The sequence below is a fragment of the Sander lucioperca genome, chromosome 4 (genome assembly GCF_008315115.2).
Source record: "Sander lucioperca isolate FBNREF2018 chromosome 4, SLUC_FBN_1.2, whole genome shotgun sequence".
NCBI classification, from domain to species: Eukaryota; Metazoa; Chordata; class Actinopteri; order Perciformes; family Percidae; genus Sander; species Sander lucioperca.
The window spans coordinates 3,516,817-3,660,995 of NC_050176.1; the positions used below are offsets into that span (position 1 = coordinate 3,516,817).

General features: G+C 42.2%; 1 protein-coding gene and 2 long non-coding RNA genes across 6 annotated transcripts; 2 read left to right on the forward strand and 1 right to left on the reverse strand.

Moving 5' to 3' along the window:
• The first annotated feature begins 21,858 nt into the window (after positions 1-21,858).
• LOC118494847 lies at positions 21,859-115,059 on the forward strand. Its single transcript, XR_004897057.1, has 3 exons — positions 21,859-22,154; positions 59,016-59,024; positions 114,745-115,059. It is a non-coding gene; the product is annotated as an uncharacterized LOC118494847 (long non-coding RNA).
• On the reverse strand, positions 75,059-79,872 carry LOC118494848. The gene is made up of 3 exons (XR_004897058.1): positions 79,799-79,872; positions 77,822-77,824; positions 75,059-75,068 (listed from the first exon to the last, which is right to left on the reverse strand). It is a non-coding gene; the product is annotated as an uncharacterized LOC118494848 (long non-coding RNA).
• On the forward strand, positions 91,486-108,844 carry LOC116039597 (axin-2-like). Of its 4 annotated transcripts, none has more exons than XM_031284498.2 (11): positions 91,486-91,763; positions 93,279-94,208; positions 96,765-96,905; positions 99,656-99,758; positions 101,746-101,886; positions 102,465-102,886; positions 102,996-103,145; positions 103,253-103,486; positions 103,673-103,765; positions 104,652-104,777; positions 107,423-108,844. In XM_031284498.2, exons 2-11 carry the CDS (start codon positions 93,382-93,384, stop codon positions 107,547-107,549), a joined length of 2,364 nt encoding a protein of 787 aa, XP_031140358.1. In that variant the 5' UTR covers positions 91,486-91,763; positions 93,279-93,381; the 3' UTR covers positions 107,550-108,844. The 4 variants fall into 4 exon arrangements, with proteins under 4 accessions (XP_031140358.1, XP_031140357.1, XP_031140359.1 ...); XM_031284497.2 differs by lacking the exon at positions 91,486-91,763 and adding an exon at positions 92,122-92,379; XM_036000329.1 differs by lacking the exon at positions 91,486-91,763 and adding an exon at positions 92,129-92,146.
• Positions 115,060-144,179: the final 29,120 nt, after the last annotated feature.

Below are 144,179 nucleotides of genomic sequence, written 5' to 3' on the forward strand. Positions count from 1 at the left end.
AGTCTCTCCATTTTATGAAAACCTACGATTCATTTAATATGGCTATTTTTGGAAAATGCCGTCCACTCATTAAAACTTAAAATAACAAGGACTAAGCGGGGGCATCCTTTTTTCTTCTGAAATCCACCAAAACAGATGAGAACCGCACTGGACTGTTTTTAAGCAGCTTTGTGGGCCTGCAGAGCTCATCTGCTACCCAGGGAGTCTGGCTTCCAGCAGCTATACCCCATTCATCACCTGCTTTCAATGGCCACCACCAAGCCGCCTCCGGCTGGAAGGCCAGGTAGGGTGCCGGGTGGTGCACAATGTTTGGGGGATTAGCAATCAAAGGAGTGCGGAGGCTAGGGCCCTCCGTCCCAGCCCGCCATTCACTCCTAGCAGGGGAGGAGAGCTCCAGCAGCGGCCAAGGTCAACGTCCCCAGCTCGGCAGGAGGTAACTGGGAAAGAATCCTGGGAACCAGCCGCCTGCTCTGTGCTAATCGCCGGCTAGCAGGCTAGCAGCACAGCAGGTGTCTCACCCGGCAAACATTCATCTGTTTGTGCCTCTGATAGCATGGCTGACAACAAGATAATGCCTTGCTTTTACTTTCCTCTCACTTTCCCCCTCTTTTCTCTCTTCTTTCCGCCTTTTGTTGATCTCTTTTGCTCTGTTCCAGCCTGATTCTGTGGGATTTGGTTTTCTCTCTTTGAACTAAACTGTATACTAAGTTAGCAGAACGATAAACTGGTACAATAGTCTTTTAAGTCTTGCATAAGTTGTCTTCAGATTTTCATTGGAAGGATGTGAGTTGAGGTACAACGACAAAGGCCATTTGAGGGTACAAAGTAAACTGTCTTTCTCAAAAGTTTCTGTCAAGTTACCATGGTTTCAAACAAACTGCAGTCCCCTTTGTACATTTTTTTTATTGTGGAACATGGTTATATGCCACATTGGCTTAAGACATTTGAAGAGCGAACTTTCTTTTGTTAGAGTTAGAAGTCCGTCTTTGTATTTGCTATCGGCATACTGAATCTCAATGTGACGGAATAGTGATTATGGCCATCGTTTTAAGCTGATTTGGCATCCTGTGGTGCGAGACATTGGGCTGAGAAACCCTGACGGGACAGCTGGTTGTACACACACAGATTGTGGCGGAGTGGCCAATACATTCTCCAAGATCGCAAACTGGACTGATTAGCGTAGCCCGCTAGGACTGGCAAGGGGGAAGCAAGCAGTGAAGTATCGAAGATTTAAAATGAATCGTGGTCGTGTTCCAGTCAGAGGCAAGAAAGCAACCTCCCCGCAACCCCACCCTTCCACAAACACACCCCTGTTGGGATATTGGCAAGTTGTCATGACGACAGTGATGTTCTCCTGATGAAGTCTCGCTCAGCGCTGTCCAATCAGATCATGGAGCTACAACCGCAGCGTGAACAGGGGAGGACGCACCTATTCCAGTTGCACAATGCTGAGGAAGGACAGGCGAAACCCTGGACCACCAACGGGAAATTGGCAATCCGGGGGAGGCTGTCAATGGACTGCCATGGTTCGACAATACTCAAACAGCGGGGGTCGTGGATACAGGGGCTACCATGTAGGGGGTCTCCATCATGCTTGAAGCTGGTAGAGCCGCGATTCTTTGCTGCTATCAATACAAAGTAGTAATGCATTGTTTACTTTCGCTGTCGGCATGCAATTATTGAACATTGCCATTTATATGGCTTATAGCTGTTTTGGGATGTTGGTTGTAGCTATCGGACAGCTTCAGGTGCTCCTTACCAATTTTGGCAAATCACTCCTGCAGGTGGTTTTTAAACGTGCAACATCCACAAGAACCACAACAAAAAGCAAGGGAAATGATGTGAAAGGAGGGGAAATGTCATGTAGCATTAACTTTAATGTAATTTAGTATTCATTTCACTGCGGGATGTGGAGAGGCTAATATGCAGAAACTGCAGGTAGCAAAGTGAAGGAAAAACTCTCCTGGTGTTAGTTTGATTCAGGCCTTTTATTTCAAACCCAGGGGAGGATTTTTCTTTTCATTTTGCTGCCGGCTGACCAAAGGAGAAGCTGAGGCTGTTTGTAGCTCTATGAAAGATGGAGGGCTTGGTGGGGGCGCACTCTGTTTTTTTTGGGTTTTTTTTCCAGGCACTGCAGGTAGCCGTTACGGTCATCGCCCTCTTAAGCTTATTATTTCAACTCATCGAATTGTAGCTGTCTACAATTATTATTCAATTTTTTTTTCTCCAATATGGGCCTGTTCATAGGATGATTATGATTTGCATTTATTTCTTTTAGCAGTTCATTTGAGCACCAAACCTCTTCTTACCCCTCCCTTGCTCGCTCAGCTCCAGTCCCTCTATCATGGGGTCTCTGTGGGACGCCATTCGACAGACTGACCCCCAATAGGGGTTGTGTTTGACTCTTCAAACTTGGGAATCAAATGTAGGTTGTCAGCATAGCAAAAGCACCTTTATTAGCTCCTGGCTGGATATCAGCATGTTTTTCTCTTTAGTTGGACATTTTTGCAAATGACGGCTCCACAGTGAGATGATCAGCCCAGCGGGATGGCTTTGGGGTCATTGTGTTGGTCTAAACCATATTTTTAAGACGAGTTGCATTTGCATGTGAAAACTATAGTCCATGCTGAAAAATATTGTCTATGTTGTAGTCTCTTACCTGTTTATTTATCTGTGTTTGGGTCATTGAGATCACAGAGGATTGATTTCATACGATCCAGAGAAATTTACCATTGTGGTGAGTGTGGGCCTCACTGACAGTGAGCCCAACTGATGATGTTTTATGCAATGTTGGGTGTTGTGTATGGAAATGTCAGCCACTACCAATGGGATAAAGCATGAGACGCATAGTTGGGAAGTATTTTATGGGATCATAGCAGGCCATGTTACATGGTAATAGTCAGTCAGTCCTGTTTTCAGCATAAAGTGGCTAAAGCCTCCATTTCTGATTCCATGAAGGTAAACCAGTGAATTCAGAGTTGTGGAGTCTGAAAGTTGGCTCCAGTCACAATGATACCAAGCCTACAGTAAGACAGAGGCCAGCTGTCACTTTTCTACCAACTCAGCATTTTTAATCCAACCCAATCAAGTGAACATTCTCTCACCTCACATGAAAGAATTCATGGCATGGGCAGCCAGTTTGATATGGGATATCCAGGCCATTTGGCCTGAGCAGATACTGTATATTTCAGCTTAATAATGGGAAACTGGATTTAGGCAAAGATGCCTGCAGCAGCTCATCCCTGCAAGCTGATTGCTCGACCATTATGTTCTTTGCGATCGCAATCAGCACTGCCCAGAGCACAGAGACAACATGCTTTACTTGTTCAACCTTCATGCAACCCCAAGTCAAATACAATTCAAGCTAATGGCAGCCATAGTGGGATCATCTGCTCATATTAACTTTGGGAATTAAATCAGAGTTTTTTAAAATCATAGACTTGTTTACCACATTTTGACAGTATTGTTGTGTTGGTTTTATTGGACTGTATATGGATTATCTCTATATTTAGGGCCTCTATGTACTATCTACTGTTTGTCTCCCATAGAGAGGCTCACTTCATGTATTTGAGCACTGCAATGGGTGTGGATATCATTTTGTCTTTTACATGTAAAACCAAGCTAACTCAGTGAAAAGTTGCTTATTCACGGTCACTTCCGAGTCGGAGGGAAGGGGTTTTCCCATTACTTTAAAATCCCACACCACAAATGTTCTGGAGAGTCTGCGGACGATGATGTCAGATTGTTGCAGAGCAAGAGGGTTTGAAGCAGGAAAACCGCTGAAGTGAGATGATTGCTGTTCTTGTGATGCAGATTAGTAACATGTTGGTGACTGGGGTCAGATGTGGTGAACTCTGCACCGTCCTGTTTACTTTCTGAACTTGAGGCTTTGGTGAATGATGTGTTGTAAGGAAAAGAAGTCATGCTTACATGTAGGATTATTCCTTTCTTTCAAATGGCATCAGTGTTTATTATATTCTTGTTTATGTATTTACAAGTTCATTTTCCCCATAGAGCCTAAATGCCGTAAAAACTGGCTGGATGAAGATGTCAAAGAAGCCACAAAGGCCCTTGGGAAACCCAACGCAACCTGCTTGGAATTCATTCATGGCATCATGTAATCAACTGCTGCTGTCGTCCAGATAAATCACAATTTAAAAGAGGGATAATAGGCTGATGTTTCGTGGGCTGCAATCAATCGCCAGAGACACATGTGTCACTAAATGTCATCCTGAGGTTGATTGGACCACCCAGAGGTTGTCCATTAAAAGCCATGCGGTTTTCATTGAAGACGTTCCCGGGTTGCACCCCAAAGGCTGTTTCCCCCTGCCCACCAACCCCACAGATCCAGATCCTGTGATCTATGGCTGGGGTCCCCTTCCGCAAATTACTGAATTTGAAAAGAACCCGAGCATGGACGAAAAAGTAACAAGGCCCCCAGACTGCTCCCGAGGAAAATGTCCTTCCTAACAAAAATGTACTTCCCTGCATTCCTCCCAAGAAGGAACCCGAACTAGAACAAACCATCTGATGACAGTCATACATAGACAGCAGACACTTCACCGTTCACTCAGACCCCAGGCTGGAAATGTCTATTATGACCATGTAAAGATGGGGGCAGCGATTGGTGCAAATTAATTGCCCATCACTTGTCAATGCAGTGCAGAAAAAAAAAAAACTATAGCACTGTGAAACTGTCTCTCTCAGAAGCTGTCAGCCAAGGACAATGAATACATCCCTACATTTCTTTCCCACCTTCCTACATCTGATTTAATAGAGAGAGACGTAGACCACAGACAGAGCTGAGAGAGAGCGTACAGCAGCAATGTGGTCAGGTTGTAAACACAGACATGAAGAGAAAGAGCGGGATTGCAAACAGGTTTGATCTCCCCGGGGCTGTCCAGACCGGCTGACAGGGGAGGAGGGGGAGTGGTGATTTGGGCCCCTTTAATTCACTCCTCTCCCGTCAACTACCTCTCTCTTGCCGGCAGCATTGTCATTTGGGTTGTGAGGATACAAATGAAAGTCCGGCATTGAACGGAGCACTACAATGAAGCAAGAGACAGACAAACAGGCAGACAAATGCACCTGGAGGCTGAAGTCTCAGAAAACAGCTGAGACCCACCAATTTGTTAACAGCACAATTTTCAATAGAGTCATAACGTTACTCCCCTCCCTAACTCAGTCTCTCTCTGTTTCTTTTTCTCCATTGTTCATTATTTTGAAGGCACTGAAAGAGAAGCTACACTAATGTCTTCATCCAGAATGTTCAAAGGAGAGCCCAAACTACCTTTAATGCCAAACAAATCAAATTAAATGTCTTACTATCGTTTTATCTTTTTTTTTTCTTCCAAATGAATCAAAATTCCAGTGAAATTGAGTTCCATTTATCTTTATCGAGTTGTAATATTATCCCCTTTGTTCATTTCCTATTGGTCTCGGAACGACTAGGAATAGGCAGATCAGGAGATAATGATGGTGGGCCTTTCTTCCAGCGATGAGGCCCAATGTGAGGATGACACGGTCGAATGATGAAGAGCCGTCCTCCTCGGCCAATTTAGACAGGAGAATTAAAGGTCCAGCATAGCTTAGAAAGTGAATCACGTCCTTCAGAGTTAATGTGTGACATCTAATATCATTTGTGGCTAAAAGGCAGATGTCTCTTCTAAAAAAAAAAAAAAAAGAGTAATTGTACATCTGCAGGAGAAATGTGACCCATCAGTTAAATTTCATCTCCTTTACAGAATGAGTATGTGAAAAAGATTGGTGGATTTGGTGTTGTAGTGTGATTTGAATGCATCTTCGTTATTGTCCGGAATTGAGATGTGGAGCGGTTTTTAATGTAGTTTTCAGCTCCCTACTTGGTATTAATCACTGAATACTCTTTTTTAAATATTTTAAGTGTTTGAATTTTTAATGATTCCAATTCTTGGATTCCCAAAACACATGTAAGGGTTAATGTAGCAGCAGTCGAAAGAAATCTGTTGGTACATGTAGCACATTGCAAGTTGAATTGGAGAATGTTCAAATGATAAAAGACTGACCATACAGTATGTGTATGTGTTTTAATTAGATCCCTTGATAGTAGGATACTGTAACTCCACAGTATCTCACCAAATGTACAGAACATCTTACTGTATTTCATATCTGTGACTATATGTTTTGCACATGCAGCCCACTGTCGTAGAGGCAAATCTGGTTCTTATAAAAACTCTGAGACCATTATGGGTTTATGTATGTAAGCGGCCATGATGGATCTCCACAAAAAAGAGTCAAAGGAAATGACAAATGATAATGTCCTGCCAGTCAGTGCAGACACACAGACTCGTAGACGTACGCACACACATGGGTATGCACACATCAAATAGAGCTGGAACATCTGTCAGACACCGGACCAGTGGTTTAGTTAAAAGATGAGGAGGGGTCTGTTGAACGCTCTGCTATTCATTTATACCGCATTGCTGCCCATTGGTTTTAATTATGGTTGGCTCTTTCAAGTTAGAAATAGGCATGCTTCAAAAACAGAGCTGTCCTTTTTGTGTTTTACCATTGTTTCTGTGGGACTTTACACATGGAGGCAAGAGGGGTTTATGTGTGTGTGTGTGTGTGTGTGTGTGTGTGTGTGTGTGTGTGTGTGAGGGAGATCTCTCTGTCTGTCTGTCCTTCAGTCTGCTTCCCTGTTCATCCATCTGTCTGTTTGCATGTGTACACACATTTTTGTTGTAATTGATGAGCATTTCTTTGTGTGTGTGTGTGTGTGTGTGTGTGTGTGTGTGTGTGTGTGTGTGTTAGCATGTGCTTCGCCACATAGAATTGCACTGCCTTATTTTTCCAGGCACAGCTGCAATTGAACTGGATTGATGTGTAACCCAAGCCGGCACTTTAAAGGGCGAGGGGCCTGGACAGACGTGGTCTTGCTAGTATACCAGATGGGGCTTTATGATGAAAAGAGCATAATCCCCATCCAGGCATCACTTCCATCACTCGTGCACTACAAAGCCATTCACAGCTTTTCTTTTTTATTGCAAAAAATAATCTTTTTTTTTTTCTACGGTCCCGAACAGAGCATAGTTTTTTTTTGTTTCTCTCCTCCTTCTCTTGCTCTCACTCTTTTTCTATCTTTATCTTCCCCTTCTCACATCCCTCTGTTTCTCCATCCCTCCATATCTCCCTAATCTCTCTCTTTGCCCCCCACTCACCCACTCTCCCTTCTCTCTTGAAGACTTGCAAATGTGGCATTAGCTAATATTCAGAGAGCCAAGCAAGCGATCCCTTTTTATCCGCCAGCGCCCTTCTGATTGAGCTACAGTGTGTGCATTGGAAATGAGTGCTGCGCTGGGGCTGGAAAGCCCCATGCCTCTGATTGGTATTCAATATACATGTCACTGCAGGACATGCTAGTTTGGTGCTATGGGCTTACTCTCTCTCTCTCTCTCTCTCTCTCTCTCTCTCTCTCTCTCTCTCTCTCTCTCTTGCTCTGTGTCTCCCTCTCTCATCCTCTCCTAATTCCAGTCTTAGAAAATATCTTTCTTTGCCACTGTCACATATAAAGAAGACAGCAAATTGGACACAGGGGCAATTAATAGGCTGGGTCAGGCTTGTATTATTATATGTGGTTTACATATTTTCTGTGGTATTATGTATCATGGCTTTGAGACAGTCCACTACATTTGGATGTATCCCCTCCCCTCGCTGCCTGGTAAAGGGCTACAGCATGTTTTGTATAAGACTTTCTCTACGTGGAAGCTTTAATGTACACTATAACACAAAATGTGGGTCTCGCTCTAATTGCCCACCCTCTCCCACAGTACGTTGAGTGCAAATATCTTTCTTCCATAATTTCTGTAGTAAATAAAATCATCAAACATAATAATTGGTATTCACATGGCACACTTTTGCATGCATAGTATCTTTCCATAATCAAGATTCTATTTAAGTGCTTGCCTGCAGTGTATATCTGAATTCCCTTGCCCTTCTTTACACTGAGTGATTCAGTTTTTTTGAATCGTAAAGCACACAGCATACAGCGGGTCCTCCCTCATTCTTTCAGTTGCCTGTTTTCCTCGTTCTTTGAGCTTTACTGTGAGCACCAGGGGAACAGAGGATTTCTCTCTGTCTTAGACTTACATCACGCTTGCAGAATATGTCAAGGATTGGACTTGGAAACTGACATGGCAGAAGTGGTGTGCACGAGTTAGATATCTTCACTGGGACTCGGGCAGTGACGTACGCCGGTGCACCTGTGCATCGGTGGCGGACTCACTACTGTGATTAAACGTTCAGATTCAGAATCACATTCAGAAAGAGAGCAGGGTTTCCGCGGGGTCTTAAGAAGTCATTTCAACATCTAAATTTTAGGTCTTAAAAGGTCTGAAATTCGCTGAAGCATTGTGTTCTAGGTCTTAAATAATTTCAAACAGGTCTTAATTTTCACAAGTCCATGTAATGCTACCTCTAATGCTCATTGAAATGCTCCCGCAGCACTTTAGAATGTGGTGTTGTAGTTCTTTCTTTCGCTAGTCCAAATATCATTTTGCTGTGTTACGACTACAAATAAGACCAACATGCAACTTACATTGCAGCCAATCAGCTTTCGCATTATTGGCGCCAGTCTCTTTCGGATTGTACCCACGGACATAAAACGGATTTTATTCTTTAGCTATGGGTAGGTGCAAGTTTAGCGATACTCGGCTTGAAACAACTGAATTTAAGGCTTGGGTAAAGCCAGTTGCTAACAACGTATTTGAAGCCAGCTGTTTCTTATGCAGGAAAGTAATTAAACTGGGAACGTTGGGTGTACAGGCGCTGGAGTCTCATGCAAAAAGTGAGAAACATCTAACTGCTGTGAAGGGTCTCCAGCAAAGGACAGCCATCAGCCAGTTCTGCCACTTAATTAACTTTGCATGTCATTTTGTGATTCTGAATTTCCTTTGTACATGTTTTTCTTTTTTTGATGTCTTGATATAGGTCTTAAATTCCATTCATAATGGTCTTAAAAAGGTCTTAAAAAATCTTACATTTGACTTGAAACCTGCAGAAACCCTGGAGAGGCGAGAAAGGAAAATAACCATTTAAAAATGCAACCTTTTGTTATTTTAAAGCATCCACATGTATGTACATATATTCATACATATATAAAAGTAAGCATGAGTGTTTCATTATGTCTTATAAGACTTGATGAGATATTTATGGCATGAGAACACACACATGTTGGTTTTGTGGGCCCACAGACAGGGATCTGTTTCCAGTTCAAACTTCCTCTTCTACGCTGTTCAGGAGAGAGAACAGGAGAGTGGGGTGGTGTTGGTGTGTCAATACTCCACTCCAGCCCAAGACACTATCACTCCTCTCCTGCTGAAATCTAAGGGCCTATCTGTTGGTTCCTTCTTGTGGGCCTGGTTCCAGCTTTGCCTTGGCCCTCTTCCAGGTGTGGGAAGTGAAGTGTAAACAGTTTACAGATCTGCTGTAGCTGGGGAGGGCCAAGGGCTTTAGCTGGGAGGAATGTAACCTGAACACCACTTCACAGGGAGGCAACGCTGCGAGATGGAGCATTCATGCATATTGTGTCAGGGCCTAACAGGAAACTGACCCAGCAGTTCAAGGGAGAGCTGGCTGGTGAGAACGGCTGCTGACGTCAGTAATCATGTGGGGGGTTCCTGACACAGGCAAGAGGCCGCTTGGCTTTTGCCCCAATAAGCTATCACTCCGGATACTTTACAGTTGATTGTAGCAGGCCTAACATCACTTTTACATAAAATACGTACGCGTATTATGTGTGAGCTGCTCAATGTAGAGTGTATGATGAAGTGGCGTCCATCCTACAGGGAAGCTAACTATGCTACAGATTACATTGGAATATATGTTTTTACCATTCCTGAGATTTTGTTTACCCTAGTAGAGCGGGGTAAACTCTGGAACAACAACTCAAATACGGAAATTCAAATACGCACAAAAATTGTGAGTGAATTTGGCACCATCATAACTTTCACCTCATACCAATGCTGGTATAACATCGGATGCGCATACATGATGTATGGCATCATATTTGGGGTCAATGTTCAATTGAGTTCACGTTTGGCTGCAACACCTTCTAAAGCACTGCTACACTATCCATTACAGAGATACTCCAGTACAGTTAATGCAGTTATTATTAATATTGCACCTCTATACATTTGAGGGATTCAAAAGAGACCGATTTAAACAAAAAGAATGGTCAAAAGTGAAACAGCAGAAGCTAACATATTTTAAAGTCAAGCACCAAAAACGTTGGATAATAGATTTTTTATAGTGCAACTCAATCGTGTCTTTTACTAGACTGTCCATGATTATTTTTTCAGATTTTGGAAAGGTCCGTCCAGAGCCCCAGAAGACATTATACAAATGTTTTCACAAGCTGAGTACTACTCCTCGTGACGAGTAAACTGAACTTCATGTGTGAAATGAGTGCCCCTTTGAAAATAAGCCTTACTCTGTGCAATGTATTGAAGCACTTGCTTCTTGAGAGCAGCGTTAGTGGTAGCCTATCAGACCTGCTGTTTGTTTTGGGTTGCTGTTTCTTTTGCCCTAAATAACCAGTAGTGAGTGACGTATCCATCCTATGAACTTCATTTTCAGTCAATACAAAAGCTGCAGTTAACGTCATTCACAAAGACCGGATAAATGTGTTGATTTAAGAGTTATTAGGTCTGTAAGTTGAATTACAGCAACCTGTGCAGCTGTGTCCACTTTTGTTGCCATTTTTGTAGAAAAGTTTCTTTCTTTTTTCACGGATGTAGCTAGGCAGCTAGCTAGCTATGAAGACAGATGATAATCCAGCATTTAAAACTGTGATTGGTTGATTGTTTCTGCAACTGGCTTAGAAGCTGTCAGTGAGCATAACATTAAACCTATATGAAATGCTAAACAAATCAGAGATTCGGGTGGCAATTCACAGGTCTGGAACCAAGGCTAAGTTAGTGCTAGGCCTATTAGCAAAATGCTAGCTACCTGGGCAGTAAATATTGCAAACTGCATTTTTATTTGAATACGGCTTATTTAAAAAGGAGATTTTGCATTTGTTTATACCTCCAAAGATACATACAAGTAGCTGTATGTTCAGTCCAGAGATGGTCATATCACCTGTATTCATGAGCTGCATGCTGTTGCAGTGCACACACACACACACACACACACACACACACGCTGGTGTATTCATCATGCGTGTTTAAAATCACCTGGTGTCCCGTGATGTGGATGTGCTGTTTCTCTTGTTTGAGAGTGAATGCAGCTGAGCCGGCTGTTGCTGCAGCACTAAAACTCAGAGCAGGAAAATGAGGTGCTGGCAACAAAGAGCTTGGAGGAAGAAGACACGTATCTCCAAGGACACATACCACCCAGCAGATCAAAGGATCTAGAGGACGTGTTTGATGGGGAAACCACACTGGTTTTCAAAGCATTGTAGTCCTGCATCTCACGAGCCCACCGAGGTCCATGATAGAAATTCTAATACGCCCGCCTGTCAGTTAATTGAAGCCCCATTCTGTCCCTTGGGGGACAGCAGGCTAGTCTTTAGAGAGCATCTTTGTCCTGCTGCATGTTCGTCATTAATTATTATTCTTCAATCACCCCCCTCAATAACATTGCTTATTGTTTGAGTGCGTTTTTGTGTCTTGTCACCAATCTCTAGTCTTGGAGAGAAGACACTGATGTTTGACAGAGAAAGAGATCACAGCTATCCACATAGTTACTCATAGCATATCAGCCTACCTTTGGGGATGTTGTGTGTTGGTTGAGGAGATGTTTGGTTGTCAGTGTTGTTGCATTTGATCATGGGGGAGGGATTCAGAGTGTGTACCTTTGTTAGTCTACATAACAACAGGATATATGGTTGAGGACATGAGAAGAGATTGAGCTCGATGTTTCTGAAATGAAATTGATTGCGTTTGGCAAAGCAGAATCATTGCATATATTACCGTAGATAGACACACACACACACACACACACACACACACACACACACACACACACACACACACACACACACACAGACACACACACACACACACACACACACACAGCAGTCCTGTCATTCCAGAGACATGTCCCCTTCCCCCTGAGACAGGCAATCTTCCAGACAGACAGGAAGTCAGCCCTGTCTGTGTGAAGTTCGCAGAGAGGAGGACGTGATGAGCGATGGCAGCGATCTGAGCTCAGCCATGCTTCCACATATGTCAGATGTGGTGTGCAGTATACATTTGATCTTTGCGAAAATATACACAGCTCAGCGTATCATGCGTTTATCAGAGTGATCTTGGCGGGAATTTAATTCGACATGCACAAACCCATGTATGTTTTCAAGCTTAACGTGTCTGTTTAGCCAATGAGGGAGCCAATGATGACGCTGCATTCTGCTGACAGTCCTGACAAATTGTGTCTTAAAACCCCTGACGAATTGTATTCAAATGTAATGATATCATAGCACGTCTGGAGCTGTGTCAGCCTGGAGCACTTGCTCTGTGGATGTATAGGATACTCCAGTAGGAGACGATGGCTCTTGTTATGGGGTCCTAAGAGCAGTTGGAACTCTTGAACAGATCACCACGGTTCATTGCCATGGCGCGCTGCATTTCTATCGTTTCCCACTCTTGTCTTTGTGACCTCCTATCTCCAGACCAAATGACCGGTTAGGACATTGAAAGGGGAAATTCTGTGCATTCCTCCATAATCGTAAGAGGTATTTAAACATGCTCTCTAAATAATTATGTGGTCCACCCGGGAGCATCCAATGAATTTTTCACAAAAGCACTTTCTGCTATTTACATTCCTAAAATGTAATGTGGTTTACTTATGCAGCTGGACAACTCGGACCAAAGCATTCATTCCCGGAGATCAAGTGCAGGCAGAAAGAGAGGGAAAAAGAAATAGACGGGGGGGGGGGTTACTGAGGAGAAAAAGTTCAAAGCTTTCGAGGTCAAGCTCCAGGGGTCACTCTCTCAGTGCCTTTTCACTGCCTGCGTGAATACATAACCGCCAATTGACTTTCTAATCAGGAGGGGTCTCATAAAATATGCAGTTTAATAATAACGATAATCATGGGTCCTTTTTTGTTTCCACGCCGTGTTTTAGTCTCAAAGCATCTAAAGCGAGCTGTGTATTAAATAATGATGATGGGGCTGCTGCTGCCTGCTTCCCTTTGACTCCATGTTTTGCCTCTGAATTACAAAATGACAGCCAACCATTTCCCTCTACCCTTCACTCATAAATAAACCTGCTGGAGTTTCCCTCAGATTGGATCAAAGCTTTGACCTGTGTTGCTGGGTGACCTTTCCTGATCCCACTGGTGCCTCCAGAGTAGGGACCCTTGCCGGGGCACCTGGGAATTACCTCGACGGCGGCGCAGTCGGCGGCTGTCACCGAGCCCTTGTCTTTTTGATGTCGCCTGTGACACCAGTCTCTGTAGCGATCGCCGGGGAGATCTGATGCCTTTGCTGCGCTGTGAATAATAGAATATATATGTATCTACTTGTCTTCAACCAGCGTTGTCACCTGTGCTCCCTGTGATGAAATGATCCCATGCTTATCTTCAGGGGTGATGTGTTCTTCCTGTCTGTTCCAGGGTACAAAGCGAGGCGTCGGCGGTAAGCCATGGGAGAGAGAGCTGTCGGACAAGGTGGCTCAGCTGGCTGTGCCTGGGGCTCCCAGGGGGCACAGAGCTGCCTGAAGTGGAGAGGCAAGGACGCTGCAGGATGACAAGGGACAGCTGGAGAAGCGGGGGACTCTTCACTTTCTAGGCAGGCACTATAGACCGCAGTCAACAGTGAGAGACACCAAGTGATGTTCAGTGTCCTCTCCTTTCCCATTCATTAAATCACAAAGCCCCCATAGGACTCATTGCAAGTTTGTGTTTGCATTAGTTTGTGTTTGCATTAGTTTTTTTTGTATGTATGAAGTCTGTACTGCAAGTGCCTCTTATGAGCATGTGGTTCTTCATTTGAGCCATGTATTTGGTTTTCCTTTTTTTTTTTTACTCCAACTGCTCATGTTTTTTCAGTACATGTTTGTGTTTTCATTTCAAAGTGATTTTTTTTATATTGACCCACACACCATTCCCCTTTTCATGAAACTTGTTTCAATTAGCGTGACCTGTCTTAGCAATGAAGGCTCCCCCTGTCTTATCCTCATGCCATACTCGTGGTTGCTGACAGACCTCTGGCCTGTCAGGCATACCTCCAACGATCCTTGGAAAGGGATTCCACGCCGACTCACAGCTGTGTAGGAGGTCTACACTTTTACATGTCGAAGTGCCGATGCATGCGTGGAAGGATGGATGGATGGATGTGGAGTTTGTAGAGGGTGAGGGACTGTGACAGAGCTGTGGTTTGGCCCGACGTGTCGCTATTTCCGTAGCTGCTGTCACTCCTCAGATTACCCGACCAGAAGACTTATCATTGCCAGTTGGCCGATGATGTGACGTTTTATTTTTCTGCATTTAAATCAAAATACCCACTAGGTGCATTCACATGGCTTTAAAGCATATTTAGGGAAGGGTTCACTCACAGTCCATGATATCAGTAATTATAAATGCATCACATATGCATGTAAGGTAAATAAGGATGTGCAGGAAATAATTATCATGGCTGTGTGGCGGTGATGCTTTCCATCAAAGCCACTGTCCTTATGGAGCACATGTGTGTGTCAGGCATCATCTGCTGTGGAATATTGTGGTATGGGAATGTCTGTGGGTTGATCCGGCCCCCACCATTTTGTCACCATCTGTCACCCAAATATGAGATTCACTTTTTACAAACGTTTTCTTTCTACGGAGCATTCTGAAACAAAGGATTCAGAGTATTTTTTTCTTGGCCTTGATGGAAAAACCTTGCCTGATATCAGTGACTGGTTGCAAGAAACCACTTAGGCTAAGGTTTCCCTCAATTTTTTTTTATCTTAGGATGCCTTAGAAAGTTGCATGAAATCACCAAAAGGATGTTCTTAGGATGTTGTAAGGTAAAACCCTTTAATCTCTGTGTTTGCTGTGTTATGCGTTGCTAGAGACTAGTCTCTTAAAAGTGTAATTTGTTAGGACATGTTTTTTTTGCGTGTGGGACTTTCCAGTTAATTGTGTGAGATGTTTCTTTCACCGGACTAAGATCGCCTTGTTAACTTGTTAACTTATCGGAAAACACAAGTCAGCAAACCTGGACAGAAACAAAATAACACTCATGAACCTGTCTTGGTTAGTCTTTCTACTGTTCCAACAATCAGCAACTCTGGTTTGGTCTAATTAAATCCTAAATTAACAGAGTATGTGAAAATATACCGGTTTGTTGTTTTCCATTGCTAGCTTTAGTTCTCACTCTCACCCAGAAATTGCCCCAAAAAAAGACAACCGGCGATGGGCCCAGCCAAAGCCCGATAGCCAATATATTCTTCCAATCGCCCAACCTAAGCTAACACTGACAATAATGCTGTCAAGTAACGTGGGTAAAGCGTAACTTGTTACACTCAGTTTCTATCTTCCGTCTGATATTGCCTCCACTCTAATTGATTTCCGTCGGAGAGGGGGGATTCGATTTTCCCTAACCAATCAGACCAACAGTCCAGACCAGACCAACGTATCCGCCTAAATGTCATTTTAAGTCGACACTTACATGCCAACAAACTGGTTTTGCCGGGGTTTTAAGAGTGGATCGGAGCGAAGCAGAAATAAAACTACGACGTTGGCTGATATTGAGAAGACATGCCACCTACGTCGCACATCTTGACATTGCTTGACAACAGCTTGACAACGGCGTAATTGTCTGATCATTAGCCCCCCTGGGATGGGCCGAGAGGGAGAGGAAAAACAAGGGAGAGTGCATAACAATGACCAAAAAAATGACCTGCCACTCCACATGCTTGCAATAATCAGAAGGTCTATGTTCTGCTCAAGACCAGTGTCTGGAAATAGTCTGCTGTTACCCTGGTGTTGACAACAGGGGAGTTCTTGACTGTTTACATGGCAGAGCTGCATTTATGGTAATGGTTCAATACATATGGTGCATGTAAAAAAAAGTGGCAGTGGCACTTCTGTTATCCTTTTAAACACCGGTGCTCATGGAAGGGAATAAAGTTAACGGAGAGGAGGAAGAGTTATGACCAAAAAAGTCATAGAAAACCATATCCAGGCACTCAGCTTTGATTATAAAAAAATAAAAAGGTTGGCAAGACATTTAAAAGTACAATTTTAAAAGGTGTACTTCAAATAAATTAAATACCTTTTACATTTTGTAACCAACCTTGAGTGCCTGGATATGTTTTTTTTATGACTTTTTTGGTCGTACAATTGGTGCATGACTTGGAGTCTTCCTTACTTATTCCTCTCGTATTGTCTCTTTTCTTTCATGTATTTCTCTCTACCACTCTCTATCTCCTTTTACTTCTTCACTTCTACCTTTCTCCTCTCCCCTCGCTACCTCTACCCCTCTTTCTGCCTCTCTTTAAGCCGGTTGGAGATGCATTCCTCATTCATTGAATGCACACAGAAATGCTCAGCACTCTGGCGTCAGCACTTCTTAAAATGGGTGCCGCTGGAGCTTCAGCACTTTTCTACCCCCCCCTTTCCCCTCCAAGAAAAAAAAAAAAAAACCTGGACAGAGAAGTAGAGATGAGAGTGGGAGGAAAAACTGCTAAATCCGCCAAACCCAGGAATGTATTTTCATTAACACAAGTTTGTTTGAAGGGATTGCGAAGGTGGAGGAGAGAGAGGCAGTATCAGAAGTGATCAGACCCAACAGCTGCACAGTGCTACAAGTATTAGAGAAGCAAAGAATGAGGATACATTACATCTGCTGTGGGCACATATATTTCAGGCTGGAGACTTTATTTGGCTGAAAGGCCTTTATCAGGTAGCTAAGGAGAAAGCTCCTGTCTAAAATCCCTGTTTCACTACTTGTTGCTAGGTAGATTAAGGAATAGCGTTTCTTTGTGTGTGTGTGTGTGTGTGTGTGTGTGTGTGTGTGTGTGTGTGTGTGTGTGTGTGTGTCACATCTGCCACTAGCTAAAGCCATCATCCCTCCAGTCCACACAGGATTTATGTTTCGCACTGGTCAGTCTCCAGGAGAGGTAATTACCAGCCACGGAAACACAAGACTTCCTGGAAGAAGCTTATCAGAATACGCTCACCATCCACTGTCTTAAATGTGACCGGCAAGCTGGGAGTGACAACACAGAGCTACTTTATCCCCCTCTACCCCTCTACAGTTGGTACCTGGTTTTCTCTCTCTATGTACACAAAACAGGCATGGCCACATTTTCTGTTTCACACCCTATCTGGCCTTTTCTTTTAAAGCTACACTCCATAGGGATGAATCCTGACTCTGCAGTTCCCCTCAGCTCCACAAAGCATTTTAGGGCCCTATTTTAACAATCTAAGCGCACGGCGTGAAGTGCCTGGCGCAGGTGCGTTTAGGGCGTGTCCAAATCCACTTTTGCTAGTTTGACGGCGGAAAAAAGGGTCCGTGCGCCAGGCGCATGGTTCAAAAGGGTTGCACTTAGTGTCTTCATTAATTCATAGGTGTGTTTTGGGCGTAACATGCAATAAACCAATCAGAGTGTCATCTCCCATTCCCTTTAAAAGCCAGGCGTGTTTGTACCTTGGAGCATTGCTATTATGATGGCGGATTTGCACCGTAATATTTTTATTTGTAATCTTTTGCAAGTTTGTGTGCTTGCCTGTGTGTGTGTAACAAGCATAGTGTGTGCACGCTGTGCATAAGCCTAGGCGCATTTTACTAATTCGCTGTTAAAATAAGAATGAAATGCTGCGCTATTGACTTTGGACCAGGTTTTTGTTGGTCAATGGCGCGATCACTTCCCGCTGCCTCAAGATAGCAATACGCCAAGAATTGACCTGAACACACCTCCCTGTAAGACCAGCACGCCCATGGGCGCAAAGATGGGCGCAGGTGCATTTGCTATTTAAACGACGTGGGCGCTGGACGGGAAATTGACAACTGCGTCGGTCTTAAACTAGCAAACTTGCGTCAGGCTTTGCACTGCGCCCGGGTGCAAGATAGGGCCCTTAGTGTCTTTGAGCTCTTAGTTTTGGTTTTTACGGCTTGCAAAGCGACTGTTTTGGATCAGCTTCACCGCACACATCAACATTGTAATATCTGGGAGTCCATGATAGATCACAATCTATCATGGACTCCTCACATAGAGCACATTTGTTAAAAGATACAGCAGCGGATAGTAAATTGTAGTGTTTTATTGTATTGCTTTTTTTATAGTGTTAATTGTAGTGTTGGGCATCAACTTCACTGTTACGTGCGGTATTGTCGAAGAAATGATGTAAATAAATGCTTCAGGTCACGTTTACGCCCGTGAGACGCGTGCCTGCATAGATCAAAATGAGAGCGTATCTATTGGTGAAATATGCAAGTAAAAAAATGTGTCTGACACGCTTGTGGTATTGACACAGGCTAATGGAGGGATAATTACTCAAACTGTCAAATTATTATGGGACCCACCACGTTGTAATAACAAAGAATGATCCTTTAACCGAGCCAGGCGTCTGTGTAGGCATTTCACCATAGGGCAGTAACATCAGATCCTGTATTTTGGCAGATGCCTCTCTCTCCCTTACTGTTTCAGCACTTTGTTATCCATTTAAAAAAAAAAAAACTCCCTCTGGTTGTATATTATCACCTAACAGACTGAAAGCAGGAAGAAATATATCAATCAATATCATTCTGTGGTTTCAGTAATCCCTGGCTAAGTGTAATAGGCTGCTGAGATCCACTTTTTTTTCTACACGCTGACTCAGTCCAATGAACAGACCCACCAGGCCTTTTCGGATGCTCTGGCCTTGATCAGCCCAGGGTTGTGGAGGCACATGGGGACCACCCCGAGATTAAAAGAGCCTATTGCTCCCTAGATCAGCGTGAATGAACTCTTGCATTGCTTTAAAAAAAAACACAAATACAGAGAGAGCCGCATATGAGCATAATTACATGTGCACAGAACAGCAGGGGACATCGTATGGCAGAATGATGTGATTCTAATTTGATGACACACAAGAATACATACAAATTGAAATCAATCTATCCATCACTGAGTGTGTGCACATATTTACTGGGGGCATGTGGGCAAAGGCATTGTCAAATAGTTACACATGCGCATATTTCAAGGCGAGACGTCATCAAAACATAAAATATGAATCCCTGTTCATCACAAACACCCCACACACACCAATACACAAATAAAACACACAGAAAAAGCCAACAATTGGAGGTGTGTGTGTGTGTGTGTGTGTGTGTGTGTGTGTGTGTGTGTGTGTGTGTGTTTGTGTGTGTGTGTGTGTGTGTGTGTGTGTGTGGTGTGTGTTGGTTTCCCAGGCCGTTGGTGGTGATGAGGTATAAGCTGACTATAGTGATGCTGTCAGCCAGATGAGTCCGGCCATTTACTCAGTATCACTGCCTGCAACACATTCTCATGAACAGGTTTGTATGATATTGTACAAAAACGTATGCACACCCATTTGTATGATGGCGACCGCCGGCCTGTCATGTGACGGAATTTTGCGGACTTTACAGGTCAATTAAGCTGACAATAGGTTACTGGGAGCCAGCTTCAGAGCACCGTGAGGTTACGGTCGTTTCAGAGGCCGTTGCTAGTTGAGTTTAGCCGAAAAATTTGACTTTGAGCGGGTGTTTCAGTTAAGTTTAGCCGATTACAGGTGAGCGTCATGCGAAAATGACTGTTAAGTTTAGGCACCAAAACAACTAGTTGAGATTAGAGAAAAGATTGTGGTCTGATACCGTGAATTCGATACAAAGAAAATAAATTATAACATTAAAAACCTTTTTCCTGCGTGCCGCCACGACGTGTAACCTTAGACAGACCAGCATGCTGCATGTTTATTGGCTCACTGACACTGATGAGATTTACTCCTTAGGTATTGAAATTTGGTATTGAATGACGAGGCATTTTTCAATACTCGACACTAAGGAGATAATTCGGTCGGTGCCTAAAAAGTATCAAAGTTCGATAACCAGCCCTACTGCCGGGACACCGACACGTTTCCTTGGTGAAAATCTTGTGTCTTGTGAAATATTGTGTTTACCCTCTGGACACGAACTCCACTCCCTGGGTTGAAAGCCCTGTGAGCTCTCTTAAAAAATATGTGGAATACATTTGATTACAGTGGTTTACTTTTTGTAACTACAAACCCCATTCCAATGATGTTGGGACGTTGTGTAAAACGTAAATGAAAACAGAATACAATGATTTGCAAATCCTTTTCAACCTATATTCAATCGAATACGCTACAAAGACAAGATATGTAATGTTCAAACTGATAAACGATGCCTGCAACACGTTCCAAAAAAGCTGGGACAGGGGCATGTTTACTACTGTGTTACATAACCTTTCCTTTTAACAACTCTTACTACGAAGCCACTCTGTTGTAACACGTGCAGAATGTGGCTTAGCATTGTCTTGCTGAAATAAGCAGGGACGTCTCTGAAAAAGACTTTGCTTAGATAGCAGCATAATTTTCTCCAAAACCTGTACCTTTCAGCATTAAAGGACAATTCCGGCGCAAAGCGAATCTAGGGGTTATTAACAGATGTGTACCCACTCTGTCGCTCTCTGGGACATGTTTTCATGCTAATCGAATGTGTTTGTAGCTTGAAAGACGCTAGCGCAGACCGCTGACTAGCTTACAACGCTAGTATTCGGGGCACAGGGAAAGTAAAAACAAATCGCTATTTATACCACTAAAAAGATCTCAAAATATCACCAAACTTCAACGGTAGCATAATGAGGGTCCCTAAATGTTAACCGAAGCATTGAGAACATTGTAAGTGTACGGACAGTTTATTGAACGAAGAGCTGCGGGAGCTCCGTGAAAGGGCTACGAGAGAGAGAGAGCTACCGGTAGTCAATGCCGCAACACAGCCTCGTACTTCGGGAAACTGGTGGTGTACCTGCGGACATTGTGAAGCTATGGCCACTGAACAGGAGTGTCTGGGTTGCACGGAGTGGGACCTGTTGCGTCGCGACACCCAAGAGGCGCAGTGTTTTGTACAGTCTGAAGATTTCCCCTCTCTGATAAACAGGGCTGTACTTGAAACTTTTTTCCATGTCTCGAAAATAAATTGGAGACGGCGACCCAGACTAGAGGGACCAGATAGATCCATTGAGTAAGTACACTAGACAAGTTATGCAGATATATTGAGCAAATTGCTTTTGATTTTAGTTTGCATCGCTAGCTGTAAGTCATGACTTTTCAGGTCATGAGGTTTTAAAGATGGCGGCGGCATGTAAACATGAACTTGAGTGTCTTTATAATGTATCTTTTCAATAAACTGTCTGTACGCTTACAATGTTCTCAATGCTTCGGTTAACATTTAGGGACCCTCATTATGCTACCGTTGAAGTGTGGTGATATTTTGAGCCTTGTTAGTGGTATAATAAGCGATTTGCTTTTACTTACCCTGTGCCCCGAATACTAGCGTTGTAAGCTAATCAGCGGTCCGTGCTAGCGTCTTTCAAGCTACAAACACATTCGATTAGCATGAAAACATGTCCCAGAGAGCGACAGAGTGGGTACACATCTGTTAATAACCCCTAGGTTCGTTTTGCGCCGGAATTGTCCTTTAATGGTGCCTTCACAGATGTGCAAGTTACCAATGCCATGGGCACTAACACACCCCCATACCATCACAGGTGCTGGCTTTTGAACTTTGCACTGATAACAATCTAGATGATCCTTTTCCTCTTTGGCCTGGAGGACATGACGGCCATGATTTCCAAAAACAATTTGTAATGTAAGACCACAGCCCACTTTTCCACGTTGTGTCAGTCAAGAGAAGTTGGGTGTTGTTGATATATGGGTTTGGCTTTGCATGGTAGAGTTTTAACTTGTACTTGTAGATGTAGCAACGAACTGTGTTAACTGACAATGGTTTTCCAAAGTGTTCCTGAGCCCACGTGGTAATATCCTTTACATAATGATGTCGTTTTTTAATGCAGTGCTGCCTGAGGGATCGAAGGTCACGGGCATTCTATGTTGGTTTTCAACCTTGCCATATACGTGCAGAGAATTATCCAGATTATCTGGATCCTTTGATGATATTATGGACTGTAGATGATGAAATCCCTAAATTCCTTGCAATTGTACATTGATAAACGTTGGACTATTTGCTCACGCAGTTGTTCACAAAGTGGTGAAAATCGCCCCATCTGCTTTTGGGGATGCTCCTTTTACACCCAATCATGACAAATTAACCTTTCACCTGTGGAATGTTCCAAACAGGTGTTTTTTGAGTCCCAGTGTTGCAGGCATCAAATTCAAAATGAGTGAATATCTGCAAAAAAAACAATAAAGCTTATCAGTTTGAACATTACATATCTTGTCTTTGTAGTGTATTCATTTGAATATAGGTTGAAAAGGATTTGCAAATCATTGTATTCTGTTTTCATTTACATTTTACACAACGTCCCAACTTCACTGGAATTGGGGTTTGTATATGTAGGAATGGTTCATGAGAACAGCCTGATCACTACCACATACTGTACAGTACAACTCCCACAGGACCTTCTGAGTCTCCTCCTGTCAATCTCCCTCTGTCTTTCTCCTCCTTGCTCTCTCTCGGCTGTTGCCATGGGGTGCAGGAGGGCGATGGAGGGAGTTTGAAGGCTGGTGCCGAGAGGGAGGGGCTGGAAGATGGAAGGGCGAGAGAAAGAGAGAGAGATGGAGAGAGATAGAAAGGAATGGGGCGTTGGAGAAAGATAGGGATGAAGGAGAATGAGGAGGGCCCAGAAAAAAAGATGGAGAATGAGAGATTAGAAGAGGAGAAAAAGGCGGGAAGGACAACCAAAGAAAGGGGATGATGGGTGTTTCTCCTTCTTGTTGTTGTTTCCTTGGAAAATAGCTTTAGCCTCTGTGCTTGGCTGATAGCACTGCTACTGGCACACAAACACACATTATACATGCATACATACACAAACGCACTGCTTTTGCTTGCTCTACACGGCAATCACCATGGTAACAAAATGTACGAAACAATCGGGGTGGGATATTTTTAAGTTTCAAAGGCATGGAAACAACAATAGGGACGACAAAGGGAGGAAGAGATGAGAGCCGGAGAGAGAGAGAGAGAGAGAGAGAGAGAGAGAGAGAAGTGTGTGTGTGTGTGTGTGTGTGTGTGTGTGTGTGTGTGTGTGTGTGTGTGTGTGTGAGTGTGAGAGAGAGAGAATGAGAGTTACGACAGTCTAAGTGCAAGCAGATGGATGTGTGAGTGTGTGTATACGAGTGTGTGCGTCTGTCCAAGGTCTCAGCACAGAACCATCTGTATGGGGAAAGGGGAGAAGGAGGGATGGAAGATAAAAGTAGGACAGGGCCTAAAACACATCAAAGTGTCATTACACCCAAATTATCATTTTTACATTCATATTTTCTCACTTGCCTCTGGCGGTCTGTCCATGCAGAGCTTTGGTCCAGGTTCTCAGATGTCTCAGACAACTTTGAGATTTCAGCCTCCACCTCATTAGAATGAGATGAATACGATTTAGTTTGAGATGCAAGCATTGTAAATTGACTTTTTAAAAAAGCCACCTGCAACTTGTCTTTATCAGAAACCATGTTCCTGTTGCTCTGAATAATCCTCAGCGGAGGTATTATTTCCAAACAGGCGTAATTAAAATTAGTCGCTTGCTTTGACAGAACCGCCGCGGTTCTAAAGTAATGTTAAAGCGTGGATTTAATTAGCTGAGGTAATTTGCCGTCGGTAATGTTATTAGTGTTTTAAGTTAGTTGGCAAACTTACACAATTTGAGCTGCAATGGCAGAGCGACGATGTTCCTGTAGGATATCTGCTTGTGCTTGGTAACGGCATTGAAGAATAGTTTGGTTGTAAAGTTAGTATATCCAGCATGTTTCCATCAGAAACACACACGGCAGAATACACTTACAGTAGTCTATATCCTTGACGTTCCACTTCCAGGATTGCTCCGTTGCTGACGGAAATTCTGCCGGATCTTGGGCTTTCTTTGTGTTGACGTTCTAAACTCCGGTGGATTTCTGAGGACTATGGTTAACTGCTCCTCAGATCTCTTCAGGGTAAATCCAGACAGCTAGGTAGACTATCTGTCCAATCTGAGTTTTCTGTTGCACGACTAAAACAACTTTTGAACGTACACATGTTCCACCAAAACAAGTTCCTTCCCGAGGCTATTTTGAAGAGGCACCGTGGCTCCGTCCGGCGCTTAGCACTGCCCAAGACGATTGTGATTGGTTTAAAGAAATGCCAATAAACCAGAGCATGTTTTTCTCCCATCCCGGAATGCTGTGTGGACTATCCAGACCCTCCTCCACAGCGCTGTGGAGGAAGGTCTGGCAAAGCGAGACTACACTTACAGTAGCAGAGGTATTTATTTCCAAATAGGCTATTAATCACTGGTGGATGACATGCTTGACTAGGAGCAGTGAAGCCCTCAAGCCCCGCCCCCCCCAGCTGAACACAGCAGTCACTTAGTTGTTTTTTTTCAACCTTTATTGTGCGGTCACTTGTTTTTTTTCCTAGTTGATTAATATTGAACGTGTTACCTTTACAAATTGCACCAAATTTGACACTGCACTGGGTATACCCAGCAATATGCCCGCCGAGTGTGAAGTAGTTCGGATATTGGAATCTCAGTGACAGATGTCTCAAAACTTGTCCAAATAAAGCCAAAACTGTCTGCATGGCTAGATACTACTTGAGTTGATAAAAGCAATACATTTTTGTGTTTATGTAATTTGGGTGAACTAATCTTTCAAAGGCCCTGAAAAATCTGAATTTTCTCAATCAGCTTTTTAACTACGAGCAATTGGATCCTAGAATAAAACGCTATTTTCTGCAAAAAGTTCGAAAAGTTTTGGTAATTATATTCACAATAGATTTTTTGTATTTCTCTTTTGGCTTTCCTTTTCTCACTGAGTGGTGGGGCTAATTTGTAAAAAGGTGATGTCACATGCTTCTGTGCACCAGTCAGAGTTTAGCACCACATCTACACAGTCCTGATTAAGTTTTGAAGAGTTTAACTAATAAATAATGACCATAATGAATGTTTTATTCCAAACTTTTGTTTATTTATACATGACTATTTCATTTTTATAGAGAAATACTTAAGAGCAGAAATACAGTTGACAGGGGCTTTAAAACCATAAAAACAATGTAAATGTAAAATTGGCTCACTGATATCTCCTCTCCTCTTCTTCATCTTTTTCCACCCTATTGGACGATGTCCATGTGCTGCATTCAACTGTGGTGGAATGTAACAAAGTACATTTAGTCAAGTACTGTACTTGAGTACAAATTTGACGTACTTCACTTGAGTCACTTTCTACTTCTACTTCTACGACTCCACTACTTCTCAGAGAAAAATATTGTACTTTTTACTCCAATACATTCATCAGACAGCTTTGGTTACTAGTTACTTTACAAATTAAAATGTTTGCACACAAAACACATGTACAAAGTAGTTCATAAAATATGTTTTATTACATTAAACTACCCAACAAAATAACGGCCTATAAGTCCAGCTGTAATGATTAGACCATTAAACACTCAGTTGACAGAACTGTTTAGACCGTTTCCAGTTTCAGGATTCAGAAAAGGATTTTTCTGCATGGAGTACTTTAACTTTTAATACTTTAAGTACATTTTCCTGGTCATACTTACATACTTTTACTTAAGTAACATTTTCAATGCAGGACTTTTACTTGTAACAGAGTATTCTTTACTGTGCGGTATTAGTACTTTTGCTTAAGTAAAGGATACTGCTCCCACCACTGGCATTTACATATGGGTGTTTGGGTACATGCACACACACCACACACACACACACACACACACACACACACACACACACACACACACACACACACACACACACACACACACACACACACACACACACACACACACACACACACACACACACACACACGCGCACCTGTACGTGTGTTTGCCGTGGCCTAAATGCAAGCATGTGTGTGTTTGTGGGTATGTTTGCCTGTGTGTGTTCTCCCCAATAACAGCTCATCCCTCCTGTCTGGGTGTAGATTTAGCAAAGGACAGCTGAGTTCATTTCTGAAGATGGAGCAGGTCGGAGGTCAGACACTGGTGTAGGTGGCCTCTTGTACTCAGACCACCATCTAGCAGTTGCCAAATAAATCAGAGTCTTGCTGAGTTGTTGTGTGGCAAGCATGACATACCTCCCTCTCTCACACACTCTCTTTCTGCTTTCCATCCCTGATCCCTCTCTCTGTCTGTCTGTCTGTCTGTCTTTCAGGCTCTCACACAAGCCATACATAAGCCAACAGCAACCCATAAAGCTGCATCTGGCCCACTTCTCCCCACTGGACATGAACAAATCTGCCACCTTAAAAATCCTTTCCCTTTCCTGTGGCTCTTTGATAGCGAAGTAACATTTGTGCAATGCTCCATGAACATATTTTTCTTCATTAAATTAGCTAAAGTTTGGCATATGATTAGTTTTTTTAATTTTGTGGTCTGATGTTATTTATTTGCGGTCTGATATGTATAGAAGACACATTCTTCTATACATTTCAGATCGCAAATCAAATCCAGATTATGTGACTTGTGCAGGAACACACACAGCAGCTTACCTACGTGCACATGCACGGTTGTGCATGTAAATGTGCCCACACATGCTGTAACCAGGCTGCTCTGTTTTCACACTTGTTTACTGTTGTTCGGATTTGTGGTACATTTACGTAATACGTTTCCTATCATAGTGCAGCTGTTTACCACTGTTGCCTGGAAACGAGGATGGCCTATGCAATAGAAATGGAGAACAATGTAGGGGTGGGTGGAAACACATGATCATGGCTGATGGGACTGTATCCATCCGGATGGTCAGCAAAGGAGTGACATCGTCTACCGTCTTGAAAGCCATTTTCTGCTTATCATCTACACAAGTGTCACTAATGATGATGCAGTGACATGGGCAAATTAGATTTCTTCCAGTGGGAGCATGGATTACTTTTTGACTGCACACAGACTGTACTACAGTTCAGCTGGAACCGATGTCAGACAATCTTGTTCAGGTAGAACTTGGATATGGTTTCGCTGTCCATACATTGTAAAAAAAACATTCATCAGTGTTGTAGTCAAGACCACCTGAACTGAGACCAAGTCATAACCAAGACCAGACCAGGGCGAGTCCCACACTGCAAGACACGATAACATGTGGAAAATGCTAACCATAGGCACTCCTCAAATTTATCTGAAAGATCCACATTCCCGTAAAACAAACACCTACAGAAAACAAATTTAGATTCCTCTTCATCCACTTCTTTTATTGCCATAACATACAGAATATACACAACTAGCTAATATGTATAGCTAATATTCGTTTTCTTTTAGATGTTGTTTTGGAAATAAACGCCCTATGGTTTAGATAGCCAAATTTGATTACCGCCAGCCAGAGCTTCTACTCCTGTCTTCCGCATTCACTTTCTTAGGAGTGCGTGTTAAGCGGGCGGGGAACGGGGGTTAACAATTACAAATTTCTAATTATAAATGAGTCAAGTTATTGGTTGCATTTGAAGTAGGATGTTTTACATCCAATCACAGTAATGATCTTATCTTAACACGTAAATCAGACAATGCACAGGCAGTTTAGTGATATCCCTGCAGTTGTGGTCTTGAAATAAAATCCAGAGTCCTCTTTATCCGAGACAAGGCCGAGTAAAAATGCGGTCGATTCTGAGACGAGACCTTCAAAAAGTGGTCTCGAGACCGGTCTCGAGACCAAGACTGATCTCGAGTACTACAACACTGACATTGATATTATAAATTTCTAGGTGAACTACGTCTAGATGTAATGCCCAGTCAGAACAGAATATGGCACATCAAAATTCATTCATGTATCCTTCTGAAATATGTGATGCTGGAAGTTGTGGTGACTGCTTACGCTCTCCGTCGCTAACTGGACAGGCTGTTCTCATGAACCATTCGAACATATATTGAAGTTACGAAAAGTGTTTGTAATTCTTATGTATTTCACATATTTATTACTGTAAGCCCCACACTGACTGCCAATGAGTATTTAGGATTTCCTAACCGGGGATAGGGATAAGATAGGGTGAAGTAAGATAAGATAGGATTCCTAAAGTTAGGATTTGCTTCTGTAATAGCTGATTGGGTAAAATCCTATCTTAGACACTTTCTATGTCAACTGCAAACTTAAGATAGGATGTTTCTGTAATAGCACAGGCCCAGGTCAGCTCGGTCAAGACAGTTTGCAATCAATGGACCTTTTTCACAGCAGTCATGTGCTGACATTGATAACCTTAACGATGGCTCAATTCCATCAAGTGTCCCAGTAAACTATTTCAGTGAGTCAGCATGCACAATACCAGGACCTCTCCTAAGTGGAATGCAGCCATCATTAATGGTTTTGAATACACCTGTGTTTTTCCTACTATGACATGTCAACATGTCTGCTGTGAAAAGCAAAAGCTCTGTGCATAAAAATGGCAGAGTGAAAATGTCTTTTAAACACGTACCTATGCACCCGTGCACATGTTTGCATAGCAGTGACTCCTGTCTCAGAACCTATGGGCAGCATTCCAATTTCAATCACGAGGCCTCATGGTGAGTTCAAAGAGCCGATCTGAAGCCCTCCTTGTGCAGATCTGGCCTGAACTGACAAAAAAAAAGGCAAAGAGGTCCCCACACAGAGCCTGTGACTTCTACCTCATTTTTTGGAGTAATGATCCAAACTGGAGACGACAGACCAGCACTGTGTGCAGCTGCAGATAGGGCAGGTTGCATGCAACTTTTACCGTGACGATACGCCTCAAAAGATAATTTGATGATCTGTGTGTTTCGCTGCCAGGTTAGCCCACCACCTCCACCATCTCCTCCCAACCCCTCCTCTTCCAGTTCCCGTCATTGCTGCGGTAACTTATTAATTTCTGTCAGCTGCTTTTCCCTGCCATTTAGAGATACTACCAAATCACATTATGTCTGTCATGGATTATGTGTACAGGCAATGCATCTCCTTGAAGAAGAAAGGGAGAAAAAAAAGATCAAAGATGTTCTTACAATCACCTCTAAGTGAATATGGGAGGTAGACGTGTATGTGTGTGTATGTGTATGTGTGAGTGGGTGTGTGTGTTTGCATCCCACACATGTTTTATGGGGAATGCAGATAGCCAACAAAAATGCCTTTCGCTTCATCGACTCAATTCCCTCCCTATCTTATATAATTATTAGGATTATTAATCATTGAATACTTTTGGGGATTCTGCTGAGTGCACTGGGGAAAGGTCATCTACATGTATGTAGTTATGTTAGCTGTTGATTGAATGAAACGAGAGATGCACGTCTCAGGTTTTACCTAACTGAGCTCAGAATCTGAAAGGCTAGAGAGCAATATTACCATATTTACCCATATTTGGCTGTGTGTGTGTGTGTGTGTGTGTGTGTGTGTGTGTGTGTGTGTGTGTGTGTGTGTGTGGCAGAGGATTTGAAGCTGTCACTTTGTAATTACCTCAGCAAATACAGGCTTGGAGAGAGTTGACTGAAGTCTTCCAGTTGGACAGCCCTGGGAGAAAATAAGAAGTGACAGACCACATAACACAGCGTGGGACGTAAATAACTTTTACCCCCCTTCTTTCTTTCTCTCTCTCTCTCTCTCTCTTTCTCTCTCTCTCTCTCTCTCTCTCTCTCTCTCTCTCTCTCTCTCTCTCTCTTTCATTTCTCTCTCTTTGTCGTAGAAACATGGATGATATTTCAAGGATTTTGAAAGAGAGAGAGGGGGAGATGAGTCGAAATGAGAGAATATCCCTGGCTTTCATCTTTAGAAAAAATCTCTGACATCCTCTCTCACTTGCTTTGATGAAAGTCTTTGGTTTTTGGTGTTTTATCCTCTTACACGAGGTGTATGTGTTATAGTCTGTGCAACACGGATGCACACACACACACACACACACACACACACACACACACACACACACGTGTTGGGATGAACACTGGCACACAGTGATATAATTTTCTCACCAGAATGTGTGTAGGTGGCATGAGGAATCTTGCTTTGTGTGTGTGTGTGTGTGTGTGTGTGTGTGTGTGTGCGTGTGTGTGTCGGCGTTGGAGGGCCTGAATTTTTCATACGGCTTCATTTTGTTGTCCAGTACTTCCTTTACCACGCTGTGTTCTTTGGGCTCCCGGCAGGTTGTTACTAAGACAACGACACTGTTGTTACAGCATGTGAGCGTGTCAGTGTGAGTCCAGCACTGATCACTAAAGAAACACTTGTCCACAGATTCCACATTAGTATGTTTGCTGGTATATATTCAAGCTCCATCGAAAAGGGGGGAACAAGTAATCAGATCTTTTACATAAAGTGCTCATATTATGCTCATTTTCAGGTTCATAATTGTATTTAGAGGTTATATCAGAATAGGTTTACATGGTTTAATTTTCAAAAAACACCATATTTTTGTTGTACTACACATTGCTGCAGCTCCTTTTTTCACCCTGTGTGTTGAGCTCTCTGTTTTAGCTACAGAGTGAGACATCTCACTTCTGTTCCATCTTTGTTGAGAGTCGCACATGCGCAGTAGCTAGGTAAGGACTACTAGCCAGTCAGAAGCAGAGTATGAGGGCGTGTTACAAAGTGACGCATGTTTGTCACTGAAGTAAAGGCTGGACTACAATAGAGCTGTTTGGAGCAGTTTGTGAACAGTGTTTTCTGTTGGAGATGGTAACGCCCTTTTGGGGTGGACTTTGGGCTTTTTCACTTTGTAAACCTATAACGTGCACAAAAAAGATATATAACACAATAAAGGAAAGATAAAAAGCCAAAAAGCATAATATGAGCACTTTAAGTAAAAGTAGCAATACCGAAGTGTAGAAATCATGCATTTTAAAATCTTACTTAAGTAAAAGTATCAAAATATACTTAAAGTCCCAAAACTACTCATTATGCAGAATGGCCCATTTCAACTAATACATATATATAGTAATATAGCCTATATATTAATATTAGTAATGCATTCATGCATAGGCATTACTGATAAAGCAGCTGGTAAATGTTGGGCTAATTTCAGATACTTTATATACTGTCGGGCAGCTTAATCTATATGATAATCATAATTTTTTCCGCGGCTTGGTTGAATACTTGATTCTGATTGGTCAATTACGGCATTCTGCAGTCTGCTATTTCTGTATAACTGACTGTTGCTAAGTATAACAGACCAGTTACCAGGGACAAAGTTCTCATCATAGACAGACCATTGTAAAATCAATAAAATGTTTCTTAAATAAATATTTGTGCTCCTATGGAGCTTGTACGGCTGATCAGCGGATCAGAAAGAGGGGGGGGGGGGGATCGCTAACAGCGCTAATGGGCACAGTGCAAATAGAGCATTAGCTCCATCATGGTAAGCTCACTCACCAGGGCGACCTGGCTTCCGCCGGAGAGCCGTGCTCAAAGCAGGGGCGGAGCCAGATGTTGTAAACACTCGGGGCTCAGCCCAAGCCTAAGGGGGCCTGGGGGCATGCTCATTTTGGGGGCATTTTGTTCCCATTTATGATAGCTATACAATGCACTGACACGTTATAACTCTTGACTGCACTGACTTGTAGGGTGCCCTTCAGCACTGGCACTTTTTATGGGTTTAATGGTATGCATTTATCGGTGGGAGGCATGGGGAGGGGGGTGGGGGGGTGGATTTTACATATAGAGAGCCGAAGTCACGCCCCTTCCGGTGGAACCCCGCTCCGCCACTGGCTCAAAGTAAAGTGGTAAAGTTAACTGTCCCGATCGTGATGCGGGCGTCATCAGTGGGTAACCTCAGTATGAGTAGCCGTGTAATAAGATGTGTATTAAGCGAGATAATGCAGAGCGAGCCGCTCATTATTGCGAATTGAACCCCTTTAGATGGATTTGAGTCCTGCATAACACTGTTGGGGTTCCAATTCGCAATAATGAGGGCTCACTCTAAATTATCCCTTACTTATTAGATTGATATTTTGTATTAATAATCAGCATTTGCAAAGTAACTAGTAGCTAATGTTATCAAATAAATGTAGTGGAGTAAAAAGTACAATATTGGCTTCCAAAATGTTGTGAAGTAGAAGTAGCATGTAATAGAAATACTTAAGTACAAATACCTCAAAAGTGTACTTAAGTAGGCCTACTTGAGTAGATGTACTTATGTTACATTCCACCACTGACCTCAACCCCCATATACATTCTCTCTTTCACACACACACACACACACACACGCACGCACGCATGCACGCACACACACGCTACATATTTTGGTATTGTGCATATGTCCGCTGATGAGAAGAAATTGCAGAACAGAAATAAGATGTGTTTGCAGTAATACAAACTGTCACAGGTACACAGTGATCATAGGGCACTGACAACTTTCCTGCTCAATACAGCATTCTGTCACAATATTTTAATAACCCAATTTAGGGAATCCTTTCTCTAAATTAGGTGTTTATGTTCAAAAAACAAATATTGGTTCATTAACTTTTAAATATTAATATCATGTTGACCTCAAGTGTATCGGCCAGGCTTAGATAATCTGTTACGGCCTGTTTTCAGTCTGATTGTTGCAGTGTGATGTGACTGTGTTCCTGGATCTCAGCAATTACCTTGGTGAGTACAGTATCATTATGCAATAGAAATGCCACAATTTCAAAAAGTAAGATCCAACTTCTAATAAAATGGAAATGATCCTTTAAGGTATAGGATTTTTATAGGACACACACACACACACACACACACACACACACACACACACACACACACACACAGAAAGCACATCCTTTCAAGCTGCACCATGCTGCCTCTGGCTCTATACAACCAGTGTCTTTCTCTCCTCCTTTTTCTCTCCTTTTCTCTCTTCTTCCACCCTCCTTGCACCTCCACTGCTCTGCCTGGCTTCAGTCCAGCTATAGATTGTTAATTATGGTTTGTACGTGATGCGCCGCCTTGCCTCCAAATACTACAGCAGTGCTCTTTGGCAGACATCAAAGTGTCGGTGTTTCATTCCATGGGGATTAGTGATGCTAGTGTGTGATAATGCCCCTGCCTGCTCGCTGGATTAAACGCCCATGGCTGGACGCAGGTACAGGGAGTCTAATGAACACACACTCACACAGGCATTCATACACAGTACATACCCTTAAACAATGACAAAAGATACAGAAACATGACACAGGAAAGATACTTACATGTTACAGACGATGTTATAGTAAGAGCATGCTGCAAAAAAAAAAAATAACTGTAGAAAAATATCCTAATCATAAATCCGTCATGATCAAACTGTGGACTGCACATCCAAGCAAACTCTCGTTCCTTTCATGTGTCTTCTCTCAGAGAGAAAAAAAAAGCTGTATGTTGGTCAATATGCCCACAGAGATCCGCAGTACATTGACTGTCCTTCACTCATCTCTCATCTTACACCCCCGTGGCAAATTGGATTTTTAAACGGCTCGTTTTTGATCATTCCCCCGTACTCATAATTGACTGTGGTTTTCTCTCTCTCTCTGTCTCTCTCTCGCTTTCTCTCTGTTTTCCTCTCCCTTTTTCTCTCTGTCTCACAAGCAAAGTTGATGAAACAAGAATTGGTGAAAAGAAAACATAGAAAAAAAGCAGTCTCTATAGCAACTCTTGCCATGATTTGTACAAAGGACAAATGACAAGTGTTTAAAGGGCCGCGGGGCGTTTTAATGTTCAGTTTGTGTTTTCTCTCGTAGACGGAGAAGGTCTCGGGAGACAGCAGGAAAAACAGCCATGAAAGGAAAATCACAGAGACAGACGGAGGGAGAGGGAGAGGCCGAGGGAGAGAGAGTGATAGAAACTCGTCCTTGGTGATCAATGCATGTTCTATTGTCTGTTCGGTTTCTTTGTCCACAAGGACGGAGGCAGAGGAGGAGAGGAGGCGAGTGATGCATATGAACAGTGTTTAGGCCCCTTATACCAAATGCCTGACCACAACCTCAGTATTAAAGCAACTGCAGTGCTGTTAGGATGTAGTACTGTATGTCTGTGTGCCATACATGACATATACTGTATTTATGAACGTGTTTGCATTTATTTTTTGCTGGAAATACTTCAAGTCATCTCATAGCATGGGGCTTCAGTGTTGTAGTCAAGACCACCTAAACAAAGAGCAAGTCATCACCAAGACCAGAGAGTACCGAGACCGAGACAAGACCAAGACTTTGTGGGGTTGAGACTGAGACAAGAACAAGACCAAGACCAAGGCCAAGGCCAAGGCAGGGCGAGACCGAATCAAGACCACGAACAAGGCAGGGCGGGACCGAGACAAGACCACGACCAGGGCAAGGGGAGACAGAGTCAATACCACGAACAAGGCAGGGCGGGACCGAGACAAGAACAAGACCAAGACCAAGACCAAGGCAGTGATCATAGGGCACTGACAACTTTCCATGCTTCCTTACAGCATGCTGTCACAATATTTTAATTAACCCAATTTAGGGAATCCTTATCAAATGTTTTCTTTAAATTAGGTGTTTATGTTCAAAAAACAAATGTTGGTTCATTAACTTTTAAATATTAATATTAGGGCTGTCAAAATAACGGGTTAGGGTTAGGGTTAGAATAAAATAACGCGTTAAAAAAAATAACGTAGATTAATCTATTCCATAGTGACGTTTGACCCGGAGCCGTTCTAGCCACCATTCGACTGTAAAATGAAGGAGAGTGACGAGAATGTGCTGCCTGGATCATTAACTGGAACATTTACTTGGAAAAATCTTCTTCCTGCCAACCCTGGTTACCGAAATCTGGTACCACTGATATGTCTGCTCTTCTCTCTGATGCTCTGAAGACGATACAGGCAACACAAACACCGCTGCACGTGACGCTAGTTAACACTATACTCGACAGCAGCTAACGTTAGCCTACCGCTAGCTAGTTAACACTATACTCGACAGCAGCTGACGTTAGCCTACCACTAGCTAGTTAACACTACACTCAACAGCAGCTAACGTTAGCCTACCACTAGCTAGTTAACACTATACTCAACAGCAGCTAACGTTAGCCTACCGCTAGCTAGTAGCTGGATTAAACACGGTTAAAATGCTGACAGCTAACGCTAAACGGTGTAAAGTCTGACTGTGTTTTACTGTAGAGGATTCAACACCGGGATGTAACAATCTGCAACTGCCGTCGGAAAAACAACACAGACGGTGCGTTCAATGAAACTGGTAAACTACAGCTTCGTGGTGCATTTGAAGTTACTGTAAATGTCCATTTCCCATCTGGTGGTTGTTTTTGTCGTTCAACAGCAATTAACTAGTGAAATAAGTTATTGTTATTGTTATACATTATTATTAAATCATTTCATTTTGACCATATGGCCTTAGCAATAAACAAGCCGTTCTTTAATGTCACCAACTGTTGTTTAGTACCCTTTTTTTTTCTTTTCTTTTTTTACTTTCTTAAAAAGTATTGGTTCAGGCACCGTTAATTATGTATGCGATTAATTTCGATTAATTAATCACAGAGTATGTAATTAATTAGATTACATTTTTTAATCGATTGACAGCCCTAATTAATATCATGTTGACCTCAAGTGTATCGGCCAGGGTTAGATAATCTGGCTATCTAATCTGTTACTGCCTGTTTTCAGTCTGATTGTTGCAGTGTGATGTGACTGTGTTCCTGGATCTCAGCAATTACCTTGGTGAGTACAGTATCATTATGCAATAGAAATGACAGCCACAATTTAAAAAAGTAAGATCCAACTTCTAATAAACTGGAAATGATCCTTTAAGGTATAGGATTTGTATAGGAGTAGGGGATTTTGAGATGGAACCAAACCAAAATGATCATTTACATGTCTTTTTATTTATTATAAAGCAGGTCTAAGTGCTATATAACAGCCAAACTCTTGCCTGAATAAGAAAAAAAGGAATAAAAGAAAGCGCCTTGAGCCTGTTAGGCCAAGTTTAGAGTTCCTGTGGAAGTGTAACCTGCATCATTTATGTGATTATTTCTGCTCTTCACAGGCTTTAAAAAATGTGTCTTGCTTACTGACAACACTGTAATCCTCTCCTCTGTTTGTTGTCATCACATCCCCGTCATTTGTCTGACATGCTTCTGCAGTGTACCGGCTGTCATTCAGGCTCGCTTCCTGCTTTGGTGACATTATAATGTGTGTGTTTGTATACTGTATCAGTGACAGTTTAGAACTGAGACGCCCTAACTCAGAGTAACTTCCTGTATCTGTGTCATGTGGGTTTCTCCACGGCCACGCCTCTTTAGGAAACTAGCGGCAGGTCCTGAGTGCATTGATTCCAATTGGAGAAGTGAATGTGAACACAGATTCTGATCGATTATTTCGCTCCATATAGTCACCAAAGTAAATATTGGACCCATTCTTCAGAAGCCACATATCTCCCAAACATTCGGACACTGAAATGGTCATTTTCATATAGACAAATAGACATGTTTCTGTCTCAGGAACAAACTCTCGCTAGATCTGACACACACACACACACACACAGATAAGTCAACTAACATTCGCAAACACCTTAACAAAACTAACTTTGGTAGTGCTAAATGTGTCTTTTAGCTGTGTAAATATCTAACGTCAGCAACAAAAAATATTAATAAATAAATAAATACATAAATACAAATATAACTTTTCATCCATCCACAAGACGTTCACTACACTTTCATACAAGGCCACGCCCATTTAGGAAAGTGTGGACCGTTTCATACAATTGGCGCAGCGTGCAAAGTGCTCTTTAGTTATGAAGAATCTTTCACTGTACATATACAGTGTGTGTGTGTGTGTGTGTGTGTGTGTGTGTGTGTGTGTGTGTGTGTATGTATGTGTGCGCGCGCGCGCATGCATGCGTGTGTGTGTGTGGTGAAGGTTGAAGAGATACGGACAGACAGATGGACAGAGACAGAAACATCTCAGCAGAGACAAAGAAATGACCTTTATTTGTGAACTGGTTCAGCAGCACACGGTGGTAACGGACAGAAAGGCACAGATAAGGATGGCAGCAACAAGAGCAAGAGAGGGATGTTGAGAGAGATTGTGAGAGAGGCAAAGATTTAAAAAAAAAAAAAAAAAAAATGGCATACAGGGAAAAAAAAAGAAAAGAAAAAGAAAACACCGTAAAACGCTAGAGTCTTAGCAGCCAGACAAATACCTCTCTCCACCTGTAATCACCTCCTGCAGGTCAGCTTCTGCCTCGCCTCGCCTCAATCCCCCAACTAACTCTGAGCCAAGCCATCAAACGCCATCTCTCCTTCTACCTCCCCTTCCCTCGTTTCTCTTCTTTCTCTTTACACGGACAGAAAAGACCTTGATGTTTTTCCAATAATTGGCAGCAGAGGTTGACTATTTTTTCTCCACCCCCCCTCCCTCTTTTTTTCTGTTTATCTTTTCCTCTCTCTCTCTCTCTCTCTCTCTCTCTTTTTTTTTTTGTTGCTCTTCCTCTTACTTTAGAGATGAATACTTGGCCCGGGATCAAAGGAAGACCCCGACCGGCCACTCTGGCCACCACAAAGGGCCGTTGGGCGCTGGCGTGGGGCCAGGTGCTGCACACAGCCAGGGACAGGCCGTGCAGATGGGGCCCCCACTCCTGTGTACGAGAGGTCAGTGGCTAAAGTATCAGAGCGTGTGCTTCCTGTCACATGATCTGGTCGTGTGTGACCGACTCCCTTTTGTTTCACACGCTTGTGTTTCTCTCCGTTGGTTCGTTTACTTCCTGCAACTGCCCTGTCTTTGTTTCTTTCTACGCCTATCACCAGGGTTGCAATGTAACGGAGTACAAATACTTACTTATTTACTTAAGTTACTGTACTTAAGTAGAATTTTCACGTATCTGTAGCCTACTTTACTTCGTTATTCATATTTCTAGAAACTTTTACTCTAATACAGTTCCTAAATAAAATGTATAGTTTGACTCCGGTACGTGTCCTCTAAGCATCTTCGTTACTCTTCACTTGCAAGAAATGTGTTTGTACGTTGGAGTAGAAGTTTCTTCCTTTTTATCTCTTTGTCGATGGACTTTGAATTTGATGTTTATGAAGGTGTGGGAACCCTGAATGTTGTGCTTTACTATAAGGAAGCCACAATGAAGTTCATAATCAAAGTTATTTTTTTACTTTTACGTAAGTACATTTAATATCAGAAAGTTTATTACACCTACATTAAATATCAGATACTTTAAGACTCAAGTACTATTCTAAATGGTGACTTTAACTTCTACAAAAGTCATTTTCTGGTACTTTTAAGTATTTCTTTCAAGTACTGTCCGTCGCACACCCTTCTTCTCTGACTTTCCGTGTTCTTCTCTGCTGTTCCAGAGTGCAGATCTGAGAGTGAGAGACTGGCTGCCTGCATGTGTAGCGGGAACTGAACCAGCTGAGGTAAACATCTTGCCCCCACGGACAGAACCGTGTTTAAATGTTTGAGAAGACCCGACTAGAGTTTAGTCAAACACTTCCCTCCACCCTCAGCAGTCCTTGTTTAAATATATACGTGTTACAGCCAAGTCCGATGTCGCTGAGGCCAGTACAAATAAATTGAGGCGGAGGACACAAAAAATGGGATAGATAAAACAAATGAACAAGCCCTCGTAGTCCAAATATATATGCAACACCCAGCTTGCTTCTCAACTCCTTCAACTGACACGTTTGCAGAATTTTCTCTGAGGACGGCCAAGATGTTACTGAGGCAGAAGAGGATTGTGGGACTCTTGCATTGCAGACAAATTGTGATTAGCTTCAGTAAGATTTGTAACAAGTGTCGTAGTGAGAACCTTTTTTTGCTCACTGTGCAGGTAACAAAAAAACATCCTCTTTCTATCACCTTGCTTAAAAATGTCCAATACAGTTCTAATCTGTATTACAGTTGGGGAAGTTGAAAAGTATTGACAAAAGAGCACACAGTATACACCCAACCTGGTGAGTCTTTGGACCCATATTGTACGGACATACTATACCTTTTGGAATCAACCAAACAGTTTGCATTTTGTTGCTTTCTGTAACAAGCTCCTGTATTTTTTTGTTCTGATTTTTCCATTCGTTTATCTGCTCTTACTATCCTGACCAACTTGCAGAAAAGTGCAGCAGTGAAATATTTGACCAAAAGTTAGTGAGTTAATTTAAGTAAAAAAATTACATGGCACAATCGTCGACTTAAAAAGGGTTTTTGGTAGCGTCTGATTCAAATGTCTGAAACCAGCAAAAAGCATGCAGGACGTAAAGGAGCAGACGTCAATTTTTGGCTGAGAAAAAAACACAACAGCAGTATTTTTCCACACTCTGCATGCTGTCATGCATGAATCCCCGGCTTCAGCCATATGTTTAAGATTAGATGTACTTTTTTGTTAGACGAGAACACAGTCAACAAAGCTCTGCTGCTTCCCCGCTAGTCATGAATCAACTGGGCTCTGTCCACGCCCTCTCCTTGTGCTCTTAATTCTATTAAACACATGATAACAGCCGTTACATGAGGGAAGAACAACACAACATTGACAGTATAAATGATGGTATGAATAATATTCTTCTTCATGTTAACTGCAACACAGTATGTGTGTTCATTTCTGGACGACGTATGTGTTTAATCTGTGGATAACCTGAAAAGAAGAGCATAAAGTCAAAATAGATTTTTCCATCCAGTCCTCCAAACCATACGATGATATAGGTTGTTTATTCCTACCCTCTAATACAACCATTTCAGGAGCGTTTCATAAATTAGCGCCCCTAGCGGTGACAGGAAATACGACCCACAGGAGCGTTTTGGCATCCTCATATCCAGGGTGTGATTTGTGAAAATAAGCAGAGGGGGGAGGATTTTTTTATAATGCACAACAAAACAAAACATGCAATAATTAAATCCCCCTTGCAATACCATGGATATAGTGCCACTCTGGCCATGCCAAACCACTTGTTTATGAACTTCAATATCCAATGGAAAATAATCTCAAGATGAAATGGTGCAAAACACAGCGCTTTCAAGCCCGGGAGCGGAATCACTTCCCGGCGAAAACAAAATACTTTCACCCAGGAAACGCTCATTCGTTACATGGGAGTGTTTCAACCACCATCTTTTTCCTAAACTTAACTAGTCATTTTGGTGTCTAAACTTAACTGTCATCGCCACATGACGTTCACTTTTTCTGGCTAAACTCCACTACCACGGCCCCTGAAAGGAACATCAACTGGCGGTGCCTGTAGCCGGCTCACAGTCACCTATTGGCAGCTAAACAACTGCCGCTGGTAGCCGCCGTCCCCGAGCTCTGTAGCGGCTAAATACAACCAGTAACTGCCACTTTGATCGTATCATTCTATTGCACTGTAGACTGTTCACATTACAGCCCTTTAGTTAGTTTAAAATACTTCTATTTTAGGTATATAGTGGTCTATTGGTGAAGTAGCATTGATCAGTTTGGGGGGGGGGGATACATTTTGTCCCCACCGGGGATAAAAATAATTCAGCAGAGGCAGGGATATGTAGACCAGAAAGGAGGGAAATCCCAAGCATTCCCCTTCCGGCAAATCGCACCCTGCTTATATCTAAACCAGAGAACAAAGTAGAATTTTCACGTATCTGTAGCCTACTTTACTTCGTTATTCATATTTCTAGAAACTTTTACTCTAATACATTTCCTAAATAAAATGTATAGTTTGACTCCGGTACGTGTCCTCTAAGCAACAAACGGCCACAGTTAACATTGTGAAACTTTCGCAGTTTGGTTATGTTTAAGTACCAAAACTGCTTAATTAAATTTAAACAAACATTGTGGTTTGGGTTCAAATCAGACTTCCTGTTACACATGTGACGCTGAACGTTATGCTCCGTTTGTAAAGTAATGTTTAAAAGAAAACTTGCTGTTTACGTTTATTTTTGAACGGGACTTGAACCCTGGGCTCATGGGTGAAAGTCCTGTGTTTGTTTGACCTATCCACCATCCCAACCTACCTCCTTCTGTGCTCTTAAACTTCATCACCTAACTTCCTGCTTCCTGCTCAGTCATAATTCCTACCACTAGAGGGCGCCACCACTATCAACATAAATATGAGACATAATTGCTGCTTGACCAAACAACCTATGGGAGCATTTATCAGGGGAGGACAGTCTGGAATGTTAATATATGTTATGCAAATGTCTAAATCTCCCTCTCTCTTTTTGACATTAACCTTTTGCTCTATGGTAAAGCAGCTAGCTGCCAACTGCAATGTGAATTTAATCTGGTATGAAGCCTCTGTCAATCGCAATTACAAATGATTAAATTGATACTGAGTCACCCAAACTTTAAAGCTGCATTCGTTGATTTTCTGATCACTAGGGTGCAGCAGATCAAGTGGTTAACACATGTTATCATATTACCTTGTAAAGTTGATGGCTAACATGTTAGCAAACAAATGCCCATTTATACATCCAAAAGCCACAGAGCAACGTTAGCATTCATTTGAAGCTGCGATCTGTCAACATGAGTAGAGTTAAAATATTTAACGAATTATTTTGAGACTTTTTATTCCATTGTCAAAACGTATCACTATTAGAATCCATTTTAAAGGAGCAACCTACAAACATACGTATTACTGCCACCTCTCAAGCTGACAACTTTATATAATCTAATGGTTACTAGGCGACATAACTGCAACAAATACATTGAGGTTACATTTTGGTTTAAAAACGAATATCTTTTGCTACTTTTGCGCCTCAGATTGGACAGATAGTCTAGCTAGCTGTCTGGATTTACCCTGCAGAGATCTGAGGAGCAGTTAACCATAGTCCTCATAAATCCACCGGAGTTTATCCCGCAGAATTTCCAGCGGCACCGGAGCAATCCAGGAAGTGGACCGTCGTCGATATAGACTGCAAAAGACCAAGAAACAATACACTACCAGTGAAATTAGCAATAGGAGATGAGTGAAGATTTGGAAAGATGCCATGTTCCTGACCTTTTATCTGGCTCAAATTAAAGACAATAATTTGATAATCGTTTGATTTGGAGTTGCTTTTTAAAAGACTTAATGAAAGTATCACTGTGTGTCATTGTGTGTGAAAAGCATAGCTTGCTGTGAGTAGGTCCACTGTATGTAGTTCAGGTAACGCTAACCCCCTGCCGTGTAGAGGTAAATAAAGCCAACTAAATAAAACGACATGACAGACTTAATGTGACCATTACGGAAAAAAAGCAGTTAGTTCCAACTCAGATAATGGCCTACTTAACATAGAAAGCCTACTAATTAAAAGAGCAGAACAAAAATGATAATGCAGTTACCTAAATAGGGTCAACTGGTTGGTTGTTTAGCTTCAGTAGTAACTTCTTGGCTGTTAGAAAATTATGAGCAAAGAAGTCTGATGTTGTTTTTCTGTAATAATGGGCATTATTTTCACTTTTATGTGTTCCTCCTACAGAGAAAATAGGCCTGATCTCTCCCTTTGTGGTTGCTCCAACTGCTCACTTCCACCACCCACACAGCACATTTTCCCAGGCAACAATGTTCCTCCAAAGTTTACACACAATAAATAACGATATGCCCAAAGCAGTTAGCAGTGGCCCCGCACTCCGTTTCCTGGCTGGAGTTGAAATGAAATGGTAATTTTGACTTGAGGAGGATTTCAAAGGGATGGCCTCTACTTTTCATCTTGGTGCATACCACGAGCTCGCCGACACATTCACGCTGGGATTTGAGAAAGAAAAAATAAAAAAATAGGAGAGGAGAGGAAAAAAAAGAAGCAGAATTTTAAGTTTTTCTATGAACTTCCTTCTTTTCTTTTTTCTGCCATCTCCCCACAGAAACAGAGATGTAACGTTGCTGAGATCTCTCCCCCAGATGGACAGCATTTATGTAAACAACAATCCCCGTCTCAGGGAGCGTATGATTGATGTGTCATTGTCTAAAGATTGTTTCCAGGCATTTGAATAGATAATTCAGAGTATTTGATGTAGACATTTTTCTTCAAAGGTCAGTTGTGGGGGAAGAGCAGGGGTGTCCTCTATCTCCCTTGCTATTTTTGCATCGAAGCCTCCAACTAGCCCCGACTGCTTTTCACAGGGGAGATTGACTGACAGTTGAATCGTCCTTCTGCTAAAAGATTACAAGGTGGTTTCCAAATCCCCATCTGAGATCTGCTCGCTATCTCTGCTATGCAAAATACCTTTGTCTCAAACAAAAGACCATAACACTGTGTGGATGTGTCCTGTGCTTATTTGTTTTCTAGGTCGGCCTACAGCAGTCTTGCAGTGCAATAGGAGCAAAACCAAAGATGCAGCGGAAGGAAGGATTGGCCAGGAACCCTATTATCTCAGCAACAAGGAATGAGAAATGGAAGTAAAAACACCCAAAACAAGGTCCGTCGCACACCGGCCGCACTGGCTCCTATCTTCCGATGTATATAACATCCTTACGCCGCACAAAACCCACACTAAAAATCAAAACAGCTTCGCACTTTGCACGGTATCTTATTTCCTACATCACAGCGTTGCTCACGCTGACCCAGCAGCCACAGCGATATCGAGGGTACACTTTCCCTGAGTCGGCTGATCACATTCCATTGTCAGTCAGCCATGAGGGAAACATCCGGGTGACAAAAGCAGGGTGTGAAAAAAAAGAAAAACCCACAGCGGCGTCTTCATTATCTCTTAGCTCGGCGGCCCGTGGACGAGGCCAGGGTTAATTGCTGTTGATTAGACGTCAGTACGCATGGCTGAGTGAGCTTACAGATCTCACTGAGGGGACCACAGAGGGAGAAGAGGAAAGGATGAGGTCGCTCACAGACAATGATGTGAAATCAGTGTCAAGTGTTCCTCCTCGGTGGGTTTAGCTGGTTGGGAAGCAGATAAGGAATGTAGATGAGGCTGGATGTGTTTTATCTGCCTCTGTGTGGAATTTCTGTAGCCCAATAGGCTAGTTGTTTCAGTGCCCAAATTAGGAGTTGTGCACCAAATGAGGTTGAATACGGTTCATGCTATGAAGAAAAGAAGGCAACCGTGGTGATAAAATAGTCTACTCAAACATGATGGATTATTTCTGTTATCTGATGTATCTCTGTTAATAATTCATTCCCATATCAATGACTTTTCAGGGATGTTGGTGTGCAGTGTCTTTGGTCCAGGCTGAAATAACTCAGTAACTATTAAATGGATTGCCATGAACATTTGCACAGGTCTTCATGGTGCCCAGAGGATGAATGCTATTGAGTTTGTTGATCTTATGACTTTTCCTCTTGCGCCACCACCAGGTCAAGGTTTTAATCATTTTCAGGTCAATGATTTTTACAAAGTACTTACTTTTTAGTAACACTTGATTAAATATCTACCTAACTAATGCCATTCCCAACAGATTTAGCTGCACTTTGTTTTTAGTGTTTGTTTGCAAATGTTTGCATGCTAACATGCAAAACTAAGATGATGAACACGCTGAACATTATAACTGCTTAACATCAGTATGCTAGCATTGTGTGGCTTTATCTGTAACTGTAAACAAAATGGACGTATCAGAACGTCACCCGTTGGTTTGTGGACTGCCGTTTTGAAGCCTCGAGTTTGGCAATTTGGATGTCACCATCTTGGTTTTTTGAAACCGTACATGACAATTTTCAATGATAGGGCAGAGCTGGGGAGGATGACGCAGTCAAGCCAGTGTTGTTTATGGTTGCAATGGTGCTGCGCTAAGTTAAACGCTAAAGGGGGACAATTGCCGATTTTCAACCCTTCTAAAGCTGGTCATTCAGTGGAGATTTACTGGTGGGTAAAAGCAGACCTCCAGGTACTGGCGCCATTCATCTGCATGTAGGCTACGGCAGTACAGAAAATCTGCAAACTTTCCCTTAAGTTACCAGCTAACTAGCTAGCTTGGTTGTCAGGACACTAAACAAGACATTTTCAACGAACAAAATGCAGCGAACAAAATGTTCCATAAACATGGACAACACCCAAAAACAAGTTCACGACTATTTTATTGTACACAGCTCCATGGTTAGCATTGCTAAGCCTCTGTCCTGAGTGGCAAGTCGGCGTTTAGCCACGCCCTAAAGCATCCCCTGCTTTTGTCATTTTTAAAATAAATGGGACCAACAAAATGAACGTCATTCTGTATTGATCAAGACTTTAAACTTGAGACCATAAACTCGTTATGAAAATGTTTATTGCGGTAATAAATCAAGGCAGAAGTAAGGTAACTTTTCTTCTTTTAGAGTTCCTTTTCCAACCATGTGGAGTCGCCCCCTGCTGGAAATTACATAGAATGCAGGTTGAAGACACTTAAATAAAAACTTAAATATATGCAGTATACATATAAACCATAATATCTTAATCATCATAATCTATTATCTTAAATCCACCGATACGTTGATGTTCAGAAATCCACATTGACTAACAGACTCAAAACTTCGTTTGACTGTGAAATGTAAACCCCCATCACCGAGCGCTATAGACTGATGCTTGTATGTCGCCAAAATGATTTCTGTCTCCGTTTGTGTGATAGATAAACAAGCCCCTTGGTCAAACCTGGGTTAGATATATATATTGGTTCGTTGCTTTTGTAACCAAAATAATAACGACAATAGAGGTGGTTCATAGGGAGGCAGGAATGACAGGCAGACAAGGGAGGCCAGGACGTTGTAACCTTCACACCCTTCACAGAGTGAGAGCTCGCTTTGTTTAAATTTTCCAGATCAAAGGGTGCAATGCAAATTCCTGCAGCTTCCACAATGCCATTTGATGTTTCAGGGAGCCAAATTATTGTGGTGATTACAGTAGCTGTACACAACCGGTGGAGCGGGCCAAACAAGGGCCCTTGTTGTGACTCTCAATTAGTGGTGTGACATCTCAGCAGCCACCGTCTGAGAGGCATCCCACAATAAGAGAGGCTGTTTGGGCTGATAAAGTGATTTGGCCTGGTGGGCCCTTTCATGTGCAACGACAGTGGGGTATTTGAGGCTTCTGGGTATTCTCTCTGCACATCCTCACTCATCCCCTTTATTGTGACAATAGTACCACTGTGTTCAGCGAATCAAAGAGGCTATAGGCTGACTGCACTGTGAACAACTTCAGCTCAGTGGATTGTCACATAGAAGTGTTACCATGACTTGGATGCTTCTATAGGTGAAATTAACAAGTATATACTGTACTAAAACTGCAGGCCTGTATGGGGGCTTTAAAGTGTAATTTTGGTATTTTTCAACCTGTAGCCTATTTTGCCCATGCATTTGTGTCTAAGTGACTAATGTGAACAAAAAAAATCTTTGAAATTGATCCAGTATTGATCAAAGTTTTGACGTATTGAGCCGCAAACTGGGCTACAATGTAAACCAGTTGGGGAATAGCAGCCGTTAATGTGCGTCCACTAAAATGCTTGTTTTTGCCTCTAACTGTCAAGAGTGTTGTTATAAGTGTCTGATGGGAAGACGGAGAACTTTCCTTTTGCTGCAATGCGTTCCTTTGTAACTTACTGATGCCAGGTCAACACAGTAACTTTAGCTAATAGCATTAGCTTATTACTCCACTCTTGGAACAGCATTATTCTTTTGGAAGTTGTGTTTTGGTAAAGGATTTCTTCTCCTCTTTGGCTGGCAGTAGTCATCCCCACTAAAAATGTTCACTGCAGACCTGATGGTCTAAAAGGCGCAGTGTATGGACCAGAGTGTTAGGATCCGTTTGTAGCTGCTCACAGCTAGCCTCAACTTCAACCTGTCCGTATCCAAAGGTAACATCTATGAAAGCTCGACATTTTGTTGGCAGAATTCAGAAATGCGCAGTTGAAAGTTTTTAAGGGGGCTTTCACACCTACCTCGTTTGGACTTTCTGACTTTTCAGTTTGATCCGTACCAACATTTCAGGTGTGAAACCTCCCCTAGACCACGGTCCGGACCAAAAATTTGGTCAGACCAAAAGAGGTAGTCTCGGTCCGGCTCAAACTGAACCATGGTCTGGTTCGCTTCACGCTGAAAGCATTTTTTGGATGGTCAGACTTTTGGACCAAATACAGGAAGTTCTGGCAGGCATGTTATCACTCAGAGCAGACAGCTGTCGGTTATATAGAGAATAAATTAGCAGTTCACTTGTTAAGTGGTAGTAAATGTACAGTGTAGGTTTCAGTTTGTCTCTGAATAGATGCTGCAGCTCCTCATAACCTAAGTAAAGTTCCTGTGTCTTGCTTCTCAACAACACAACAAAACAAAAAGAGCTGCGGTAGCACCGGGAGAGCAGGAGTCACAGTTGGAAACAATCACAAGAATTCCGACACCAGAGAGAGGATACGAGAGGACGGGGAAGCCCGTCCACAAACCGATCGGGAGACACGGCTCAGATATGTGATGACGACAGGACATAGTTATGTCGTGTATAGTTCTTTAGTGTACTTGCAAAACTGCAAACCAAAACTAACCGGATCAAATATATACAATGTAACAAAAACATGGACCTTGGTACGGACTTTCAGGTGGAATAGTCCCTTAGAGAACACAAAACTACGCTCGCTGTACTCCTTATCCCCAGAACTCCTCTCTCCCCGCTCACGTTCCACAATATAAACATCCATGGTTCCACAACCCTGTCTTCCGGAAAGCCACCTCATGAGATTTTAGACGTTCAAGACTTCACCATCTTCCCATAATATAGTCAGACACTAATAATAACTATCTAAGTCTGTCAGTGGCAAAAACAGCACTTTTAGTGGACGTACATTGGCGGTCGCTTTTGCCCCAGAGGGTTACATTGCAGCCCAGTTCCAGCTTTCTTAGTCTATATCCTTGACGTTCCACTTCAGGGCTTGCTCCAGTGCCACAGGAAATTCCGCCGGATGCATGTCTTTTCGGCCGATGTCCGTTTCCTTCCGCTTTATTTGTGTTGGAATTTTAAACTCCGGTGGATTTCTGAGGACTATGGTTAACTGCTCCTCAGATCTCTGCAGGGTAAATCCAGACAGCTAGCTAGACTATCTGTCCAATCTGAGTTTTCTGTTGCACGACTAAAACAACCTTTGAACGTACACGTTCCACCAAAACAAGTTCCTTCCCGAGGCTATTTTGCAGCAGCAATGTGGCTCCGTGCTGAGCTTAGCGCCGCCCATGATGATTGTTATTGGTTTAAAGAAATGCCAATAAACCAGAGCAGGTTTTTCTCCCACTCCAGAATGCTGTGTGGAGTAGCCAGAGTACAGTGTTTTCTTTCAAGACTAAACCAATTACAATGATTCATGTTTACATTAGTCACTTACACACAAATGCATGGGAAAATAGGGTCCATGGCTAAAAATACCAAAATTACCTTTTAAAGTAAAAATACAATCATATCATATTATTTTATCAGCTTCTGTTTTACTTTTCACTTAGCAGCTGTACTCGGAACACATTTTAGATATCACACCATTAGCAGTATTCTCAAGTCTGAATATTCAAACAGCCAGCCATTTCTGAATTTGACGACACCGGCGTTATTTTTTTGTTTGTGTGTTGTTGAAAGCCACAGTGAGTTGAAAGGATAACTTTGCCTGTGGGAAGGACAGAGAACCAGAGGATCAGGATCAGCTGTATTTCTGATAACACTTTGCATTCTGCAGGCACCAGTGACAGCTCTGATGCCTCATGTTTGATTGTCTCTTTCATGTCCTCCTCCTGCCTTGAGAAAAAGCAGCAAGGCCAGGGTGGAGGTGAACCCACAGCTAACGGACTACCACAGCGGAGAGAGATTGAGATGTGATGCGTTTCTGCCAAGGTGATGGACAGAGGCACTGGAAGAATGTTGGCTTTCAGACACTCCAGGCTGTCTCTTCTATGTAACAGAGAGCTGCAAAAGGTCCTGGTGGTAAAACTAAGTCAAGTACAATTAGCATCATGACAGGAATCTTTCACTGTGGAGTGATACTGTGTGTGCTAGGGAAGAACTGGCTCACTGTGAGGTTAGTTTTAACCTATTGGAGAAAGCAAGCATTACGTAAAGGATGAGTCTAGTCAAAGGCGTAATTCACAGGCGGGATGGGGTTACAACCAATCAAAACTGGCCAGTGCAACCCACCCCAAAAATATATATAATTTACTTTACATAAATAAAGACATTTGCACCATAAATTGATGCAGAAAAGGCACAAATTGTTGCAGAGAGATTCACCAGAATGCAGAAAATTAAGTGTTTGACGTTCAAAATTTCAATTTTTTTTTTCAAAGAGACAAACAGGTTGTTACTTGAAACAAAGACCATGAACTAGATTCTGCAAGACGGACTTAGATTCTTAGTTCAAAGTTGGCTATAGTACCACCTGATAGGAATAATCTGACAGTGAACAACAGGAGTAGTTTTTTTTGTGATTAACAATTTTTTTTATTTTAATTTTTTAACAACATACAAAACATAGAACTTGCAACATGAACACCCCCCACCATCACGATCATCATAACTACAATATTCAAGACCATTCAACAAAATAGTAACAAAATAGACAATAAACCGTAAAGCAAATAAACATATGTCTTATGGATGACAACACCCATAAGCCCATCATACTCGTCTCTCCCCAGCACAAAACTTCCTAGGAGCCCTCCAGAAAGCTCAGGTACTTTCCCCATTTTCTAGTGTAGACATCCAATCTGGCAAACCATTTTTATGACGCTGCTACCCTAGTCCAACTCCTGGATTGAAGGCACCCTTTCATTCTTCCATCCTCTTAAAATAATCAGCCTGGCTATCATTAAACTAGTCGGGACCCAGCTTCTTATGTGCTTATCCATCCCGCTTAGGATTGACCCATCTCCCAGAACAAATAATCTTGTGGGCTGAATGGAACCTGGGTCCCTGCAATCCAACATAGGTTATCATGTATCCCGGTCCAAAATTCCCAGACCTTATCGCAGGCCCACAGGACATGAAGTAATTAGCCGTCGTCTGTCTTAAAAACAGGAGTCTTTAAGAAGGAGGGTTGATAGGAAAAGACTCTCAGGTGCGTTGATTGGCGATGACCGCCAGGTGTGTCACTCTGCCAGAAGCCCAGAACAAAGGTGGCGCCCGCAAACAGACAAACAAAGTACAGACACACGAGAGGGAGGGGAAACACAGGAGAAAACAGAAAACGGCCCAGCACAACAGAGCTGACTAGGACAGATGTCGGTGTTATCACGGGATTTATTGGCTGTAAGAAAATATAGAATATTGTATTGTATTGTATTGGAAATATTGTCAGCCTTACCCTTTAGGTGCATGTAACTGCTGTGATTGTAAGCTCAGCAAGTTGAAGCTCAAATAGAGGGGTTAAGTTCATCGTGGTAGTTAGGTGGGTTCTTTGAGCTTAGTGCTGCAGTGCATATCTCACTCCCCCTGAGGCCTGAAAAAGTCCCTTTCCTATAGCTCTATTCCTCTCTGTGCAGGGCATTGTGTTGACCTGGAAACAGCTATTCACTGCTGTGAGAAAGAGGCCCCTGAAACGTTCCCTCTCACTAAGAGAAACATATAACAGTATTAGATCTAGTTTAATTACACAGGGGCTTGCGGATGGGCCCCTCTTTTTCTCTCGGCGGTTAAAATGCTTAGCGTTTGTTGTCGGTTCAAGGCTCTCTAAAGGATGTGCTGGCATGTGTACGGTTCTGGCAGAGAGGAAACTTGCGGTGGGGAGGGGCGGGGGGGGGTGAACTGTTATTGTTTGAAAAGCGTGTAAGCGGCCTTCACAACACCGCTTCCACGGAAGTGAAGCAAAGACAGAGCGAGAGAGAAAGAGGCAGAGAGAGCGAGAGCAAGAAAGAGAAAAAAAAAAAAAAAAAGTCTTGCGCAGCTTTGACTGACGACTTAACAGGCGAAACCGAATTTGTCTTTTGCCGGGAGATGTCAGATGCCTTGCCAGGGAGAGAGAGATGGAAAGAGGCAGAGCGAGAAAGAGAGAGAAAGCACACCACAGAACATCTCCTGCGTCTTTTTCTCGCCCTCTCTTTTTTCTCCTCCGGTTTAAGACGGCTCGGTGAATGCAACGACATCAAAGGCCTTAGCACTCAGAATGTACATTGTTGTTCCAGTAACCACATGAAAAAGAAAGGGAGAGATGGAGAAAGGCTGGGAGAGATGGAGCAAGTTTTTTTTTTTTTTTCTTTCTTTCTTTCTTTCTTTCCCTGTACATAAATAGGGAGCTATGGAGGGAATCGGTTTAGAAACGGTAGAAGATTAACTCTTTTATCTCTTCATTTCAAAACGTCCTCCATATCCACATCCTCCACATGCTAACCACTGTCAGGATCTTCATACCTGACCAACACCGCTACAAAGCAGAGGTGTCTCCTTAGGACACATATTGTAGAACTCCTCGGCAAACAGAGCTGATGAGTGGAGAAATAAAGCCGAGTAGGAAGAGGTTTGTATAGCTCCAGTCCTGACTCATTGTCATTAAGAAAGCCCTCTGTAGTCAGAGCTAAACTTAGAAAGCAACAAGCTCGTACTCTGCCACAGACTTGTGTATAAAAGAGGAACATAACAGAACAATCCCAAACTTGTGCCTCAACGTAACAGGCTTTATTCCTGCCTGCCCTTATCTTAGAGACCACCCAGGAGCAACAAGTGAGTTCTCACCTTAAGTCTGAGTGTGTGTGTGAGAGCTTTGTACTTCATAAGCGCAAGTGTACGCCTGTCTGTGTGTGTGTGTGTGTGTGTGTGTGTGTGTGTGTGTGTGTGTGTGTGTGTGTGTGTGTGTGTGTGTGTGTGTGTGTGTGTGTCTTTGCGTCTGTGAATGAATGTGTTTTCCATGTATGTGTGTGCTTCTACCTCCCACCATCTGGGCCCTGTTTGGAGAGATTTTCTGTAAAAATCACAGTCACGCCGTGGCAGGATTACCACTGTGAAAAAGCAGCACCTGGAAGAAACTTCTCCTTTCCCTCAGATGCTCAAAGAAGTTTTCTGGCTTCCCAGCTTGAGGCACAGGATTTGTTTTTGACCTACATGGGCGTCCTAGGCCTCGTGTTCCCTTCAAAAAAAAAGAAGCAAAGAACACATCTCCAATTCACACTAGGCAGCATCCAGCAAGGTTACAGTATCACCACATTACAGTAGATAAATAAGCGTGTGTGTGTGTGTGTGTGTGTGTGTTTACATCATATATATCATATTTAAAAAAATAAATAAATAAATGAATGGCAAGCCAAGGCACTGAAGGTTGATTATCCACACTGAGATGTAAGCCTATGAATGAAAGAGTTAAATAATCCCAGATGGAAATTGAGTACACAGCATCTCCACTGAAGATTTCCCATTAGAAATAATCTTAGTCCAGGATTAGCCACAATTACAAGTGTTTGGATGTTCCCACACATGTAATGTCTCCATAGTTGAAGTACCTTAGGCAGCATAGCAACTAATGTCACATCTTATTTGTACGCAACTCCTTAAGCTGCAAAGGGTAACTAGGAAAGCTATTAACCCCTTGTGTTGTCTCCGGGTAAAATTTAATCCGTTTTCAAAGTTTCTTTATCGGAAATATGTGCCGAAAATATCTCATAATTTCTGCATATTTTACTCCAAAATGAGGTATAATTCAATGTGCAGTAAATAAGATTTATTGACCATAAATTCTAAAAAAATAAAATAAAAATAAGTGTAAAACTAGTGGTGATCAGTTGGAATGAAGATAGCGTGAAGGTGTAAAATATAATTGGGTGATCATTTATACGTTATGCTTTATAAATAGGCAAAACAGGGAGGACAACAAGTGCATGGTCGATGGGAAGACAACACAAGGGTTAAATCGCTCCTGTGGAGTAAAACGTCCACAGTGGTAAATGATTTCATGTCAGCAGCTCTCCTGCCTCCTAAAATGACAGCTAAAAGTACAGTCAAGTGCCACTAGGGGGCCCGCATCTGAGGCCAGGGCCCTCATTGTGGGATTTCAAATGCTTTTTTGTGGTCCTTTAAGAAGATCTGACACTTACATTTTACCCTGCTGTGCTCTTGGGTGAAATCTCCACCAATCTTCAATTTACCTCTCAAAGTCTGGAATCATAATTTAATTGTGTTATCTAAAAACTCATTTTTACAAGATGGCCTACACTTAACTATGTCTTCTTTTCCATTCTCGCAACACTGGGAAAGGAACTAATACATGTAAAACTCATCCTGCAGCCTAGTACAGGCTATAAAGGTCGAGGTTACAAAATAAATAAATATATAAATATAAAAAAAAAATATAAATCTGATTCTATACCTGTGGTCCTCCATGTTTCCTTCTTCAAACTTGCCGGGGCCGGGAAGCTACGATACCCATTAGCAGCATTAGCAGCACCTGTGAGTTTATCATGTTACGACTAACGTATTTCAAGATGGCGCATGAATATGGGGCGTCTACCCCAGTTCATGCAAATGCAAATGTAAAATTTCAAGCCAAAAGGAATACTTGGAATTGATGGTGGTGGTAAATATTCATGAAAAAGGACAAGTTTGTGAACGGGCAACACAGATTTTGATAATGAACAACTAAACACGTTACACACTGGACCTTTAAGTTATTGAATGAGCATTGTTGGAGGTGTTTGAGACCTAAGATTTACATTGCCGACAACTACTTGTGTATTGTTCTTCACATGACAAAAGCAGAAGCTTGAACCTGGTATGCCAGGGCGTTGCTCATAGATGGAACCTTGGTGTGGAGTGGTGAATACTGCGTCTAACTTCTGGTTGGAAGGGTTAACTGCCTTTGTGAGAGTTAAATAGGGTGACTATATAGCTGCTGTGCACTGACACAATGTGCCTATGTAAAGTTCACCATCAGATGGCATCCCCACAATGCACTAGTTCAAACGCTCAGCTGTTGTCTCTCTGGTCTGGATCTCTTTCATTCCTCCTGTTTCCATGCATGACTGTTTATATTTTTGCTAAGAGTGTGGATTTCTTTCAGCTGTACCATGAACACATGTGTGCACACACACACACACACACACACACACACACACACACACACACACACACACACAACTCTACTCATGTCCCCCAGCCCCCTCGACCCTACAGCCCTGCGTCACTGTTACCATTTCACCATCTTGACCCGCTGACCCTCTGCTTGGTGTCTGGCAGCGTCAGGGTCTGATGTCGGTGACATCATGCTTCACAATGAGTCCACTGCCACCTCCAGCTCTACTGTCCATTGTCCGCCTGACAGTGAGCGGCCTTGTTCTGGCCGAGGACGGCTCTGGAGCGGCACGCTCCCTCTGTAAATGATGAAAGAGAGTGGGGGGGGGGGGGGCTGGGCTGAAAGCGCGAGCCTTGTTTGGCCAGCCGCGCTGGACGCCGACTTGATCGGAAGGCGCCTTTCTCCCCTGACAGTAACTTCTGTGATCTGTGGAGATAAAAAAGAAGAAAGAATGCGTTTGATGTCTAGATTTGAATAAATACCCTGATGTTAATCGTTTCACAGCGTTAATCACATTTGGTGATAACATAGCTTTGTGTGTGTGTGTGTGTGTGTGTGTGTGTGTGTGTGTGTGTGTGTGTGTGTGTGTGCGTGCGTGTGCGTGTGCGCTAACATGAACACATCTATTCTGTATGTGTGAATCTGAGCCAGACATGATTAGTTACTATGTGCAGTCTTGTTCTCATGAACCATTCGTACAAATATATACGAAAAGTAATGCACTGTAATCCGTATGTATTCCACATAGTTATTACTGTATGCACCACATTGACTGCTGCTGTTTAAGAGGGCAGTGGTGCGCATACGGAGTGGATACCCTGGGTGGATGGGTAGGTCCTATAACACAGAGCTTTCCAGCGGGGGAGCAGAGTTTGTGTCCCGGAAGAAGCTAAGGGGAAAACAGAAGACTTTCACCCAGGAAACCATGTTTGTGTCCTAGGAGTAGGGTTGGGTACCGAAACCCGGTGCTAATACGGCACCGGTGCCTAAACGACCGGTATCTACCGGCCCGAATCACAACGCAGATTTCGGTGCCAATTAAATGCCTATTTAAGGCCTATATAAAAGAGACTTCAGATACAGTATTAGGGGACCACTAAGGCCTATATAAAAGAGACTTCAGATACAGTATTAGGGGACCACTAAGGCCTATATAAAAGAGACTTCAGATACAGTATTAGGGGACCACTAAGGTCTATATAAAAGAGACTTCAGATACAGTATTAGGGGACCACTAAGGTCTATATAAAAGAGACTTCAGATACAGTATTAGGGGACCACTAAGGCCTATATAAAAGAGACTTCAGATACAGTATTAGGGGACCACTAAGGCCTATATAAAAGAGACTTCAGATACAGTATTACGGGACCACTAAGGCCTATATAAAAGAGACTTCAGATACAGTATTACGGGACCACTAAGGCCTATATAAAAGAGACTTCAGATACAGTATTAGGGGACCACTAAGGCCTATATAAAAGAGACTTCAGATACAGTATTACGGGACCACTAAGGCCTATATAAAAGAGACTTCAGATACAGTATTAGGGGACCACTAAGGCCTATATAAAAGAGACTTCAGATACAGTATTAGGGGACCATTAAGGTCTATATAAAAGAGACTTCAGATACAGTATTAGGGGACCACTAAGGCCTATATAAAAGAGACTTCAGATACAGTATTAGGGGACCACTAAGGCCTATATAAAAGAGACTTCAGATACAGTATTACGGGACCACTAAGGCCTATATAAAAGAGACTTCAGATACAGTATTAGGGGACCACTAAGGTCTATATAAAAGAGACTTCAGATACAGTATTAGGGGACCACTAAGGTCTATATAAAAGAGACTTCAGATACAGTATTAGGGGACCACTAAGGCCTATATAAAAGAGACTTCAGATACAGTATTAGGGGACCACTAAGGCCTATATAAAAGAGACTTCAGATACAGTATTAGGGGACCACTAAGGCCTATATAAAAGAGACTTCAGATACAGTATTACGGGGACCACTAAGGCCTATATAAAAGAGACTTCAGATACAGTATTAGGGGACCACTAAGGCCTATATAAAAGAGACTTCAGATACAGTATTAGGGGACCACTAAGGCCTATATAAAAGAGACTTCAGATACAGTATTACGGGACCACTAAGGCCTATATAAAAGAGACTTCAGCTACAGTATTAGGGGACCACTAAGGCCTATATAAAAGAGACTTCAGAAACAGTATTAGGGGACCACTAAGGTCTATATAAAAGAGACTTCAGATACAGTATTAGGGGACCACTAAGGTCTATATAAAAGAGACTTCAGATACAGTATTAGGGGACCACTAAGGCCTATATAAAAGAGACTTCAGATACAGTATTAGGGGACCACTAAGGTCTATATAAAAGAGACTTCAGATACAGTATTAGGGGACCACTAAGGTCTATATAAAAGAGACTTCAGATACAGTATTAGGGGACCACTAAGGCCTATATAAAAGAGACTTCAGATACAGTATTAGGGGACCACTAAGGCCTATATAAAAGCATCCAAAAAGCAACATGTCATAGGACATTTAAGAGATGAATACAAAAGGAGTTAAGAGCGGCGTGTCTTTGCGATTAATCACTGGGGGTGAATTTGCTGTCTCAGGCGCCTTAACCTGTTGTTTTTGACACGTATGAGTCATACACGTGGATGGTGAACAGATGAGTAAAGATGGGAGTGTGTTTCCTGGAATTCCATAGGGATCCACATCTGGAATGGATTGTTTTCAGGACTGCGTTATGAAAGCTGCCGAGCTAAAAAGCTAAAATAAACAGCAGCAGCTCACTTGTTGTGGTTTTTTAACCCAAATTCTCAGAGTCAGGTAGCCTGGAGATTGACTTGTAAGCATCTGGCTGTGACGTCATTACTAAGCTTCTAAACAACATCTGATCAACTGCAGCGAAAGAATATTTTTAGCCATGACTCAATGTGTTTTTAAAGCAGATATCTTGTCCATCTTTCACAATCTGTTCCGTTAGATATTGATGTCTGATATATTTGATGCGATGGGTCTGTTTGATCATCTGTTATACCTTCACTTGCTGAGACAGTTCAGGGTCTTTTGTGATGTAAATTCAACATCCTATAGCCTCGTGGCCTTTGAAGGATAGAAGAGGCTCAGACAGACCTAGACAGAGAATTTTCTCAGGAATTCACCGTAGGTGTCACCGAGACAAAGCTCGCCCCCCCTCCCTTGTCAAAAAAAAGAAAAATCTTGCTTGCTGCCACACCATATGGAGAATTGTCCCAATTTCTTTTCCTTTATATCAAATGCAATGCGTTTCAAGTGGAACCGTTTGTAGCGTATACCACATGCGATTTGGGGCTCTTGTGCGGCGACGCAAACTTTGTGACTTTTTTTGATATCCCGGTGTCTGACAAGTTTCTGTCACTCACAGTTTTTGTTTTTTTTCTCTTCACTTTTTCTCTCTCCACCAGCAAGCATATTTTCTACCCCATCGATTGATTAGCATACATCAAGCCCCTGTCGTCACGGTAAAATCTTCAGTACTTTTCTCCCCGTGTCTTTCAACCAGCAGCTGTCAGCCACATCAACACCAGACATGCTCCGCGCCAGACAAAGTTAAATTGAAGCACACTCTAACACTATATATAGATAAAAATGTCACTTCTTTCAAGAGACGAGGCACCTTCGAAGTCGTCAATACGGAGCGCTTCATCACGGGCAAAATAACTTTGAAAGTGGCGAAGAGAGTAAAGATGAGACGATTATTCTCTCTTGCCACTTTGTGCTTGAAAGAGGCAGAAGGCGAGATTATTCTGAAGTGGGAAGAAGCGTTTAAGGGGCTCACTTTTTGATCTGCCTGTCCGTCGACGAAAAAAAAACAAACGAAAAGCACCTGCTGATGCTTGTGATCGTTAGGTGTCCTCAAAGTGTCTCAAAGTCTCTTTGTTATGGCTGAGTGCGTCGATTAAAGGCAGGAATATCATTTATTCATTTTGCCGCTGAGCGAAAGAAAGGAAGGATTCCAGAGCTTAGCGTTCATTTTCGTCAAACTCTCGAGGTGCGCTGATGAAGTCAGCGTTCCTTTCAGAGACGTGTAGAGCTGGGTTAAAAAAAAAAGAAAAGAAAAGTTTTTGCTCGGCAAATTTTGAAAGTGATCTTTAGAGATGAAATAAATAGTGATCAAACTTTATTAAAGTTTTCTTTTAACAGCGCCCTGCAGGACGACAGTTCTGACAAGATTCCTGTCTCGCAGGGTGGCGCTGACGGTTAGAGCTGATACGTAAACGTATACGCACATCACCACACACACACACACACACACACACACACACACACACACACACACACACACACACACACACACAATCTCTATCAATCTATGTGTCTCACACACACACACACACACACACACACACACACACACAATCTCTTTCTATCAATCTATGTGTCTCATACACACACACAATCTCTCTTTCTTTCTATGTGCGTCTCACACACACACACACACACTCGGGCACGTTCAGGCTGAGAATATAGAGAAAGTTAATTATTAAGTACTGTATATGTTTATTGGGATATGTCAAATTGATTTTAGGGATGTGTGCACACAAAGTACGTCAGAATCAACACACTCTGCATGTGCCTGGTTCCTCTTCTCACCAGAGGACAATGCTTTATTCATCTTTAGAGATGAAATAAATAGTGATCAAACTTTATTAAAGTTTTCTTTTAACAGCGCCCTTCAGGATGACAGTTCTGACAAGATTCCTGTCTCACAGGATGTTACACAAACACACACACACACACACACACACACACACACACACACACACACACACACACACACACAATCTCTTTCTATCTATGTGCGTCTCAAACACACACACACACAGGCACGTTCAGGCTGAGAATATAGAGAAAGATTAAGTACTGTATATGTTTATTGGGATATGTCAAATTGATTTAGGGATGTGTGCACACAAAGCACGTCAGAATTAACATGTGCCTGGTTCCTCTTCTCACCAGAGGACAATACCATATTCATCGTCGCTCCGTTTTCCAAACACGCTATCTGATTCTTTAACGCGCCTCTCCGTCTGAAAGTCCCTTCCATTCCTACTGTTTCAGGTTTTTTTTGTTCCTCTTTCTTTTTATCAAATACTCAGTCCTGTTGCGCGGCGTCTCTTAGAAGTTGAAAAAGTTCTTTTCAAGCCCGAAGTTTTTGCCGTCTCTCCACTTTTCAACTGGCAAGATGAATATCAGTGGGACAAAGCAGAGAAAGGAAAGGCTTTTGACAAGACTTCTGAAGGCCCAGGAGCTCGTCCTGTCTCTCCCTTTTTGCAGCTTTTCCCATAACTGGCTTTTTCTCGCGTGGCTGCTAAAAAGACACCGTATCAAATGCAAACTGAGAAGTCACAGTCTTTCAAGATACATCAGTGGGGCCCTTGTGGAGATGCTGCTCTGCTTAGGTTTTTCACAACTTTTTGAAAAATGAGAAATTGGAGCAATCTGTCTTGTGTTATCAGAGCTGCTGACAGTAAGTTCATGTTCCGTATGTGCAGAGAGACAATGACATGGATACATGACCCAGAGCAAAGTTGAGTTTTAAGGTGCAACTTGTCAGACTTCAACTTACAGACTGTGTACTTTATGTGATCTCTTTTATGAGAAACAATGTATTGCTGTCATGAAATCGCAGAAGTGGTGCATACCTCTGAGACTGCCCTCCCCTGGAAAACGCTCCCAGCAGTTGTTTGTACTAGGGGCTGGGTATCGTCAATGATTTTTCAAATCGATTCCATTCCGATTCACATAGTCCCGAATCGATTTCATACCCAATTCGATTTTGTTTTCGATTTGATATCAATTAGGTTAGGAACATTTCAGTTACTATACTAATTTAGCTTGGATATGAAAGAGATTCTACAATTGTACAAGGTTCCCTCTAACCTGCTGCATTCTTAAAAGTATCAATGATGAAGAACTGACCTTAAAGCAGTTACATTAATGTATTTTTTATTTAACATGAACACAAAATAAAGTGTAGCTCTACATACTCTACAGTCAGTGAGTATTGAGAGCCATTTCATTCAGATATCTTAAGATGACAGAGGGACCCTTTTGAAAATGGCCATGCCAATTTTTCCCTCGCCCAAATGTAGCCTAACTTCGGAAGGTTACTTAACCCCCTTGATTGATTCCTTAGGTCTTATAGTTTCATATGATATGGACAGAAAGATTGATTCTTGAATTTTATGAATCGATTTCGGATCACTCAAATGAAAATGGATTTTTTTAAACCCAGCCCTAGTTTGTCAACTTTCTGCGTAAGGGTGGTGGATGGGTCAGACAAACAGGACTTTCACCCAGAAACAGTGGGGTTCGAGTTCTGTTTAAAGTTGTTTTTTTTTTCCTTAACAAATGTCATGTTTAGCGTCACTAACTAACTATTTAACCCAAACCACACACACTCTTTTCTAAACCTAACTAAGTCGTTTTGGTGCCTAAACATAACCAAACTGCAACTGTGGCGGGTTTTCTTTTTTTTTGCGTAACCGGAAGTAAAGCAACATCAGATTTTAACCCAAACTACAATCTTTTTCTAAACTTAACCAAGTAGTCTTGGTGCCTTAAAGATGCAGTAGGTAAGACTTATAAAACTAACTTTCTGTCATATTTGCTGAAACTGACCCTATGTTCCAGTAGAACTACATGAAGCAGGTCATTTAAAAAACAAATCCAGCTCCTCTAGCTCCACCTACAGCCTGTAGTGTGATTTGCAAAAATCCACCGCTCCCTGTTCAGATGCACCAATCAGGGCCAGGTGGGGTGTCCAACTGCGTGTCAATCACTGCTCATGCACACGCATTCATTCACCCTTGTGGGGGGGAAGGGCTTAGGAGGCCGTTTTGGGCTTTAGCAGAAAGGGGGGATGGACTGAGAAGTTGTCGATGTTCACATTTTTTGGCTAAGTCCTGGATCTTCACAAGCCTACCTACAGCACCTTTAACATAACCAAACTGCAACCATTTCACAACGTTAAAGACATGTTTAAAATCGCGACTTTTACGTTCACAATCGCAACTGGCATTCTCTGGTCTAAATTTAAGGTTGTTTTTCTTTCTTTTAAAGTATTCGAGTATTAGAGGGTAGGGAACAAACGACCCATATCGTTACATGGTTTGGAGGACTTGTTGATACCTTTATATATCATGGAGCCCTCTCTCATTCATAAAATTCTGAAATGTGTGAAATGCTGTCATATTAGAGTTATAGTATAAAACAACATAAAAGCCCAAAGAGTTTGTTGTCTTTTCATACAGGCGTGAGTTGCCTTTTGTAGCTTGTGCTGTCTGGTCAATCTGTGTTGGATATTTTGAAGTGTAAACAGTCAGTGTTTGGTGTTCACCGAGGCTGGGGGGGGGGGGCCTGTGGTTTAACACTTTAAAGAATCACTTTGTGAGGCAGCCTGGTGGGGCAGCCTCAAGGAAAACCTGAAATAGCTGAAACTAGACCTCTGTGCAAATAATCACCCTGGGCCTCTGTAAACCATCATGTTTATGCATTGTAAATTGTGAAAAGGAATGCTTTAACATTGTGTGGCATATGTATTTCAAGGCTTTGAACATTGGATGGTATCCGAATTTCACCCACACAACCACAGGCTTTTGCTCTCGCCTTTTGACTGAAATATCATTCAGATTCCAAAGGGACTAAAAAAATAAAATAAAGCAACCTTTTTGAGGCTGCCTAAAGAATGGGTCTGAAACCATTGCCAAGCTGCTTTCATGCATTTAGCTATCACCGCTGCAGGGTCAAAAACCTTCCACCAACTTCTCGCTATTCTAAGTTTTACTTTGGTGACCATGCGTTTTTGAACAGGCTTTGAAAGGTTTGTTGAGTCTTGACTTTAAAAAGAATTCTAAATCCATCGAGGACATATTATAATCCTCCGCTAAAACTGGACATACAAGGTAACAACAGAGCTGCTTACATAAACACACAGTGGAACATATTTAGATGTTGCATCAACCTCTCTTCCACCTTTGAAGAGGTTTATGAGAAAGGTTTTTTGGCAGGAGTGCAGTCGCCACACCGGTTATCTCTTTCCTACACTGTAATTCACCTCATTTGTAACACACCTCCTCCTTTGATCTGTGCTTTTGAAAGCTCGCCTCACAACCCGTTTCCCCACTGAGTACTCGGAAAAGACTGGGAAGAGCCTGGGTGATGTCATGACACCCACACAGACAATGATGCACCCATTTCTTGTATCCTCAACAGGTTATATTACATGTCTCCGGCTCAAAGAAACAGACACAGATGTCGTAAAGATGTGTTGGTTTTACCTTTGTAGCTCCACTCTGCAAGCGTACTTTACTTATTATTGTGTCTGTTGACATGAGTGCCTGGTTATGTTTTAAAAAGGGTGGAGCAAACTCGGGAAGATACATATTTGGCGGGCATCTGGTGGTCCTCCCCGAGAAATGTATTTTAATCTGCTAAAAAAAAAACACCTAACCTCTTGGATTAAGTCAATAAACTATAGTCTAGATTAGATCCCAAATACTTCAATCAACAGGCCCAATGCAAAATATTAACAGCCATGTTACACTAGTAAGTAGTGTCAAATCATAACAGACATTATCTCAGGACACTTTACAGAAAGAGTAGGTCTAGACCACTCTATAATTTACAGCGACCCAACAATTCCCACAAGAGCAATTACACACAGCGGCTAGAAAAAACTTCCTTTTAACAGGCAGAAACGTCGGACAGCACCTGGCTTTTGGTGGCCGGCCATCTGCCTCGACCAGATGGAGGGTAGAGACTAATACCTAAATATGACTCATAATAATTATAGCAGTGGGTATAATATAATGACATGATGAACAGTGGACATTATAATAACAGTAAAGATAATAGAACTATGACTAATAATTCAGCTCCCTCACAAACGTCCTATCTTCATAGATGAGTCCTGTCCCATCAGCGAGCCAACGTTGGGTGGCGGGTTGGTTGGCAAAGTTAGCTAACGTTGAGTCACAAATTGGTTCGGCATTTCTGGAACAGTACAATTCTACTTTTAGTGAATTTAAAGTTTGGCTGGAGTGAGTAAGCAGGTTTGTTGAACATACACAAGCCTATATTTTCCTATGTTCTATCTTCAGTCCAGTTAAACTGACAGACTGAGACTGACAGCCAAAGCACGCTGTGGCAAACAATTAGCGACGGGTTCGACTGAACCAACTCAAAATGGGTTGTCCAAAAATATGTGATTTATTTATTTAAAAAAAAAAAAAAAAATTGTCAGTTGCTGAAAATAGTCAAATGATTGTTGATATAGGCTGCTTAAATATAAAAACCTGATTGCAGGGACTGTATGATGATAAGTTTATTTTTAGAAAGACAAAAAGTGGGGATCCCTAATTGAATAATAGGGATGCATTTGCTCCACTTGCACCATTGATCAGGCGCCTATGTCTGTTGAAATAGACAAGCATTTGACCTTTTCAAAGTAATTCCCAGTTGGCATTATGTGTTATGGATATTTCATCATCCAAGCTTGGTGGGTACTTCCCTTGGCAGCAGTTGACTGAGGGCCGGCATTGCTTGGAGACAAATGGTCAACTTTCCTGGTGCGCTACTAACTGGAGCACGTCATAGCCCTGTGTCGGAGTCACAGAGTACCGTACGAGCGCTCAAATCACAGCCGAACCTCAGCTAGCAACGTTGGCCCCTTAGATGGCTCACCACCTGTTTGGCCGTTGGAATTTAAATAATATGATATACTATGTTTGGTGTCCGTGGCCACCCACGCAGATGTTGCACCGATTAAATTCAATTATACTTTATTGTCCCCTTGGGGAAACTTTTCTTGAACTCCGGCACTGACAACTTTAGCTGCACTTACAATAAATATCAATAAATAGAAACAATAAGACAGGGATTAATACATAGGAACAATTAAAACAAAGCCAATAAATAGAGAAAATCTAAACAACAACAATCCATAAGTAAACAAAGTGCAAATCAATGAGAGCCACAGGCCACATAAACAGAACACCATGACATTTGACATATTGCACAACCCACACGGCCTCAACAAGTATAATTGATTAACATTTTGATTCATGTAGGCACAAATGAGTTTTTTAACCAGTTCAGTCTGCATTTAGGGATTCTGTATTGTCTGCCGGATGGTAAGATGTCTTCCCAAATTACCCGTACCAACAGTGTCAGTCAGTACCAAAAGTTCAAGCCCCCTGGAGAACATTGATGTAGGGAAAGTCGTCATCAGTATATCAGTAGAGAAAACTTTTACTAAACAAACACCAAAGATGCAGTATATACTCATTTCATAGCAAAATATATGTTTTTTTTAAGTTTATCACCAGTTTTCCTGACATCCATTTAAAATTGCTACTGTAGAAATATGAGGATTGCATAATTGTTGTATCAACATAGCTCAAATGACCGGGCAGTTAGTTGACTCACTCTTTTACTATTTACATTTTTGTGTTTTTCAATGGGAAATCATGTGATTCAAAACATTACTGTTGCTTTGTCTTACAATATGGGAGGAGCCGACAACATGTGAGGAACCAGTCCATGTACTCTCAGTGCAAAAACAAAGTTTTACTCATGTGTGTTCCTACTTGACATAAAAAAATGTTTTATGTTTAAAGTGCCCATATTATGAAAAAATCACTTTTTCTGGGATTTGGGGTGTTATTTTGTGTCTCTGGTGCTTCCACACACATACAAACTTTGAAAAAAATCCATCCATGCTGTTTAGAGTGAGATACAGTTTCTGAATGTGTCCTGCCTTCAGTCTAAGAGGTAGCATGCTATGCTAACGCTAGCATGCTACCTCGTTCTCAATAGCAAAGCACTGCTACAACACACACAAGTTCACCATAATCTACAAAAGAACTACTTACATGTGCACCCTCATTTAGAAGTCTCCCAGCTAATCCTGCCTTGTAACTGACTGAAGTTGTAGAAACCGGCCTTTCTTTTACTGTCTATGGAGCTAGCTAGCTGACATGATCTACATCTGAGCTACTGGGCATGTGCGAGTGCAATCAAAGATAGTACAGAAGAAGAAGAAAAGAGGTCTCACTGTAGCTAAAACAGAGACCAGCTGAAAAGAGGATCTGCAGCAGTGAGAGAGAGCGGTGCAGTACAACAAAAATATGGTGCTTTTTGAAAATTAAACCATGTAAACCTATTCTGGTACAACCTTAAAATACAATTATGAACCTGAAAATGAGCATAATATGGCTGCTTTAAGTATCACGCAATAAATCTTTAAGTCTAAATTGATCTTCTTAGAAAAATTGACAGTCAGGACAAACCTCCCAGACAAAAACTGTCAACATGGCAGGTACAACAGGCTCTGCATGCCACGCCTGCAGCTTTGATCTTGCTGCCTCGACGCATGCACCCACATTCATACATACACTCCCACATGTGCACATGTGTGCACTTACACACACACACACGCATACACACATACACAAACGCACACGCGCACAGACACACACACACACACACACACACGCACACACACACACGCACACACACACACACACACACACACACACACACACATACCTTTTATGACTGGCTTTGAGTGGAAATTTGATAAGTTATGTCTGAGGAATGCTGTGGTAAGAATGTTGAGCTCTCACCTCATCTGAGTAGCTGCTGAACTGCTGGTTGCAGTACCATGTGCATTCTTGCTCTTTTGACAACATGCTAGTATGACACTCAAGTCTGCATCAGGTCTTACCATTCATTTTGAACAGGGGTTGTGCGCTTTGGCCTAGGCAGGGTTTGCCGCAGGGGGGACACGCATAAAAACGCTGGGGGCTTGCGGTGAAAAGTTGAGACCGACTTAGTCTCGCTTTGCCAGACCCTTCTCCTAAGCGCGCTGGAGGAGAGTCTGGCGAGTCCACATAGCATTCCGGAATGGGAGGAAAACGTGCTCTGGTTTATTGGCATTTCTTTAAACCAATCACAATCGTCTTGGGCGGTGCTAAGCACGGGAGAAAAGCTGTGGTGCCTCTGCAAAATAGCCTCGGGAAGGAACTTGTTTTGGTGGAACATGCGTACGTTTAAAAGTTGCTTTAGTCGTGCAACAGAAAACTCTGATTGGACAGATAGTCTAGCTAGCTGTCTGGATTTACCCTGCAGAGATCTGAGGAGCAGTTAACCATAGTCCTCAGAAATCCACCAGAGTTTAGAATGCCAACACAAGGAAGCCCAAAGCAACGGATATACAGCCTAAATGAGTGAAATCCGGCGGATTTTCCGGCGGCAACAGAGCAATCCCGGAAGTGGAACGTCGTGGATATAGACTAAGACCGACTCAACTTTTAGAGAAACGCAACCCCACATCATGCTGCGGTGGGCCATTATGTAACCGAGGATCAGACTTTTCGGTGTGTTTTGAGCTATGGTTTAAGGCGGTTTGAGAGTCCCGTACAGGAAACATCACTGCCTTTATCGCTGCTACAAGAAAGCTTTAAAACTCTATGAGGGTAAAAAACGAAACACAAGCACTCGTTATGTCTCGCTCATCTCTTTTCGCTCTCTCTCTCTCTCTCTCTCTCTCTCTCTCCTGTGAAATAAAGCTGCCTTCAAGTGCGGTTGGAAACATCGAAATCTATAAACGATCTGACGGAAAACAGAAATTGTAAAATATAAAGTCTACTTGTGCTTTGTTGGGGGTTTAAAGAACACAACAGGACATCACACAAATGGGCCATTTCATTGAGGCTACCCTCTGCCAACCCCCCCCCCCCCATCCTGGCTTTCACAGAGCCAGCAACAAATGAGCTTCAGTGTGGGAACAACCTGAAGATACCACGACTTGCCAAAAATTATAGAACATGACAGGATTTGTCATTTGTTCATGGTTTACTTGTAAATAACAACTTTTGTGTTTGTTTCTTACAGGTGGCAGCTAATGTTTCGGAGGAAACCTTAGAGTTTACATGCAGCAATGGGTAAGTACATGTCCATGGCATTCATCTGCATTATGATTACCATGAAAAGCTTGTTTATGGTACATGGATGAATGTAGTAAAGTATTTTTGGGCCACTTTTTGCCTTTATTAGATAGCATACAGTGGAAAAGGAATTATGGGGAGAGAGAGATGGAGGGTGACATGCATCAAAGGTCTTTTGCCAAACCCTAAGCTGGGATACTGTAATTACATTGTCATATTTTAACCGGATCTCACAGAAATAAGTGAAATGACCACAACTTCTTAACAATAAATTACATGGAGGCACCACAGAAACAGTTTAGGTTGGGCCAACAAAACTACTTGGGTAGGTTTCGGAAAAGATCATGGTTTGGATCCAAATAAGTATGTTACATAGGCTACAAAAGTTTAGTAGCCTATGACATGTAGACGTGACGCAAGTTAAGTACATTACGTAGGCTATGTGGCGTTAGTTAAGTAAGTCACATAAGTTAAGTACTTTACCTAGGCTACGTAGCGTGAGTTACTTATGTTATATAGGCTATTTGACATAAGTCAAGTACTTTACGTAGGCTATGTGATGTGAGTTTGTTATGTTTCGTAGGTTACGTAACGCAAGTTAAGAACTTTACTCCCCCACCTTTCCGGTCTATCCACTTTCACCTTCAAATAAAGGGAAAAAGCAAAAATAATCTTTAAAAAAAAGGTCAGAGATGACTTTTGGTTTCACACACGACACCGCAGTGGTCTCCTGGGTGAAAGTCTCGTGTTTGTTTGACGCATCCATCCATCCATCCATCCACCCCAACGTCCTCCTTAAAGGTGCAGTAGGTAAGACTTATAAAACTAACTTTCTGTCATATTTGCTGAAACTGACCCTATGTTCCAGTAGAACTACATGAAGCAGGTAATTAAAAAAAAAATCCGGCTCCACCTACAGCCTGTAGTGTGATTTGCAAAAATCCACCGCTCCCTGTTCAGATGCACCAATCAGGGCCAGGGGGGGTGTCTAATTGCGTGTCAATCACTGCTCATGCACACGCATTCATTCTCCCTTGTGGGGGGATGGGCTTAGGAGGCCATTTTGGGCTTTAGCAGAAAGGGGGGATGGACTGAGAAGTTGTCGATGTTCACATTTTTTGGCTAAGTCCTGGATCTTCACAATCCTACCTACAGCACCTTTAAGCAGACTTTGAGACAGGGTGGTGTTGAACTAAAGAATATGTGTCTTCCACTATAAAGGATCCTAACTTTCCATTGCATTGTTTACGTGGTGCCGGCACATAATTATAACCTATTACGGTGTTAGGAGGTTGTGATCATGTCATGTATTTCTATGAGATCATGCTGTCATATTTGCTGTTGTGAGGAATAATCCGCTATTAGTGTCGTAGTCCTGCTGTCAAGCCACTATCTTCAAACATCTTATGGAATCAAATTAAAGGATAATTCTAGTTTATTTCAAAGGGGGTCTTTTTTTAAGTTTTGGTCATCATTTGTATATTGATCTCACCAAGTTCACCGCTGAGATCTGGGAACATGATAGCATGGCGGAGAAATAAACAAACAGGATGAACATCCAAATGATTGTCAAACCTGCCCATTGTAAACATTTATCATATCTTACAGCTCAACTTCTTGGTTCAACTCTGACCTAGAGCTGCAACATTAGTCAATTAATCAATTGAAGGAAAAAGAATCCACAGTTTTTTTTATTATTCGATTAATCATTTGAGTCATTTCTTAAGCAAAAATACCAAAACTTTGATGGTTCCAGCTTGTCAAATGTGAGGATTTGATGCTTTTCCTGTAATATATGTTGTAAATGAAATGTCTTCGGGCATTGGACTGTTTTTCACAAACACTATTTAAAGATGTCACTCTGGGAAATGATGATGAGCTTGTTTCACTATTATTTTCACATTCTATAGAATTAACTATTAATGCACTAATCAAGATAATAATTGGCTGATTAATCAATATCAAAAATCATATTTTAACAACATTTCAGGTGCACTCATTTTTATGTCCAGATAAAGTTAGGTGAAATAATCTGGCTAAACGTTTGGCTTTTTTTTTACAAACCTGTCTGATAGTCATATTTCTTGACTTTTGCAATGTTGCCATGTTCCCAAATCTCACCAATTGCATTGTGAGTACAATGTTATCATAACTGATAAATGATGACTATGAATACAAAACACAAATTGTAATAAACCAGAATTATCCCTCATAGGGAATAGGGTATAGGGCAAGCATGGAATCTGGAAACGGTGTGTGTGCACACACACACACACACACACACACACACACACACCCCATTAGTCCCCAGGGCTCCAGCTGCCCAGGGCTCGAAAGTCACGCTGTCCCAGTGTGATTGAAGGTCCAGCTGGTAGACCAGCCCTTTTGATCCCTTTCCCTTTTATGAGAAAGACAAACAGCTCTTCGTCGTCACCCACACTGGAGTGATTGATACACACACACATTGTGATCACAGTTAGGCACACACACATACATGCACGCATTCACGTGGTGATCACAGACAGGCACACGTGCACATACACACACATTTGCATTTTTTTTTAATGAATGCCCTCTTTTCCACTGTAAACACTCTGCTAATGACCTGCTTGAACTCTGAAACCCAGAGGGGGTGAACAAACGGTGGAGAGAGAGAGAGAGAGAGAGAGAGAGAGAGAGAGAGAGAGAGAGAGAGAGAGAGAGAGAGAGAGAGAGAGAGTTGAAACTATGGCTGCAAAGATTGTTTGTTTTACAAGATTGATTGATTATTCAGTTTCACGCACTCTTTTATATATATATATCTATTAGGGCTGTCAATCGATTAAAAAAATTGATCTAATTAATTACAGACTCTGTGATTAATTAATCGAAATTAATCGCATACATAATTAACGGTGCCTGAACCGATACTTTTTAATAAAGTAAAAAAAGAAAAGAAAACAAAGGGTACTAAACAACAGTCGGTGACATTAAAGAACGGCTTGTTTATTGCTAAGGCCATATGGTCAAAATTAAATGATTTAATAATAATGTATAACAATAACTTATTTCACTAGTAAATTGCTGTTGAACGACAAAAACAACCACCAAGGACATTTACAATAACTTCAAATGCACCACGAAGCTGTAGTTTACCAGTTTCATTGAACGCACCGTCTGTGTTGTTTTTCCGACGGCAGCTCGGCAGCTGCAGATTGTTACCTGTCCACAAGCATGAAAGCAAGGTTTAATATGTCTTCTCCCTAAACCTGATAAAGATCAGTTATTTATAGAAAATTGGAGACCTATTACGCTCTTAAATATCGACTACAAAATTGTATCATTAATTTTTGCTAAACGGTTAAAAAGAGGTCTTCATGAGATAATAAGTGAAACACAAACAGGTTTTATGTCTAACCGTCACATTAGCTCTAATATAAGACTTGTTCTCGACCTGCTGGACTATTCTGATAACATCAATACTGACGCACTGATAGTATTCCTTGATTTTTATAAAGCATTTGATACGGTAGAACATAATTTTTTACTCAAAGCACTTCAAATTTTTGATTTTGGACAAAATTTTATATCTACAGTTGAAATGTTTTATAAAAATATTGACAGTTCTGTGATATTATATCCAAACACCACAAAAAGATTTCCTGTACTGAGATCAGTTCGCCAGGGCTGCCCTATTTCACCGTTCTTGTTCCTACTGGTGGTTGAATTACTGTCATTACATATTCGACATAATCCTATTATTAAAGGTTTGTCTATTTTTGGTAAGGAAATTAGAGTTACTCAACTAGCGGATGATACAGCTCTCTTTTTGAGTGATAAACATCAGATTGAATATGCTATATCACTAATTGACCAATTTCCAGCTGCTTCGGGTTTAACACTTAACAAATCTAAATGTGAAATTTTATGTCTGTATCAGACTGAAGAGGATAAAATGTTTAATATACCTGTTAAGAAATGTGTAAAATATTTAGGTATTCATATCTGCAAGGACCACAAGGAACGTCAACAACTTAATTTTTCGTCTAAACTGAAGAAAACTAAAATAATACTGAATTTATGGCTTCAAAGAGACATTTCTATTTTAGGAAGGATTCTTTTGACTAAAGCAGAAGGGATTTCAAGATTTATCTACCCTGCCCTCTCTCTCAATGTCCATGATTCAACATGTAAAGATATAAATTCCATATTTACGAATTTTGTATGGAAAAACAGACACCATCATTTAAAAAAAGCGGTGCTCTCTGGCTGTAAGGTTGAAGGTGGATTTGAACTCCTTTTTGGACTTGAATTACACCTTTAAGGTGAAATGGCTGAAGGAAAGTTTGAGAGCACCAGAGTCTTTATGGTATTTTATCCCCAATAACATTTTTAATAGTGTAGGAGGTCTTAAATTTGTATTGAAATGTAACTACAATATTACAAGATTGCCGTTAAAACTATCCCAATTTTATCAACAAGCTCTTTTGGCCTGGAAGCTGTGTCATTCTCACAACTTTTCTAATGAATGCATCACTAGGGGGAACAAGTCACTCTATTTGCAAAAATGGATCAATAGAGATATTATCTTCGTAAAAGATCTTTTTGATTGTAATGGTCAATTACTTAATTACGAATCTTTTCTCAGAGAGAAAGCATTCCCAATAACGTTCAAGGAATATAATTCAGTTTTCAAATCTATACCTAATGGCATATTAGAATTAATGAAAAGTTATAAAAAACAAAATGAAGTTACTGGATTTAATTTTACTCTTTATATAAACGGTATGGATATTATGAGCAGCACTTGTACTAATAAGCACATTAGAAAATGCTTTCTAAATTTAAAGAAAATAACACCTCGTGGGAAATTTTACTGGAATTCTCATTTTACTGATGTTAACTGGCATGGGGCGTGGCTTGTTCCCTTTAGATATTGTATCACAAACAAAGTTAGGGAATTACATTTGAAAATATTGCATAATATATACCCTACAAACCTATTTGTCCCGAAATTCATGCCTGTTGATAACTATTGTAGTTTTTGTAAAACAGAACAAGAGTCGTTAACCCATCTTTTTTATGGTTGTTCATTTTGTATTGCATTTTGGAAAAGCTTTGAAGATTATATGGTATCTAAAACAAAACATACAATCACACTTGAAGGGAAACATATTATTACTTATTTTGAATGTAAAGATAGAAAGTTATGTAATATTGTAAATCTCTTTATTTTACTAGGTAAGTTTCATATTCATAAGGCTAAATTTTCTAGTTCAAAACCGTGCTTCAAACTATTCCAGGTTGAATTTGAGATGTACTTTGAGTCTCTTAAGTTGGTATCCAATAAGAAAGCTATATTAATATCTGATGTCTACTCCAATTTATTTGTTTAAATACTCCTGCTGTCTACACTATTGATTTTTGGAAGTCTGTCCTCTTTGTACTTTTATTTCCTTTTGTTTAATTTATTATTCTCATTTTTACTTCGATATTATAATTTGTATATATTTTTGTATTTTATTTGTATATACATTGCAATGACTGAACCTTTGTAATCTACGTTTTGAAATAAAGTTTAAAAAAAAAAAAAAAAAAAATCCCGCTGTTGAGTCACAGTCCTCTACAGTAAAACACAGTCAAACTTTACACCGTTCAGCGTTAGCTGTCAGCATTGTAACCGTGTTTAATCCAGCTACTAGCTAGCGGTAGGCTAACGTTAGCTGCTGTCGAGTATAGTGTTAACTGTGTTATAGTGTTAACTAGCGTCACGTGCAGCGGTGTTTGTGTTGCCTGTATCGTCTTCAGAGCATCAGAGAGAAGAGCAGACATATCAGTGGCACCAGATTTCGGTAACCAGGGTTGGCAGGAAGAAGATTTTTACACGTAAATGTTCCAGTTAATGATCCAGGCAGCACATTCTCATCTCCCTCCTTCATTTTACAGTCCAATGGTGGCTAGAACGGCTCCGGGTCAAACGTCAATATGGAATGGATTAGTCTGCGTTATTTCTTTTAACGCGTTATTTTTTCTCCGATTAATTAATCGAAATTAACGCGTTATTTCGACAGCCCTAATATATATATATATATATATATATATATATTGTTTGTCTACGCAAACCTGGCCAATAAAGCTGATGCCATATATGTCATGCCAATTCTGATTCTATGTATTATGATTCTGATATATATATATATATTATGATATATTAAGGTTATAAGTATTGATCTAATTGTATTTATTTTATTGATTTGGGGGACAAAACACTGCTAGTTTTCTCTTAAACAGGACATACCGTATCAATCAAACTCACTTTTTCAGTGCTTGTGCACATACATTTGGGTATCTAGAGTGCCTGGTAACCCACAAACTGTGAAATAAGACAACCCAGTCAGTTTTTGTGGGCTGCCTATATATAAAAAAAAAAAAAACATGGCATGCAACAAGACATTCAGATTTGGCTCCCCTTTATATGACACATTAAGGACCGCCTACTGAGCAGAACTACGTACTCATTCAAAGTATTTCACATGTCACAGAAACCACTGGGAGTGAATTGTGTGTTTTGGATGTTATTACCAAACTGTTGGTGATGTGTTGCTGTTTTTGTTCTGGTGCTTCCTGCTCTACTATCCCCGGCTGTCTGGAGCTCTGTGCACTGTGGTAACCTGGAAAAGACAGCCACCAGTATACAATACCGTTATTTTTAGTTTAATAAAACTTCCCAAATTCACCAATATATAGAACAGTGATTCCCAACTAGGGGTACTTGTACCCCAGTTGCCAAAGGGTACGTGGAAAGATTGGAGAGTACCTCATCTAATTTTGTAAAAATAAAAAATTATGATTTGATTAAAAGAATATATCCACATATTTACAGGGTTAACGCACTGTGACACCTGAACACTACATATTGCAGTTACTGTATATGAGTGTGTGAAAACTAGTCAGCAAGCGAGCTGTTGCTTGAGCACTGAAGTTTAAACAGGTATCCAAAAGTAGTGAGTAAAAAGTTCAAATAATTAGCTAACAGTAACGTTAATGGATAAATGATTGAAACATTCAGCCTCGCCCAATGTAACAATAGCCTAGTAGGCTAGTGGTAGGATTGCTGACCAAACCAACCTAAATATTGACAGTTCAATTGTATAAGAACAATTGTATTGCATGATCTGGTATGTGAGTTCATCCGACGGGGCTGTGGGGGTGCCTCAGGCCAAAAGGGTTGGGTACCACTGATGTAGAATATTACTTCAGATCACAAGCGGACACTTAAGAGCATATGGAGACACATTCTAACACCAGGTGTGAACTAATGTACTTAAAGCTGTCCACTTGTGGTCAGATCACTGATATTAAAGCCAGGTAAGAACAGGGCAACAGTCACATGCAGGCTGATCATAGTATACCGCCCAGCTGCGTATCTCCACCCACGGCTTGAGAACTAACTTTGGTGCAACATATTTTTCTTGCTAAAATGGAACGTTTCAGGCAGAGGGAGAACAGGTATTATCAGACAGACTGTATGAAAAAAATATTAATTTTTTGAACATTCAAGCATTTAACCATGTTCTAGTACATTACAGTTGTAAAGTAAAATACAAGTATAAACCACTAAATGAGCACGATATGTCTCCTTTAAAGAAGCAAATTCCACCCTTAAAACCAAATTTAATATCGATATTATGATATTTGTCGGTTTTGTTATTTGGGAGAATCCCAGAAGCTTCAAACCAGAGAGCCATTATTTGTAGTAATATCAAGAGACAACCAATGAAACCCAACATTGACACTGTTTTGGCTCTCTTTGGGAAATTCATGTTGTTCATATTCACATCTCTGGTCCAAAAACCCAGGAACACCAATATCTTCCTTCAGCTGGTAGAGCAGCCACTCTGATTTTGAAATCCTTGGTTATTTGCATTCAACGTGCGTCCATGTGTTTGCAGGGTTATTGAGTCTGGCTGGTGACAAGCTGCTCTTGTTGTGACTCTTTCATTTCCTAGTATTATTTATTTTGTATGTTACTGATGTGTTTTGTCTTGGAAAAGCTTTGTATTTTATTTTCATGCTAAAGTAATTTCTCTGTGTTAAATAAACCATTGCTTCAACAATCATAACTCCATCTTAGCTATTGATATTACATAACTAAAATTACTGAGTGCTAAAGTCTTATTTTCTAAAAGACAGTAAAAAACTTACTATGGTCTGCCTTAGCCAGTCTTGCTCCAAAATATAAATGCTCATTTATGGAAACATAAAAAAAGATGCAGATATTTAAAAACTCTATTGGAGATAAAGTGTGTAACAGATGGTTGCGAGATGTTTCAAGCCTATTCATTCTGTTTAGAGGAGACTATTAACTGTAATCAATGTGCAGCCTTCAAACTGAAGCTCCATTTATAAAGATATGTTAACCTTATGCTCAGAAGCAGTTTACCAGTGCCAATCTAATACAAAACTAAAGACCATATTGCGATGGGATCACACCAGCCACAATACCAAATTGGGCCAGCGGGCGTAAACTTTTTGGGCAATGGCTCCTTCCCTACTTCATACCCCACTAATTCCAGCACCCATGCCCGGACCACACCCATCTACGAACCCTGTCTTCATTTTGATCTCAACCACACACCTGAAAAGTTTCGTGACTTGTCTTTCACCGTTGTGACGCTATCGCAGTGACAGAAAAAAAACAATCTTTAAACCAATCACAATCGTCTTGGGCGGTGCTAAGCGCCGGACTTAGTGACAGTGCCGCTGCAAAATAGCCTCGGGAAGGAATTTGTTTTGGTGGAACGTGTGTACGTTCAAAAGTTGTTTTAGTCTTGCAACAGAAAACTCAGATTGGATAGATAGTCTAGCTAGCTGTCTGGATTTACCCTGCAGAGATCTGAGGAGCAGTTAACCATAGTCCTCAGAAATCCACCGGAGTTTAGAACGCCAACACAAAGAAAGCGGAAGCTAATGAGGCATCCGTCAGAAAATGAGGGCCATTTATCTCATAGGCGCTGGATGACTCCTCAAAATGCATAAGAGGAACAATTGTGCTGTGATTTCGAGCTAATATCCAAGCAAAATGTTTGAAGTAGGGATTTCCAGTGATTAGCCTGTTTTAAATTGTTCCGTGCACCTCTCTCCCCCTTTGGCAACACAGATAAACGAACAATAGAGAGGCAATAGTAGAGAGAGGAGGGGAAGAAGGGAATTTACCTCCGGATCTTCCCTTCCTGGGTCTCTGCTGCCCCAGAGGCATTTTAGGGCCTCATTACATGGGAGCCATCCATACATGGGGATTTGCATGAAACTGACTTTTTGATGGGATCTCCCCGCAGCTATAGTGTTGGGACACAATGTGGATTCATAGTCATGACTGGGCACTGCACAGTGGATGAGAAATCTCTTCCGTTCGGAGAAAGGTGTCATCTTTGTCATTGTTGCTCCACAGGGTGTCTGAGTTTGTAGACAGCTAGTCTGTAATGTAATGATAATGCAACGCATTCTTATGAACGGTGTCACACCACCACCTCATGCAAAGTGACTTTTACACAGGGGTTTTTAAGAAGTTGGACCGAAACAGGTTTCAAAAACTGTGGTGTTTTTTAACAAAAATAAATATGCTCAAACAAACATCACAAAATGAAAGTCGGGAATTGCAAAAACAAAAGAAATTAAACCGAATCAAACTAACAAATAAAAGTGCAACCTCACAGCAAGCTGCCAACTCCTTCCTCTATCTCTCTCCGTTCTTCTGAAGGCACTTCATCATCTCAGCCTCACCTAACTGGAGCCTACCACCTGCACAGGTAAGTATAGGGGGAGTTAAACTGAAAAAGCAACATTAACACACTAGATCCAGAAAATACCATTACATTTACTTAGATCAGTTACTGCTGACATCACTATTTATATATATCTGGGCACCCATAACAATGAGCACCCCCAGATATTAGGCCTGTCCTTTACCAAAGAAATAATTAGTCAACTAACACTCATATGATTTTGTCAACTAATCGATTAGTTGATTTAATCGACAGATCTGTAAGACTGAGCTTCTCCACAAAGAATCATCCAAAAGCACCACTTTAAATATTGTTATTGTTTATCAGAGATTTGCTCGTAGGTTTCTTTGCAATAAGTCATTCGACTTAAGAAATCTTGGTCGACCAAGACCAAAATGACCGACTAGTTGACTAATCGGCTAAGAGGGGACAGGACTACCAGATATAATATAATAATATATCCTTCACTGCAGAACTATCTCACCTATTCTCCTCCACCTTAGCAGTGGCTCCTCCCTGCTGAGCTAATCAAACACACCTGTATGTACTCTGCTTGACTGAACCCAATCCATAGACCAACTAAACAGGCCTGTGTCATAAACTGAAACTTTATACTGAAAATAAGGATTAAGCAGACACATAACACTGTTCATTTTGGGAACAGGGCCTAGTGAAAATGTATGCTATCATACAAAAACGTATGCACAACAAGTTGTATGTTATCCTACGGAAATAACAGCCACTGCCAGCCGATCACGTGACGACCGGTCACATTTAGTTGTCTTTACAGTTAAATCTAGCCGCGAAAAGGTGACAGTGAGCTGGCCGCAGAGCATTGTGAGGTTACGGTCGTTTCAGCAGACGTTACAGTTGAGTTAAGCCGACAAAAGGTGACTGCCCTGCAGCATTGACTGTTAAGTTTAGGCACCAAATTACTCTAGTTAAGATTAGAAACAATGACTGTGGTTTGGGTTAAAACAAACACCGTTTCCTGGGTGAAAGTCTTCTGTTTTTCCCTTAACTACTTTGTGGAAAATATGTAGAATATATACAAATTACAGTGCATTACTTTTGTAGCTGTATGTACTAATGGTTCAGCAGCCTGGATAATGTGTGTGACACAGCAAAAAGGAGTCTCATACATACCTACGTGCTGTAAATGCTTATTTCACAGAGGATGTATAGATATATAGAAAGAGCGCGGGTGGAAGGATGGGCAGGATGAAGGACAAATGCAGACAGAAACAGACTACAAATAAAGATGGGGGAAAAAAAGATAAAGAGTTGAAAATCCACTAAGGCAGACAGACAGAGAAACAAAGGGAAACCGACAGAGAGATATGGGCGAGAGGAGAAGGACATGTGAAGTGAAAAGGACAGAGATAGAAACAAAAAGATGAAATGAATGAATTGAGATCCTAGGGGTCAGCTTTCGTTTTTTTTTCCTCTTTCCCTTACGGTAATCCCTCCAGTAGCAGTGAGCTGTTATGCTCCTCCATAAATCAGCGTTTGTATGAAATACCAGTGGGAGCCAAAAGGTCAAAGGAGAAAATTAGCAGCTGTCTTTTCCTCTCCTTTCATGTTAGCCGCGGGGCTAATCGCCAAGTGCGCCATCAGCCTCATTTCCACTTTAAAACAAACTCCCCGACAAGCTGGGGAGGAGCTGTTTGCCCGCTCTTACATTTTATGGCACCGGATTTCATTCTGAGAGAGAGAGAGAGAGAGAGAGAGAGAGGAGGGCGAGTGGGAGGAGGAGTGGTGGGAGGGGGAGTGGGTCTTTAACTTCCTTGTTTTAGATTAGATTAGATTAGACTTTATTTATCCCAAAGTGGGAAATTGCAGTGCTACAGCAGCAGATCTAAGACACAGCACACATACAGAATATACAAAAAAAACAAATAGGATAGAATATAAGAACACCTATTCAGAAAATATACACAGGAAAGAATGTACAAATGTATATACAAGTATTGGATGAAAATGTACAACCTACTAAAATAGTATTTATAAAGATGCAAGTAAACCTAGTTTACTACTATAGTGCAGTATTGGGATGTATATGAGTCTTATCTAATACTCAGAGTTTAAGAGTTAAAAAGTTGTATTGCCTGTGGTAGGAATGATTTTCTGTAGCGGTCCGTGCAATTTTGAAGCTGCCGGAGACTTTTGGAGAAAGTGCTCCGCTGTTGGACCAGTGCAGCCTGTTCTCACGAACCATACGTTCATATAGCTACGAAAAGTTAAGCACTGTCATTTGTAAGCATTCCACATATTTCTTTGCTGCGTGCACTCCAATGACTGCTGTTGTATACGAACGCGGTTGACCACGTAGGGGTGAGGTTAGGATGGATGGGTGGGTCATAGACTTTCACCCAGGAAATGCATGTTCCTTTGGAGTTTTAATCCAAACTACAATCTTTTTCCTAAACTTAACTAGTCGTTTTTGGTGCCTAAACTTACCCGTTGTCGCCTCATAAAGGCCTTTTTACAGTCGCCGTTCCCGACCTGTCGCGCGACAATGTGACGTCAAAATGGCGTAGATCTCGCTGGAACGCCAGGATTTAAAGTGCGTGATTTAAAACCACTATTTTTGTCAGCGGCACGCGACAAAGCTGAAACAGGAAGCATGGACGAGTTCTCTCTTGTAAACTTACTGGGTTAAGATGAGCTCCTTTATGGTGAATGAAAGGCTTGATCCGACGAAGTAGGTCATCGAATCGTTGTGCAGACATTCTGAAGTATTCAAAGTGCTTCTCTTCGTCTATCATCCTCATTTGTTTCACGAGGATATTGAACTCACCATATTTATGTCTGGCCTTATTCAAAGGACGAACATTCCACCTTCTTTTTCTTCGTTTCTTTGCATGCAGGCTGCTTGCTCAAAAGCAGTTGTTCTTCCTCATCCATTGACTCAAATATCATCTTAGCCACTGTTGACATTCATTGACGTCAATGCTGCTGCCAGTTCTGCCATTGTTTACCTTTTTCTTCTTCTTCTAGTCCGTAGAAATAGCAAAGTCGGTACACTTTCCTCATTAGCGACACCTCTGTTCAGGAGAAGACTGCAACTAGTGTCGCGACCACCACGCGCAAGTATAAATAGTTACGGCGCTCCATGACGTTTAACGTCTAACCTTAACCGCAATGTCCGCCAAAACGACCGGCAGCTTGCGGTGCCCTGTACCCGGCTCAAAGTCACCTATTCTCTGAACCAACTTAACCACCAACTACTGCTAGTATGACGGTGCATTATGCCATACGTATTGGTGTGCGTACATTTTCGTACTATGTCATATGGATACATTCATGAGAATGCGTTGAGCAGTGTGGGGTGGAGAGTGTGGTCGAGGTTATCCATGATGGATAACAGTTTGTTCAGTAACCTCCTCTCCACCACGGCTTCAAATGCCTCCTGTTTGCACCCTATAACTTTCTGTCAACCCTCTCCTTTTTCTTTTCTTCCACCTATCCCGTCATCTTGAGGTGTGGGAGAGCAAACAGTGGAGCATGCTCCTTTCACACTGTTTTGTTGACACATTGCAGCGGTGATGATTGGCGGCCTTTCCCTCTACTCATTAATAGGAGGCCCAGTGAACTCTGTCGACCTTTTCACTCCCACAGTCTCTGCTATTCTCCCGCCATACTGTTAGGACTTCCCAATATTGGACTGGATGTGGCATTACTGGCTCATAGTAATAGAAGGAAAGGTTTAGTAGCATATGTGCTGAAAAGTAAAGTGTATGAATTTATTTTGTTTTTCAAGAATTGAAACCAAAAAGGATTTTCTGATTGCTATTTTCCTCTTGCCCTTCCTCTATAATGTTGTTTTTTGGTTGCTTTACAGGAGGTGGACAAAATAATGGAAACAGCAGTACAGTGTAATTTGTTCTCTTTAGATTTACATTCACAAATATAGATAGAAAGAGGCAGGTGGCCTCTTTTCTCAGTCACATTGCGTTTACTTCCCCAATTTCACACAATGAATCACTGTTTCTACTAGCCGACTGAGCACATCCAAACAAGTCCTTCAGTCCAGCCATACGGCCACATAGGCCGTTTGTTCCTACCCTCTAATACGACCCAAAGCGTTTCCTAAGCGCTTCCTAAATGAGCGCCCCTACCAGTGGCAGCAGATCAACGTCCTCATACCTAAACGTAGCAGTCGCAGTTTTGAACAGGTGGATAATGTTGTGAAACGGTCGCAGTTTGGTTAGGTTTAGGGAATAAACTACTTGGTTAGGTTTGGACGTTGTCACATACATGATGTAACTTCAAGATAACTTGCGTACATAAGTTAAAATAAGTCAAGTTGGACTTTTGGTTTCACACGGGACAGGAACAGCGGTCTCCTGTGAAAGTTCTATTTTTCTTTGAGCCATCCATCCACCCCTATGTGGACTTTGTCGCTCTTTATACCGCGTCACCTGACTTCCTCCTCCAACCATGCAACAAATACTACTTTTGTAGATCCTAAAATGTTCTTATTCATTTTTACTTCAGAGGTGTTGATTCATATCTACAGAGATGTTATATATTGTGGTATTTTTTTTATTTAAAGGCCCTGAAAACCTTTTTTTTTTTAACTGAGTACACTTACAATACAATGCAATCCAAATGAAAAGCACAAACTACGCCATCAAAAACTGAACATACGTGCTTCACAAATGTGGTGTTTGTTGTGCAGCTGCTGTACCTGATAACAATAGAGTGTACAGGTGTTTCCATTATTGTTCCACGCTTGTATCTTTGTGTCTATGGCTGCATTTCTCCTCCCTTTCTCTGCAGTTCCCTTTCTCTCTAAAACTCAAATTTCATTTGGCTTGTTTCTGGCACGACATGTAAATTTGATCCCATATTCAGTGTTAGAAAAATAAGAAATACCACGCAAATAAAAGATCATCTTTAACATCTTTTCTTTGTCTTCCTCTCTCTTCTGTGACCCTCTTCCCCTCTCTTCTCTTTCTGTCTTTCACTTTACATCTTCTCGGTCTCTCCACCCTCTCTCCATCTCGTTTTCTCCCTGTGGGAATGTTTTCCCTGTCGGTTGTCAGAGCAGTCAGTGCTTTGTTGATGTTCCTCTTTGCCTATCTGGTGCGCAGTGTGTTTTGAAACTCACCCTCCCTCTGCACACCTGCTGAGTAGCTGCATGACACTGGGAAACATCCCACAGTAGGGTCAAAACACTTTTATCTTAGTTTTAGCTATGGATTTAGAAACTCTCTCAGGGATAAACGAACAATATGCAGCTGGCCAGAGCCGAGGTCCTGCTCTCTTTTGCTGTATCCGGGACTTCCTTTATTCACTGTAGGTGGGTTTAACTCTTCATCTTACAATATCATAACCCCGCAGAATAAAGTCAACAACACACAGATATATGTTTAGAACTTCATAAAAGCAAACAGAAGTGGAGTATGCATGCACATAACGTGTGGACATCCACATGAGCTCTCATTTGCACATTATACACTAACATACTGTATGCATGCATACTTTATAGAAACTGTGGCACTGCCTATAGTTGCAGGGTTTTTTTTAACCTCGTGGTCACTATCTTTGCATATGAATGAAAACTTTATTTTCAAACATTTTAAAATAATAAAAACTTTTATATTATTATAAAATTTATATCAGATTTCACGTTCTTTACAATTTCCTACATATGTATATTTACACACCACAAGGTAAAGACATTTTTCCTATGTATATATTGACCATAAAAAATAATTTAAGTGAACAAATAAATAAATCTGATAGCATACACAGTACAGTTTGTACAGACAAGCTTTGCCAAAAGTGAATGATCATTCTAATCTTTTTTTTCTTCTCAATCTTAACCTTGAAATTTAGTGAATGTATCTCTAGGATTGGTTCACCGGAGCTTGAGCGTCACCATGGTACATCGGTAAGAATGTAAGAGGGACAACTGATGATTCCGTTCAGGACATTTATTTAAGCCGTTTGTTGGTCGGGCACTAGTGAGGATGACGGAATTTGTTATTTAGATCGCCATAAAATGAAATTCATTTTGCTTTGTATTTTCCATATTATAATGTTGATGATTTAAGATTACAACCATTTACCAAAGTTAAAGCAAAGGAGATGAGGCAGGGTATAGATCTGTTAGCCTGGAAATCCAGACCCAAAGCCGAAAGATTAAGGGTCTGGCAATGAGTAATGAAAATGGCCCAACTTGAGGGGTGGCATCAAGCATGCTTTTGAAAATCTCACTGCATGCAATTGGATAACACTACGACCAATCACAACAATACACGGGGTGACATATCCACAGCGTACCTATACACTTAGCTACCAGTGGAGCTAACTGGTAGATTAATCTCTTGCTAGATAAAAAGCCAAGTCTAACGCGTTCATTGTAGCGGCCAAAGCCGTTTCAAACAACTGGTGTTCATCCGTAGCCATCTTCCAATGTTTACTAATGACTTTGACGTTGCAGTAGCCTGGTTGACACCAGACCCTTCTCAGTTGTAACTGAGAGTGGGTCTGGGGAAGGTTCATTCACAGCCCATTTCCAAAAGGGCGTCACCAACGGACGCCGCTCAAATGCCTCTGGGTGCAATTGGATAGTCCTAAAACCAATCAGAGTGATGAAGGAGATGACGCTTCAATGTCGCTGCGCTGCGCTATCGTCATCGTGTAAATCAACGGTTGTGATTGGTGCCTCGATTTGGAAAAATTGGAAATGGGCATGAATGGGCTCTTGGCCAGACGGACTTGCAGAGCAAATCTCAAATTTACCAGAAGTTCATCAGGGTTTTCCCAGGCTAACGTTGCAGCGCTGTCGTCATCTGTTTAGCTCGCCTCTGGCCCACTTATATCAAATACACCGATGTGATTGGTGCAGCTCGGCTACAACGGCATAGTTAATGAGCATCATTACTGAATGCCAGAGTGACTCGCTGAGCAAATTCAAATTGTGCTCTCGCGAGAACTCTGGATTTCCAGGGTATAGATCTGTTAGTTTGGTTGTTTGAACATTCAACATTTTTATTTGCAGACTTTTTTAGACCAAGCGTGGGCTGAAAGGGAGACAGCTTTGTATCGATGATTCTCTGTCTGAAAGTGACATTCCCTGATTACAGTATTTGTTTTACTTATTTATAAATTTTTCTGTGGCTGTGGTTTTGTTTTATGTATGAAATGTTCAGTTCTAGTTTCAGTTCAATTTATGGGTTACACTATCGGGCTGCTGTAATATGTTTTCTTTATTCTTTATTTTGTGCAAAGTAAATGTATGTTGTGTGTGGACAAATGTCTTTTGTATTGGTGCCGTGTAATTCCGTGTGGGGTGGGCCACTTAGTGATTGATTCATATTGTCGCTATATGGACACATTCAGAGCGATAGGTGATGATGAGGCTTGACGGTTATGTGTTTTTTAATCACGCACGACCATAAGTTTGTATCTGAATCGCAGGGAAAGAGAGCCCTCACATGCTGCTTCATGCTGCTGCCAGCCAGAACAAAGGACATGGGCGGGACTTATAGAGTAGACCATTGATTAGGAGTGAGTGAAGTCAGGTGAGAATGGCTGGATCCATGCCATCGAAGTAGGCAGAGGGTTACTGAATACAATGGCTCTATTCTACAGTGAAAAAGCTACTGGGGTAGCATTCCAATTCGGTAGTTTATTGCCACACAACGACGTTTCTGGCAGCGTCCTTGAACGCCTGAAACGTCCGTTGGGTGGCAATAAACTCGATCAAATTGGAGTGCTGTCCTAGTAGCTTTATTTATGATAATTCACTTTAAGGCTCCAGCACCCAGCCTTTAAAGCTTCCTAACTATCTAGCTGAGCGTGTCCAGTCCTATTGTCTATTCTACAGTGACTAAGTGTTTTGGAGTTGCTTTTCTCCGACACTGTCATCTCATACCAACAACTTGTAGATACCAACGCCATGTGCAAATTGAAAACCATGAACCTGGTTACAAGGTAATTGATATCTTTTTGCAAAAAGCTTCAAAAGTTTTTGTTTCTCACTAAACAGCTTGCATAAAATGACAATCACAATTTTATTTTAGTTTTACGCTGATTTGCTTTATAATTGCAGCTTGTGATTTAGTATGAGATACTTTTGGGGTCAGAGTTTGAGGCCCATCCTTGAAAGTGTATGACTCACACCAAAACCATGAGAGCCCGCATAAGTACAGTAAAAAAAATATGGAAAGTTCTGAATGAAATTATGGGTAAAAAAAAAACAAAAAAAAACAGCTCAGACTTCTTTTGTAGAACTAGATGTTGTGTATTTAACTAAGCCTCTTCATACTGCGAATTATGTTAATGATTATTTTATTGACAAGACCTCCAAGCTCAGAGAAAACATGGACACTACTGTTAAATACAACTCAGAAGAGCTTATAACACATACTGTAACATTTAGGATAATGAACACAACCCACCATCACCACACATGATTGGCAGGTAATCATCTCATATGCCAAAACATCCAGTTGACAGCTATAATTTCATGGATTTTTATGACAGCATATTTGTTCCCTCTTGTTTCATTGCGGCAATTTGCATCTGTATGCTTGATGATCAGACAGTCATGTTTCTACATTTCTGAGCTCTGATACACTAAATATCTTTTCCAGATTTTCTTTTTTTTTTATCCCAAAGAACTTTGCTGAACACTAAGAAACAAAAAAAAGCCTCTTTTGTACAGCACAACAATTGGAAATCATATTTATTGAAAAAAGAATTAGGAATGTGTGCCTTGCCTAAGGGCTCAACACATGCTGTTACAGAAGAGTATTACTCATGCCAATGTTTGCTTAGCCTTGAAAGCTGAAAATACCAAGAACACTTAATTCTTTTAACGTTGGAAAAGTTCCAGTTTGAAGTTTTGGTGTTTCAGCATGTATTCCAAGGAATTTAATTGCACAATTTATGTTCATTGCCATATAGCCAATGCAGGAAGCAGTGTGCCTTTTATGTAACAAGATGGAAAGTACAGTTGTGCAGGTTGGATTGGTGAATGGCGTGTAGTACTTTTCATGGAGAGACCAGAGTTTGCGTTTTGTCATAGAACTGCAACTGATGTTTTTTTTTCATTTTTAACCACTATCTTTTCCTAGTCTTAACTGGGTGTCTAGTCGCCTAACTTTAACTATACAACATTCAGAGTCCGGGCCGGGATGGCTCTCACCTCAGATGTCACAAGCAAACATGGATGTGACTCTGCTACTTGTGGAGGAGGGTCTGGCTAGTCCGAACAGCATTCCGGCATGCCCTGTGAAATGCTTACAGTTTTTTCCAATTGCTAAGACACAATTTTGCAAACTAGGCTGGTTTTATCAAAATACTTAACACAATTCACAAAACCACACACCCAAACTGCAAAATACCTCATATATCCTGCATATGAACACTGCATTCAAAACTACATATAGCATTATCAAAATCAAACTTTTGCACCAAATGGCACACACGTCATTCATATTACCAGATTTTTGTCTAACCAACTACACACTGTTGAAAAGCATCTTTAGTATGCTTTGTCATAATACTAAAATAGTTCAAATTTTAGAAAATTCTTCAGATTGTTCACATGCACAGAAATATTTGCAGATACACACACATGCTGTTGAAACATTTTTTTATTTTTTAGTTTTTCCCCAGACAAGTCAGTGCAACGTATGCACAGCAGATATATTTACATTGGACTGAACAAAAATATGCTCACAAAAAACGATAAACTGAAAAAGAAAATTGCAGAAAAAAATGTGCAGAAAAAATATATAGAAAAAACAGAGGCATCATAGTGCTTACTTCCTGATTGAAGTGGTAACAATTAACCATTGAGGTGTTTGGCTAGGTGGCACATACAGTGTATTGGCCAATTAGCTCATGTAATGTCATTTTGAATGGCAGTGTTTTGAAATGGAAACCTGTGACTTTATGTCAGATTGTTGTGTCTTATGCAGAGAACCGTGTTCAGTGCCATTTTGAATTGCAAAATGTGTGTAAAGCAGAAAATGTGTTTAGACTTTAGGAGACTTCAGAAGAGGTTTTGCTCTCTGTGCGTCAGTTTAAATAATTGTGCTATGCATGTCATTTAAGTGTGTTACCAAGTGGAAAAAACTGTAATGAAAACCAGTAGGACTCGCGGAATGGGCTACATGTGAATAGAAAACTGGTTTTACAAGGACAACAAATCCTGTGTATCAATTCACACAGGTGATGAAATACTCGTCTGGTTATTGCCAACCACACGTTGAATTGTTGTTTTTTTGCCACAGAATCTGACACTGTGTGTGGACACAGCAATCACCCGCACTTTTCTGTTGGAGCGTGTCTGAAATGACAGGATGTGGGTAGGTTGATATCACAGTGGCGGGCCGTAAAGACTAAATCAAACAATGAACCGCCGTCACGTCCGCATGTTGGTTTTATGGTGTCGCTGTTGTCTCTCGCCTCAGTCTTGTCCAGAGCACAATGCAGAGCATTCAGTGTAGGAGGACAGCGTACACTAGATTATGTATAGTGTGCTGTCATTAATATCATTTGTGATAAAATATGTTCTATTCTTTTCATTAATGCATTGCAGGTAGTGTGCAGAAGGTTGTTGTGTTATATTCTTTTTCAGCTGTGCATTATCATCTTGCACCGTGTAAAGACAGTCCGTCTGTCTGAACATGCTGGCTTGGCAAACATTTGCTCACATCAGATAGGGTTTCGGTTACCACAAAGGTTTGCCAAGCCAAAACGGATTAGGCCAAGCATCACAGGCATTGTTTCTCTACATTATTAAACTTTTAAGCCACCGAAAAACAGGATTGTAAGACGAAAAAAAAAGGGAGAGTGAGAAGGGAAAGTAATTATTCATCCTCAGCGCACCCCTACACACCCACACCTTTTTTAGCAAATCCCTTACTCAAATTTCAAAAGATGACCACTGTTGTTGTTTTTTTTTTTTTTTTTTTAAATCTAGTTGAAAACCTCACCTGATTGTTATATATATTATATATTTAGACTTTTCCCAAAGTTGAAATTAAAGTTTATTTTCTTAAATTGGGCTATTTAAAAGGAATGGTCTTAACAAGCCATAACAAGCGGATGAATGGCTGGCTTCTCAAACTTTAAGGGTGTTACGCACCATGTCCGACTTCAAAGCCCGTCTTAACTCCACACTTTAATTGTGTCTTCTTCAAGCCTGTCTGCGTGTCCGCCATCTGATTCTGCTGACAACTGCACTCCTCTCTCTCCATGCTCATCCTTCTATCTCTCCATTCCTCCGTTCTCTGTTTCTCCCCCTCCCTTCTTTTTTTCCTTTAGCTCTTCTAAAGTCTCTCTGCTACAAGTGTCAATTCAGGCACAAGCCTTAAATTACTTTCTTGAATGAGTGTTGACATCCACCACTCACCCTTCAGCTCATGATGATATTTGCCCCTCTTTTTTCCTCTCTCTCTCTCTCTCTCTTCTATTTCTCTCTGAGCCTACAAACAGACATTCACGCTTCTCTCCATATGGGCTTTAATTTGCCATTGTCCCCCAAGATATTCCTCGCTCAGGCTTGAGATAAAGGGATAATCACTTCAAAGGGAAGCTAGGGGGGAGACTGCCCCCTCCCTCCCAGCTGAAAGGACAAGTGGACAATACGCTAATTGAGAGGGGGAACTGATCACAGGGTCTGTTCAAAGGGATGCCTGGCCACGCCCCCTCCTCCCTCCGACGCACTTAATTTTATTAGTGTTTATGGTGATGCTTCAGCCAAAATTATCACCCAAACCCACTAAAGCCTTTGAACTACAAAATATTGGGTTATTTGCAATTAGCCACCCTCTCCTCTGGTTTTTCTGTGCTATTTAAACGCAAGTGTAGGATTTAAAAGGAGGATAGGGGGATAAAACGGGCTGTACGGATTTTTTTTGTTCACATTGTGGGAACATATACTGTGGGCTGTGATATAATGCAAATCCAAAAGTTCTTGTGAAAAAAAAGCAACAAAAAGGGAGAGGCCTATTGTTTGACTGATGCGACTAATGATACACCACCAAAAACGTCTGCAGTACAGTACAATCAGAAAGAAAGAAAGAAAGAAAGAAAGACAGTTTTTTTTTTTTCAAACATACTAATCCTACACAACACTATAATTAAAGTCCTCTGTCTCCATGTATTCTGGTCCTGACACCTGTACCGACAGTAGCGAATGCATACTTTCTCTGTGCCTTTCATGCAGGCTATAATTAAAGAGGAGCTTCATTTCCAATCTGTTGTGACACACCAGATGCCTTTAATTTCTTCTCCAACCACGAGCTCTCAATTAGCCTCCAGGTCACCCTGTTTTATTGGGGCTTCTAGCAAGTCAGTGGCAGCCCTCTCGTCCTGTATTGTGCTTTTAAAGCGTTTGGATCTTCCTGTGAAATGGTTTGGGCCCCAACAAAGGGGTCAGGGCAGGGTCGACATCAAAAAGGGGCTTCTTGGGGCTACTTTACAGCACCCTCTCTCCTTTGTCACTGCTAAACACAAGAGTGGGTATTCAAGGGTCAACAGGTGTGGTCTCATGGGTTTAGCGCTCTCATTGACACTTTCCAGCAGCTCCTTATTTGGTGATCGCAGCAGTTTTGTTTGTAGAAATGCATTGATCTTTACACGTCATTAAAAGCAAAGTGAGCAAAGCATGACCGAAGATTCCTGCCTGTCAGCAAAAATGTAACTGTCTGTGGACTCCTTTTTTTCTTTTGCAGTGATATGTGCAGCCTAATTTAATTTGAATGAAGATAACATCTAATCCCGAACGGGAAATATCCCACTTTTAAGATTGTCCGGCACTTCAAAAATTACATTTTTATAACCCTTCTATATCTCAAGTCTCCTTTCAAAGCTGACTTTAAAGACGTTAGTGCGCAGATAACAGTACGGCTACATATTTCATGGCTTTAATGTGTCCTCGCTGATCAGCCAAGTGCCCCTTGAACGCCACGATGCCAACGCTGCTGACCCATTTTGTCATTCTGCGTTCCATCTCGCAGGCAGCGGGCATTTCCCCTTTGCGAAGCGTTGGAAGCTTTATGTGCATTTTGGGCGCTGGATTGTTTGCATTTGTGGCAGCAATGTTTGTTTTACGCAGCCCTCCAGTATAAACAGTGGCTATGAATGACCTCTTCATATTCACACTGTCACACACATGCATACATGTGCACACAAACAGACACAGACAGACAGACCGTAAAGAGGCCGTACTTTGTGGTAACGCCTTGCTGTGAACATTTCTTGAAAAGATTACATTTAAAATAAGCTGGACTCAATCTTCAGACAAGCTTATGGCATGCAGGAAGTGGTTGGCGGGATGTCAATGTAATCAACCAGACTCCTTTGCTCTACCGAGAAAACAAGAAAGGCTCGCTATTGTGCATATTTTTAAGAAAGCTGGAGCACGTTAAAATTACTCAGCAACATGTGTCAGAACTAAAAATGTACAAGTTGGCTGCAGGATGCCGTGAGAAAAGTATTGAGCATCTGAATTGAAAATAATTATGGTCAGTGGACATTTTTACAGTGCCAATTCATGCTGGATGAGCGGGATGCGATTACATGTCACCCTAAACCATGTGGCCGAGGGTAAAGATGTGGACAAACGGACAAAGATGCTGACACAGCTATAAATCCACATGGGAACCGCTACACAGAATGCCCGTTTCTCTATGTATAACTCGACACAAATTAATCGCCATGTTGAGGAACTCAGGGGAAGTTGGATTTCATTAGTTTCCTTGTCCTGTACCATCATGAGAGTTTTGTGAATTTGAATTGTCTGACTTATATAATTATATTCTCCTTTAAAGTTGATTTTCAACATCAAAGGGACAATATAGCCTTTGAAGTACCATGGGATTGGATCACTGTCTAACCCACTCTTTAAGATTCTGTCACAATGACATTAGGGAAGTCATGTGAATTAAAAGACTAGAGAACAGCTCTTGCCTTTGCTCTCTGTCCAATTTCAGTCAAAATGTCCTGCTGTGCCATTTTCCCTGAATGTGGAACTGGCAAGTGTGTTAGGTTGACATCTTTGTGGTTAAAAAGCCTGTGACTAATATGTAAATTATTTGACTGTTTCACTCTATAGTATTATCAAATCAGTGCTGCAACTTAAAGAATATGTTTTAAATACATTGTGGGCATTGTAAAATTATATTTAACCACACATTCTTTACTGTCACTCCCCTTACTCTGGTAATTCTGTAATTAAGAGAGAATATTACTGGAATTACATAAGGAGAATGAGCCCAAACTCCCTATACATTGTAAACCGCAATGTAAAAATTAGAAATACATGTCTTGCTGTACAATAGGAGATTAACAGGCCATCATAATGGCTTCTCCTTAGCTATGTGAACGAACTAAACTCCCTCCTGTCACTTGAAGAGGTCACAAACAACGAAAATATCGTTTTTGTTTGCTTTGTGTTTCTGTTGAAACTTTGTGTAGTAACAGACGGACTGTAAGCATAATGCCATTGGCGCGGAAGATCACTTACTTCTGACGCTCCAAAGCCTCGGGGAGTTGGCTCTGGTTTGCCTGTCTTTGATAAGGTCCTGGCATACATGTAAATCCTTTCCCTGTCTAGAAAAGTTTATTAAACGTTTATGGACATCTAAATGTATGGGGTTTGATCCCGAGAAACTGTTGAACGGAAAATATGCTGTCATTTGTAGCCGTTTCTATTCCTTTATCTTTATTCTAGTTGATTTTATTTATTTTTTTTTTCCCCATCGGTCGCTGCGAAGATCAGACGATTTTTTTTTTTTTTTTTTTTTTAAATCTTCCGGGACCAGGCCAGCGGTTCGTTCCTTTGAAGTCCACAGTTAAACCTTCAGCCCAGTTGGTTTAGAAACAGCCCGGAGGATTTCTGCCGCCTGTCATGACTTCTTGAAACACTACCTGGGGAGAAAAGTCGAGGGCAAAACGCGTCTACCTTTTTATTCGCAGCTGCATTTAAAATTGTCCAATGTGATAGGACGTTACAGGACAGAGAACTACGCCGAAGCGGTTGCAGGCACAGGGCTGTTGTTGGACTACTTTATACTTTTACGTTTTCAAAAAAGGGAGGCTGCTCGGGTACATGGATGGTAAGTTGTAGGAAAGCTGTTCCACAGGCCCCCTCTCTTGGCCGCTTTGATGTGCTGCTGCTGAGCTTTGAAGTTGAGAAATGCGGGCTATGTTTCTTGTTTGTGGGCGAGAAATACGGTGAGATAGATAAGAAGCTTATGTGTGTGTGTGTGTGTGTGTGTGTGTGTGTGTGTGTGTGTGTGTGTGCGTGCGTGCGTGCGTGCGTGTGTGTGTGTCAGATAAAAAAAAAACGAATATTTGTCGGGTGGTGCGTCTTTTAGCTGGGAAAAAAGTGGGATGTATTCTTCAATCGGAGCCTCCCCCCCTCCACCTCCTCTTTTACCTCCTCCAGATTTTGACACCCCCAGTGATCTACATAGGGACTGAGCCTGCCTACTCTGAGGTCAGTTGTTGAACGGGACAGGGTACATCCAACTATACAGCGCTTGTTTTGCAGAGAGATAGGACACATGTGCCACGGCACAGGCTTTAAATAGTCCGTCGTCGCTTTTTTTTTTGTGCTGGATTACTGCTTGGAGAGTTTCGGACTGTATTAGGCTTTTACTACAAATGGAGAAGCCTAATATTTCAACTTTTTAACGGGTTTTTACTCTTGATTGGATCTGCTCTGCGATGGTATGTGCTTTTACACGTTTATTCAGCCTTCATCTATTGGATTTTAGAATTGGTTATGTTATGCTGTAGAGTTACACTGCCCGTTGAGAGACTGGATGGATTATTATGTAGCATTTGTAACAAGCCAAGCACACAGTTTATGTCGTTTTAGCTGCGTATCGTTAAGGTAAAAGTCTCTTTAGATCTGGCGCTGAGGCTCCGGGTACAATTATTCAGCCTCTGAATGAGGTTTTACTCCAAATAGATCGAGCCTTTCTGTCGTGTTGGTAGTTAAGACACGTTACGCGGGCTATGGCTTTAATAATGTCCTGTAATAGCCTTCTTGGGCAGATATTGAGGCGATTGATCGCTTACATTTACGCATGAGCGACTGGCTTTTCCCGCGGGGCATTTTACCACTAACATTACAACGTTTGTAAGGTCATTGTGGAGCAGATCAGATGCATTCCCACTCGTCTGTAACATTCTGGGTTAGTGAGGACAAGTGTGGGCTCCGAGTGGAAACGAGTTTGTGTGTGTGTGATGCAGACAGGGGTACAGTACTGTCGTCCGAAACAGATTGGAAATTAATTGGAGTTGAAGCCTGTGACATGCACTCGTTAGGGAAACACATGTAAGCCACAGTTGTGAGAATACGGTTTTGGTGAAGAGCGAGGCTGCGTGAGATGATTACTCTTGTAAAATGTGTTTTGATGTGACAGATCAATGCACGTTGAGAATGCAGGCTGCAGTTGATCTCTCATTTAGATTATAAATAGATAAATGAAACGAAAAGAGCCTTTCATATTTCCTTTCTCTGTGAACCCGGCGAGGGTTTTTGAAAGGGACTGTTTACTTGATGTCTTTCTTTGAAGTTCGGCAGGATCTGGCTTTGATTAGATCAATACTTTGTGTTTCAGAGTGAAGAGGAGCTGAGAAGCTCCCCCGCTGCTTTTAGAGAGTGAGGAGGATTAGGCTGGAGCTCAGCGGAGGCACTCTCACACTGCAACCGGAGCTGGAGCCATGAGCAGGGCGCTTACGGAGCACATCAGTAGTAGCTTCCGAGAAGATGCTCCTCGTCCTCCGGTACCGGGGGAGGAGGGAGAGGCGCCATGCTTCAACCCCAGCAGATCTGCCAAAATGAGAGCACAGAGCAAGGTTAAAGATACGCCCGCCGCGCCTCCCGGCTCCACACCGCGGAGGAACGAGGATGGACTCGGGGAGCCAGAGGGCAGCGCGTCCCCGGATTCGCCCTTAGTCCGGTGGACAAAGTCTCTGCATTTTCTCCTGGGCGACCAAGACGGCGCTCACCTCTTTAGGACCTTTTTGGAGCGGGAGAATTGCGTGGACACTTTGGACTTTTGGTTCGCCTGCAACGGCTTCAGGCAAATGGACTTAAAGGATACCAAAACGTTGCGAGTTGCCAAAGTTATTTTCAAGCGGTACATCGAGAACAACAGCATTGTCGCCAAGCAGCTGAAACCCGCCACCAAGACCTTCATAAGGGATAGTATTAAGAAACAACAAATAGACTCTGCCATGTTTGACCAGGCACAGACGGAAATTCAGTCCAACATGGAAGAGAATGCATACCAGATGTTTTTGACCTCTGACATATACCTCGAATACGTGCGCACAGGCTGCGAAAACGCGGCGTACATGAACCACGGCGGTCTCGGCAGCCTCAAGCTAATGTGCGGATACCTTCCTCCTCTAATGGAGGAAGAGGAGTGGAGTTGTAATGACCTGAAGGCAAAAACGTTAGGGTCTGTGGTTGGACTGTCTGCGAAAACCCTGAGGGCTACCGCTACCATCCGGACAGCCGCTGAAGTGCTGGAGAATAGTTGCAGGTAAGAGCAGCGCTCCCCTAGAGCATGCGTGGCTGTGTTATGACATCTTAGTGCATGTGATTTTGTGTTGTGATTCGCATGTTATTAGTATTGCTTACTTTCCTTGTGATCACTATTTCTTCATTAGTTAAACTACAGTGAATATGTGGCAGTTATTTCACAAATGCCAAAGAGAGAGAGAGAGAGAGAGAGAGATAAATGCACTTGATCAAATAGTCTCAGAGGAACATGCCTGTATATTTGTGCCCTCCTGTCTTCCAGTTAGTCAAGGGCTTGGAGGGGTGGAGGGACGGGGTGGGTACAAAACATCAATGGATCTGAGCCTTCCTTTTAAGTAAATGGTGTCTTGCAGGCAGCCCTCTGCTGGCGTGCCCACATTTCCTGTGCTTTGAAACCGTTCCTCCGGTTCAGGCACAAATTCACACACCAAGCCCTCATGTCTGTTACAGCTACATGACAGTATGATGCTGTTGTAAAAGTCATGCTGTATTTCCTCTTTTGTTCTACCCCTAAGCCATATAGACAGTTAATGTATAAACTACGGCCACCAAATCCCCCCTAACCCAAAGAAATGCCAATACAGAGTTAAGAGAACTTCAGCAGCCAGTCGTATGCCAAACGGAGATATTGTTCTCTTGGTCAGAGATGAAAGGCGAGCTGTTTGTGGAAGGCGTTTTGGGCTTTTATCTTAAGAGCTCGTCCCACACGTTGTCCAACAGCTGAAATCTTTTCAAGCCAGGAACATTTTGTGGATTTTATGCTTGAGCCTGCATCAAAGGGCGCTTAAAAAGTTTTTTTTTTTTTTTACTCGACTACTTTGTCCTCACATCTGGACCCAATTGTTACTTGAAGGTTGGACAATGTCTTGATACTTGGGTAGAAAAGTCCACTTTATAGATAATCCATACGTTCCTTCTCAAGGTAACTAAAACATTTAGTGAGACTTTTTCCTCATGCTTTTTAATAACAGTGTAAAGATTCTAATAACTCAACATAAACACTCCCTTGAGTATTTTATCCTCCATGTGAAAAGATGTCAGATAACATCACAGCACAGTTCCTCATTTGCTTGAAAGGGCCCATGTTGAGTTAGGAACCACTAAGCACAAGGTCTGTTGACATGTAGGCATCTCCTGGTTTCCTGGTGTGATCCCCTCGCATTCTTGTTTTTCACTAAAAGAAAATCGGGAGGGAGAGAGCCCCCTCTTTCTCCCCTCTGTCACCCACTCTCTCCCCCTTTCCCCTGCCCCTCACCATCTCTTTAGGTCAACCAATTTCCATCTCAAACATGTGGAACTAATTTTGCCACTGCACAAATTTCTTTTTTTTTCCCCTCTTTTTTTTTTTGGAGAAACCTCCCAATACTCAACTCCAAAGTGATAGACAAACAACAAAACATCCTCAGCTCAGTTCCGCAGCTTCAACCACCAATCCCACTTTGCCATAGATTGTGTGTGTGTGTGTGTGTGTGTCTCAGTGTTTTCCTTCCTCTTTCTTTTCGATCCAGCACTTTTATCTCTCCTTTTTGAAAACAAAAATCTGTCTGACAGAGACTAAGCATGCTTGGGAGAGAGAAAGGGAGAGACAAGAGTTGGGGAAGGGGGAAAGACAGGAAGGGGGGGGGGGATCATGAAAGAAAGAAAAGAGATGGAGAAAGAGAGCGGGGGGTGCAGAGAGCCCAGCTGTGCTAAATACCTGACTCTTTGCGCGGACCTTCCAAAGGTCAGGTTTGTGCTTGGGGCCTACGGCTTTAGTCATGCTGGGGTTCTCCTCTCAGCACTCCCGGCAGAAGGCATTCTCATAAAGAAAGGGGCCCTCCTTCCCCCTTTTCCTCTCTCCCTCCCGCTTTAAAGCTCAAGTTCCCCCTTCCTCTTCTTCCCTCCCTCTTCCTTGTCCACCCCCTTCACTACTGAAACAGGAATGCAACACAGCAGGAGAGAGAGACAGAAAGAGAGACTTTAGAAAGGAAAAGCAGGGGTGAATGGGTAAAGGAGGGGCCACAGACTGGATGAGAGAGAGAGATAGGAGTGAGAGAGCATGGAGGAGAAAACACTCCAAGGAAAGAGAGAGTGGAGTTTCAGAGTGGAAAAGTGCAGGAGTATCAGGGCCTGGTCCAAACAAAAGGGTGTGGAGATAGCACAAGAGAGAAAAAGAATGGAAATGCTGTTGTTCATTCACACACAGAAGGGCTGCTCACTTCACCCACTCCAACCATCACCCCTCAATCCCCAAAACACACAACCCCTGTATGTTAGGGAGGAGGGACATGAAAGAGAGGCCACATCTCCATCTCTGATATTGTTGTCACATTCCTCTGGCCCCAAATGCTCATGAAAGTGACTCTAATTACAGACACCTAAAGGAACTGTCAACAAAACAAACTGCAAGCTGTCACATTTGCTTTTCAAATGGGATGAAATGAATAGCAAAAGGAAATACAGAGCATGTAGGCTTTACCCAGCTGTCACATCTCTTCACTGTCTTCACTACACATCACGACCTAGAGGGACATCACATTAAAACGCGGCAAATTTCTTTTCCCTGGGTCTTTTGCAGGTCCCACCGGCGAGGAGACCCTGCCAGCCCCTACTTTGTCAACTCCGGCTACATTTTTGCCCCTGCCACCAGTGCCAATGACAGCGAGATCTCCAGTGACGCGACGACAGATGATTCCATGTCCATGACGGACAGTAGTGTGTAAGTGGTTTTAGCGTTTATTGAAATCCAAAAAGTTGATTGGTCAGTTTCATTTCAACCCAGATAATGTGGCAACTTCAAACGGCTTATTTCCATTCAAGTTGATCCTGGCCGAAGCTCTGAATTTGTATTGTTTCCATAGCATCTAAACGTGCCTGGATCAGGGTTCAGTCGACACCTTTCCAGGAAAAAAAGTCTTGGGGTGTGAAGAAAAATTATTTTGGCGTGGTATTCCAACAAGACTCAGCGCTTCTTGAAGCCAGGGGACTGCACTGTTGCTAAATAATGGCCCTAATGTATTTTAATTATCCTCTGTGATTGACTCCAGGTAATTCTATTAATGTGTAGTTGTTACTGTGGCCTCCAGGGAGATAACTCTGGGAAAGTCATTATGTCTGAGGACCTTTTGAAGTTTATTCTGATGCGTTGCAGGCTGGAGAGAAGGGTGAAGAAAAAAAAAGAAATGAGAACGTCTTGATGTGGGTGGGGGCGTTGCCTCATTTTCCTCGAAGTTGAAATGTATCCATCCCACCCACCCTTCTGCCACAACAGACTTGTTTTTTTTCATATTATCTAATCGCTTTTTCCCTTTGAAGAGCTGGAGGAGAGGGGGAGGGAAATGGCCATTCGGGCCTCAAGACAAACTCATTGAAAAATGTTGGCACCAAATGAAAGGAGGCTTACTCACATGGTGGGTCGGTTTCCTGCCACTGGCCTCTGCGGCGTGCTGAGATCATGTGTCTGTGAGGCTTTCACAGGGGTTACTCATTTCTAAACCTTGGGACACGGCATGAGGAACTCCCCCCTGGCCAGACTAGGGCACCCCCCAAAAAAAAAAATCCGCCTCACCCAACCAACCTTCCACAGCTTCTCTCCTCCACCCTCCAGAGCCAATAGCAGTAGTGGTTAGGCTCGAAGTGCAAGGGAGTGAGAAAATAAAGTGCATGGAGTATAAAGGGCTTAACTGAATCGCTTTCAGCCTATTGTTAGGTGAAGGGAGCTTAGGGGGATAAGAGGGTGGCTGGCTGCTTTGAAAATGACTTGCACAACTGAATAGGAGATCCCCATAAAGTAAGGGCCCATGAAACCATGAAAGAGTCCATGGCTGTTTTCTCTTCCCCAACCTGGACAAAGCCCCCACGTGGTTAGCTGGGGAGGGTGAGACAGTTTGGATTGATAAAAACAAAACTCAGTGATAGGAAAGTTGCAGGCTTTGTGCGGGAATGATGTTTTTGCCGAATAAGTTTGAGGTTCTCGTTAGCGCACAGGTTCCTCTGGGCTGTTGAGTTTGACTTTTGAAGAGTTTCCTGTGTTTCTTCCTGCGCCTTGAGGGATGATGGCTCGTAGTCCCGAGGGTGCAGTTATAGTGAAGCATTGATTTTGGTAGCAGGCCCGACTTACAAGAAGCTTGCTGCAACAACGGGTGATATCGGCAGCTTGGCTCCATTATCTGATTCTTCTTGACAACGTCACTCTGAAATGTGACTTGCAGAACCTGTTCAGGGGAATAAAGAAGAAGTAATAGATTCGTTGTGCAACTGCGTCAAAGTGGTACTCTTTGAATAGTTCTCACCGAGGTCTTTGACACAGAGAACTCTCCTCGTCCTTGACCCCGGCTCTCTGCACCCCTAACTGTTTGGAATGAAAACGCAGCCTCGTCCTCTCTCATTCGAGGGAACAATTTGATTAGTGTGTCCTTTTACAGTGGTTAAAAGGCACACTGCAAATTTGAATCTCATTTTCCCAGATAAAGAACAAGAAAAGGAGGATTTGGGGGTGGGGGGAGAAAGGGGTTTCTTCTCTTTTTGCTTATATCTTATTTATGGATTTACTTGGACGCTGGGGAATGCTGCTGCACCAACTTCAAACATTACCTTATCTTACAAACCAGCCTTTTGATGTTGCTGAGATCAGAGGCTCACAGCACAGCGCTTGCCAAACGAAGATGGCAGCGGGTGCATATGTGCATGAGTGTGAGATTTCAAAGAGGCAGCAGAAAAAGTAGCGTTTGGGCTAGGTCAGACACTTCTGAGCAGCCAAAACGGCCAAGATAATTGGCCCAGCTTAAGTGGCAGCTGACTGGAAAAGCTATAGAAGACAGAGAATGAAAAATGGAGAATAAGATTCCCAGAATAAATGCTTAATTGTCCGGAGACTAGTGGTATTTCTAGCTACGTCTCTATTTTCATATTAATATGTCAGAGCTACAAACGCCAGCAGCACTTAAGCAGCGTTTGCTAGGCTGTTGTAGTTTCCGTCTCCAACCAGCCACCGAGTTCAGCGCTAATTCGTTTGCTTTTTAAACAATCGCCGTCAGAGTTGACAAGGACTGATGTAATCTTATCAGTGGGGCCCTTCTTTTGAAGCCCACAGTGGGATGTTTAGCATATCTTTACCATTGTCCGGGTGTGTTTTGTTGTGTGTTTTTGTTGCCTTGGCTTCAAGGGCTCCCTGGCCTTTTGATTTAGCTGTAATGTGCCCAGTGGGTGGTTACTGGGTGGCGTTGTGTCGGTCACTTCAATAATGAACTGCCTCCTAAGGGCTCTTTGTCCTCAAAGATTGGCTAATGGCACTAATGCACCAACAGTTGGTGTGGAGGTGTTGTGACCGGCATGATGCGATGCAGTAAATTAAGGAAAATAACATCCACTAGACAGTTGGCTATACTAGACCAAATGAATTGGAAATAATAGTCATTTGAGTGGTCTTTGGCTCTTTTTTTTTAATGTAATATCTTTGTTTTTTTACAGAGATGGGATCCCTCCATATAAGGTGGGCACTAAGAAGCAACTCCAGCGAGAGATGCATCGCAGTGTCAAGATCAATGGCCAGATAACTCTTCCCCACTTTCCTGTAAGTCCTACTTCCTTAACTTCTACTTCCTGTCTCTGTGTTTCCTTTTTTTTTTTTTTTTTTTTTGTAATCTGCTAAACTCAAACTTTTACACGCTGACAGACAACTGGGTCCTGATTCCCCTGAGGAGTTGTGCTTTATTTTATTTATTTATTTATTTTCAGAGCTGTTGTGACAGAATAATATATTTCATTCCCCGGCTCTTTTTCATATAAAAGTCAGGGTAAATGAAAGGCAGGATTTGCATACCACTTCACTTATTCTTTTGCCTTTTCAAGCCGCCCCCCCCCAATTTCCCCCCCTTTCCCAGTAGCTTCTGTCGGGCTGTAAATATAAACTTGTGTTGCCATCTTTGTATTCCGTCTCAGTAACTGTAGCACGTCACAAAGGGTCATAGCTATATATGCATATGTTTTACGCATCAATGATGGCTGTGGCTATAGCATAGGTAATAGACATGGCAACGGTCTTAATGGTAATGATTGAAGTCAACATTGATATGACTCCTTGGCTTGCTAAATGATTCCCAAAACTAAAGTTTAGTACCCCAGCAGATGAAGAGGAGTTACATCGCTGTTCAGTTCCACTCCCACCCTGATATCTGGTCCCATTAGTATTTGGGTCATACGGTATATGGGCTCTGAATTCAAGATTATGTTGACCTGCTGGAGTTGTTGTGGGAAGGTATAATGGGGAACTGGGTTAGAACAGATTAACACCAGGTTGGGAGGCAGGTCTGTTTGAGGCAAGAAAAGAAATGTGAAATTCTTTTGTCTTCACATCCAAACACAAGTATGTGTATGTGGAAGAGTTGTGTGGTGTGTGCATGCACATTGAAAGTGTTGTCTGTTCTGCCCTTTTTTCTCTCTTCCGCTCTCTTCTCTCTCTCTCTCTCTCTGTCTCTCTCTCTCTCTCTCTCTCTCTCTCTCTCTCTCTCTTCCTTTCCCACTTGCACTCCTTTAATGTCTCCCTCCTGATTTGGAGATGGCTCTGTCTCCCATGATGCACCAGCCCCAGGCAGCGGGGGCCCCGTGCAGGGCTGGCGCTCCTTTGCCAGCAGCTCTGCTTGCCTTTCTTCTTCTTCCCTTCATCGTGTCTACAAAGAGATGAGAGGAACAACAAAAAAAAAGAGTCAAAATCAAGAAAGCCAGTGTGCCAAATAACAAAAAAGTGAAAAAAAAAAATAATAATAATAATAATAAAGGGGGAGAGAGAGAAGCCGGTGCATATAATTAAAGAAAAAGGAGGATAATGTGACTAGAGTACCTCTGAGCTGCCCTGCATGCAGCCGGAAAATAAATTACTACTTCCCCTCAGATCTTCCCAGTATTTGACTCCTCTATCCTCTCCCTCCCTCTTTTCCCTCCTTCTTTGTCTCTCTCTCTCTCTCTGCCACCATTGCCACTTCACTAACCCACATCTCAATCCCCTTCCTCTTTTTGCATGCTGTTAATTTTGTCCCCCTCTCCCTTTTTTTTCTTCTCCTCTACTCTCCTCACTCCGTCTTCTCTGTCGATATCTGGCTTTTATTCGGAGATTTAAAGCTGCGTGTCCCTCCCACCCCTAGTGTGCGTTTGATGTTTGACAAGGGCCCTTTGAAGTGTGCTGACTTCAGAGGCTGCCTAGCTGATGGCTTGGTAGGGCTACAGAGGGTGCAGGCAGGGGGCCTCCCCTCCGAGCGAGACCAACTGCTACCCCGCCATCGCTACCCCCTTCTCTTCCCCCCTCACCCAGCAGCCTGGCACTGCCAAGGGCACTGGGCACGAGAAGATCTGGGGAGGGACGGGCGGCGGAGAAGGTTCAGGTTAGCTCGAGGGCAAGGGCAACTGGATTAGGCCTTTTGGAATAGTAGCAGGCTTTTTGGAACAAGATAGGACAGTGGATTACTGCACCATATTGCATCTGTCAAAAACACTACTTAGTTACACTCACACAAACACGCACACTAATGTGTCCCCCCCCCCCCCCTGTGTTGTTCACCCTGCAGAGGACACACCGGCTGCCTAAGGAAATGACCCCTGTTGAGCCCTCAGCCTTTGCTGCCCAGCTCATATCCCGACTGGAGAAGCTGAAGCGAGAGCAGGACACCATGAGCTCACTGGAGGAGAGGCTGCAGCAGATCCAGGAGGTACGGATGTCGGGACACCTCCGCCCACATTAGGCATGGCTGCCGCTTAGAAATTCTCACTCGCATCCAAGTTAACTCGGGACGATGGTTCCATATCGCGCGACAAAAGCCTTTGTGCCCGCTTTAGCATGTAGAAGAACAGGGACGAGACCGAGGGATTTGAAAGTCTGTCTCGGTTTTAGCTACTCTGTTCTCCACTACTTCATCTGGAGGAACTTTCAAACTTATGTTTCTAGACACACTTGAAGCTCCTTCAAATAGTTAACACTTAGTAACTCTCCAGTGGCACGTTTGCTGAGTATGTGTAGTGCCAGTCTCTTTGTGAAGCACAGGCACACTCTGCATTATAGATGAAGCTCACCCGAAGCCTGTTAGCGAAGATAACTGTGCGGCAAAAAAGGAAACTCGAATCAAGTTATCCAGGCGTTTGCTCTCACTGACTTCAGAGTACGGTAGATAGAAGTTGGTGTAAGTTGAGACATAAATTCCTCCACTTGCTGCCTTTCCCACATGTGACTGTGTGTACGTTTTTTGTCAATTGCCTTAACTTTTTTTTGTGCTTTTCTTTGCCTGTCCAGGAGGAGGAAAGGGAGGAGAGCAGTGACCTGACCAGCAGCACCTCCCTCCATCAACCTCTGCTCCCGTCTGGCAGCCAATGCGAGGAAGACCCCCAGGCTATCCTGGACGAGCACCTATCCCGTGTCCTGAAGACACCTGGCTGCCAGTCACCAGGTGTGGTTCGGCACTCACCGCGCTCCCGCTCCCCGGATCGGACCGATGCCATGGTGTCCTCTGGCCACGGGCCCTTCTTTGGTGCGTACCCCGGGGCCGCCAAGGTTCTGATGACAGGCAGGCCGTCCACAAAGCACATCCACCACCACTACATTCACCATCACCACGCTGGGCCCAAGACCAAGGAGCAGATTGAGGCCGAGGCGGCTCAGCGCGTGCAGTGCCTCTGCCCTCCAGGGGGCGCCAATTATTCCGACTTCACCCCTGCGTGAGTGTAACTTCTGAGCTGTGCTGAAACATTGTGCATTAGCCCTTAGTACCTCAGATTTCTCCAATTTTCCTCTCTGGTCCTAACTTGCCTCTCCTTCTTCCTCCAGTCGCTGCAGCACTTTGTCCAGACGGCCAGTCAAGGCCATCGATGAGGGCGTGTCTTCCCCACGCCTTCCCCTAGACGCCACTGACCGCTCTCAGAATGTTTGGCAGTGGATCCTAGAGAGCGAGAGGCAGGGCAAGCACAAGCCACACAGGTGAGTGTCGGTCAGGAATGGCCACAACATCATTTGTACCACACAACGCTAGTGTCTCGAGTTCCCAACTGGTGTAATATATTGGCCATTTTTTTTATACCTACCAGCACTCAAGGCCTAAAGAAGTCCAGCCCGCTTGACTCCAAGACTCTGCCCGGTCGGACTCACTCCACCTGGGGTGGAGGCGGCATTGGCAGTGGGGCTCACCTCCGTGGCCACCACCCAGGCCACCCGTTCATCCAGGACCCGGCCATGCCACCCCTGCCCCCGCCCAACACCCTGGCACAGCTAGAGGAGGCCTGCCGCAGACTAGAAGAGGTCTCCAAGCCACCAAAACAAAAGTAGGCAAACGTGGACACCCTCGAAACACACATTTAGCTTTACACATAAAACTAAAACTGCCAACATGTTGCCCATCTTCCACATTGCACTGGCTACATCAGAATACACTGTAAACGGTGTCCATTGGTTTCCCTTCGTATTGATGTGTTTATTGATTTGTCATTGATCTCTGTGATGTTTAACAGGCATTCAACAGCAGCCGGCAGCCTTCAGAGAGACAGGAGCCATCCAGCAGCTGCCTTCCCCACCGGAGCCAGCCCTGGACTCCAAACAGACGAGTACGGCGCTCTTCTTTTACTGCGCTCCTTTTGAACCTATGGCGCAATCCAATCTTTGTTTCTAAAGCTAAACTGCAATTGCTTTCTAGTTTAACAGATATAATTTCTCATACACTTAGGCACTTTTTTGTAGGGCTGCTCCCTCTTAGTCGATTAGTCGACTAATCGGTCGTTTTGGTCTTAGTCAACTTAGATTTCTTTAGTCGATTAGTCATGTTTTATGCTTTTTTCATGCTGAATGACTTATTTCCAAGAAACGTACGAGCACATCTCTGGTAAACACAAGAATTGAAGTGGTGCTTTTGCTTGACTCTTTGCGGAGAAACTCAGATTTACAGATCTGTCGATTAAATCAACTAATCGATTAGTCGATACGATTGAATGAGTGTTAGTCGACTAAGAATTTCTTCAATCGAGCACAGCCCTACTTTTTTGTAAAGCGTTCCCTCTCTCTCCCACCCTCTTCCTCACATACTTTCTCACTCTTCCCTTCAAAGAGAGATGTTGTGAGTCAGCATAGCTATGTCTTTGAACTCCTCTTCTCTCGCTTTTTTAATCATTTAAGATTAAACATGCTTTAATACGCAATCCTCACTACCCACCCGTCTCCCAACACACACACTCACCACTGGAACCCAACAAAGATGCAATAAGTAGCCCCTGGTAACCCAAATCGAATAGGTTGGGTGTTTGATGTTAAGCTACAGCCACCTGACTGTGAGGCTTCTTTTGGTTTTAATTGGTTGACCCCCTTGGGTGAGCCAGCTGTTTGTTGGCATCCTTAATTAATTATACTCCAAAGATTCTTTGTCTACATTTGCCAGTCTGACTCCTTCTCGTACAAGCGCGGCTGTTTAAAACCCGTTTTCATTTTTTGCATTTCCAGGTCTAAGGAGCTAGTGGTCACCTACTTCTTCTGTGGAGAGGAGATTCCTTATCGCAGCATGATGAAGACCCACTGCCTCACCCTGGGACACTTCAAGGAACAGCTTAGCAAGAAAGGCAACTACCGGTAATTATGAAGCCCTGACAACGGCACACAAATCATAGAACACTCGCTCGGATAGATGTTTATTCAAACGTTGTTCGGATGGGGTTGGCGCTGTAGCAGGGCTCTGCGTACGTACGGGCATTTGTTTTTGTACTTGTATATGCTTGTCTGCTGAGTGGGAGTGTAAAATACTGGAGTTGAAAAGAAACTGGGCTGATCCACTGTATTCAGAGCTTACAGAGAGATGGGGAGAGAGGAGGGGGGGGGGGGTTCTGGAGCATATTTTTTCCCCCACATCTGGTACTGATTTCCATGGTAAAGCAGCCTTAATAAATATGGCTTTGAAGACTGGGCCATTTTATTTAGCGCACAAAGACCATTGCGAGGCCTTCAAATTCCTCCTCCACACTATTGCATCAGGCATTAAAATCAAATGCCGCAAGCACCTTCTTCTGTTAATGACTGATAGCGGTTAACACAGCAAAAAAAAAAAAAAAAAAAAAATATATAAAACTCCTGTGAATGTGAGAAGATGAGGGGGAACTCCTAAAACAACGTAAGAACTTATTAAGTCATTTAAAGTATAATACCAGTTTGAGGCCATTTCAATCAGGAAGCACTGGCTTGCTTCGTCAAGTAACAGTTCCACTACTGCGTAGGTTGTATGCCACCGAGAAGACACAAAGCCTGCATGCCCCATGACATCAACATCAAGTTACAGCCACATCTGCTTGTTAGGCAAGAGAGAAGGCCTGCAAACAAGTCATTGCACCCCTGCTATCCCATAACTCTTCAGCGAGTGAATAAGAAGGGGGAGGTGGGGATGAAGCGTCTGGCTTCAATGGCAGTAGAATGTGTGGAGTTGGTTAATTTGGACATGGCAGCGGTACAGTGGAGAACAGTACGCTGCGGCGCTGCCAGACGATATTGGTGCCAGATGTTGCGAAGAGAGAAAAATCCTGCCACATAAAACGTGTTCCAATAGAAAGACTCCTTCTGTCTCTCTCTCTGTCTCACTCTCTGATACAAAGTGATGACTTTGAACTATTTGTGAGTGAAAATGTAGCATTTTCTTCCGTAAAAAAAAAAAAAAAGAAAAGAAGAAGATAAATCCAGCCAATTAAATTGAGATGGGCAACGGATTTATTTGGTTTCTGCTAATGACGACGAAAAGGCTAAATCCTGCCCAGCAAAGCTTAAGACAACAGAGGAAGACTTTGCTGAAATGCCATATCATTAAACAAAGCCATCACCCCCTCTGTCTCATCGCTGCACACTTGAGTGGAACGTCTTGCAGCTGTGGTAACACAAACCTCCTCCTCCTCCTCCGTTTGTGTGTAATTACAATCAACATGGCAAATAAAACTGGATGTTACGTGTTTGTACGCCCCGTCCTTCCATGTGTTGTTTGAATGACTCTAAGCTGAGCGATTGCTCATAAAACAGCTTTTTATTTCTCCCCTTTTTTTTTTTTTTGGTATTCTGAACACAGGCACACATGGTGCAAAATGAGGCATTTTTCCATTACAAAGCTTATCATTAAATCCCCTCCCGCTGATCTTTTGCTGGGTTGAAAGTAGAGAGGAGAAATCATTAGGAGCTCCAGGAGACTTCACAGTCGCTGGGACCAAGCTAACCCTGGGAGTTATCTCTGCTTGAGAGAAGAAGAAGAAGAAGAAGAAGAGTGGGCTAGCTAGGTGACCTGTGACCTCCAGGAGACTGTCTGAGTCTCCCCCCCCCCATCGCATGGTAAAGCCCCTCAGGCTCGGCCCACATCCAACCTATCACACCCGCTCACCGAGCCAGGGAAGGCCTGCGCTCCGCTTCCCAGCACTTTCTTTCCTTCCTGCTCTCCGTTTTTTCTCTCTCTCTCTCTGTTCTCCGCTGGCGATCGGAAAGCTGCCCGAAGCGTGTCTGTGATGGCAAGTGTGTGTAAGAGAGAAACATAGGGCATGTGTGTGTTCATGTGCAAGCGGCGGAGTGTGCTCTTGCAGTCACAGGCAGACTAGGCACCTGGAATGCCAACCTGTGTGACAGAAAGGCTCTTCATTTGACAGCCAATTTTAAGCCATGGAGACACTGGTGGTGGTGGTGGTGGTGGTGGGGTGTCACTGCCGAAGAGAGAGAGAGGAGGGGGGGAGGGGGCCTTTTGACAGCCTCTAATTAACCCTTCAACTTTAATAAGACCTTGCAGGACAGCTAGGTATCTGTAGAGTGGCCAGCAGTGGATGAGGAGACAAGCACACACGGATGAACACACACACACACACACACACACAAACAGGCTGTTTCTTGCAGCTTGAATTATCACAGGGAGTGTTTAAACGGAGGGTTCAGCTCTGTTTGTGCAGCGGTGTGATGTGGAGTCAGGCTCTTGCCTTTGAAGTGTGCCGGGATGGCATTGAAGGCTATGACTAAGTTGTTTTGAACAGGATCCATTTCTGGCTCTCTCTGTGTTTGATTTGGACTAAAGGGAGCTGTGCGCGAGCATGTATATGGAAGAAGTCGTGTAGGTTGCCTCAAAGCGGGTTTAAAACACGATGAAACGTATCAGATGCACTCCCGCTGCCACTCTGTCAGCTTTCGTTTGTGTCCAATCTTTGCCGCGTACACCTACGCGGAACATGTTCTAATCACGGACCTCTCTCTTTGTTTCTCCCCCTCAGGTACTACTTCAAGAAAGCCAGTGATGAGTTTGAGTGCGGTGCCGTGTTTGAGGAGGTGTGGGAGGATGCCAGCGTGTTGCCCATGTATGAGGGCAAGGTCCTGGGCAAGGTGGAGAGGATGGACTAAAAAGCCACTTTGTTGCCAACCAACCAATGCCCTTCCCCGCCCAACCAAAAGCTAAACTGTCCCTAAAAAAAAACTTGAGCAAGAGACTCTTTGTAATTAACAGAAAATACTCTGGACTCCTTTTTTTTTTTTTTTTTTTTCTCTTCTATTTCTTAATATTAAGCTAAACAGAGTTAATATATCCAGCACAAGAGGAGTGATTGAAGGAAAGACGAGCCAATGAAGTATGCCGAAACCCAGAGGAGGTGCCGCCCCTCCCTGACTTTATCAACCAATCAGCCTTAGAAACACAAGGGAATGACACGAGAGCCCAATACGAGGACGATGAAAGATGATTGGAGGCCGGTCCCGACCCGCCTCTCCTTGAATATAACCACTGAAGATGTAGAGGACTGTTTTGTTGTGATGAGAGACTGACGGTGCGTTCGCGCCCGAGTGCGACGGACTCGCAGGCACTGAAGACACAGCGCCACCAACCTGCTCTTAACGTTACGCTCCCAACGTCGTTACAAAAAAAAAAAAAAAAAAAAAACGTCTGTACATGTGCATATACATACATGCATATATGTATACATACATGTATTATATATAGAGATGCTTTTTTGTCATGAGTTGAAAGTTTTTATTAAGTATTTATTAAAGGAGAAGAAAACAACCCCCCCCCCCCCCCCCCCCCCTCCCCCAGTTCTCCCTTCCTTAAGTCTACTTAAACCTGTGTCCCTCCCCCTTTCCCTATTTCCAGCCAATGGGCAAGCTGCTTTGAATGTTGGGAGAATACTGTGGTGATATTTAGTATTTCTTTCAGTTTTTTTTTTTTTTAACTTTTACACAAATGATGTGACTCTAGCCTAGCACCTCCCATAGCCTTGTAGCCCTGTCTGATCCGAACTAACGAGGCGCACTCCCTCTATTCTATTCTAACGGTCGGTCCCAGTCTTATATGCTGCTGATAGTTTGTAATGTTAGGTTTTGTCACACTAGTATTTCCTCTCCCTCGTTCCCCCCTCTCTTTTTGTCTCAGTCCGGCGACAGAGCTCAAACTTTATTTTTTATTTTTGTTGTGCCTTTGTTTGTGAAGCAGGCATTGCACGAAGAGAGGGGGGCGCGGGGGTCAAAACAGTTGCAGATACACACAGAGAGGAGACCCTGGAGCACAAGCTGTACCATCTAATAATGGCGGCGTTTACAGCCCGGCACACCAAAATAACTTGTGCTAACAAGAACAAGTTTGGGTCACTGAGAGCGACTTCTCGAAAGGAAAGTCAGCTAGCGTGTCAAAAAAAAAAAAAAAAAAAAACAATACAGAAAAAGAGAAAGAACCGTTGAAGAATTATGGCTCCGATATACCTTTTGAATGTCGTTACAGTAACATCGTATATAGCAGAGCTCCTGTATACATTGTAATTATGCATTCTGAAGTAAGGATACTGACACATGTGATGCACACATAGAGCACACACACACACACACACACACACACACAGTATCGCTGGTGTTTTATGAGTACAGCAGCACCTGTGCCTACATGGATGCCATACCATGTGCTACCCTGTTTCAGGGTTTTAATATATATCCCTTGGTTTTCAGAAGGGTTTTATGTTGAAAAGATATTTTTATGCTTTTAATAATATCCTGTAATCATGTTTTTGTTTTTTATTTGTTTTTTTACACCACAACCTTTTTGTTTTGTTTCATTCTATCTAAACTGTAAATTATACATTATATAAAGAGTTTCATTTAAAGATTTACATGGACCTATAATTATTGTAATTATTGAGAGATGTAGCCTTTATTAAAGTTTTATATTTTTCAAATGAAAGCTGTCGTGCCTGGATTTGCTTCTTTCACGAGTGCTGCTCGATGTCACTGCACTTTCTAACGTCATCCTGATATCTTTTTGTTCATATCCCAGCCAGTTCATACTGCACAGCAAACCTCCCAGCATTAGTGAGAGAACATTATACATAATAATATATTATATTTGTTGAACCGTTAGAGTGGACTCAAGTGTTGTGTCCACTTTAAGGGACATACACAACTGAAGTTTGTCTGGGACACATGAATGTAGGGCTGGGCCATATATCAATAATATACCGATATCGTGATATAAGACTAGATGTCGTCTTGGATTTTGGATATCCTAATATGGCATTAGTGTTGTCTTCCTGGGTTTAAAGGCTGCATTGCAGTAAAGTGATGTTATTTTCTGAATTCATCAGACTGTTCTAGCTGTTCTATTATTTGCCTTTACCCACTTTATTGTTATATCCGCATTACTGATGATTATTTATTACAACTCTTATTGTGAAAATATTTTGTGAAGCACCATTAGTCAACCCTACTCTTTCAGCGCGCTTTGCCAGACCCTCCTCCAAAGTGTGCTGAAGGAGGGTCTGGCTACTCCACACCCCCCTCCAGGATGGGAGGAAAACGTGCTCTGGTTTAATGGAATTTCTTTAAACCAATCACAATCGTCATGGGCGGTGCTAAGCTCCGCGCGGAGCCGCGGCAAAATAGTCGTGCGAGAGAAAACTCAGATTGGACAGATAGTCTAGCTAGCTGTCTGGATTTACCCTGAAGAGATCTGAGGAGCAGTTAACCATAGTCCTCAGAAATCAACCAGGGTTTAGAATGCCAACACAAAGAAAGAGGAACAATGCCGGAAGTGGAACACGAAGGATACGGACAAGCCCTAAAAAATTTTCTCCATAATCGCCCAGCCCTACATGAACGCATCAACGTATATGTTTGATTTGGGAGTTCTTGTAGTCTGAAAATCTAGAAAAGCATGAGTCATGGATTCAGCACTCAGAGTATTATTGAACCAGTCAAGTGTTTAACAAGACGCCTCGGGGTGGCCTCGTGGCCTCCCCGGTATGATTCTGGACAGAGACCTTTGTTGCATGTCATACCCTTTCCTGGAATACTGTAAAAGCCATGCAAAACACATGTAATGCTAGTTAAAACACGACTAAAAAAAACTCAGTGTCAGCTGTTAAATGTCACACTAACAAAATGATGTGAAATATTGGCTAGTGGAAATGACTCTCCACTCCATGCTATTAGTGAAATGATTAATAGTGAAAGTGACAGAATGTGCTCAGTAGGACAGGTCTATGGAACCTGTTGTTAAATACGTAGAGCAATAATTATTCCTGACAGTTACCTGCCTTCTGTATAACCTCCACGTCTTCCTCGGTAATGAAAATGGTATAGTTGTCACCATTAAAGAGGCGCAGCGCTGTGATTAAAAATGACAATGCAGAGTGAAGGTGGAGAGGTGACTCTTCATCTGAACCCAATGATTTCTAAAAGTCAAGTCTCGTAGTCTCGTCATACAGTCGGGAGTTTCACAAACAGGACTGGACTGGAAACCTGAAAAAAAAAAAAAAACGTCTCCGGTTTAAATTCATTTATGAACGCTGTATAATTCCCTGCGTAAACAGAAATCACTAAAAGCCTGCAACCTTTTGATGCGTTACAGCCCCTCGGTGGTTAAATGTGCGCGCTCTGTATTCAGTACTGTATTCAGCACTTAAATGGGAGACGTTTAAGCATGGAAATGGGGGCATGGGCTAATTGGTCCTATTAAAGAGCAATGAGGACCAGCGCTACTCTCTGACAGTCAACACAAACATTAATGAAGCACCCTGCATCCCCTATCAGAGGGCCTAGCCATGTTTGCCTCAATTATCTGGCTTCACTTCAGCAATGGGGGGGGGGGGAATTCAGTGGTTGGGGAGCGCGTGCAGACTCACTCACTTGTACAGCTCAATTCAAATAGTTGACATAAAAAGAGACTTGCAATTGGCAAAAAGCAGAGGTAGCCACGTAACAAAGATAACAACAGTCATTACTGACAAGCTTTCACTTCCCACAAAATGATTTGCTCATTTCTTTCTACCCCGTTCCTGGCAAAATGGCAAAAAAAAATAAAAAAACAGACAAGCCGCCAATGCTTGTCACATCTAGGAGATACTGTAGGTTTTTTTCTCTTTCTAAAAGCACATACTGCAACACACTCCTTGTTTTGCCTCAGAAGATAGTTCTACGGCAGCCAATTAGCAGATTAATTTCAAAAGGCTCTTTTCTTCATCAAAAGGCAGTGCGGGGGAAACTTGCAACACATGATCAATGCATTACATACTTCCCAAACCTTAACATCACTCCCTCCACACTTTTAACCCTCCTGTTGTCCTCGGGTCAAATTTGACCCGTTCTCAAAACTTCTGTATCAGAAATATGGGTTTCTTTTTAACCAAATTACCCAAAAAAAATGAAATACAACTGCAAGTACTTTCATTGAATTGTGGGTATTCAATTGAAATGGTTTCAAAACCTGACTAAACTTTGAGATACACGTCTGTGATTCTCCATCAACATAGGTTCCTCTGATATTAGGCAAAATCATTCATCATTTCAAAATCAGGTATAATATCCTATAAATGAGATTGATTGACCATGAATTCCAAAAATACGTGTAATACTAGTGGTAATAATGGTGTTAGTGAAAAATAGCATCAAAAACGTGGGAAAAAAGTGACAAAAACATTGAAAAAAGTGATGAAAAAAAGTAACAAATACATTAGAAAATGTGTCAAAAATATTTTAAAAAACGGTCAAGAAAAGGTGTTAATTTTGACCCAGAAGGACAACGAGTGCATGGCCGACCAGAAGACAACACAAGGGTTAACTGTACAATGAGTAGGGTTTAATCAGGCTGAACCAGCTAGTTTCTGTTGAACTGTCTGGAACGGGGCAGGTGTAACCCTCCACCCTCCCCAGCCTCTCCCTAACTCTATTTTTACAGCCTCTTGGGGCTCCGGCTTTGAAGGGAAACCTATCCAGGAAAATTGCTTGCATTTTTCCCCACCGGAGCGTTGATAGATGGACATTGACTGTCGCATTCCCTCTCTTGCACATCAGGAGCTCTGCCCCCCCCTCCCTGCTATCTGCTCTCAGCCTTTCTGTGGCATTCCAGTCCGAGTAGGTTCTTTGTTGAAGTGCAATGCAGGTTATACACAGGTTCTGAAGTTCCTGCTTTCACGGAAACATGACTTTTCACTCTTCAAACTCACACTTTAATTCAAAACCGCACGATTCTTTCACAGTGTCTTTTCATCAATGAAATGCGATCATTTCTGTGGTGTAACTTTGACTTCATTGGCAGCATACGCGTTCCCCCTTCGCCCCCATACATCCCATATGTATGTCCCATACGCCGCTACTTTCATCCCTGTCTTTTCTTCAAACAGTGGCATTCATTTCTCCTTGCATTGTGGTAATTGGCATAGCATGGTTGGGGCTATTGTAAACATGGCTGTGTGAGACTGGTATAAAGAGGCACCAGTCACTCCCCAGGCTAAGCTAGTGTGCGAGGCAGGCAGGGGCTGCTGCCTATTGTGCTGCTGAAGCCTTTGTAGATTTGCAGTGGGCCCCTTTTTAATCGCCTTCTCATACACGGCTTGCCGACTCGCTTTGCATATTTAATTGCCAGGTAAAATCATTTTGTCTGGCAATCCGTTTAATTATTTGATTGTACAGTAAGCGTAAAGAGTGAGCGAAGGGAAGAGGAAGGGATAAAGGGGGATAGAGAGACGGAGAGAGATAGAGAGAGAGAGAGAGAGAGAGAGAGAGAGCAGCAGGCAGCAGAGAAAGAAAGAGGTCTGTTGCCAGAATAGACATCAAAGCTGTGCCTTGATGTTGATGTTGAATGGGCATTAATGGTTTCTGAAGGCAAGAGATTGCACGAAAAAAAAAAAAAGAAAGAGAGCGAGAAAAAAAAAAAGAAAAAAAATAAACCCTCCTTTTTCTCTGACAATCCCGCCAGCAATCTCAGTAAATGCAAAAACATTGGGACCCAGTGCCAGATAGAAGGGGTTGAACAGAGAGAAAGAAAGTGAGAGCAAGAGAAGCTAGTTGGATTGTTCACTTTCATTTCCTCTAATGACTGAAGGCCGAGTAGCAGAGAGGAGATGGGTCAAATGGGCTGATTGGAGGCTGGCAGTGATTACGAGGCTGTCGCCATGTTAAACATTTAGCTTAAAAGAGCACAAGATTCCGACCAATGCCTGAAGTCGCAAGGACATCACAGATCAGGTTGTTGCATGCCATTCTCACAACTTAAAACTACAAACCCCAATTCCAGTGAAGTTGGGACGTTGTGTAAAACGTAAATGAAAACAGAATACAATGATTTGCAAATCCTTTTTAACCAACATTCAATTGAATACACTACAAAGACAAGATATTTAATGTTTAAACTGATAAACATTATTTTTTTGCAAATATTCACTCATTTTGATGCCTGCAACACGTTCCAAAAAAGCTGGGACAGGGGCATGTTTACCACTGTGTTACATCACCTTTCCTTTTAACAACACTCACTAAGCGTTTTGGGAACTGAGGACACTAATTATGGAGCTTTGTAGGTGGAAGTCTTGATGTACGACTTCAGTTGCTCAACAATGGGAGACAGGTCTGGACTGCAGGCAGGCCAGTCTAGTACCCAAACTCTTTTACTACGAAGCCACTCTGTTGTAACACGTGCAGAATGTGGCTTAGCATTGTCTTGCTGAAATAAGCAGGGACGTCTCTGAAAAAGACTTTGCTTAGATAGCAGCATATGTTGTACATGTATGTACCTTTCAGCATTAATGGTAACTTCACAGATGTGCAAGTTACCAATGCCATGGGCACTAACACACCCCCATACCATCACAGGTGCTGGCTTTTGACCTTTGCACTGATAACAGTCTAGATGATCCTTTTCCTCTTTGGCCCGGAGGACATGACGTCCATGATTTCCAAAAACAATTCCAAACTTCAGACCACAGCCCACTTTTCCACTTTGTGTCAGTCAAGAGAAGCTGATGGCGTTTCTGGGTGTTGTTGATATATGGGTTTGGCTTTGCATGGTAGAGTTTTAACTTGCACTTGTAGATGTAGCGACGAACTGTGTTAACTGACAATGGTTTTCCAAAGTGTTCCTGAGCCCACGTGGTAATATCCTTTACATAATGATGTCGGTTTTTAATGCAGTGCCGCCTGAGGGATCGAAGGTCACAGGCATTCTATGTTGGTTTTAGGCCTTGCCGCTTACGTACAGAGATTTCTCCAGATTTTCAGAATCTTTTCATGTTATTATGAACTGTACATGATGAAATCCCTAAATTCCTTGCGATTGTACGTTGAGAAACTGTTGGACTATTTGCTCACGCAGTTGTTCACAAAGTGGTGAAACTCGCCCCATCCTTGCTTGTGAACGACTGAGCCTTTTGGGGATGCTCCTTTTATACCCAATAATTTATTTTTATTTATTTCAGGTTTATTTGTCAGGGACAATGCACACTAACAATACATAAAAGTAAAATGTGGCAGAATTAGCCTGGAGGCTATTTTATATCCGCTGTCCCTGGACTGGTGGTAAGAGGTCACGCTAAAATGAGATAAAACGATTAAGCAATCAATTAATTATACATACAGATTTGGCCCTATACAATAAAAGTTGATTATACTAATGCTGAAAGACAGCAACATAAAAACAAGTACAGTTGGGTAAGATCAACACAAATACGCACACAGCTGAACTGTCAGACCAGATAACAAACAAGGCACAATAGCATAGACATACATTTTGGTGGACATGCACAAAAACAACATTGCTGGGACATTAACCATCAACATACTATTTCCCTAACAATACAATAGTGAAACAGACACACAAGCAGAGCACAAAAAACACAGACAGACAGAGCAGGAGAGACAAGATGACACTCACCTGTTTACCTGTGGAATGTTCCAAACAGGTGGGTTTTTTTTTTTGCATTCCTCAACTTTCCCAGTCTTTTGTTGCCCCTATCCCAGCTTTTTTGGAACGTGTTGTGAACGTGTGTTCAAATTCAAAATGAGTGAATATTTGCAAAAGGACAATAAAGTTTATCTGTTTCAACATTAAATATACTGTCTTTGTAGTGTATTAAATTGAATATAGGTTGAAAAGGATTAGCAAATCATTGTATTCTGTTTTCATTTACGTTTTACACAACGTCCCAACTTCATTGGAATTGGGGTTTGTATTAGCATGGACAGATTTTGCATTAGGGGTGTAAAAACTTATCACAATACGATATTATATAGATTCTTAGTTTAACGATACAATATTTACTGATATCACAAAGTCTGCCACGATACGATTTTGATTTGATTCAGGGGGCCTGCGATCGATACGAGACGATACAAAAGCCCATTTAACACAATCAGTTATATTTCTATACAGTATATTTACAAAAAGCAACTCAAATGTGATACAATTTCAATACTAAGCTCTTCCAGACATTACAATTCAATGCCATCAACTCCTTTTGATAAAAATAATAAATATATAGTGGTATATTTCAAAATAAAAGGTGCATCGCAGATAGCGATATGTGTCGATATTTTCCCTTTGTATCGATGATATTGGATCGTTGACGATTGAATGGATACATCAATCCAGATCGATTGTATCGTTACACCCCTACTTTGTATGCAGGTAATGTTTTGAGGAAGCATTGAGAAGAATTTGAACTTCTTTTGATCAACATTTCCGACAGAGGTCTAATTGAGGTTTACGTTGCACAGCAGCTGGATTTCTCGCAATATCACAATCGCGGGATCCCGACATCACGCGAAAATCCATCTCGTCAGGCTTTTAGTAAAGCCGTTTCTGTCCGAACGACCGTTGCTCGGACCAATCAGCATCCTTCGAGGAGCTGCTGGCAGCTACAGGTGTAGTTTAGGAGTGCGTTTTCTCGATGGAATTTTCGCTCTTCTCCCAACTGACTTCAGCAAGAGTGTGATTAACCAACTACGTCATATGGTTCGTTGATCTGATTGGTTGAAGTTAGCCCGTGATAGTGATAGACAGATGCTTCATCCAATCATCCGCCAAGGGCTTCAGTTTCCACTGATGGCTTTTCAGATGGTTCTGTGTAACAAACCATCTGGCGTGTCACAGGTTACATCGAGCATCCTACATGAAATCAGTAATTCAAAACATAAGCATAGTCCAGGCTCGATTTTACTCATTGCATCCCATAATGCTTGTAATACAATGAGAAAGGGCTAAAATAACTCACAAGTTGTCTTATTAAGACGGTTTGACAGGTATAGTATACCTTAGTCTATGTCTACGCCGTCTCATTTCCGGGATTGTTCAGGTACCGCCTTTTCCCTTTTCAGCATAGGAACCTAGGTCAATGAGGGTCGGGTTTCCGTTACAGACAGACCAACAATGGGACAATTTTAACAATTTTCGCCATCTTATTCATCACTAAATTCACTTCTGACAACGTTTTAGGCGAGAAATAAACTGTTTAGATTTCAAATATAGGCAGTCTTGCTTAAATTGTTGCCGAATTGACGATTTGCTTCAAAGTTTTCGGAGTTGAGAAGCTCCATGAAGTGAGGCGACAGCCACAGGCGCCTGTCGGGGCCGCTAGCTCGTCGCTCAGCCAATCATGCTCAGAGACCCTGTGGTTAACTGTCTTTTTGGAGTTAAACTCCACCTCGCTGGCCGGCCGTCGCACACACACACACACACAGTCACACACACACGTCCACAGCGCAGCAGGCAGAGGCGGGGGAGAGAGAGATACCCGTTTCTCTTCGGGAGACTTGTTTAAATTATGACAAATATGCTATATACATTAGATTTAGTATTTAGTTCATACTTTTTTTGGTGTATTTGTTTTCTGATTTTAATGCTATAGACCGTTGCCGTGCTTGCGTCACTCCCTTACCCCTCCTATAGTCCCTAGGGCCACTTGGCCAGTGCGAATACAAATGGAAAAAACGGTTTTGGGGGAGAGTAGTTAGTACATCTGCTTAGAAGTGGACTTTTCCTATAACTATGTTCTACTACAACTACTTGGTCGGAAAGCGGCTAAAGTCCTATAGTTCTCTCCTTTAAGCTCTGTTTGGGTCTCCACCAATTCCCATGGGGAAGTTCAGGTTCTTTAGTTGCTAAATGCTCCACTACATTCACCAGCTAGTCGCTAAAGTCGCTAGTCTGCTGTTTGATCTTGGACAGGTGAACAGCTGATTTATCTGAATTTTCCACTGAAAAGATCTGCCTGCTGCTGCTGGAACCGAGCGTGATGAGAGCTGTGAGAGTGAAACTAAACAGTAAAGTTGTGGGCTGTAAAATCTGAATTATGAGCTGAAAGATGGTAAAAAGAACCCGAAGGAACAATAGAGTTGGAGGATTATTCTGTCGTTAATCATTACGAGCAATGCCTTTCACATTACACAAGCTTTTACAATGTACAATCATATATTTTTATCTGTATTCATGTAAATTCTTTTATTTAGTTGTAAACTTTCAACCTTAATGCAAACTCTCAAGTCTCAAGGCATCAATAAATATGAAAATATTGATTTAATCATCTTTGAGGGTCATCTGTGTAAATACATTTTCACCAACACATTCATATCAGTTTAAGAAAAGTTTCACTTGGATTTTATGTCTCCATGCATACTACGGTTATTGAAATATTTGCTGTTGCAGTCTACAGTAGATCCTCTTGCAACGGTGACAGTTTAGAAAATGCTTCTAGTATTAAAAAATGAAGAGAAAAATGGGGAAGTGTCCAAATAAACTGTTGATTGTGCACTATGAATGTTTGCACTGCAAATGCCGTTTTTAAATCCAATTCTCAAATTGATTTTGTACGGTGGCCGAGACGGTTCAACACAAACGCAAAAGGCACAACACAAACGCAAAAGGCACAACACAAACGCAAAAGCCACAACACAAACGCAAAAGCCATAACACAAACGCAAAAGCTAGGCTACAACACAAACGCAAAAGGCACAACACAAACGCAAAAGGCACAACACAAACGCAAAAGCCATAACACAAACGCAAAAGCTAGGCTACAACACAAACGCAAAAGGCACAACACAAACGCAAAAGCTACAACACAAACGCAAAAGCTACAACACAAACGCAAAAGCTACAACACAAACGCAAAAGCTACAACACAAACGCAAAAGCCACAACACAAAAGCAAATGCCACAACACAAACGCAAAAGCTACAACAGAAATGCAAAAGCCAACATTCTATATCTATGAAGTTACCGCTCTTTCAGAAACGGACCTCATCCGCCGGTTCCGTTTGTCAACACACTCACTTCCGTTGTCGCTTCTGCGTTTGTGTTGTAGCTTTTGTATTTGTGTTGTAGCTTTTGTATTTGTGTTGTAGCTTTTGTATTTGTGTTGTGGCTTTTGTGTTTGTGTTGTGGCTTCTGTGTTTGTGTTGTGGCTTTTATATTTGTGTTGAACTGTCTCGGCCACCGTAATTTTGTCGTTTTTTTCCATCCATCTTCAGTCATTAAAATAAATACAATGTTAATTAAAGATACATTAAAAATTACTTACATTTTTTTTCACCTAAACATACCTGAGGCCTGTACTACGAAGCAAGATCAACATGTCCTGGATTTCTTTCAGTTACCCGGCTTCACCTAACCTAACAACCGCGGTCCCGCATAAGCTGTATCACGACGCTGGTTATCAACTAGTTCAATCAACCCAGGGTTTCCCAATCCAGCGGCGCGCGTTCACATAAAAGAGGTGGTGTTTGCACAGCACGACCAATCGCAAACATCTACCAGAGTCGCATATTTTACATAAGAAGAGGAAATTATAATTCAACATAAATATGAAGAACACAGACACGGTTTTGCAGGCAAAACGCAATACAGTCACTGCTTCCTAAAACAGGAGGAAAGCTGGCAAAAAAATAGCTGACGCTGTAGATGCGTAAATCACAACGCTTATCAATATCTTCCCCATCAGTCAGGACCAAGATCTGATGATAATTACACTTGTGCACTTTCCGTAAACTGCCGTTGCTTTAGCCTAGTATTTCAGTTGCAACTCTGGCAGTGGGAAGCCAACGTGAGAGAAAATAAAATATATAAAAACAAAATTCAAACTGATGTGCGCATTGGCAACACACGGCTCAACAAGCTGAGCCGATATGTAATTCCCTCCCATTACAATCTATGTATTTCATAAATACACACATCAGGGAATGTTAACAGGGTTGTCGGTCTCTAAATGTTTTAACTTTTATGTGCGCACCCCTTTCTCCCCCTCTCCCTCTCTGCGCATCGAGCTCCGCCTGATCTTCTAAGAACTGTGACGCCATTATCAATCGAGTATTGATTGGTCAGTAGGCGGTGCTTTTACACCGGTTGATCTCTGATCTCTAACTTAACCTGCTCCCGACCAGGTTAGGTGTTCAGCATAAGTTACTACGGCGATTGAACCCGGTAACAAGTGATCCACATTCGTAGTACAAAAAACCCTGGGTTGAACCTGAAGTTAGCTCGTTAACGCCAAATCTCGCTTCGTAGTACAGGCCTCTGCTCTGCACAATTCCAAATACGTCTCTTGATACATTATGTTCTTCCTATAGGAAGTTTTTGCTGGCTCAGGCAACCAAATGTCACCCTACCACCTCCTGCAAAGGCCGATGAAGTGGTGGTGCACCAGGAACTTTTACACAGGGATTTTTAAGAAGCCAGACAGGAAACGTTCATTTGACAACAACAAAAACATACTCAGACCAAGGACACAAAATAAATCCTGGGAATGACAAAAAACTAAATGAAACGGAGGCAAAGTAACAAACAAATAAAAGTGCAACCTCACAGCAAGCTGCCAACTCCTTCCTCTATCTCTCTCCGTTCTTCTGAAGGCACTTCTGAAGGCACACATCATCTCAGCCTCACCTAACTGGAGCCTACCACCTGCACAGGTAAGTATAGGGGGAGCTAAACTAAAAAAGCAACATTAACACACTAGATCCAGAAAATACCATTACATTTACTTAGATCAGTTACTGCTGACATCACTATTTATATATATCTGGGCACCCATAACAATGAGCACCCCCAGATATTATAAAATATCCTTCACTGCAGAACTATCTCACCTATTCTCCTCCACCTGTCCCTCCCTGCTGACAGGAGCTAATCAGACACACCTGTATGTACTCTGCTTGATTGAGCTGGTGAGCAGCTGATTCTCTCCCCCGCCCAACATCACAGGCACAACCACAACTAAAATACTATGAACCCATAGACCAACTAAACAGGCCTGTGTCATTTCATACACATTAAATGATCATTTATTGAATAAACCAAAACTTTATATGGAAATTAAGGATTAAGCAGACACATAACAGTAACTATGTTTACATGCACACTAATATTCCACTATTATTCTGAATTTGACAATATTCGGAATTTGATAGTGGTCACGTAAACAGCATATTCTGTTTGGATATTATCAATTTATCACTTTCCGATTACGACGTGGGATATGCCAGCATTATTCGTGTTTTAGAGGCATTCTTTAGACATGGATACAGCGCATTAGGAATATTTGTCTCAATCCCGGAGTTTTACAGCAGTTTACGGCCTCTTGCCTGTTTATGGCTTACAGTCAGCTCTGTGCATTGCTATGGTTGCTGTACACAAATCAACCAGCCAACAGTTTGCAGGGCTGGGGTAGAGATGCATGCCTAAAAGAAAAGAATGAGAAACACACCTACTTTTAAACATTGTGAAAGACTTGGAAACCAACAGGTTTTTGAATATGCACAAACATCGCAACACAGACCTTTTCAAGAAGGTGGTTGAAGGAATGAAAGAGGGAGGCTGTGTTTGCACGGTCAAACAAGTCTGCCACCGGTAAAAAAAACTGGTGCATGTAAACAGCTTAGTGGGAATATTGTATTTTATCGCAATAAGGGCAAAAACCGGTATATTATGTGCATGTAAACGTAGTCAGTGTTAACTTTGGGAACAGGGCTTAGTGAAAAGGGAGAAAGGCAGCCTTTTCACAGGAACATGGATGCGATGGAAATCATTTGGTAACACGCACAGGAGCTAGTTTATAGTGTCAGTATCAACTACATGGAACAGACGAAAAAAAGTGTGACAACTATTCCTCCACAGGATGGAAGGACGGTGCATATAATACAGCATTTGCATTCATGAACCGATCCCCAAACAGCGGATGCTGTCCTCTCTCCTGTCACCAAACACCAGAGTGTTGTGTCGTGTTTCATGGTGTGTGTGTGTGTGTGTGTGTGTGTGTGTGGGTGTGTAGGGGCTTGGCATTTGCGTGTGAACAGTCCAAGCTAGGGGCTTTAACTGCAGCTTACCTCTGAAACTCATCCAAAACCACCTTGATCCTCTTTCGGCTGGCACTGCTGGAGATCTCTCTCTCTCTCTCTCTCTCTCTCTCTCTCTCTCTCTCTCTCTCTCTCTCTCTCTCTCTCTCTCTCACCCACTCTCCCTTCTCTTGTGTTGTCATCTTTCCTTATCTTTCCAGCTACCCCAAACTATCTTGTTTCTCTGCCATTCTGTTGTGAGGGTGTTGTGTATGTGGGTGTGAGGGTGTTGTGGGGGTATCTGTTATCTGGAGGGAATATCTAGATTCAACATAACTTTGACTAGCATGCATGCCTTTCGAGCAAGTACATAACTCTTCTCCTTTTACTGGCTTTACCTGTCATTCTAAGATTATGTGCATAAGTTACGAGGTTTAAAAGTAGAGATAGACGTTGGCTTTGTCTTCACTGTCAATAAAACCCCATTTTCTATCAACTTATTGACAGAAACTGCTTATTTTTTGGGATGTAAGCATTGTAAATTGATAGCCAAACGAAACATGTATATTGAGTGATAATCAATTATGCAACTGCAAATACATTTCCAGGAAAATACAGAGGGCTTCCGTCATATCTGGAAATCTGTCAGCGAGGTGGAGATCCCAGATTTGTTGTTCTGAAAATACTCACCTTATGATTTAACAAAATGAAATGCTGCTCCCAACAACTAGAAAACAACAAATTATGAGCACATTGACAACAACAAAAATGAGCCTACACTCAGCAGCTTGTTCTGGAACTTTGAAGACATTGGACGTTCTTCATCAGCAGATGGAAGTGTCTCAGTTATCATCTCGTGGCACTGATGAGTTCGGCACTTCGAGGATAAAGACTAGGAATGAACTTTCAATCTTAAATTATGAGCAGATTTCTTGGAAAACTGTGGATAACACTGATTATCTCAGGGATAGTAGTTCCATGCCTACAGTAATCACAAACTACATGACTGTCCACACGAGCTCAAAGGAGAAAAAGCATATAGTAGCTTTTCTGGCACTCTCTGCGCTGATTTAAGAGGACTCTTTTTAGACAACTTTTGTTCCTTTATTTTGGGAGCATCCATCCGTCTCTTTCCCTTTCTTTCTACCTCTGCCAACTCAGTGTCAGCAGTGGATAGGCATTATCTATTTTGTCTAACTACCCCCTGTCGGGTCTCAAACCACCCCCAAGGGAAGCCTGTGTTCTTTGGGCAAGACAGAGATTTGGGCCCAAACCACTGTCAACAAGGGGAACAATTTGGCTGGCAAGGGCCATATTTACAGATCGGTGAACCACAGCTCCATTTAGCAGTGTTCTTTCGTCAGTAAACACCACAGGACGGTATCTTTCTCAGATCTCAAGAGGAGGAATAGAGATAGAATTATGCCATGCGGCGCAAAGTTGGTCTACGCCGACCACCGCTCGGACCGCCATTGTTTAGAACTTCAGAACGGCCAAATGATCCGATAACACAAGTTTGTCATGGCAAGAGACTTCGTCCACATTCCTCAGTGACCCGATGGAATGCAGTCGTCGAAAGGCTTCGCCTGTGGCCTCACGTTGGAGGGTGTGTGGTGTATTTTGAATCCATCAGGCTCTTGTCTTTTTTTGTGAATATCGAGAGCGGCATTTCTAAAAATACAATGATTAAGGCGTTGTGGTTTTTCACATGAATGCCTGAACCAAACTCCCTTTGGGCCTTTTTACACACACAAAGTATGCTAATGTGTCAAGATATGGCAACCTTGAGTCTTGTTAACACGTTGGCCCACATTACATTGCGGGCAGCTTGGTATGCAAACAGAGAACTGGTTTGAAGTTTGGGGTCAGAAAAGGCTTTGAAGCTATACATACTTCTGTCATAAAGTTATATCTGGGACAGATGAGACCAATAAACCAGCACCATTCTGAAGCCCTGGAAGTCCAGTCATAAGTTGGTGGCATAGACAAGTGGGGAAAACTAAAATTCCCTACAGATAAAGCCTGCCTTTGCCATTTTGGTTGCCTTTTTGGTTACAAGTGGCCAAGCAGTTTCTTTTAAATATAATAGTCAGTAATCCAAGAGCAAATTTAAAAAGAGAACTGGGATTGAGGAGGAACACAGTTCTCATTCAGGCGTCAAGAACAGGATTTGTTACATTTTTGCTGTTGTGGTTGTTCTCTCTTCTGTTGGGTGTGGATGTACAACATGGAGCTGGCTGTCCAATCTGTGATTTAGTTTTATTATTGTCATATTATCACTTCAGTTTAGCTTGACTCTGCCCAAAGTGCAAAAGTGCAAGATGAAATTGTTTCAGTACTGCACGTTCTGCGTTTTTTGCGTTTTGTTTAGCAGATTAAGATGCATCCATAAGTTGCACAGTACTAATTTAGCAATGATAAAGTCACATTTTTAACGTGTACAATAGATGTCGCAAATTACAGCTCAAGTCGATTAAAAAAGCACTTTATGTTCCAAAACCCCAACACGATCCACAAAGAACCTGCAGCAGCGTCCAGACATTGTCATCCATACATGGTGTCTTGCTTGGGTGTGGCTGCCACAGACAATATTGAACTGAGCTTTTTTTTAGAAACTGGGGAATTTCTCTGAGCTTTTATCCTAAGACAGCCATAGTGCTTCAGTGTTGTGCCTCACACATACCTTCAGGTCTGCAGTCCATTCCCCAGACGGCTGTGGGAAATGTGGTGAGGGCACTCTGGTTTTGGAGGCCTCCCAGGCACCACAGGGATAAAAACTAGCCTCCGTCATGTGACGCGTTCATGTGACTCTCGATTCCTATGAAGAGGAGATGCAAACGGGGAACAGAGGATTTTCATCAACTCGGGTCAATATAAGGATATACGAGAAATCCACTTTTTATATAGTGTGTCATGAATTGTATGTCTCTTTCAAACATGCACTGCAACCCTGAATTATCTAGACATTACCCGGAGGAGCTGCATGTGACAGCACGTGAATCATTTGGACCAGACATTAAACGGATTCTACCCTGCCAGCTCCCTAGTACAGAGTCCGTATAATGCCTGATTGAGCCCATGTGAGAATAGAGCTGGATCATTGTGCGGAGAATTAAAAGTGAGCAAGTGGATGTGTTGATGACGTTTATCTATCATGGGGCTTGCGCAAAACCGGAAGAAAGCAAAAATCCGAGAAGAATGATTTACACAAAGACAGCAACAGAAATATGTAACTGATGGAAAGATGATGAGATTCGAGAAGTTCTGTCGGTAAGGGCAGACGCCGAAATCTTCAGACAACTTCAAGGAACGGCAAGATCCTTGCTTGTTTATGACCAAATTACGAACCGGCTAAGTGATCGCGGTGTAATCCGCGCCAGGCCTCATGCATGATCAGCAGGCGCCACCCCTCCTCGCTTAAACCAAACAGAGTATTTCCACGAAGTGAGGACACGGACAATCTCACATTGTGTTCAAAACATGTGTGGAAGGGAATCAGGTCCTGGACTATGTCAGGACCTGATTCTCCTGACATTGTCCGGAGTTCTTTTGAGAAAACGTCTTTATTTAATGATTCCGTAATGCTACCGTCTTCTATCTCATGTTCTTTGCCTTGCTAAGATGGAAACCAGATCATCATTTAGTGGCTAAAATGATCTAAACCTTCCTTTGTATTTTTTTCACAGATTTTTTTTTTACCACCCAAAACAAGTGAAACCACACCAAGAGTTTACACATGCCTAAATGAACGTCTGAAAACCACCTGGGTTGTTGGTGTGTGAGCCCTCAAGCCTGACTGTTTCCCATCATAGACGCTCTGCCTGGCAAAGCTCGGGGCTTAGCCGCCACTGTTTACTCTTTACCCACAGAGCCCAGCACCTGTTAGAGATTGAGCTGTACACAACCCAGCTGCAAGCCATTTTCATCTAACACCCAAGTAGATAACTACCCCTGAAGCACAAACGATTAGGCTAATCAGCCTTGATGATGGGAAGGGACTAAGTTGGATGAAAAGGTAGAACGTTCGGGGGGCAAAATGGCAGCCTCCGAGGGAATCTATCCGTCTCCGAACGAGCTAACGGACGACCGCGCAATTCAGCCGTCTCTTAACGAGGACTGCAGTGGCGCTGTCTTTCCTTGTTTGTGTTCTTCATCTCACATGCCCCTTACTGATGGGCCGACATGCCCCCCCCGGCACGACAAGAGGCCACCATTGTGAGGAAATGGCTTCTCAGTCTGCAGGAGCCCACAGCAGCTCTGTCTGCTGGCTCCCTGTCGCCAGCTTGTCCCTCTTCTCCTTTGCTTTTCACACACAGGCAATTAAGTCTGTTTCCCAATGCTGTGATCCCCTCCAACATTCTTTGTTCTTGCTTTTTTGTTGTTTTCCTGTTACTCAGTTTTTCTCCCTCTCGCCCTCTTTCTTGTGGGTTTGTTTCTCGGGTGAGGAGGTCGAGGCTGGGGGCGGAACAGAAGAAGAAAATCAAGGGGGGGGGGGGTTAACATTTGCAGCTTTATGACTAACCACATGTGTTTCTGAGTCTTTGTATTTACATGTTTCTCATGGAAAAGAAGGGGGTGGAAGGGGATGATGGGAGAGGAAAGACAGCCATATGGTTCTTGTTTGTTGAGTTAAATTCAGAGTCGGACTGTTTGTTTCCTGCGATGAGCAAAGGGAAATACGCTCTCGTAATCATCTTCAAACTTGACTCCTCCCCAGGCAGTGGTTAGGCTTTTCCTTGAAATAATATATATATATATATAAACAATGCATTTTACACACATAATGCATACTGTACATAAAAACAAGAACTAGTATCCCTCGTTTGAAGCAGAAAAGCTGTAGTTTTGGTCTTCAGAGTTGGATTGTGTAAAGTGAAAATCTTCGCTTATTTGAAAAGAAATTCAAAGTCTCCCTCTTTCACATTCTCTGTTTCTCTCTCTGGCTGAGGCTCAATGGTGCACACTCCCCTGCTGTAACTCTTTCACTGTGTATGCCTTGGGCACCTCAACTGCTGGCACTGGTCTCGCCATTATAAAGCCTGCATGAGAACCAGAACCAGGTACTTTGCTCCCCCTTCTTCCTCTTCTGTCTCTGAGGTGTGCCAGCCTCTACCCACGTGAATCTCTGGTTGTCCAATTGCCTTGTAGGGGTGGAAGCGGGAGTTGGGGTGGGGAAGAATTCCATTCTCCTTTGCACACCTTTGGCTTGTAATCTGCTCAAGACCAGACTTTACATACACTGTGGGAAGTATTATCGTCTGAGATCCTCGTAATTTTCGCAGATTGTGGGAGGTAAAGGTTTTGTGTAAATGTATTGGAACTGTTGGCTTGCTTTTATATAGAGGGAACTCCACCCTTAGATACTCTAACACTGTAAAATATCATCTATCAGATATTCCAGGTGTTATTTTATGATGCAACAGCAGTTTGAAGGTTGGCGTGATTTACTCTTTTTGGTGAAGCCACTTTCCCTTCACCTAGTGAACTTCATCTGCAGTACTGTGGTTAATGGTTGAAGGTTCAAGAACCTTAAAGGGATAGTTCTAATATTTTGAAGTGGAGTTGTTTGAGGTACTAATGCATAGTCAGTGTATTACCTACAGTAGATAGCAGTCTGCACATCCTCAGTTTGGAGAAACCAACCGGTCAACCTAAAATAACCAATATCAGTTTAAGTGTACGCTATATTAGGAATATTTTCACCGCTTTTCTTTTGGCGCTACATATTTCCAAACACAGAACTTCCGTATTCCTACACAGAAGTAGTATTTATGAAAGGACCGAAAGAGAGAGAGGAGAAACTCTCTGACGGCAAGGCAAAGTGCTAAAAATGTTGTAAATATAGTAGCGTACACTAAATATTGAATCACAAGTCCAAAACGTTGCTATCTGGTACAAGTTTTGCATTGCATTGACATAAGCGACAGCTTTCCACAAAAGCATATGCACTGCATGTGGCAGTGTTTGACTTCCTGATCACTACTCCGCACAAGGCCGGATTTACCACCGGGCCGATTGGGCCGGTGCCCGGGGGCCTCCGACCTCTAGGGGGCCTCTAAAGGCTGATTTGTGCTTCTGCGTCGAATCAACGGCGAACCTCCGCAGACCCCTCTGCGTCGCTGCAAACCTCCCTCCGAGCCCTCAGTGTCTATATGTCGGTAACGTTTTGAAATTAGCACTTCGCCAGCAAGCAGTACTTTGTGGGCAGTTGTGCTAAAGTTTGCTTGCTAACATAACATAAACTGGCTGGCAGACACCTCGCAAATAACCTCAGACTTATCACCCCCTAGCGTTATGGCGGTGAAATGCAAAGCAAAGCAAAGCAACCCCGACGCAGAACTCCGAAAGGGTCACGACGGCGTAGGAGCGACGGCGTAGCAGAAGTATGAAACAGCCTTAACACCCCACTAACTGTGTGGCCTCGTCCTTTTTTTCTTTTCTTTTTAAATTTAAAATTAAATTAAAATAAAATGAATTAATGAGTTTGTGTTTGTGTGTATGTGCTTGTGTTAACAATAATTTAGTTGCACACAAAAAAGTATCACGATCAGTTGTTTGGCCGTTTCGGCTGTCAGGTTACCGCGGAAACTGTTGATAGCGGCAAGACAGGTGGTAGAGGATAGTGTGAAAGAAAGAGAGAGTAGAGGACATCGACAAAACAAACATGGATAAAAGCCATGACTATAGTTATTCTTAGTTATGTTATTAGGCTGTATTTGAATCTGCTTTATTGCAATAAATTCTGTTGATATTGTTCTGTGATTGTTTCCATTTTGTCTTTTGTTTTATACATACTTATAGATCTCCTTTGCTGTCACAGTTAACATCACAAGAAATGGATTTTGTTTTAAACTAAAGAAAAACCCACAGCTTCCTTTTACTGTTTCTAAAAATTAAAATGCTGTGTGTTCTGGGGGGGGGATGGGGACCTGTGTCTGTTAATGTGCCAGATGTTTCTCAGGCAGCATCATTGGGTCAGTGCTGATAAGCAGTACATTGTTCGCTAGGTGTACCGTAACTAATGTATACAGTTAGCCCTTTGTACAATGTTCTATCAATAATTCTAAAAACCTCTTAAACAGTTAAGTATAGTTTATTTGTTTTTGTTTCTATATTAGTGAAATGGTATGGAGCCGATTTGCAACCAGCCTGGGGCCGAAACCGGAAACGTGATGCTGCCACAATTTCTGTGTGTAAGCAATGCTAGCAAATCACTTTGTGAAATGTGCCCCTGACTGCGTTTTTGTATGAATTTTTGCTTTTCAGCATCTGGTAATGCTAAATGCATCAAGTGGTGGAGCAGGATGGGATGCTAGCAAGGAGAACAAACCACAGTGAGTGATGACAGATGAATGGATCTGATGTGGAGCAGATGTAGTACCAACAGTTGGAAAAATCTGGATCTTGAGCTTCCCACTGACAATATGGGACCTCAACAATACTCCTCGGTCCATTATTCCCTTTGGTTACATTAAAGCAGCCATATTATGCTCATTTTCAGGTTCATAATTGTATTTTAAGGTTGTACCAGAATAGGTTTACATGGTTTAATTTTCAAAAAACACCATATTTTTGTTGTACTGCACCGCTCTCTCTCACTGCTGCAGATCCTCTTTTCACCTGGTCTCTGTTTTAGCTACAGAGTGAGACCTCTTTTCTTCTTCTTCTTCTGTACTATCTTTGATTGCACTGCACATGCGCAGTAGCTCAGATGTAGATCATGTCAGCTAGCTAGCTCCATAGACAGTAAAAGAAAGGCTATTTCTACAACTTGGGTCAGTTACAAGGCAGGATTAGCTGGGAGACTTCTAAATGAGGGCGCACATGGAAGTAGTTCTTTTGTAGATTATGGTGAACTTGTGTGTGTTGTAGCAGTGCTTTGCTATTGAGAACGAGGTAGCATGCTAGCGTTAGCATGCTAGCGTTAGCATTAGCGTTAGCATGCTAATGCTACGAGCTAATGGTTGCGGTTAGCCTGCTTGTTTCGGCTTGTGACGTCACAAGCCGTGCCGTTTTTGAACAGCTCACCCAGAGACTGAAGGCAGGACACATTCAGAAACCGTATCTCACTCTAAACAGCATGGATGGATTTTTTTCAAAGTTTGTATGTGTGTGGAAGCACCAGAGACACAAAAGAACACCCCAAATCCCAGAAAAAGTGATTTTTTCATAATATGGGCACTTTAAAGGTCTTCAAATTCATGTCAAAGAGCAATCTTTTATTATGTTGTGTGAATTTTGAAGCAAACGTGTTGTGACTAACATATTGGCTTGGTGACAAATGAAATGTTGCAAGGCCAATAAAATGTGATTTAAGAAGATACAGGCTTTTTTTTTTTTAATTACCAAAGAAGCAACCATACTTGGTATTTTCAGCAATTCCCTGAGAGCTACAGCTCTCATGAACACGTAGTGCGGAGAAGAGGTACAGATTTGAACACAAACAAATTATTGCAATATGTAAAATTCAAGCAGTTGGTTCAAGATATTGGCTTGCATGATATTTGGTTTCTATTGTTTAAAGGACTCAGTGGGAAATTATAAAACAATAGAACTATAAAGACATCCGCCCAACATCAAAGAGACGTGTTCATTCAAAACAGTTCAGCACTAAATGAGTCACAGACAACTTTCAGGAAAGATGGCCTGTGGTTTGTCTAAATGGGGACAGTGCGAAGGCAAACGCATCATTTATTCATGTGTTGATTTGGTGGTTGTTTTTGCCCCTCTTGTCACACATTTCAAATGTCAAAGGACCTTATTTGGGATGTGTCAAAATGCACCATGTGGAGACGGAGAAGACGTCACTGCTCTCACAGATTGAGACGGGAGTTTCAGAGGATCCTTTGGAATCGCTTCATGAATATGGACCAAGTTAGGGAAAGGAATGGTCTTCCTATTCACCTGGGAGTGTTGGAAGGAGAAAGTAAGCAGAGAATGTGCATTGAGTGGAGGCGGGAGGTCATGTGTGATGGCTGGCGTACGAGTGCAAGCCAGGAAAGCCAAAGAGAAAGATAGTCAACATTACTTTATTTGCCTGGGTGTAGGCTGATGTAAACAAACGCAGAGCTTATGCAAGCTTTTGATCTTGTGAACTGTGAAATCTTCTCTGTGAAAACAGGAAAAATTAGGCCTCACTGCAGAGAAGGAGGAGGGGCACAGCAGGCAAAGGCTCATGGGAAAAGGTATTTAGTCTGAGGTTGGGAGTTCCAAGCTATTAAATGAACTTCCCCCTTCTGACTTAATTTACTACAGCTTAACGCTGTTTCCCCCCAGATGTTTAACCCTAAGGATTGGTATTGGTGGAATTATTGTTCCCTCATCAAAGTGGCAGAGTTGTAATGGAGCCCTTTGTAGTTTAATTGTCTCTTAATTCAATGACAGGTCCTTGTGGCGAAAGACCATTCAGCTGGGGCATACTGTGGATAACAAGGCCCCAATAACTACGACGATTAGTTCATTTTCACTATAGATGGGGCTCATAATGATAGATACGGGAATCTGTGCTGAGGCGCTGTTCTTTTCATCTGAGGATCCCATTGAGCAACCTGATTTTCATCAGACGGCCACATTCCCAGCCCCAATTTTGTTGACATTGCAATAGTGGCTCGAGGGGATGGGGGCGGTGAGGGGCGGTTGGGTGATAAAAGGGGATGATGGGCTACTTGAGAGACAGAAAAGAAGGAATCAGTTGCTTTGCCCATGAGCTGCACTTTTAGTTCTCCCCGTAGCTCCCTTGTAGGATGTGTGAGTTCGGTACAGAGGTGAGCAAGCTACCCTCCCTCCCCCCTAGAAAGCTTGTGCCCAAGAGCTATCCATTTGAACTTCAATGAGAGGCAGCCTTCTTGTGAGGACTTGAAACAGGCATCTTTGGGAGGCTGTTAGAAGTGCCCGGGCATGCCTTCTTTACCTGATGTGATGTGAAGCTCACTTTTGTTTGATGATTCCATACATAGATACAAACTGGTGTCCTTGGCTGAGAGGGGAAGGGAGGATGGAAAAGGGACAAGATTGACATCATAGCTGCACCACACCTGTTACAGTGTGTGTTGTTGAGGTTTAGCCAAGAGAGGACAGAAAACAAGACTTAAGAATCAAATCTGTCTTAATACAATACACATGACATACATATGTTATCATTGAGTTATAGTTTCTTACTACACTACAAGACATGGAAGAAAATGTATAGTCTTTGTTTTATGCTTTCTAAAGTTAAGTGGAATATAGGGCTTCAGCAGTCTGACTTAGTTGGGACTGACTAACTTTAATATCGTGATCCTTTAGTAGGTTACTGACTATAATTGTTTAACAGGGAATTTGTACATTTTAGGTAACCCTCCCAACACCAGTGTTGTAATGTAACGGAGTACAAATACTTCGTTACTGTACTTAAGTAGAAATTTCACGTATCTGTACTTTACTTCGCTATTTAAATTTATGTCAACTTTCACTTTTACTCCACTACATTTCCTAGATAAAATGTATACTTTTACTCCGTTATATTTCCACTAAGCATCTTCGTTACTCGTTACTAAAAAAATAAAATTAGAAGAAATGTGTGCGACTGCAATAAGGGAGGTTTGGCGAATCACTGCTCCTTGATTGCATTACGCACGCTCCACATGCTCTATTTCAGCGCTTGTTTGTTGCTAAAGGAGGAGGAGGACGCACAACTGAAACCGCCATGGAAGCACGAGCACCTACTGGAGGACCTCCCGTTATCGTAGACGACCACCCTGACAATAGTGGTGAATTCGGTGAACAGGGTAGTGGTGAAGATAACGTCATACACCGGTGGCCGTATTTGCAAGAAAAGTTTCTGTACATTGGAATGAAAGATTCTTCCTACCGGATGATTAAGAACATATGGGAACCCTGAATATGCTTTATGCTTTACTATAAGAAAGCCACAATAGAGTTCACAATAAAAGTTCTAACCGCTTGCTTTTTAAAAAAAAAAAAAATAAAAAAAAATATATATATTTTTTACTTTTACTTCAAATACTTAAGTACATTAAATATCAGAAAATTACTTTTGATACTTAAATACAGTATATATCAGATACTTTAAGACTTTTACTTAAGTAATATTCTAAAAGGTAACTTTCACTTCTACCAAAGTCTTTTTCTAGTACGATACTTGTACTTTTACTCAAGTATTGCTTTCTAGTACTTTATACAACACTGCCCAACACTGACAATGAGACAGTATTTCACAACTCTGGAGAACTATCACGGTGGAAATGATAGTCTTCCGTTGCAACAATCTTGAAGTAAACAGTAGCACATTTTTGATTGGCCACCGCAGCGTCTTGCCAGATGTTGCATTGCGGCAAAAGCTGAGCCAGGTTAAACGTATTTTGTAGGACAACCCTGCTTTTCTTGCTGGGGATCTTTGCATTTGGCATCCCCGCTGCATCACCAGACTGTTCTCATTCAAATGATTGAGAAGGCTGTGTTTTTTTTATGCAGAGCTTAAATGGGTCTGAACACAGCTTTGCATTAGCTTTGGCTGAACTTTTGAATGCACTTTTGCTTAATGAAAACTGAATTGTTTCCCTCATCTTTAGACAGAAAGCAAAACAAATTTTTGCCTTGCCTAGTTTGCGCAAACTTGACCGCTGGATAGCTTGTGCAGTCTTTATTTGTGTTCAGTAACTGTATACGTTAGCTTTAGCTAGCTAGTCACGTACACACCAGAGACTGTAAAAGCCGCTCTATCGAAGTCCCGCCCATACACCGGTCCGACCAATCGCGAGTCAAGTCACAGCTGTCAGTCATGACTTTTCACTCTGTTTTTATAGAATCAAATAACTAATAACCTAAACTAATAATCAAACTTATCAGAAAAATGAACACCAAAACAAACATCTGTGTGTTCAAAACTGCCTAAAAATGACAGAAACCATCTTTGGGAATAATTTATTTGACATGTGCTTTGATTTTTTAATTTGGCCCATCTCCCGTCTGCTAACTATGGAGGGTGAGGGGTTTATGACCTATACTGCAGCCAGCCACCAGGGGGGCGACCGAGATGTTTTATACAGTCTATGCATCAACCCCTGGTACACACTGACTGTGTGCAAAGTGTTTCTGTGTGTTTTTGTCATGTCAGCTCTGACTGATTTCAGAACTCACCAGTTTTCTATGCTGTGTCTTTCCTCTTTAGTCTGTACGTTTATGAAGTAGATCCTTAAAGCTGCCTGAATCAGCAGATTTGCATCTGTTGACATCTTTCCATTGACTTCGAATTTTACTATGCCACATCTAAAATTCGCTTTATGTGCTGTCGGAACCCACCTTTACATTGTAGGTGCCTTAGGGAGGGTCTTTTCCATATGGACAGAGGGAATTATTATTACATATGACATATGTCTACTGTAATAAGAAAACAATCTTCACTTTGTAATTGGATAGAGTGATGAAAACTTCACTAGAGAGTTTGATGTCCTTTTCCCTATTTCAACACTCCCTCTTCTATCCCACTCCCTCGTTCATCATTTCTAAACCCATATGTCTTCAGTTTCACCCAGCAGATACTGAGATGATTTCTCTACCAGATGTGTGGCGGATGCCTCAAAGCTCGATGCTGAATACCCCAAATTTCACAACACAAGGTTTGGCCATAGTCTGCGTTGGTTGCTGTTAGACTTTGCATGATAATATATCAAAGGTTTCCCAATCTAAGTTTGTTTGCCTCTTGAAATGCGGTCTTTTGTCTACGCGCTTTGTGAAATCTCTTTTTGAGAGAAGAAGTAGCCCTCGGATGACAGGCATCATGTTAAAATGGCCAAGTAGCAAAAATGTCACCAAAAAGCACATTCTGCATTACTTTTGATGGAGATTCGCCTTTGAACAAGTTCTCCTTTTAAGATCTTTTCATATCATGAAGAGAGAGAAAGGGCAGACAAAAGAACCCAAATGCAGAGACTTCGCTCCTCCCTTGAAGATGTTAAAATTAGTGTCTTAAAAAAAAAAATCAAAGGCTCAACATTAAACGCTGAAAGATGCTTGAAATGTCGACACTGCAGTGTTTTGGAAAAAAAAAAGGACATAAGATGAGAGATACTTGCAACAGACTTTGGTGTCACTTCAAAGCCTTGACTTTAAGAAAGTGGGCTGATTTAATACTGATAGGAGAATCTTTACCTGGCTGGGTTGACCTCGTCTGAGGCTTCTGACAGTCCAACCACAGATCCTGGGACCATGCCTTCACACCATGGGGTGAGGGGGGCTGCAAGGGTCTGTGGGTCGAGGGGGCTAGGCTTGACGTGTTACCGCGGAGGTCGTCTTTGGTCTCTTGCTCTGTGATGGCCCCTTTCTTCTCTTGTTATACTCAGAAAAAGATGGCCGCCTTTGAACTCCGCAGTAGCTATAGAAACGGCTGGAGTTCCTCCACTTTAGCGCTTGGCTGTCAGTGTCTGACTGGGCCATCATGATGGGCCAGCATCATTAGAAGCCGGCGCACACTGGACACACATTGACACATTTGCTGACACAGGGTATATAAACAAGGCCCGGTGGAAGTCGGTATGTGCGGGTGTGTTTGTGTTTAGGGGGGGTAGGGGGGTCATTTTAATTGGCTTGGCCTACAAACTTACAGGCAACAGAGAACGTATGAGCAACAGAGGCCTGATGTGTCTGGACTACAGAGAACTCACTTTTTTTCATGTCACAGATGTAAGACTACTAACAAAAGAAAACTTTCACATCTTTTGTGTCCCGTTAGATGCTGAATCCGGGTCTAAAACTCACGGCAGAAGAGTTCCTCACAGTTCAACAGTGACTGCTGCCACGTGTAAAGGATCAAAGGTCTGCTGTGTGACACAATTATGACAAAAAAAAAGATGAAAAAAATGAATTTAACATTACTATAAGCACTTGCCATCTTCAGCCTATGTGTTCCCTCACAAGTCTACTGAATCATGCAACCTTTCTCCTCCTCTAATTTTTTGTAAAGACTTTAATTTCCGAGTCTCTGGAACTTCAAAGAACCGACGATTCGCGAGTCCACATCCCTCCGAGCAGTCCGTGAATCTCCATTCTTTCATTTCGACGGCCCCCTTCGGTAAATATGTGCAATCGCCCCGCTTTTCAAACAGATTCGTTTCCCGTGTATTTATTTTAAATGAATATTATTAGCTGGCCTGGCAAGAAAAGGTTCTTATGCTAATCCACAGGAATCACAGGCATTTCCATTTAATGCCTACTTTTAGGCCATTCTTTAACGACTATTTGCCTCACAGTCTTAGCAAATGAGCTCTGCACCCTAGACTATTGCGCTCATAATTTCATTGGAAAGAAGAAGGACCCCCCCCCCCCCTCCCCTTCTTACTTTGATCCCAGAATGTGTTTTTGAATCTGCTGGTTGTGTATTCGAACATCAATGGAGACGCGGTTGCAAGTGCATGCTTTCATTATTTTTTACAGAGATAAAACGAAACAACAGAGGGATGGGAGGGGACAAGGAGGGGATGTGGTGAAAGGGGGAGAAGGCATGATGGGAGGAAATGAGGCAGCATAGGTGACTGTCCGGGACGAGCCTCACATTGCCGGAGAGACAAAGTGTGTCAATGTGGACTCCCATCCTTATCAGATTGTGTGTCCTGCTTATTAAAATCGCTGACCTCCCTGCCAACCCTGCCATAACTCCCGCTCTCTTGACTGTAGCTCTCTGTCTTTCCCTACAGCCTTATCTTTGGGCTTTCTGAGAAAAGAGACCCAGATATCTGTGTCTGAATTCTTTCATATGGGGAAGGTGCAGCTACTAGGGGGGCACGATATGACGAAAATATACGAAATGCCAAAGACAATGTTGAATACCGCGTTAATGATATTACTGCATTTCTGCTGCTTTCAGTATTCTGCTAAAATACAACAAATTGCTTGTTGAATTTAAAACAAATGAAAGGACATTATTTCCAACATTCTTTTATTGAACATTGGATTGAATATTGAAAGGCACCATTACAAAAAGATAGACAGTTACATTATGAAGTGCAATTTTCTACTGATATTCTCTTTCAACAGGAACAAAAAAACTTGTGTCTTTCGCGATATGTCACAGCCTTTCGCGATATGTTTATTGTGCAAGTTGATATCGCCCTGACGATAAAAAAAACCGATATACTGTGCAGCCCTAGCAGCTACCGTATTGTCTATTGACCAAATGTTTTTTTCACTTAAGGACATTGTAATTCCCAATTTTGACCATTCCCATCCCCAAAAACGCTGAAATTCATGAAAATTGGAAAAACAACATATTTAAGATGTCGAGGCATTACGTTTGACCACTGTCGTTCCAAGAAAGGCGTGATATTAGTTTTTGACCGTCACTTTGAATCCTCTGTCCACCTCCAGTGTGGCCTCCTGAGCTGTGACTGTGGCGAATGGGGATTGAGGCATCCCACCAAGGTATAATGAGTGATGAAGCTTCTTTGATTCCTAGAAAGCTTTCATCTTCAGTCAAGGCCTTCTACTGGTAGACGGCACTTTCTTCCTGTTCTTTGTCTCTTACCTTGATGTTTGATGGCGAAGACGGAGAAAAAGATCTTTAATACGGTCTCTATTCGATTACCACTCTCCTCGCTGTGATGCTCACATCATGCATCCCCTTCTCCCTGTGTTCATGGTTTCATAATTGGGATACCATCACTGAACCACAGGAACCAATTTTGCCTGTTGTCAGTGTGTGCCAGAAAGTGAGCGAGGCGAACTTTTTGCCTATGCAACAGCTCAAAATCATTATTGCTCCAGCTCATAACAACCCTCTGAGAAAGGCTTTTTTTGGGGGGGGGGGCTTTAAGAGAACAGCAAGTCACTCGGAGGCGGAAAAAAAAAAAAAGATTGCAAGATTTGTGGCGAAAAAGAAGCAAACTTGAAAGGAAAACAACAAAGAGAGCATTTGTTCTTTCTCGCGCTTGCGCCCTCAGTCTAGGGTTCTAATCTCTTATTGTTTCAGACCCAAACAGAGACAAAGGAGTCGCAGATCAAAACAAATGACTATCAAGCTATCAAACAAGCACCACCCTGCTATGATTCCAAACGCTGACTGCGGGAGAGCGAGAAGAGAGTCAGATTCAGGCGGGTCGGGTATTGTTTCCAGTCACTTTGATGCAGAACTTAAAATGCTGGCGGAAAAAGAAATAATAAAACCCTAAAAGAAAATCAAACGTCTACCAAAAGGAGAAGAGAAAGAGGGGGCGGTACGAAACACGCTAACAACGTTTGCATATGTGCACTCGCCTTTTGTTTCATTAGCGGACCAGCTGATAACCTTTATTGAGCCTGATCTGGAATTAAACTCACGGACCAGCGGTGCTTTGAAGCTACAACTGGCATTTTTCCTGTGTTGTGCTGTACATGCAGGTTGTGGTGCGAAGATAAAGCACTTCTGACGGATATTAAGACTTGAAAGTCTCCTGGCTATTCACTGGTACATATTTGATGTTGTTCTTTTAGCTCCTTGGCTAAATTAGCATATATCTTTCAAAGCCTCCCCACTGACAAATGTAATCCTCTGCCATCATGTGTTCACTTAAAGTCATAAAAATGATGGAAATACATTGTGTGTGGCAGTGACACATCAAAAGTATGATAACACGATTAGCGATGATGACTCGAGTTTGTTTTCTCCCCTCCCCTCTTTCTCTCTTTCTTCCTCAAACGTTGTAATCAGCACCCGTTTGCTCCCTCCTGTATTTTTGGCTCTTTCATTTCCGTGTACATCACAGTCGCCGCTTGGAACGTTTCGACGTCGCCTTACCAGTTGCGGTGGGGTGAGACAAACCTTCGCCTCAAGTTTGTTCACTTTCATTCAGTCTCTCTCCAGAAAAAAAAATGTTATCACTGTCTAATTTTAGTCGCCATCATATCGTCTCTCGGCGTGACAGCTCTCTCTTATCCCGCTCCTTTCTCGTCCCAGATCGAGTCATGTGCGGTGGGTGACGGAGCAAAGGTACCACACTACTGTAAATGAGCAGTAGTCTGTAAGTTAAACTGCGAGGCACAGTCTCTGCCTCATCACAGTGCACACATCAAAACAAAAGGCAGTGACAGCCCCATTGTGATCTATTATTTAGCCCCCTCCGTATTTGATCGCTGGCGCGTGCCATAGTGATGATCATGCAGATTAGGCCTGTTTCTTCCAGCCACCCCACCAAACTCCTTTGCTTTTATTGTTTTCCGATCTTCGTATTTTGCCTCTTATTGCAAGTGTTGTTGTTATGAGCCAATGTGGTGATTTGTCAAGAATGAAATGTTCTCAAAGGAAAGTTGACACTGTAGGTCGTTAGGTAGCGATACATCAAAAAGTTAACAACTATGAAAACTGCATTTAAACAAGGCAAGCAGTCATGGGGCATTTTGGGAGCATTTAGTGAATATGAATAGGCCACCTAATGTGTTGGTCTTTACACATGACTGCGCTGATAGAAGCATTGGCTTGCTGGTTAATGTGTGATCCTAAAGGAGCTTTACTTGACATTTAGAACATTAATATAGCAACTAGTCTGGATCGACGACATTTCCAGGATAATTGCCTCCCATCCGGCCCTGCTGGATGTCGCGCCGGACGTCCCTCGCCTTCCGCGCTCTCCGTGTGTTGCCGTTATCAAACTCTGTTCTCTTCGGGAAACCACAACAAATTTCGAGCTAGCAAGCCACACGGTGAAAATGGCAAGTTTTGAAGAAAAGTTGCATCGTGCAACAAGGCAGGCCTGCTTGGTTCTCTCGGGGAATGATTGGAAAGATTTACAAAGAATATTTTTATGGCATTTACTCTCTAACTGGGATGTTTTGGGACCGATTGGCGGGGATTTGCTATGGACAAAATACACACAGCGATACATTTTATTTATTCATTTTATTTGTTAGGGACCATGTACAATTTTTAACATAAATGTTGCCATTTGATGCACTGTATCAGAGTTAGCCTTAGGCTAATTTCCATCTGCAGTCCCTAGGCAGGGCACACTTTAAACCCAACAGTAAAAACATGACAACATCTAACAAAACAACAAGACACATCACAAATCCTACGTCAGTATAATACACATTGTGACACACAAATACACACACACACACACACACACACACACACACACACACACACACACACAGACACACCTGTTCAGCACCATGTTGAAAAACTAAAAAATAATAAAAGAAATAAAAGTAAAGAGCAAATTACTTGAATGTATCCAGCTAATTGAAATAGTTCACATTACTTTATTGTGTGAACAGTTAACTTCAGTTAATATTGTATGTGGCGTTTTCTTTTGCGGGGTGCAAATGTTCCACCAAAACAAGTTCCTTCCCACGGCTATTTTGCAGAGCCACCGTCGCTGCGTCCGGAGCTTAGCGCCGCCTAAGAAGATTGTGATTGGTTTAAAGAAACGCAAACAACCCAGAGCGTTTTTTTCTCCTATCCAGGAGTGTATGTGTGTATGTGTAAGACCTTACTTCACAGCGCTGTGGAGGTCCGGCAATCCATTATTATTATTATCATATTATTATTATAATGGTGTCCTGAGCAGAGAATGAAGTCACACTCCCTCTATGTGTGTTGTAGTCCGATCTTCTCTGTTTTTTGATTTGATAGCCGGTCCTGCCGCGCACGCATGTAAGTGCATGTGGCCGTGAAAAAACGTAGGTATTTCACATCTTGGGAAACGGTCTGTGGAGGCAAGTTTCTTTTTTCTTTCTTTTTACAGCCCCTTTGAATATGGTTGGTTTGCACATTTTACCCTAACCACTGCAAATCACAAACATTTTACACAGGTGATAATGATTTTCTTCCCTCCAGGCAGCCACTGGTTTCTGTCTGTTCCTTTTTTAAAGATATAAAATGACGTGGCCTTCGAAACTTGCTTGAGGTAATCAATCACAGTTTACCAATGAACCATGTGTGTGTGTGTGTGTTTTTTTTTTAACAGCTATCCCTCCAGATTATCTATTTGGATAATCTTCTGTATGCCCCCATACAAAACTGCCTTTTTTATATTATGCATCCTGGGAATAATCTACAAACTTCATTTGGAAATGCTGCCTTTGTGGCACACATTCAAATAACACATTCAAAAAAATCTTTCATGAGTTGTTTCAAATAGACAATATTTATTATTTCCTTCCTTTCAGGTCCTATTTTATTGTGCTAAATTTAATGTTGAAAAAACTATTTTATGTTGCTAATGTGGCCAAGTCTCTCATTAAAAGGGAATATATCTCAAGAGACCTCCTGGTTAAATAAAGGTGAATTAGAATGTTGCTTTCATGTCATTCATTTTTTGTAGGCATTTGTTTGTCATACTGTGTATTGCCGTCGCAAACTGGGACGGTTTTGAACATTTTCCTTGTCAGCGTCTTCAAGGACAAGATTTGAGAGTCCGCTGCCAAATAGCAACCTTCAAACTGCAATAAACACATACACATTCTTTGTATACTTTTGATATCTTCCACGTTTGCTTATTGTTCGGCTTTGATTTTGTGACAACATCACTCACGAATGCCGTGTTTGTACTAGCAGACTAGCAATTCTTGGAGAGTGTCCTTGAATGCATCACCAAGAAGAGTTTTGAAGTGTTTGCAGTCGTATTATCACACAGCAATAGCATGTGACTTGTTTTCTCGAGCAAGTTGTCTTTGCATTGCATAGTGAAATGAATGGATTGATGTCCCTTTAGATGGGAGAAAATCAGTCAACAAAATATGTCCTGGAAACTTGTCGCCATTAATATAGAGTGTTTATGATTTGTAGTTAATGGGTTAAACGTGTAGAGCCACAGTTTAAGAAAGAGAAAGGTTGTTTGAAGTGCCTCTGAATATTTCCCTTCTCGTTTCCTCTTTTGTCTCCTATCTCTCGTTTTGCGCCATTTTCGTCTCTTTCATTCTTCCAACTCCTGATTAGTGAGTCACTCGTTATTCAGGCCTTAACACTGACAAAAGAGATGCTGTTAGCCATTTAATTTGCACCAAATTAAATTTAAAATCCTCCACTTTGTGGGGTTTTTTTGTGCTAAAATCTAGGTTTGGATAAAATTATATTGTGCCTGAACATTTTAAAATTGTCAACAGACTTTTTTTTCCCTCTTTAGGCTGACTCCAACAAAAAAGAGGTAGTTCATGTACTTTATTAGGTAAATTATTCCTGAGAGGGCTGAAGGGACACACCAATCAGAGCTAATCTCGTTTGATTCCAAACATGAACGCTGCTCCCTTGACCTTAACCACTCAGCTGTGCAATTGTTCACTCAGCAGAGAGAGCAACTCCATGTGTAATTAGCGGAAGACCCCTTTATGAATGGAATTAGCATCATCTTTGTCCTCTCACCGGGAGTATAGCCCTAATTATCCATCTGCATGTTCCAAGGGAGGCCATACACAAGGCAGAGGAGGACAATTGCATTCTGGCCCCTCTGCCAGCCCTCGTTTGCTGGGCTGAAAAATAAAAAAAAGCTTTGGAAAAAGAGCGCAGACTTTTGTCCACCGAAATGAGGGCAAACTCTCAAGTGCTAATTGAAGTCTGACTGCAGATGGGTCTCGTTAATTTTCCACCAGGGCTTGGCCCTTTATATGAATGAATGTGTGTGTTTGTCTAAATGTGTGTGTGTAGTGATGGTCTGTGTGTGTGTGTGTGTGTGTGTGTGTGTGTGTGTGTGTGTACCCAGTGTTTTGGGTGATATCATTTTGAGGGGAGAAGCAGGGGGCGCCCAGAGATTAAAGTAAGAATCCAGCGCTGGGTGCCTGCACAGCGGCCAGCCTCGCCTCTGATTAAAAATGCTAATGTGCCTCCTTTGTGCTTTGATGTGGGACAAACAATGGTGGTGGCATTGGCGGGGGGTGGCGGGGGGGGGGCGTTACCACGAGATGATGTCTTCTTTTATTTGTCGCCATGCAATGACACCCAGCTGAGCTGTAGCAGTCCAAATCAATCATGTCACAGGAAGCCTCCATGAGTCCGCCAGCTAACTATCCCCCCTACTCCTCAACTTCCAAAGCTGCGCAACTCTAATTAGCTTCCCTCTCTCAACATGGCTCGGAAGGAGGGAACTAAGAAAGATATGAAAGTGCAAAAGTTCTTCAGCAACAGCATGAAGTGCAGGCACTAAAGGCACACACAGGTAGCAGACACATAACACACATCACACTATCACAAAATCAGGCGTTTTAAGACAAAGAGTCCTCTGTCTGATGGACATTAGGTTGGGGAAACAGCGAGCCTCTGCTGAAACACAAGAAATGCTCCTCCTGGAAAATCCTAAATTGTCTTATTTACACGTTTAGCGTTCTTAAAGGGATATTTCACCGTTGGAAAGATGAATATCTTTAATATATATATATATATATATATATATATATATATATATATATATATATAATATCTTATATCTTTAAATTGGGTCACTTGTGTAGTAGAAATGTGAACATTTTTTAGAAACTGGTGGCTTCTAGGCCGAGAAAAGCCAGAAAATGTGTTTTTGGCTCATGTGGATGAAAGAATGCACTTGCTTCGCTGCTTTAGCGTCTACTCCCAAGCCACGCCTACCGTTTACAGACAGACAGTGAACTCAACTCAAGTGTTTTTTATTGTCATTTCAACCAAATACACGAAACAACGTTTCACCGTGGCTCAAGTGGTTACACAATTAAAAGTATATAAAAACGACATTATATAAAAACGACATACGAAACAGGCCACATTTAGTGCACACACATATGCTTCGTAAAGTTCAGCTAACACATAGCTACTAGCATTAGCGCTTGGTGGGCTGTAAACACCGAGCTTAAACTTATATATTTGCATGGAATGTAGAATGGTCTGCATTTAACAGTCACAAACTCCACCAGCAGTTAGCAGTTAGTTGGATACAAGCACCAGTCCGTGTTAACACAGCCCTAATCCACTAGTCTTACCCGGGGACAGAGCAGCCGGCCTGGTAGCTGGATAGCTGTTGTTCAGCCATGTTTCCACAACAACAAAAACACAGCAGTCTCTGAACTCGCGTTGGGAGTTTCGTTGAAGTTGGATGTAGTCCAGTCTGTTGTCTAATGAGTGGACACTTGCAAGCAGGATTGATGGAACAGGTGGCCGGCTAGCATTAGCTTTCCACCGTCACACTCGTTCAACGTTCCCCGCCGGCATCGAGCAACACCGCTGGTCTCCATAGCAGGTGGGCGAAGCTGTGTCGAGTATTCCGTCTGTAATAAAGTGTCCTGCATATTCTCCAATCTGTACCAATGTATCCCGGTGGTACACGTGTGTGGTAGTTTGAATGCACATAATTGTTGTTCTAAAATTTCCTTCGGGATGAATAAATCTATCTATCTATCTATCTAAAAGTTTTCTGCTGAGAAGGGAGTAGCGAAAATTCAAGATGGCTGACGCTCGTTTTGGTTCGGACATTTTCGGAGAAAGACGACAGTCCAACCCCCTATGGGTGGGTTGAAAACATGCGGAAG

What these genes read in the sequence shown, in the direction of transcription:
- LOC116039597 (XM_031284498.2), top strand. Translation starts at nt 93,382, where the DNA reads ATGAGCAGGGCGCTTACGGAGCACATCAGTAGTAGCTTCCGAGAAGAT. An exon ending in GTGCTGGAGAATAGTTGCAG is followed by an intron (nt 94,209 to 96,764) that starts GTAAGAGCAGCG and finishes GGTCTTTTGCAG; the next exon opens with GTCCCACCGGCGAGGAGACC. An exon ending in GGCTGCAGCAGATCCAGGAG is followed by an intron (nt 101,887 to 102,464) that starts GTACGGATGTCG and finishes TTGCCTGTCCAG; the next exon opens with GAGGAGGAAAGGGAGGAGAG.